General features: G+C 30.4%; 2 protein-coding genes across 10 annotated transcripts; one reads left to right on the top strand and one right to left on the bottom strand.

Annotated features, from left to right (window-relative positions):
- Positions 1 to 28641: 28641 nt before the first annotated feature.
- LOC136989047 (AP-4 complex subunit epsilon-1-like) lies at positions 28642 to 128454 on the top strand. Of its 5 annotated transcripts, XM_067287129.1 has the most exons (21): positions 28644 to 28671; positions 28763 to 28916; positions 37548 to 37619; positions 46586 to 46709; positions 50532 to 50605; positions 56685 to 56806; positions 56925 to 57090; positions 59257 to 59423; positions 66514 to 66587; positions 67333 to 67458; positions 70753 to 70865; positions 75963 to 76102; positions 83782 to 83894; positions 88486 to 88580; positions 92826 to 93047; positions 99789 to 99866; positions 107337 to 107451; positions 112991 to 113123; positions 113182 to 113296; positions 121651 to 121734; positions 128266 to 128454. In XM_067287129.1, exons 2-21 carry the CDS (start codon positions 28779 to 28781, stop codon positions 128452 to 128454), a joined length of 2460 nt encoding a protein of 819 aa, XP_067143230.1. In that variant the 5' UTR covers positions 28644 to 28671; positions 28763 to 28778. The 5 variants fall into 5 exon arrangements, with proteins under 5 accessions (XP_067143231.1, XP_067143229.1, XP_067143230.1 ...); XM_067287130.1 differs by having other exon boundaries at positions 28642 to 28916; positions 113191 to 113296; XM_067287128.1 differs by having other exon boundaries at positions 28642 to 28916.
- Positions 128376 to 140984, bottom strand: LOC136989086 (snaclec agglucetin subunit beta-1-like). Of its 5 annotated transcripts, none has more exons than XM_067287182.1 (8): positions 134184 to 134308; positions 134001 to 134102; positions 133678 to 133919; positions 130961 to 131132; positions 130710 to 130859; positions 130435 to 130542; positions 130204 to 130371; positions 128376 to 128498 (listed from the first exon to the last, which is right to left on the bottom strand). In XM_067287182.1, the coding sequence occupies exons 2-8, from the start codon at positions 134041 to 134043 to the stop codon at positions 128467 to 128469; spliced, it is 915 nt and encodes a 304-aa protein (XP_067143283.1). In that variant the 5' UTR covers positions 134044 to 134102; positions 134184 to 134308; the 3' UTR covers positions 128376 to 128466. The 5 variants fall into 5 exon arrangements, with proteins under 5 accessions (XP_067143283.1, XP_067143284.1, XP_067143285.1 ...); XM_067287183.1 differs by having other exon boundaries at positions 134195 to 134304; XM_067287184.1 differs by lacking the exon at positions 128376 to 128498 and adding an exon at positions 129005 to 129084.
- Between the last annotated feature and the right edge of the window lie 3195 nt (positions 140985 to 144179).

Raw genomic sequence — 144179 nt, 5'->3', positions numbered from 1 at the left:
TTTATTCCCTTTCGGATTATTCGTAATAAGAACGTTACGTAACATACTTAATTAGTCATATTATTTATATTGTTAACGGTGCTTAATTCTATTTAATTAGCTTCCTTAAATTAAAATTAAAATTTCTTGAATATAGTTTGGCATGCTACTTAAATTATTTATAGTAATAGTTTTTTGGTTGTTAAAAAATTTATAAATGCATAGATTATATAAATTATTATATTAATTAACTTTTACTATTTTGTTCCTTATCTGCTCATAAAGAATTAGAAAATATTTTTAAAAAATATTAATATGTAACTTCTCTATTTAAAAATATTATATTATGATACGCATTTTTAAATATATGGGCCTAATGTTTGCAAATAAATAAATAAGTTTGCGATCAGTTAAAATTAAGTACACTATGTCGATTACTTTTGAAATCACAACGAACACATTAAGTAAAAAATACTGTATTTATTACTATACATTTGAATTTCTATAAATTACAAATGCAATGAAATTCAGCAGCCTGCCATTAAATGATTACCATTATGGCCAATGGACTGAAAAAAGTTTATTTTATAATAGAGCTTAACGTTATTTTCAAACTTCACGGTTTGTAACTGGTTGCAATAGTCACGGTATAACTGAATTTTAATAAGGAAACGACCCTCTAAATGAAAATATAAATATTTATGAAGATTTTATGGAAATGATGCACTTGAGTTATATGAGCAATATCTTTCATTAGATTACCCTTTTATCAATTTTGAACCCGGTTTTATTGCTTTCTTTTGTCCGATTCCAGGTGGGTTCACTCTGTTGTGTATTAGAAGGATGCATTTAATGATCCATGAAGTTGATTGTGACAGTGATTCGTGGGAAAGGGACGTAAACACCAGATGGCCTAATTTTTACTTTTGATATATTTTAATATTGTTTTCAGTTGTGATATAACGATTGTTTTAGATGGTAATAATTATCTTTTCGTACATTAATAATTTCAATTCTTCAGTTGAAATTTATATTTATCTTTGATTGTATGTGTATATAAGCATATATTTTCTTTCCGCCCTGTGAGCACTAAGAGGGCCTTTACTTTTTCTGCTGTTATGTATACTTGATTCCGGGGGCCTTTTACTTTTCCTGTTATGATAACAGGAGAAAGTAAAAGGCCCCCGAAATTGGGTCAAATTTGATCCTCCGAGTTTTTTGCAAATATCCGCGTTTCGAGACCTGAATCCAAAAAAATAATAATAAAAAACAGCAAAAGTTTCGAGGATATGTATGTGTGTGTTGGCGTCTATTTCGCTTAATATATCAGGATGGGTAAAGATTAAGAAACGAAATTTGGCATGATGACTTGTATATGAGGGGCATTGATACTATTAAATTTTGATTCTGAAAGGTCGAGAAGGTGGAGACATAGAGGGGGTCATGTATCTCGAGAGGGGTGGGACTTAATGAAGATTTCATTCGTTATTAACATTTACACTCTTTTTATAAAACACCCCTTTCCTCAAAATTAAGCTGTTTGTTATTTTATAGTAATTAAAAATATAAACGTTTTTATAACAAAATCTGATAACAGATGGCGTCACATACAATTTTATTTTTGCTTAATAATATAAGTTTTTTTAAATAATAGCTTATAACAGCCGGGAAAGTTACGCAACTCGTTACTAGATTTTTCCAAGCTTATCGTGGGTTCGATCATGTCCATAATGAGGCTACAGGGTGGTCAGAAATGTCAGACCACCCATAAAACTTTCCTGGGGTTGATACGCCCGGGTTGCCCATAGCGTTAGGCTTTTGCCTTCACCCTTTCGGCCAATCGATTATATATCTATCATATTAAATTTAAAATATTTTATATTAAATTGTAATATTGTCCTGTTTTTATTTTCCTATAAAACAAAATATCCCATAAAACTGAACTTTTATTTTCTACTAGATTTATTTATTCTTTAACTAAAAAAGTTTCAAAAACTTTAAAAATACAGCAAGAAAATTTTGCATTATAAAATGTTTTGACTTAAAAATGGTTTTTAAAAAAGCCAAATTTCTATAGAGATATATTCTAAAAATGGTTTTATTTATTTTGTAAAAGTTTTAGAATTGGATCATGTGATTATTTAAAATAATATAATAGTAAATAATGATTTTGTGTGGAATTACTCTGGTTTTTAGGACATCTTTACAGGTTATCGAGTCCTTTATAACAATAGCATAATTTATTTCATATTATTCTTTCAAGTAGGACCATAAATTCTCTCTTAACGCTTTCTTAACGAATATTCTTGAATTGAAAATTATGCAAAATATTTTTTAATATTATATATATAAAATTTAATTTCATGTAGAGCAAAATAAAAAAATTGTGGCTTGTATCTAATTATATAAACTTGTGTAAGTCTTCAACACAGTAGTGCTAAATAGATATTAATATATATATGTTAGTCTTATTATTTAAAATATAAATAAATATTTTAAAATTAATTTTGGCTTGCAATATTATTTATCGTATTTGTTTCATTAGATTCATATTTTGCATAATCAAAACTAAATTATTAACAGAATTTAAATGTGTTTAGAGATGCATTAATTTAAGATGTTAAAATACAAAATGATATATTAAAGCATTAAAAATTATTCATCTGCTTGTCTTAAAAGGGATTGTTTTAAAAGAGAATAGGATAAATCCAACCGAAGACGTATGGGAAATAAAAATCATTTTATTCTGAATTGCAGAAGAGAAACTACAGTATATTAAAAACATAATTTATAACATAAGATCCTGTACTTTTAGAGGTATTTTAGAAAAAATAATAATAATTTCTATTAAAAGAAATAATTTCACTCTCAGAAAAATGCATAAATTCTATTTTAATTGCATTTAATTAGTTTTCTTTGAAACAGAATTTCAAATGTATCATTTTGTTAATGTAATTTAATTGTTTTATGTAGAAATGTGCTGACAACGAATTAATAATTGAATACAACTCATAAATCTTATCTAAATTAGTTATATTTTTTCCATATGATGCTTGTATATATATATATAATGTATGTTAAATAATAATCCGATCAATTATATAGCACTGCAGGATTAATAGTCATTAGATAAATCTAACTGTTGTAACGGTTTATGTCATTATGACCCATTTCTTCAGCTTCCTGCATTGACAGACAAGTTCCACAATTATCTTTAAATTTTAGAATATAAATAAATAAACTGAGTTTCTTAAAGTGCAGCATACAAGTATATAAATACAAGCAATCATCATAAATCTGTAGAATTTGAAACTTGTTTTTTTCTCTTAAGAAATAAAATTAGAGTCCAAGACCAACTGTTATCCACTTTTTAAATCTTTTAGGGAGACTTCTCTCTGTTAATAGTCCTTAGGGGAAAATCGGCGATCCGTAAGTCCCAACTCCAACAAACCATAACCTTATTACTGTTATTAGGTCACGTAATAACAGGATGTTATGCCTGACACCCACGATTATGTCGCTCTGTACGAATCTACCGCTATTCCCTCTTTTCTCTTTGTCATGAATGTACTCTTCTTTTTAACATGACTAGAAATGTAAGATGTGATTTCAGGGAAATAATATGAACACCTTTAAAATTGCACTCGGAAAGAGCTAAACACAGGAAAATTTGCCCATTAAATATCGTGTCTAATAACATCCATAAATAAATGTCAATTTTTAAGATTATATTTAAGTATGCATTCTGTGTTCTATACAAGGATAACCTAATTATTTTTTTAATTGATGAATTTCTTAATTTATCTGGATCAAATTGTTCATTTTAATAATATTGAGATTTATCAGGAAGTTAATTAAGATAATAAATATCTTCACAAATCGACCATCTTTAACATCCGGGTATTGTTAGACTAGCATCTTCCGGTATTTTAGTTCATACGTCATACCAAGGACGTTACTAATTGGCGGATGAGGAAATGTTTGTATGTTCGTTTAGCCCTCTAGGAATTCACCACCTGCACCACCAAGCTCGCTTGTTTATGATTTTTTTTTAATATTATACTAATATAAATATTAAAAACATATTCTTTCTGAAGTTGTAATTGAATTATGTAAATGATATTTAATATCCGAATTTAAAGTTTAATTTCTGAAAATTGGAATATGATTCCCTGTAGTGAAACACTAATCCAAAATTATATTACGTGTCATATACTTTAGCAAATTTTTATTTTTGCATCACCATTCCTAGAAATGCAAAACAGACAATTGAGGGTGGGGTATTTCTAATCTTTTATTGTAACAATGTGGTGTTTTCATTGATAGTCGTGTTATGTTGTGTACTATTATTTTGTTTAAACATATACATTCATAAATTGTTTTATAAACTGAATAATTGAAAGGGTATGTTACTTATTCATATTATCTCAAGAGCAGCAATTTCACAATAAGTAAAAAGTACAATATTCAAAAGGCAACATGTGTACAATATTAAGAATTTACTTATTGTACTTTGTTTAATTTTACTTTAAATTTAAGATCTTAATACTGATAACATTATTACATGAGTGTTTACATAGTTTTTAAATTCAACACAAAATACTTTTATTTTCAATTCACTGTAAATAAATTAAAGAATTTGCATAGAGTTTGAGATCTATTGAGAAATTAAAACTTAAAATATGTTAAACTTAAGAACAGCTCTTATATGATGTACGAATAAAATCACAATGAATATAAAAATTATTGGAAATTGTGAGGATAAAAGAAAAAACAATAAACTACAATGTTAACGTGACTCGTAAACTTTATTTTAAATTTATATATAATTTAAAGATATAGATATATGAAACATATGAAAGTATATATTTTCCGCTCTTATTTTATATTGTAATTTATATCCTGTACTTTAATACAAGTAAAACTTATCTGTTATTTATGAACATGTCACCTTGTATGCATTCAAAGTCCATTAAAAGAAAAAAGAAAAAGTGAACTAAACGATTGTTGTAGAACTGGTTTATATTCCATGTAGGTTTGTAGTGTTTCACTGTTTACTACGTAAAAGAAATTTTACTACAAAATATTAAGTAATTTTATCTTATTCTTGATAAAGAATGTTGTAAATTAATACTTCAAAAGTAAAATTAGATTACAAAATCCTTATTTTGATGATCGATGAAGAGAATTTGAAAGCTTTTTTAAACAATTGTTATTAAAAACTTTCGAATTTTCTTCACATCATATAGGTATTTAACTTTAATGGACCAGAACATCATATGTATTTTTATAAGCATCTAAGCTATCTTCATCGAATAAATTTGACTACAGTCAGTTGTTTACGATGGATTAGATAAATTTCAATAGATTAGCATTTGAATTAAATATCAAATGCATAAACATAAAGCTGAAAAATAATTTAAGTGACTACTAAAGTTATTGTGTATAGGTAGATTATCTATTTAGCAAGCAAAATAGTTTTAAGTATTGATATAATACGATTCCCTTCGTTAAAATAAGCTAAATCTAAAAATCTCTTTTTTTTTTTTTTTCCTATATGAAATGAGTGATTTTGTAGAAATAGGTATGTAAACTGCTGGAATGATTTTTATGATCGTTAGCATCTTTCATTTCAATAGTTACGTATCTTCAAAACCATTCATTTGCTTCCTGTGCCTAAGTGAAAATTTTCTGTAAATTTCCTTCATTGAAAAAACAGGAACCACACTCAAGTTACCTTCGCTCCGAGTAATAAACTAATGGGGACAAAACCCTTCACTTCCCCCAGCGATAATATAGGGCGGAGATTCTTATGATTTAATGTCTTCAGTATTTCACTTAAAATTATTTTTATCCCTATAAAATTCGGTAACACAAATATTTATCGAATAGTATTGTATATAAGATTTTAGTCGACGTAATTTTGCGAAGTATCATTTATTTGTCAATATATATCTTGCTTGGGACTGGGGAGGCCTCTTTTGATTTATTCTTAGCTGGAGACAAGTTTGTGAGGTCATCTTGCCAAATAATCTTCTAAGGTTTGAGGTCTTGTCTTGTTCGCTGTTTGAAACCTCACGATTTTTTTCAGAAAGACAAATTGAGAGTTTCCTATGGACATCAATTGTTAGCAGATAACCTAGTATCAGTTTAGTACACTGGATACAATGTTTATTTACACAACTTTTTAAAGAATTAAACCTATTTATTAGACATAATTATTTAATAATTAAGCCAATTTAATTTTATTAAGATAATTTATAATTATTTCATTATCAACAGAAACGTAACCATTTACCAAGATGTAAATATTTATTATTCTAACGTTTTCGGTCTTCTTAATCGACCTACCTATTTCATTATCAAATATTGATAAGTTTATATTTTATATTATATTTATTTTATTTGTTATAAATTCGTTAAAAGCGAACTAAACTTCAATTCAAAAGCGAACTAAACTTAAAAGCGTTAAAAGCGAACTAAACTTAAAAATTCAAAATATTATTTTTTTAAAAAAAAAGTATTTTAACATCTAATTACTCTGAAATTATTCAAATTTAAAAACTTTATTCTTGTCTATTTTCTATCGTTTTATAGGAAACAAATTATAATAAAGATAGGTATATTTTTTCTAGTTTATAAAAAGTTATATTTCTCAACTTGATGGTCTCAATAATGATTTCTGGATATTCATTTATGATATTATATATATATATATATATATATATAATTGAATTAAAGATATAAAACATTGTGACAAAATATATGCTTTCATTGCTTAATTTGCTCCTTGTGACAGAACAGATTTACTTCTATAATAAATCTTTCCTTAAACTAATCAATATAAAGATTTTTACTTGGTGTTAATGAACTTAATAGGTCTTGATAGGAACTACTAAATTTTATATACATTTTATTGATTTAAAAATAATATTTTTAATAAAACTGTATAATATAAATGTTAATTAATTTTAAGTATTGTGAATTTGATAACGACTTTATTTTTATTCCTTTTTTGTAATTTATTATAGTGGATATTTATAAACGGTATTTTTTAAATGTGAAATTGATCAAAAATTGTATCAAAAGTGAAGAAACATGTTTTAGTAAAAGATTTTTGTGCGTAACAAGAGAAGAGAAAAGACCTTTGGACCAGAAGAAAGCCGGCGGCGCTCATGCTCAAGGTGTTTCAGAAACGGTTCCTTTCCCATGTTAACGTTGCTCTCACCTAATAGGTCAGTGGGACGTACCTCGCTCTCTGTACGGAGGGAGTCACGTGACAAGGGGATCAGCCCCAGGGACGGGCACACCTTGGGAAAGCACAATGAAAGTTCGTCCGAGACCCACGATGATCCCCTGGCCAGACAAAGACTGCAGAGATGACAGTTGTACAGAGAACATCGACGACGTTACCACGTTTAGTATTTCTCTGGTACGTAAAAATTATTTTTTGATACTTTTTATTTTGTTTAACAGGTTGCATTTATTTAAAAATCGAATTTGTATGCCTCAATAAATTGTTTATTACTTTTAATTGCACATTTCAGTTACGGGATGTGGATGGCGAAATTTTCTGAATTTCAATTATTAATTAGTTTAATTAACCCTGGCCAGGTCCGGATGGGCGACAATATTATGTAGCGAACAATATTGCACTCGTCCCGGCCTATCTTGGGCTATCATTGCTTCAAATTCATGCAAATGGACACTCGATAAGTATTATCTGTTAAGAAATGATTTGGAAAATTATCCTTAATAGTTCAGTTCAAGAAAGAGGTCAATGGTTAAATTGAGAGCATTGAAAGGTTAAGTTCTTATCAGTTTTCTTCAATGTGCTTTTAACGGTAGAATTACTGTAAATCTCTTTACTTATTGTGAGCTAATAATGCAGTTTTATAGATTTTATTATAAATAATCAAAAATGCATGTTTAAATTATTCATTTTACTGTGAATTTTGAAATTTCATATATCATTAAAGCAAAAATCTTTGCAGATGAAATTTAAACTGAGTTTTCTCCTATCTAATGAAATTAAATAATTTTTTAGCATATAATTATTTCAAGTAATCAGAAAATATCGTATTTGATATCAGTTCCATCCTAGTAAATTAAAAATTTACCGCTATTTTAACTATTGTCTTGATTGTAATGATTATAGTGGCATTTGGTTCAAATATTAAATTATTGTATTTGTCTATTTTATAATAACTCTGAAGACCTAATTTCTGCCATTTAAGGTTTTCATTATGGGGAAAATTGCTTTAAAATTAGTAAAATATAGCTATAAAGTATACTTTTCAATTGTCTGTTGGGTGTAAAAGTATATTTCTAATATTTTCTGAAGCCTAATTTCATTTATGAGTAAATATAATGTCTGTGCTGTTTTCATATATATATAAACGAATGAAATATATGTATTATAGCTTCTAAAATCTTTATAATAAATTGTATTTATATATTATATTCCGCCTCACTTTCCAATTTATAAGATTTACTTTGAAATTTTCTCATGAAAATAATATGGAAATGTGTATTGCAAGATTTATTCTTACTTTCTTTTTTATTATATGTTAAAAGTAACTACTGCTTTAAGCAATTAAAATTATAAAATGTACTTGATTTAATAAAAATTTACATTGAAAAGTGTTTTGCATTATTCTTTTAAATGCAGAAACTGATTCTGGACTTTTTGTATAGAGCATGTTCCATGCATTCAAGAGGTACCTTTCTTCGTAGAGACTTTCTAAAGATTGCCTATCAAAGCATCAAGTCTATTTCCTTTAATTTACATAAAGAAGTCATGCTTTTTCTGCTCAGTTCACTCTTATTCCCACAGACAACCTCTCTTTAAGTAGAAGATCTTTTTTCAAGATTGTTGAACCGGATGTCGGGAAAGACCAAGTGATTTGTGTGTCCAACAAAAATCCAGACACGGTTTTTACTTCCTCTTCCCCAAATGTCTCGATTCAGAAACCATTGTGATATTACAATAGACCCAACCCATCCATTGACAACTATGGTTCACATCCATAGTTCCCGAGGACCATTCATAGGATCTTTCCCGGCTACCAATAGAAGCACAAAGAATCGTGGGAACAATGGCCGAACCTTAAGCTTAGTTCAACTTAGACCTGCATATGGTAAACAATGATGTCTTTGTGTTAGCTATTCTTCAACTCTAAGCTTTTCAATTTCTAAATCCTTCAGGCTGCTTTTACTTGAATAGCAACTTTGGCTTCTAACAGAAGCATGTCCATTATAAAAGATAAATTATGTATAAACTTATTCTTTAAGATATTAACCAATATTTATATGCATAAGCTATATACTGTAGATATTGTGTAAATGTGTACATAATCTGTACAGGTATAATTTCCATTTTGTTTTATCTTTTTGCTTTTGTTATGAAATACACTATTATTAAAATTGTTTAGCTGTCGAAATTTTCTTAAAGCGTGTTATATTTAAAACCTTGAAGTATAACTACTTGACGAAAACTCGGCATCAAATAGTCTAAGTCAGTTTATTATAAATAATAAGCTACAAGTAATATTTAGTACACTTATATTTAAATGTAAGCAAGAATAAGTTAATTCAAGACAATAAAAAGCATTGAATATTCGTAGAGAAATTGCAATTTATTTTTATTTTAAATTTAAAAATTCAAACTTTTACATTCTTTTTTATGAAGATAGATTTAAAAATAAGTAACTGATTCTCTTATATTTTTGTAGTACTTCTAGATTTATTATTACAGCTGAGAAATGCAGCTATTCCGTCATTTTTCTGGCTATTAGAATAAGAATAAAAACCAAACATCTTGCAGAAAACATTGCTAACTCTTCTGCTATTTCTTCGCTCGGATTATTGAAAGTGAGCTCTGTTGAGTTTAAGCATTTTTTCTAGGTTACGAGTTAACAAAATATTTAGTTCCTCATAATATAGATAGACACAGAGTTAGTAAACACAATAAATAAGTTAAAGATTAATCAGTCTACATTAAGTATATAATCATGAAGTAACTTTTCTTTAATTCAGTATAATAAATATATTTTTAATAGATAAATAATAACAATACAGACTGTAATTTCCTGTTATTTCAGAAAATTTGCATTTATACAAAAAACGCTTGAATCTCAAATTTAATAAGTAATAGATGCGGTAAGTTACCGATTAATTCAACGCTTATTTTGCTCTAATAGAAACTTTTTGTACAGTTAAGAAGTTTAACGTAGGCGTAGAACAATCTAATCTCTTAATTCATAAACCTATTTAATGTGTTTTGGTTTGTTGAAGAATTAACAATGCACAAAAGTGTCATAAATTAAACTTTATGCACTTATAATGATCATCTGACTAGATAATTATTTGAGGATAATCGGGAAATGTTATTTGATTTATTAATAACAAAATATTTATATTCTAAATAACTAGTATCGTTACAGTATGTTAACATAAAGTTGCGCCCGATTGCTTTTTAATAATAATTGACTTTGTAATATTTATTTCCGTTAAAATAAATATGAGTTTTGTTAGATTAGGTATATATTTTAAAAATGTGTTAATAGTATATACGTACAGGTAATAAGTTTAATGCTTAATGGATTAATCAAATTTTGTCTGTTACAGTTTTAATTATTCTTAAACGTTGTTGTTATCGGAACACAAAAAACTGGAATGAAACATTAGTGTTTGACAGCCGAACAATGCACTGATTGTTTAAATTTTACGATCTTGACACAATTCTTAGATTGAAGTTGTCAGGGTGTCTATTATATTTCCCGTTATCTTAATATCAATTGAAATTTACTATGATTAATTATCAGTTAAGTATACGAATTATGTTAAAAGCCCGATGAAAATTGAAATCAATGCAAAGTATAAATTTTACGTGTTCTATTTTCATTAATTATTTTGCAAAACTTTATTTTTAAGCAATCGTTAATTTGGATAATAATTTGTTTTTGTGATTTTCGTTTATTCAAAGGGAAATCAATCGCATGAATTCAATAATGCATTTATAAATAGTATTTCTTTTAATTATTTTCTTATCAAATGTAATATGAATCTTATGTGACTTATCTAAGTTCAATATTGACTTTAGCTTTTACAAATATTATAGCATGTGTTTATTATTTTTCTTATTGTGTACATTCCAGCATCAATGTTAAATATGCCAATTTATCTAAATTAATTCGTTCATTTGGAAAAACAGAATTGATGAAACCAAATTGTGTTTACTTTGAATATAATTGAATCTTTCCTTCAGATTAAACGATTTGGATGTAAGACCGATTGAAATTGCCTTATTTCAAAGTGTTGTGTTTTAAAATTTACATATGAAAGTTTTTTATATTGATAATTATGTAATTTATTATGAACTTACTGTAGATAAAAGCGTAGATAAACGCATATTTATTTAAAATGTGCATATATAGACTAGTATTACTCATATGTATAGAAATTAGTGTGTGTGTATATATATATTTATTTATATCCTATATGTAATTAATATTTAATACAGGAAAACAAATATATTGCTATCGACATTATTAAAACTGACAGCTACTTTAAAAAATAAAAATTTATATTTATATACGTATATAAATTATAATAATAATAATTTTTATTTTCTTACAGGTTTTTCAGGATTCTCTAAACTGCAGCATTGATTAATGAAACAATTTATACAGAAATTGAATGTCATTCAAAAATTTTATGAATAGAATCATTAATATTTTATAATTTTATTTATTTATTCACAAATATGAAAGTATTTTATAAAAATTTTTAAAAAAAGCAAGTGTTATTTCTCAGAATGTCATTTTTATAATAATATCAATTAAAATAGTTTCTTTTAAGAGGAAATGGTTACTCCTATATTTCATTTTATTTAATGCAATTTAATTTTTGCTTTAATCAGTTTTTGTACGTGAATATTTCAAGTAATCATTTAAAAATTCTTTATTTAAAAATGTTTAAATTAAAATTAAATTTATTAAAATCTAAATTTATCATGAATAAGCTTAGGATTTCTTAATAAAATAATATATAGTCTAAAGGGAATTAAGATGCTAAATTATAATTATTTTTAATTTATTATTGAATAGTAATAGTATTTCAAAATGTTTTAGTCTCTAGTCCGTTTATCATAATTAAATATATTCTTTTTTATTCACTTTACGGAAAAATTTATACACATAATTTTAAAGATTAGTTACCTATAATATACTGTCCACTAAATATACAGTAGAACCCCGATTATCCGAAGTAATTCCGGCAGATGCTACTACGGATAACCGAAAACGCGGATAAAACAAATTCGGATCATCTTTTATTCTTCTTCAGTTTTCTGCTAATTATATCAGGTCCGGTGAGCACCACCTCTTTTACCATGCTATGCTAACCTGCGTATGCCTCGCTTTATCTTACTTTCTCTATTCTTCAAAACCACATCTCTAGGGTCTCTATTCTTCTAATGTCGTATTGTCTCAAAATCCAAGTTTCAGCACCATAGAGGAAAACACTCCAGATGTAACATTTGACCAGCCTTTTACTCAATTCTAATTTTAGAGACCTACAGAAAATTGTTTTCATTTTGATAAATGCATCCTTCGCCATGCCAATTCTCCTCTTGATTTCTTTCCCACTTCTGCACTGAAGAGTCAAGACACGCATTCAGGTATCTAAACCCTTTCACTTGTTCCGCTTTGTCACCATTTTTATGGACCTTCCTTTCTTTTTCTCCGATCCATAGCACTTTGAACTTTGGTTTTGTTAACAATTTTCATTTTGAAGGCTGCACATCCCTTCTCCAATCCATTTCTCATTTTACCCTCGCTCTTTGCCAGAATTGCCATATCATCAGCATACCTTAGGCACTGAATCTGCCTTTCTCTTTCTCTAGATATTCCATAATTATCTCTTCCAAGTATATGTTGAAAATAGGCAATACCCCTGCCTAACGCCCTTTTCAATCTTAGTTTCCTCACTGTATTTACCATCTACTTTAACTATTTTTTATATTCATAATTTAAAAATTACGAATACGAAATTACGAATTGAGTTATATTGTATATATTTTTATATTTGTAATCGTGTATAAGAATTATAATTTTTACATCAATTGTTATACAGCTAACTCATATAATAAGAATAAAATGTGTATTGTTGTAGTTACATTTTAATATAAATGATTTATCTCTCATTGAAGTTAAATGATAAAAGGTAACAGAAACAAATCATTTTGTAATGCATGTTATTATTTTAAACTTTCTTTTATGAATTACAGTGTAAGAAAACTAGTGCATTGCCTTATAAATTCGCCTTGGATAATCGGGATTCTACTGTATTAGCATTTTTCTTATTCGATTTTATTCGCTGTAAAACATAATTTTATTTTAAAACTGTTCTGAACTTTTACATTTAACTTACACAGATTTAATATACTCAGACACAACGGATTTATGTAAATTATAAAACTTCAAATCATTCATAAAATATATGAATATTGTTCTTTTTTTAACGTGTTGGTGAAATATCCAATCAAACTGTAGCAATACATATAAATATAGTATTTCCCAGTAAATAAATAAAATATTATGTATATAAAATGTCATTTTAAAAAAGTTAAAAAATGCATTCACATTTGTTTATACAATACGTAGATGATATTTATATACAAATAAAACGTATACAGTTTACAAATTTTTGCAATGTATGCTGATATCAGTATAACAAATAGGAAATAAATTAAATAAAATATTCAAATCATAATACTTATAAATACAATAATAACAAAATACACAAACAATTTTATTTGAAATAGCTTTTGTGTATTTATAATGATTTTTAAAATTTTCTATAAAGTATTATTTTTATTTTATTTTACTGATTTTTATTCGACCGATCGATTCTGCATTTTGTAAATAACCTCTTTTCTCTGCAATTAAAATCGAGAAGATTTAACTTTAATTAATTTTTACTCTTTCTCTTTTACTTTTCGAATTCCAGAATGCTTCCGGCAGCAAATATTGCTGTATTAATAGAGATAAAATCTGAAAGCAAAGTAGTATAAAATAAAATTATTTACGGATAGTCGAATGGCCAAGTTATCAGCTTACCGTTTTAGAGCCCGGGATCGAATCCCTTCGAGAAACACCAAGAATTTTTCCACGGGGTGTCTGTTCGAAATATTTCGAGCTTCGTTCCTCTCCATCCGGCCGCCCCATTGTGGTCCTAACCGAACCCACAATGAGCTTAGAGAAAAGATCCTCTTAAGACGGAAAGAGGAGAAATATATATAGGGTAGATGTACCAGTTCTGGCCAGAAAACAAACTTAACTTAAAAATATAATCACCACATATTCAAATCTGTCCAATGAAACAAACTTTTATTGTTAACTGTTCACACAGTTAACAATAAAAGTTTGTTTCATTTGTGATTATATTTTTAAGTTAAATTTGTTTTCTGGCCAGAACTAGTACTACACTGGCCAAAACTGGTACATCTACCCTAGGCCTTATACCAATTTTTTGTTTTTATTCTAGACAGAAAACAGATAATATCAAAAGAATAAATGCTGTTTTTAATTCGATATCCTTTTTAAAAACATTTAATCATACTGAAAATTAATCCTATGATTATTGCTGACTTCAAGTTGTCCATTACAAATGGCTTCTTTCTTCAATGAGCTTCGGCATAATCCGAAATTCATTGAAAATGTTTTCCATAGGATGAGAAACCAAGTTAAATTTATAAAATTGTGTTCAGAAAAAATCATGGAAAGTCAGAGAATTTGTTAAAAATTGTCAAAAAGTCAGGGAATTTGTTTTCTTGGTTGCCTTGTTGATTTTGTTTAATGACAATAGGGTAGATGTACCAGTTTTGGCCAGTGTAGTACCAGTTCTGACCAGAAAACAAATTTAACTTAAAAATATAATCACAAATGAAACAAACTTTTATTGTTAACAGTGTGAACAGTTAACAATAAAAGTTTGTTTCATTGGACAGATTTGAATATATGGTGATTATATTTTTAAGTTAAATTTGTTTTCTGGCCAGAACTGGTACACTGGCCAAAACTGGTACATCTACCCTATGGTTTGTACCTGTCTGCAGGCAGTAAGAAGTATTGTAGTACAATGCAACTTATGGAAAGGGGGGTCAGAATATTTTCAGGATCCAAAATTTCCCATACACAATTTTTCCAAAATTGTAGCGCGCAAAAGCATACAACAATATCAATTGTTATTTTTAAATTTTAAAATACTTTTAGATTTTAAAACTGTTGTATTAATTATGCAGTATTATAAGTTTGAGAAAAAAAATCTAATACTCTTAATAATCTAACGTTGATGATAATCTTTTGAAATATTTTAACTCTCTCTCTCACACACAATTTACACTTTCAATTTGAGGGCAGGTGTTAATGAACTGATGGGGGGGATAAAAATGATAACAAAGAACCAAAAATGATAACTTAATATTAATTTAAATGGTATTTGTCATTTTTCATTTTAATAATTTTGATTCAATAAGAAAACAATTTCTGATTTCTGAAACTGTTATCCCAGTATTTATATTTTATAAGATTTGGAAAATTTATTAAGGGACATTTAATAAATTTACACTTTTGTACATGGATTATACAGAATATGTTAATAATAAATAATGGTTTTTTTCTTTCTTTTTTCAAAGCCATGAAGTTTTACAAGTTTTACGGGTTAATAACAGGATAAATTACTTTTATCTAATAAAACATTTTAGTTTTATGTAGAGAAGACATGACATAATTTTTTCTTTCTTATTTTATTTTTAATTTTACTAATTTATCGATTATGAAAAGTATATAACTGTTAATTATAAAAAATAACCCGTTAAAAATTGAAGAAGCAATAGTGTAATATGCGTAGTAAGTCAAATGATGTTTTATTTTGTTGTGCCATACCGTAAGGGATTTGAGGGTCAGGGAATTTTAAAACAGAACTTTGAGTAGGAACCCCGTTCATAAATATTGGACGATTCTTTAATAATTTCTTATATCATATCGATAAACAGATTAACTTAATTTCGCAATCAATGATGATAAGGCTATCAATCATTTTTACTTTTCTTATAATATTAAAAGAAAAGAAGGATAGTAACCTGTAGGGCCTATCTTTATAAATAGAAAAAAACTTATTTTAAAAATATTTATTGAAATACAGTAGAGCGTCGATAAGTGGAACGTCGGTAAGTGGAATGGCCGGAAAGTGGAACGATTTTCAGTCGGACTGTGTCGTGCTGAATCGAATGTTTTTGATACTAAATTTACTTCTAAAGTATAATTTTCATGTTTTTTTATATTCTTTAATATATTTATTTTGTTTGTACAAAATGCAGAAATAATTTTTAACGATACGACAGCCTCGATGATTATTATAAAAATTTTCGTTAGGCTTAAAATCGACGAAAATTCAACACGAAGCGACACACAACGGAGAAAAATTCAACAGGAAGCGATACGCAACGGAGAAAAATTTGAACATCGGACAGGTTAATGTATTTTTTCGTACAAAGTCGGAAACTGGAACAAATCATTAACTGGAAGGACCCCGGTCCCCAATTGGTTCCACTTATCGGCGCTCTACTGTAATATGATTAAAATAGAAAGAGCAATTCCGGTATTTATGAAATTAATTGATTTCAATTGACTTTTAAATGATCATAGTTTGATATTCTTTATTGATATATTAACCATGATATTATCAATGTGGTTTGTGTTATTCAGATAATGGGAGAGAAATTAAAAACTTTATCTCGATTGCTTTCTTTTTTAAAGTATATCAAGTTTCCTAAATCAAGGTTAATCTTTCAAGTAATATGAAACTTCACTTTCATCCTATTTTGAATTCTATCTGTTTATTTAAGATTTTCTATTTACAAGCTATATAAGTTAAATTTTTATTGGGTAATTTTTATTTAAAAGTTATTATTTAAAAATTATTAAAATATTCTCTAAATTTAAAAACAGAGCTATAAATATCTATTATATGAATGAAGTTACTTCTAATACATATTATTTTAATCTAGACTATGTAGTTTTTTTTAAATCTAATCTAAACGGCACAAAATTCCAAAACTTTATATTTAAATTTATACTTTTAATCTAAATTACGTTGTCTATTGCTATTTAATTCAAATTTAGAAGAAAAAATTATCTTTCAATTTTAAAAACACAATTTTTATATATTCTATAAATAGTAATCGTTTATATTTTACAAATAATTATCAACATATAACCTGATTTTCACGTATAAAAATATAATTTTATCATAATCATCGAGACAAGATAATTTTTATGATGTAATTTCAAATAAATAATAAATTCTAGCAGAAATAAATCATATTTTCATTTCTCTATTTGTGTATTGAATTTTCTAAATTCAGCATATCATTTTTGAAATGGCAATCATCGTAATTTTTATGAAGATATTACGATAGTTTTTATGTATCGTAGATAATATTGACAGATTTATTTTTATAGATAACTAAACACTATTGAAAATGCCTTTCAGAACTATTTAACAGACTACGGTTATTTGGATTATGTCAAATCTCCTCTAAAAGTAGAAACATATAACGGGCCGTCAGGAGCTTGTATGGGGATGGGGCCCGGCGGTAGAGCGTATCCGTTTGCCTCTTACAGGGTGCAAAGAGGCAAAAGGGGGAGAGATTTGAATACGCAGAATGTTTCTTTATTCATAAAAAAGCAGTCTTAAAAATCACTATGACCCCTAAGTTTCCTCCGTGCCGGGGAAAATTCCCCAGCTTCTCCTCTCGACGGCCCCAAACATATCCTAAATCAAATTTAGGTTTCTATTTTATAAATCTAAACAATTATTTTTCAATTTTTATTTTATAATTATATTTATAATAGCTTTCCAGCATTTATATTAAACAGGTGTCTTTACATACTCAACAATGAATTTTCAAAATTTGAATATACTGTGTAGGAATTTAAAAATGACATACTTATGGTTTCGTTTTTCCAATTATGGTTTTATTATAATAATGAATACAGAGATAAGTTCTTATGCAACAATAAAGTTATATGCAAAGTTATAATTCGGAATTCAAATTCGCTCCTAGTATGTTTTCTTGAATAGTTTTGAGTTAGGATTTTACTGTCTATTCTAAGTTTCTTTTTATCTTTTTTAAACGTAAGATAACCTTTCTCAAATTTATCGTAGGTTCGGCCATGTCCACAATGGTACAGTCCACACCTTTCTGGAGGTCGGGACCCAAAGGATCCAACAAATAGCCCCCAAAAAATTTTTGGGGGTTGCTTGTTCGGATTCGATTCCGAGCTCCTCAGACAATTTATCTAGGCAATGCCAAACAATATGCCGTATTATCGGGCTATAATGAGACCACTTTAATAATTAGACATAACGTAATTTGACTAGAGGTATAGGCAATATCGAAACATTTTATATATAATTTTTGAACTACCGGAAATCTATGAATCGCCGCGAAATTTTTGAACAAAAATTTCGTGTCAAATCATAGACTCCCGGTACCGCCGTTTCTTTTATTTATTTTTTCTTTTTCGTGAAGGAAAAACGTTCGTGACGATCGTAAGCAAGTATTTTATATACTTTTATATAGAATAAATATTTTAAAGAGAAATTGATGAATGGAGAGATTTAACGAGTATTAAAAAATCTTTTCAAATTTTTTTTATTATATATATAAAATATATATAATATATATATACAGTGGGTGATCGGGTAACGAACATAATCCATCCCAAGACCGTGTTCGTTACTCGAATTGTTCGTTAACCGATTATCGATTTACCATAGATTTTTTTTTTAATGGGAATTTGATTAATTCGTTTGGAGACCCCAAAAAATAAATAAAAAATTATATACTTTCTTACTATGTTTATTTATATGTAATAATAAAAATACATATATACACAGTCTTGCATTTTTATCAGTCAAGCTTTTTTTCTGTTTAAAGAATCTGTCCAATGTCGATTGCTTTGCTCTCTTCTTCAGGATTTTTTGGAAGTATTGAATAGTTAATAGCATTGTAGTTGTAGAGATCTCCAAAACCTATTAACCTCAACCTGTTTTTTGATGCCATTCTAAGATCGTTATTCTGATATCCTCCCACTTCTTCAAAATTGGTCCTCTTTCTTCGTCTTCTTTTTCAGAAGAAAACACATCTCGCTGAGTTTTTTCTATCGTCAGATTAGTTTCAGGTTACATTATGCCCTCTTAAATGTTCTTTGTTTCTCAGATGTGATTTTCATTACTCCTTTAGCTGCTTGAGTCTTCTTGATTATATATATCTTAGCTAAGATTGTGCCTACTGAAGACTTGTTCAAGCCTCACTGCCTAGCAGCATCAGACATCTGCCCACTCTCTACCTTGGCTATTGTCTCTTGCTTGGTTTCTATGGTGAGCAAAGTTTTTGACACCTCATTCTTTTTAGGTTCCATAATATTATCAGTTTCTTTTTTAAATAAAAAGTTCTGGAAAGCACTTACAAAAGTTCAGAGAACAAAAATCAACTAACACAAAAAGTTATGTAAATGTGAACAGTGCCGTAACTAGATAGGTGCAACAGGTGCACCCGCACAGGGCCCACTTGGAAGGAGGCCCAAAATGCATGTGTTTGTTTTATTAATTTTCTAAACCTAATTTGTTAAGGGGCATAAATGCAAATTCTAGCACAGGGTACAGGAGTGGCTAGTTACGGCACTGAATGTGAGGCCCGGATGAAATCCGAAATTTGGTGTTAAAACGTTAACGAAGATCCGTTGGGATAGTTAAACGCTCGCCTTTCGAAAATGAAAACCGACACAAAAACTTAACGAGTGCCCACCCGACAGTCTCGTGAAGACTATATAAAATTCTTTGTCTTTGTCAGTTTCAAACTTCGGAGGAATACTATCCGACAGTATCGGGTTGAGCGTCGATGTCGATGTTTCCCGAGCTTCGAAAGGTTTCGAATTGTCACCTGGAGACAAGAGAAGACCAATCAGTATTCACTATTTTACGTCGCTTCTTTTTGTGTTTGTTCTATGAGGTGTTCGTTGTTCGAACATAAAAATCTTTTGCGAAAGTGTTCGTTGTCCGATTTGTTCGCAGTCCGAACTGTTCGTTAACTGATCACCCATTGTATATATATATATATATATAGTGTTAAAAAGTTTTTAAGAATCTGTGATTTTATTATTTGCTGCTTGTAACCAGGGCCGTTGAAAGCTTGGTATGGGACCGGGTAGAGCCGGTCCCTTTTGTCCCTTAGCGAATCGTTTTTGTCTTTTTTTTGTTTGAACAAATAAAATACTTAGAATGTTTTTTTTAAATTAATAGATAGCAGTCTTAAAGATTTTAATTATTTAAATAAAACTAACATTAATTTATAGAGTAGAAACCACTAAGGGCCCCTACGTCTTCGGGTCTGGGAAAAATCTCCAGCTCCTTCCCCTCTCGACAACGCTGCTTGTAAATTTATACTTTGTGATATTCTTTAAAATATCCACCCTCTTTTGTGTTAGACCTACGTAATTTATGGATGTCTTTTTGGAAAATGAAAACTCATCATTTAAAATAACTGACTTAGCTCGAAAAGTGCTTAGAAAAACTACGTTCTAAGCAGATATTTTTGATAATTGGTTTTAGAGTAGGAATGAAGAATAGAGACTTTATGATAATTTTTATGTTTTTACGGTATAAGTGTTTTGTTTAATGAACTGTTCCTAATGATAACAAAAAATTACGCAGAAATTTCTATTCATAAATTAACATAAAAGAGATAAACAGGCTAGATTTACCTATAAACTAACTAAGCTACAGCTTAGGGCCTCATAAAGTTTGAGGTCTCACTCTCTTGAGAGCAATTTGTTCATTTGTTTCATCTGAATGGTTACTTCAAAAATTAAATTGTAGACCAGCCTAATTTGACTGGTTACACCAATTGCAAACTTGCTCAATTTTTTAGGAGGATTCATTTTCTTAATTTAAGTTAGTGAAATTTCGCCATTAAAAAAAAAAAATGCTTAAAAACTTTTAAAGCACTGATCAATTAAACACAGTTTCACAGGAGATAAATTTCTGAACATTTACGTTGCCGTATCATGTCATATCTGGTTATGCATAGGGGTCGTGTGCCTGGCCTGGTTAAAAATAAATTTAACAAATTCAAATGTTTCTGTTGCTACGAGTATTTTGATAAATACAGGCCTGCAAAAAAGGATTTATATATATATATTTATTTATTTATTTAGAGAAAACAAATCATACATTGATGTTATCGATTTTGCTAGGAAATTTTTGTTGCTTTGAGCTACCAATAAATGACACTATCTGGAACTTGTCCTTGTAAGTGAAACCACCTGGCTCGGAGCATAAGATAACTAAGTTTGTGAGTACTAGTACAATGCTATGCAGGATTGTATCCAGGGGGTGCTTATAGTTCTGCAGTACCCCTTGACACCAAAGTAATCAGTTTTGCTACTTTAAAATCAAAATACATATGCTAATGCATATCGCATGACTTCAATGACAGAAAGTAATCATATTATCAGAAAATTTAAACTAATATTTTTCGGAGACACATGTCGAAAAGTGTGGAGCACACACTAAAGATAATTACATAGTTCGATCATTTCTAGCGAAAATAAAAAATGCAATGTTTTTTTTTATTTTTTACTTTTTCTATTTCTCTTTTTAGAATAAAACGAGTATAAATGATACTTTAATTTGTATAACTTATAATCGTTCTATAAATTCAAAATTATCTATTAGGCTATCTATTTTCCGTCTTCCATTTAACAATTTTAAAAAACTAAAGAAAAAAGAATGATGTAAAAAGTTAGGTAACTAAAATAATTCTGAGATAGAGTAACATTATCCGAAAAACGACTGGGGGACGTGCTTTGATACCTTCAAATCTGCCTTGAACAGCAGCCATATTCTGAAAATTCTGAATACGCCACTGATGCTATTGAATGAAATCGAGGATGCCAAGTTTTTTGTTAAAGCAGAATATTTTGTTAAAACTAAATATAGTCTTCATCCCCTATGCTGGACACTCACTAAATCAATTAGATCACTAACCAGGTTGCAGTAGATTGCTGCTCAGGTGAGTTTAAAGTAGGAATGAAAAGTGTACGTTTGCTACCTTAGCAAACATATACTTTTTTTTTTTTCTTCAAACAAACGTAGGGCTATGGTGAAATCATGTATTCACCACTAATAAAATCTTTATCATAAATCAAATGTGAAGCTCATGCAAATGCAAGTTTGTCTACAGAAAGGAATTAAGACTCACTGATTGATGTTTTAGAAATAATATACGTATACTCATGTTACCAAAGAAAAGCGAAACAAGAAAGAAAACTGGCATATTTCAAGGAAAAAAAAAATGGAAAAATTAGTATTCATATTGGAACTCTAGAATGGTTTTAAACTTGTTTCATAAAACGACTAAGAAGCTCCAAAACAGCGCATAAAACTTGATAGTTGTGAAAATTTTTGTATATCATTTAGCAATTACACCATGAAACTGAGAAACGCCTTTGATAATTTAGAAATAAAAGCAAAAGACAGACTTTCAAATGTTGATAACAAAAGCACAGAAAAAAGGAGTAAACAAAGACGTAAAGGCGTCAAAGATGGAATTGCACCAGAAGCTATGAAATATTCCAAGAGAAGAATTTCATACACAAAATTTTTTCCAATGTTGGATTTTCAAGATTTTAGCCTATATAAGCCAAAGAGGCTACGTTTACAAAGCATTGCCAAAAACGTTTTATTCTTGTTTAATTTGCATGCCATAGAGGAGGGACTGCTTGCTGACGCAAACTTATCCTGAAAATGTTAACGTTGATTTAGTTGAAGAAGTAGTGCATTATCATGCATATATGGAAAAAGTTATTCACGTACAAACACATTTAACAATGAAGAGATGTACCAAATAATCTTTAAAGTAAAATTCAATTTGCTTTCCCTGTTGTGGAAGTTAGAAGTAAGAAAAAATTACCAAATTGGAGATGCCACTGTTAGAAAAGAGTTGGAAAACACAGGGTCTCAACCACTGTAAATCAGACTGTAGATATTTACACATAGTATATATTATACATATATAGCTAGATATAGATATTGTATTATAAACCAAACAAAATGTCGTTATCTTTAATATAAAAAAACTAGATTACATATGACAGATGCAGCTTTCTTTTCTTTTATAGTTACTAATACCCGGCAATTACTTTGTATTATTCCTACTTACACTAAATGTTAAAGTCAGAAACATGAAAACATGATTATTTATATGTTCTTAAGTCAGATGGTAAAGTTTGAAACTGAAATAACCGTTTACATACTAAACAATGTATTAAGTTTTCGATGAGGCGGAACGATAAAACCACACATGAAACGGAATAACGTTCACGGCTCATTTTATGTCTTAATTTCTTTTACATTTTAATATTTATTAGTGCATTCTTTATTCAAATACTAGCAGATGAGCCCGGCGTTGCTCGAGCAAAAACTAACGATAGCGAAGATTAAGATTATTAGATTATAGCTGATCTTACCCGTTTTCATCGGGTGCAAGAATTAGTTCTCTCTCTTCCGAGACTAATTAGAGAATTTTTAGATGAGTCTAAAAATATGTTCGATTTCCGAAAAAACGAAAAAAACTGCATCTAAAATAGTACATTCATAGGCTTCCTTGGATACCATTAACTCCAAGCGATAACACTTTTCGTTTTACAATTAAACGACTTCGAATTCCCATCATCCTGGCATTCGCCATGACAATGAACAAAAGTCAAGGACAGACGCTCGGTAAAGTTGGTATTTATTTACCAAAACTGGTTTTTAGTCATGATGTGTCCTTTCCCGATCCAAATAAGCAAAGGCTTCTATATCGTTCAACAATCCTCACCAAATTTGATATTACAGCTGACCCTTGATAATCCGACGCTTTTGTAATCTGACATACTCAGTAGTCCGACGCACCTCCCGTCAAGGTCGCCGTAGTCCCCGTCCCGTTACGTGTCTGCTTGCACAGAGGGATGTCGCGACATGAATCTTCCCACCCAATTCTTACACGATGACACACATTTCTTGTGTTTTCCGTGAGCAGTTCTGTACGTACTGTATTATTTATGCCTATACATACTGTATGTACAGTACATTTATTGGCTTCCATATTTCTTTTAATAAACATGTTTTAGTTAACCGAAATGGGTGTTTCATTTCCATATTAACCTAGGCAGCATTTTACTCATAACATGTAGGAATATCGTAGGCTACTGCTAGCAAAACAATGTCAAATATGCAATCACTTTCGGTAATCCGGACACTTTTGGTAATCCGACACCCCTTTGGTCCCATACCTGTCGGATTATCAAGGGTCAGCTGTAATATTTCTTAACACCCTAGAAAAAATACTGTAGGGGTTCCTACCCCAAACTATTCCTAGAGACCATTCATTCTTACTTATTATGTACAGTACTTTTTAGGTAAAGGGTTCTATACAGTTCAACATATTCGCATCAAATTTGGTATGAATATTCTTCGAAAACCTAGAAAAATAACTGTGGAGTCTCTCTCCCAAACATCCATAAAGCTCACTCCCTGTTAACTCTAGCCATTTGTGTGTGTCTGTGTTTTGCAGTTTAATTATTGTAAATAACTCAGGTCAATAAATGTTCAGTAAATTTTAGTTAACGGCTTCCGTATTGTTAAAGTTCAAAAGTTTGTTTCTCTCATTTCCTTTCCCTACTACTTCCCGAAAAAGACAGAGAAAAAACTGATGAGCGTTCAATTTTAGCTGTGGTTCTTAGTAACACGGAGGATGACTTTTATAAACTTGGTACTAAAACGGGTACTTTAAAACAATTGTATGCAAAATCTGAATTCAGTGTTTGTAAAGAGAGATTTTTAACGAAAGATGTCCCTGCTGTAGAAATATCTTTACCTCAAACAGCAATAAAACAATTCGCATTTTTCACCGGATGCTCGCCCTCTGGTGTTTAAAAACATAACTATTCTATCTGGGTCGTTTGATTAATTCTTGTGTATTATCAGCAGTAAATATGAATAACAATAGAAAAAGCAAAGGTTTCTGTTGCGTTCCAAATTGCAATTTCAAAGATTTACGGGAGCCTAATATAAGTTTTCGTCTATTCTCACACGAAAAACAGATGATTATTCGGAAATCGGTCGGTTATATTTATGAGCTTCTCCGAATTGTGAAAGAGTGAATTAGACTTAAGAATTGGCAGTTTCCCGATTGTCCAATTTTACACGAACAAGTTATGCTGTCAATTTTAAAAGATATTTTCTTAAAGTTAAAATGCCAGTTATTTTGTGTGGGACACAGGGTCGGATTTAAGCATTTCGAAGCCTTAAGCTGAATGTAAGTCCCCTTACCAACCCTTCACAATTTTAGAAGTCAATCATAAAAAGAAAAAAAATTAAATCAGACTATCTCTCTGATTCAATACGGTTATTGGAAGAAAAAGATGTGAGGTTTCACTAGTCTTCTGTTTTATAACTGAATTTAATTAAATTTTTATACCCATTCCTTTAAAAATCTTTTTTAAAATTGGTTTTATCATTTTTTTTAAAAAAAGACCTTACGTTAATTCTTAGAAAAAAATTAACGAAATACTACACAAAATAAAAAGTAAAGTATGTTTTGTTGGTTTGTAAAAAAATGTTTATTACAAAATTTGACTTTAATTTTTTTTATTTTTTTTTGTTTGTACAAATGTTTGAGGCTCCTTGAAAGTCGAAGCCTAAGCAACAATTTACATAGCTTTTTACTTGTAAATCTAACCCTGATAGGACAATGTCAAAGCTGATGTTTTTAACACAAAGGGCACAAATATGCATAGAACGATCTCGCTCACTTGCTTCGATACCACATAATGACGTATCCCGCTAGCAATAATTGTTCTGCTACTATAAAATTTCTCGATAAACAGCTACAAGCAGCATATATCATTATATCGGGCAGTAATATATGATTAATTTTACATTACTAGTTACAAGCGACCCAGATAAAGTAGCCATTTTGTAAAAATTCAGCGCCCTCTATAGGTCATGAAAAACGCGAATACCTTGGTACTGGGCAGGGTTTCAGAAAATGTGACTGCAAATTTAAATGTACCACAAATAGATGTGCTTCGTGCAAAAACCAATTGCTATGTAACTCAAAGTGTCACAAATCTTTAGATTGCACTAATAAGTAAGCACAAGGACAACGCCAGCCAATGGACCGGGGGGGCAAGATGAGGTAAATTGATAGAGGATATGAATTGTATGTAGGTAAAATAAAAACGATTCATAAAGTTTTAATCATTTACCATGTACAGGAAAAGAAATATCTTAATTAAAACGTTTTTTTTAACTTACAAGAAGCCTAAGAAGATTATTTTAATTAAAACTTAGCATTTAAATAATTTTTTCGAATTTCTAGGGAGCAGCTGCCCCTGTGCCCCCCTTGGCCACGCCCTTGAGTAAGCAGAATTTTATCATATGTTTTGCAAATTCATTTCCTTGATTGTAATAATATTTTAAACCGTCTGATTTTTTGCATTACAGTTTTTAATTGATTCTATCAACTAATTTGTTGATTGTTTGATTGTATTAACTTGATTCTTTAGATATCGAAAATTAAATAAATAACATTGTTAATTCAAGCGTACAGAAACGTTGATGTCATTCCAGCAAAGATCTTATTTTCACTTTATCGAGTGCCTAGTAGGTAATGTGCAGATTATCTAGGTCATCTGCACATTACCTAGGTAATTTGAGAAATGGAACAATTTTTGAAACTTTAACGGATCACCCTAGTTACTCTGGAGATTAGCTAGGTAATGTACACATTAATGGCTTTCGAGCTTTAGCGGTAACATATATATATATATATGAACAAAGTGATTAATACGGGCATTATGAATAATGACCAACAAAATCGGGCATTGTAATAAATTTCAATAGTTTATCAAATTGACCGGTCATTATAAATACTGCTATCACCTAGTCGGCAAAGTGATAATAATACGTTGAGGAGTGATCATCCGACATACGCTAGCCAATCAGAACTTACATCTTAGTTGTGAATGCGTATTGCATTTAGTACCGAATTTTAAATTTATGTAACCAGTAGTTCTTCCAGTAGCAATCTTTCCAGTAGTAATCTAACCAGTAGTAATCTTTCTTCTTTGACAAAAGTAACGATCATGGAGGAATCATTAAGGGATATGAATAATCGCTTCAACAACCGATTAAACGAGTTAATAGCAGAAAAAGGTGAAACCAATCAAATTTTTACAAAATCAGCGTATTTGTCAATGATAGAAAAAGTGAGAGTCAAAAATGGAAGTTACTTCTAACTTACCGCAAGAATATCAGTTAATAGTACTTTGAAATAATTCACAAAAAATAAATATTTCTAAATGAAATAAGTGGAGTTTTTTAAAATCAAATTCAAAATTCGGTACTAAACACGATACGCACACGCAACTGAGTGCCGGAGGGATCATCCGACATGGCTAGCGTATATCGGATGATCACTCCTCAACGTATTATTATCACTTTTCCCGACTAGGTGATAGCAGTATTCATAATGACCGGTCAATTTGATAAATTAATCAATATTTATCACACTGCGCGCCCTTTTTGATCATTATTCATAATGCCCGATTAATAACTTTGTCCATAACATATATACCGGTATATATAGTTTTCTGCCTATCTAGAGGTCATAAGGTTTAATTTCAGACCTCGTTTCCCAAATTTAGTATGTGAGTTAACACGTAAGTGACTTTTAAGTCATTTTGTTTTCAAAAATTAATTTCTGTTTTAATTTTTAAAATTCATTATTTTAAACGAAAAAAATCTTCCCGCTATAGATTGTATTGCGACTATATACGAGTAATTTCCAACTTCATGAATGAATGAATAAGAATGTTCTTAATACGTTTTGTGAACGTATTGAGAACATTCTTAGCGAATTTCTAGTACAGTAATTCTAATGTATTATTTACCCAATCATCTCTGCCAGTGGTCTCAAATAAGGCCCCTGGGACAAATTCGGCTCGCGTACATATTTGATACACCACTTGCAAAATGATCGAAATATGCCTACTTTTTGTGTATGTAGAGTACTGTATACAAAATACTTGTGACCCGTCTCCACTGCTTATTAATTTGGCCCGCCAATCGAAAAGTTTAGGCACGCACCTGGGAGACTGTAGGAAAAATGCTTTTGTTTTCTAGATAGGGGTCCGTTAAACAGAGAAATAAAACAGCAAGGAATGCAGTATGAATATTAGCAGTGTATTTCTAGAAAACCCGTACCAAACAGGAAAACTATTAATATTTTATTGTTATATTATCCAAGCTAATATTTTTGGTTGATATGTATATCGATTCTTTTATCTTGCTTTCAGTAAGTTTTAGTTATTAAATAATTTTTAAAACATGACTTATTATTTATTTAACGTCACTAATAAATAAATAATATGCTAAAATAACCGTTATATACATATAAATATATTAAATTTAAAAAAATGTTTGTTAACGAAATCGAAAATTCAGATATTTAGTTTTTATTATTTTTACCCGCCAGAGGACGCAATCTAAAGAAAAATGGCGCCGTCCATTACAGTAATTTTAAATACATAGCAGCTTTTATTTCTTTGCAGCATAAAATTTATTTTGTATAAAATGTTGTTAATAACTTAATTCGTCTCGCTAGACGTAAGTTTTAATAGATGGAGAAAACATTAGAATCATTACAAAGAGTTTTAACAAGTGGAAGTAGTCATCGAAGGTTTCTCCTTCCTATGATTGGTAATAGGAAGAGATATGGAGATTTCGTTGAGCGACTGAGAATTGCTTCTTCGAAACATGTAAGGTGTAACAAAGAATTAAGTGATTCCAAATTATATATATTTGCAAAATTAATAGCTTTTAAATGCCCATACATAACTTCGTAATATATAATTCAGTAAATGATCTTTAGGTCTATAAATAAATAATTTGGAAATATTTTGCGTTAAATGCTAAACCATAGTTGTTTTTTATGTGAGTAAATAAAATACCATAGCTTTAATAATTAGAAGAAAGGCAAACAGCTTGTATTTTAATTAATTGACTTTTGATGATATAATTTATATTTGATTTTAACATGTTTCGATTTTAACAATTAATGTATGTGTATTTTTATACTGAAAAAGTTTAAAATTAATTTGCTGATGGTTATATTTTTTATACATGTAAAACAAGGGTTACCATAACAGTTGAAGGCAAAATACAAACAGATTAGCATTAAAAGTACTAGGACGGCAAGGAAAAACAAAGGAAATTTATTCATATTTTCCAATCTAGTAAATGTAGGCATATAAGGTTTAAATTAAATTAAAATACCATTATAATGAATGTGCACATGTTTTCTAAACAAGAGAGCCATTACATTTGCTTATACAATGTTACTATTTAGCCAATAAATGCAATAATAATAATAAAAAATTTAGCCCTTTTTGTCAGATTTAAATGTAACTGGTTATGATTTAGCTATTAACTGTGCGATCCATTGAAAAGTACAAATGGTCTGTACTAAATATGGATGTATGGCAGGCAACCCTATTAAAACATGATTTTACAGAACTTTTAAAAGCATTGCAGTTTTTTCATTGAAAAAAGTGTTGTAGTTAATATTCACTTGTATTTCAGAATAATAGATTGAAGAAGAATAAAAACTATCCTCAAGTTTTTCTTATTGATACTTCCAGTATATACTGCATTTACTCATGTATAAGACAATCTTGCATATAGGATGAAGTGTGACTTTAAAGATCAAAATAAAGAAAATTAGATTTATTAATACAATTCTAATTTTATTTCATTTAATCGCAAATAAAATATCAAATGCACATAAATGCACACATTGTCCCCCAAAAATTACTGGCATTTTAAACTTTACGGAAAAATCTTGTAAAATGAACTACATAATTTGTTCATGTAAAGCTAGACAACTGGGTACCTCTTTTGCCATTTCTTAACAGTCAGATCCACTCTCCATCAATTACACTGATGAGTTTCTCTGAATAATCATCTGTTTTCACGTGGGAATGGATTATATTGGGCTCCCGTGTGATTTTGGAATTCTATTCAAAAGCTTTGCTTTTCCTATTGCTATTCATCTTTACTTTTGACAATACACAAGAATGATTGAAATAACCCAGATAAAATACTTTTGTTTTTAAACACCAGAGGGTGTGCATCTGGTAAAAAATGCAATTACATGGTTTACAAAAATGATTGCAAAAATGTGAAAAATCCTTCGCTCTTGCGTACAGGACAACCTAGGTTTTTGAAGAAATGAAAACTGAATAAAAATCTCGTCTTATATGTGAGTAAATACGGTATATAATCATATAAAAAACAAAGTCAAATCCAGTTTTTATCATTTGAATTTTTTATTATTCGAGGTGAAATAAATATATTTTCAAGTAAATACTTTTAAAGTTATATGCATAATATATATACATATATATTATGCATATAATTTAAACTTTTTTTAAACTTTATTTTAAGTAAATACTTTTAAAGTTATATGCATAATATATATACATATATATTATGCATATAATTTAAACTTTTTTTAAACTTTATTTTATTTTAAAATATAAGTTTAAAGTTATGTAGTTAGAGCTTATATTATTAGCATTTTATTCTGTTGTTATATTTGTAATGTACTGAATGTCACTTCTTGCATTTTATCCACAGCAAAAAGCTTTGACTTCAATATCAAGAAACATCAAGTTTATTTCAGAAATATTTAATTTGAATTACTATATTTTATATCAAATAAGATGCACCTCATTTCAGTACAGAATATTTTGGGAAAAGATAGTGTATTACTATATATTTAGTGTATTTAGAATACATACTTTTATGTTGTATGATTGCTTGCTTATCATTTTGCATTATCTAACTTTAATGTTTACAATAATTCCATTTTTAAATAATAATAATAATGTGTTTATTAAACAATAACATTTTTATTTAAGAATTAAGCTAGGTCAATGATTTTCCAACTAGGCTGCCATGACATGCTAGTTTGCCACAAAATGTAGTCATGAGCAGCACCATAAAACTTATTTTGCCACCAAATTATGTTGTTAATACCTTTGTAATTATTTTATTGAGAATATTGTATACATTTTTTACTAATTAATACTTATTGTAAATACATGTTCCCCTATTTTTTATATAATTTATACAAGAAAAAATTACAAATTTGGGGTACTGCTATTAGAAAAGGTTGAAAAATACTAGACTAGGTAGAGGTTACCTGCAGCTTGTTGAAGGCTGTTTGGAAAATTCATTAGCCTGTGGTAGATTGTAACTTCACTTAGGCCTATAAGACATAGGGCAATTTTTTCCCTGTTTTCTGGGACAAAAGTTGCATCTTATGTATTGTATAATATCATAGTTTTGACTTTTTATATTTGATAAATTGATAAATTTTTCAGCCAAATTCTGTTAATATTTCAAAACCATATTTTTTTTTTTTTTTTTAAGTTAATCTCATTTAAATTTATCAAGTAGTCATTTGACTTTGATAGAATTGCAGATTTTCTATGGTATATATATTTAAAGAATAGCTTGCTTATTATTTACAATATTTTAACAGCTTTTCTAATTTTATAAAATATATAATTTTAAAATTAGTTAATAGTGTAATCCAGTAATGATGATAAATTCAGTAAGCATTTGTAATGGAGCATTGTAAAGGAATTTAAATGATTGGTAAAAATGTCATTTTACACTGTATACTATAGACTCATTGGTATGTCTTCATTAATCCAGCATTGGAAAAGTACAATTAGGGAAAGCAATTTAAAGAATGAAGAACAACTACTATTTAAAAAATCAAAATATATTTCAAATTAACCAAAATGACTCTACTTAATACTTAAAGTTAAATATATTGTTAATTTTGTTATATTAAAACATTTACTTGAATGATAATTTCAAGGAATGCTACTTATGTTTCTTCATTTAAACTAACAATTCACATTTAAAAGTTGCATACAAAACTAAGGTGAGAATAATTCCTCAAGCCTAGAAAACTCAAATCTAAAAGAAATGACAAAACTAAGCTTTGATTTGGCATCCATGTATCCACATCATTAGTCTGCATACCTAAAGCACACTTAAAAAATTAATTGTCATAACTCCAATTTGCTTTAAACACATTTAGCAAAACTACATTTTATTTCATTTTTTGAAAAAATATTTAGGATGTAATATATATTTCTTCAGAATACAAAAGAAATATCATTTTCATTCCCATACAAATAGAAAATAATGAACAAATATATCATTCTCCTCAATAGTATGTCTAACCTGAAATGCTAAACCAATGGGCTAATTTGCATACCAATAAATAACAGTGAATTATTTACAAAATAAATCTTTTCTTAAAAATAATTAATTCTAATATAAAGTATGAAAATAAAAAATACTTTTAAAATTTTAGAAACAAATAATTGCTACTCATATTTTAATTTTTGCATACTTTAAATTCATTTGAATTCATAATGCGATTAATCTTAGTTGTTTCGTATGCAATGCAACAACTTGCAACCTGACAAGTACAGTGTAACATGGGGACATGACATGAGATGTGAAGAGGTGTAACAGAAAGTACCAAATTTTTTTATATTGTATCACATATAAAAATCCAAACATGAAAAAATTTGATGAGTTAGTAAGTTAAAGTTAATATGTAAAATAATTGAATAGCATTTTTTCTTGATACAAAATGATGCTATGCAATGGGGCTTGACATCAGAATGTGACATGCATTGGTACAATGGAAAAGTACCAAAAGTTTTATTAGATTATACAAAAACTGTTTCTTAAATTATTGTAATAAAACAATATTATCAAAAAAATAATTTATTAGATGTCTTGATTTTGTGTAAATCTGTTGTTTAATCATAGTAAAATCAGTAGTAATTGTATTAATATTAGCTTGTTTATAATTGTACATTATAGGCAGTCTATAAAAAAAATTGTTTTTAATTAAAGTTCTAAAATTTTGTTGAAATAATTTCAACCAAATTATGGTTGAAATTAAATCTCTGCTCAAGAAATCACATTATTGATTATTGAATAATTTGATTTAAAATATATAATTTGCTTTATTGTTAAAGTTTTAGTCTTTGTTGTATATCAATATACAATATAATTAATATCAGAAATTCTTGTTAACAAATGACTAATTTGAAATAATGATTTTAGATTAGATAGAGCTGAATATTGGGTATCTATTTTTTATTCAGAAAATAAGATTACTGTCTTTACTCGATTAATTGAGTACTTGGATACTCAGATAAATATTTAAAAGTGATGATTCTTTTTCTGTAGCAATGTATAAAATTTACATAAAATATAGCACAAAAAATTATAAGCAATTAAAGTTATTAAAAAGTGATTTGTAATTATCTTAATTTAATTTGTTTATTTTTAATTGAATATGTTTTCCAACAAATTAATATTTTCAGTTTTTAAAGGTTTGATTTTGCAGCAAAACTTCAAATAAAACTTCAGCAAAGATACAATTTTTTAAAATCATTAAATTGTTAAAAGCTTAAAGCAAAGTGTGTTTTATTATTTATACTGTATTTTCCTGATTATAGTTTCATTTGTAAATTTATGTTGTTTTACAAAAAGAAAATGCTATATTTTAGTGGTAATTATTATTTATTAATAAATAATTCATTAGCAAAAAAATAAAAAGTTATAATTTATTATAATACTGCAAAGAAACATATTTTTATTGGATTCAGAAATCATCATATAACATCTCCCAAATACTTTTGGACTGCTAAATCCATCTTCAGAGGAACTTAAGTTTTAAGTTTAAAGTTTCCTAAAAGAAAATTTAGAAAAGAAAGTTTATTAATAATATAATCGACTAATTTGAAATGAAGGATTATATAGTTTAATTATAATTGCATTCTTTAAACTTGATATAATATAATAGAATAAAGTTGTATTAGATTCACTGACACAAAACAGTGCATAGTTTTATTGAAAATAAAACTATGCACTCAATAGGGACATATTGAATACATTACTGAAAAAATAAAATAAGCCTACAAATCTCAAAACAATAGAATATTTTATGTTGTGAGGACAACCTTGATGCATTGTAGAATACCTTAGCATGAGTGGTCAATTAGTTTAAGCACAATTTACATATTTTTAAAACATGTTTATTATCATAATTATTATTAATTGACTCTGTAGTATTTTAAATTACTTTTTTTTTGTCTTAACATTGATTAAATTTTTTCTTATTTTATTATTATTTAAAATTGTTTATATATATTCATTAAATAACTAAGTAAAAACTTTTTAATCGTGTAAACTTATTACTATTATTTTTATAAATGATTATTATTAATTGGAATGTAGAAATAGTGTTGTCAAGTAATGCAAAACATGGGCTAGGACAGCAAAGACAGAAATGGAAAAATAGCAACTGTATCAGTAAATAATTAAAAGTTATACAGTGGAATATTATTTCAATGAACCTGAGGGAACTCCTCAAAAAGTATTTGTTAAATTGAAAGTTTTCTCTAGAGAAAATGTATATACTGTATATTATTATCAAAGGTATTATATATGTTATAAATGCTACTTACTTTTTTACTTATTTCATGTAAATAAAATAGTTTAGTTTTGTAGTTATCAATTAATTTACAATCGCTGAATCATATTTTTTTACACTTTGGTTTCCTATATCAGATGCAACTAACCAGCTTTTTGGCACAAGGATATGATAAATAACAAAATTAAAAGATACAGTATTTAAATACTTATATCTACCTTTGTCTATGACAACTTTTTAGCCTTGTTGACACTTGTTAGTTCCTTCTGAACTGGCCCATTTCCCCTGGGTACAGTTGTAATTAGTTGGAATACATTAGCAAAGAAGAGAGAAAATAGTTGTAATGAGGTTATTGTGGTAAAGTTAAAATTGCAAGAATTCCTATTACTGTACCTAAGGGACTTTAGAGAAAAGGAACATTAAACTGAAAGTACATTTTAAATATGTTTACAATAATCACCTTAAAAATGTTTTTACACCTGAAAGATTTTGTTGTAGATTCTGATGGAGGTTGGATCAGGGAACATCTAAAAGTTTGTTATAACAAGATTCCACCATAATATATTTCATCCATTGTATCGTATTGTAAATTCAAGCCAAATAACATATGCTGTCATGGCCAAATAATAATATTAAAGTTAAGAATTGTTTACTAGTACTGTGCCAATAATTGATATATGTATATGATATCGATATTTGGTATTTATCTAGAATATTGATAATTAATATCAGTATTGTGATATTGATATTCTATATTTCAGTATTCAATATTGATATATTGAAGGAATCTCAATAACAAGCCCAATATCGATGTCAGAATTTTGGTTTGGCATAGGCCTATTGTTTACTAATTAAAAATATGTTAGAGTCATACATTATATCTTTTTGTATTCCAAGATTAAAATAAAATAAATAAATTCAGAAAAGTGAATTTTCTTTATATTAAATTGATAAATTTAATAATAAATGTTCTAGAATCTGTTAAATAATCTAAATGTTTAACTGATGAAGATAGTAGAAATCTTCAACATATAATGTTATAGAGTAACATTAGTTATATGGTCATTAAAAGTAAGTTATGCAGAGCAGTTCTAAATATAATGAAAATAGATGAGGTCTGACAGAACTGATTTTTTTTTATCAGCAGCAAACATTTTGATACATTTTCATAAAGATATTTCCTGATGTAATGATATGTAAGAGGAAAAAATAGACATTTCATTATTTTAAAAATCATAATTTTCTTTTATTATAAGACAAATAATGCAAAATAGGATTAAGATTATTATTTTAAATAAGATTTAAATTGAAGAAAATTATTTTTTTTTCTAATGTTAGTGTTGTAATGATTTGATTTTCAAACAGTAAAAGGTCATTCTTGTCAGTTTTCATTTGTATATTTGAAATCCAAGTTGATTTATATATAAATACATAAAATTCATTTGATTTGAATTATATATAAATTGAATATTTTCCTCATCTTTTACACACACAAGTTAATGCTTGCTTGATTTCTTGAAATTAGATCAAGGTTATCTAGGTTCTAGGTACTAGGTAGATTTATTGAATTCAGTATCCTCAGTTTAATAGATGGTATCAGTACTGAACTTTTCATTTTGTTACAAAGTATGATATTCCAAAAAGACTTGTAAGATGTTTGATATATAATTTTAATTGAATTTATTGAAAACTTGCTATGGTTATTTGTTTAAAATGACTAAAGCAAAGTGTAAGAAACTAACTGACATAGCTGTTAGTGAGGTGGGCTCTTTGTAAACTGGCTTAAAAGTTTAAATTGCCCAACACAAATAAAATTGTTAAAATATGATTTTACTTTGAATTTGCAAATTGTGGTGTGATGTTTTATTAGAATAAGGATTTCTGCAGCCAAGTACTCTGTGATACAATTAGAAGGTCAAATGAGGTTACTTCAACAACCGGATGTTGTTATGAACAATGAGTTGTATTTTACACTGGATAGTTCTGAATGTGCAGGAAATAAAGATTTTACTGTGAAAAGGAAAGGATGTTATGCCAGATGTAAAGTTCAAACATTATGCAAAGTTGCTGATGTTTTTGATATGGATATCCATAAGCTCTCATGGGAGGTCTCAAGTCTTCATTGCACCATCTAAATTTTGTATTAATACAGAAGTATATAAGAAAAGACTAGTTCCATTCTTGAAAAAAGCATTGACTGAATAGAGATTAAGTGTTTTGACAATGTCCCACTACACACTAGGCATAATTGCTGCCTTTGATCAACATGGGATATGGTACAGTACAGTCCTTGTGAAAACAATGCCCAACTGAGTCCATTGAATGATTTTGGTATCAGTTAAAGCAGTGCATGAAGGAAGATGAGACATCAATATCATTACAGAACAGAATCAAAAGGTGGTAAACTATGAAATAGATTCAATATGGTTAAACTGACAGACTGCTCAAATATATTATCTTTGATTTATTTTGTTTTTTGTTTATTCTGTAAACCCACAACTTTCGAAATCAAGTTATTTTTATACTCTGGATTTTTAATTTAGGCACCTTTAATATGAATTTTGTTATAAAGTAAAATATATAATAATATAATTTTACCAAACAAGTTAGTTTAAGTGCTTAAGATGATAATTTCTATCCAAATGAATTTAAATTTCTCAAGTTTTTAATAAAAATTTGCACAGCTTTAATTAATGCTGATTTTATTGATAAATGCTTTACTATATTTTTAAGTCGTATTTTACTAAATTATTAAGGTTTTGATAAATTTATTTTAATTTATTAATTTTTTTCAATATTAATTCTTTAAATATTATTTTTATTAATTATTGTCTATTTTTTAATTTTATAGGAAGAAGATGAATTAATAAAAAATAAATTGCTTTTTCTTCAAAATCAACTTACTCAACCTAATATTACTCTGGTAAGAAAAGAACATTTAAAATTGCTAAAATATGATTTTAATTTTCCATATTAAAATCCTTTATTCCATCCAAAAAAACACTTATAAATAACATAAACTTTGAAATTGTTGAGCTGCAATTTGAAAAAATTGTAGACTTATAAATTCCTACTGTCGTCTGTCCGTTTGTCAGTCTTTTCTTAATTTTGAGAATGGAATTGGATGAAAAGACAAGACCAGATATGGAAACCTTAGGGCAGGAGACCCCAATTAACTATATTTGAACTTCTGGTTTAAACCAGAAGTCATGTTATTTCAATTCAAAAATTTTCCCCTGAAAGGTGTTAGATAGATGACTGGTATGACTCTGTTGCTAACAGGCAAAGTATGATATACAGGGGCAAGCCAGTACTAATTTGAGATGGAGAGCATATATTTTAAATTAAATAAATTAAAAATATAGTTAAAAATTGTAGACCAGCATTTTGACAATTTTACAATAAATAATTGCTCATTTATTTTTAATAATATATTTAAAAATAAATTGAAATTAAAAATTTTGATATTTATGAAACATACCTATTGATAATTTCTTCAGCTTTTACCTGTAAAAGCCATTTGACTGGTTCTACTGATTCAAAACGTAATTTGAATAAGTAGAACCAATCAAAATTATCTCAAAAAATATTTATTAAACTATCAATTACATTTGAAATGCACAATTTGAAAATATACTATTACTTTTTGTAATCATTTTCCAAGTAGTTGAATTCATTTTGAAAGTATAGCAGTAGAAGCTTTCTTTTTTGTGATAAATTGTGATGTTAAAGAGTATAAAGCTATTGCCATACTCATGACAGTGTTTATGGCAATAGCTTTATAAGATATCATGTGAGAGTTGACATTAAGTTTGGTTTATTAAAGCTATGTAATATAAGCATTGTGCAATATCAATGTTAATAAAGAATTATTTTATTTAATGCTGTTAGTATTTTTATTCAAAAATCTGTGTTTTCTACCAACATCACAACTATTCCCCATTCTAAAGGTTTGAAAATATGATTATGAGTTGTAATAGCGAGGTTGAGGTTGAAGTTTTAAATGCGAAAACATGTACATCGGACATTCAGTGCCACTTTCCTGTAAGCCTAGAAGTTTGACAATGGTGTTTGGAAAGTCAGTTGAATCATGCTTCGACATTCCAAATGCCATTGTCAAACTTCTAGGCTTGCAGGAAAGTGGCGCTGAATGTCTGACGTACACTTTTTCATGTTTAAATCTTCAGCCTCAACCTTGCTAATAATATATCTACCTCTATCACCAAATTTATTTGTTAATTCATTTCTTTACATCTCAAAAATAGTTTGGTAAAAACAGCTTTTTGTTTATTTTTTCTTGTATTTATGTATCTTTATTAAATTACTTTGTTTTGAATTGAAATATTGTTATAAGTTAATTTCTTTCATAATCTTTTTAATGGTTTACACTGTTTTATTCTTATATCTCTGATTTATTTTTAATTTTAAATTTATTTTAATGTAAGATGTTTTATCATATATTTTATCTTTTACTGTCTACTTGGATGTTGCCTATTAGTAGGACGTTAACTGGTGTTTAATATTTGATACAAAACTGACAGTTAGATCAGAAAAACAAAACTTTTATTAAAATTTGCCTTTAGTAGTAATTTTTTATTGTATATGTTTATAATTCAAAATTTTATCTTAACTTATTACAATTACTTTACATATTTCAGTTCATTTTTTTTTCTAACATAAGAATTCCAGTTGTATATATTCTGTCATTTTAATCTATTAAATGATTTGTTCCCAGATGTGACAGTTAGATATTTGACCAAAAATATTTTTTGTAATGTCTCTTATGATCACATATTTTTCTGTATTATTTAGGAACCTATTCTAAAATACATAAATTTAAGCAATGTAATCCAATTAATAATAAGGTTTATTAGATCATTTTATTTTCCAAATTTTGTTAAATGTGAGAAATGTGTGTATATGTTACAGTCAAAGCCCAGTAGAGATTCTAGAAGTATCCAGCACAAAAGAGCAAGGGCCAAAATAAATCTGAGTTTGGGCTTTTTCAGTTTATAACAGGCAACCTGCAGGTTGTTTAGTTTTTATTAAGAAAATAGGAGTGTCCAGAATATTTTGACTCATGAGTAACTTTGGTGATATGTGTACAGTACATTGTATGTGTGCAACATCATCTATTTTTATTTTCAAATTATTTTAATTTTAAGGAAATTTGCTTTATTTATGTATTTTTCATCATGCAAATACAATAATTAAACAAAACATCAACTTCAAAATAAAGGATAGGAAAGGCTTCAAATTATTACAGAATTAAACTACTACATAAATATTTATACATAGTAAGTTATTTTAATTAATATAAATAAATTTATTTTTTGTTTGTTGCAAAGATCAGAATTATGGCATTTAAAGTTACATCATATATTGGTTAAAAATGTCTATACAACCCTTTTTACAATTATATTTACTTTATATGCTTGAGTAATACAACTATTACTATCCCATGTAAAAGTTGACCTCTTATTTTTGGCCAAAAAATCTAGAATTTTCCATAGATCCCATGTAAAAGTTAACTTCAGTATTTCATGGACAACAGGTCAACATTTGTAGTCAACATTTGCCAGAATTTTTTCCATTGAAGGCACTACAAGTACAATGAGTTTTTCAGGATAAGTGGTGGTCCTTATAAAAGTTCATATTGTTTACAATGTTGAAAAGCACTGTAAGGAACTGAGTCCGAGCGTTATTTTTAGTTTATTATTATTTTCCATTTTATTCAATTTTGTTTTGGGGTTTATGTTTAGTTAGGACGAAGGTTCCCCACCACTCTCCTATGTAACAACAAAAAAGGAAGAAAAACAAACCAACTCATGGAAAAACAAAGCGCCTTAGGAAAACTCGCGCACATTTGTGCTGCCCAGCGGAAAAAAGGGAAGTCCGCAGAAAAAAAAAAGAGGGGGAATCCCCACAATCACTAGGAAAGGTACTTACTAAATCGTGTAAAACATCCCAGAAAAATTGTAATAATAAATAATGTAAATGGTTTGTAAGAATTATTAGAAAAAATAGGCTGCCAGAAAAGAAAGTAAAAAACTTAATGTTAGAAATAAGTATGTAAATAAGGGGAGTGACCCCAATTGAGTTGTGACGTCACCTCATGGCATAAAACCAACATGCTAACTGAAAAAGATCGAGGTGCTTTCCTGGTCGAGGTGAATTACTGATCATAGAGAATTGAGGCATTTTGAATGAGGCGAAGTCCAGATAGAGGTTAAGGCAATCCAAAGTGTTAAAGAGAAAGTTTCGAATTGATGATAGAGGAAGGATTGAGGAAACAGGTTCCAAGTATAGTGAGGTGACAGATAGGCATTTTGTTCATAAGAGAGTTTGTTCATAGAGCTAAGTAAGTGATTGTTGAGTTTTCAAAGGGGATTAGTCTTAAGTTTAAGCTAAGTAGCTGAAAACCTTGTTGGTCTTTGAATTGTTGATTTTTTCATTTAATAAATTTTGTTTTGCTTGTTGAATTTGTACTACATAGTTCTGACGTAGACTTACTAATTAAATATATTTGGAATTTTATTGCCTTTGTATCTCTTTGACGTTCTCTTTACTAATTTTTCGGTGCACATGCAAAAGCCCAGGCCTGGCAAACTAATCTCGAATCCACGTAAAGTGCCTGTTAGGTCAACGGAATTTTCACCGCCCGCAGTTTGTGTCAGTTTCCTTACATACTACTAAAATTAGTACTTTACAGCACCATTCTGACTGTGCTGTATTATCATGTAATTGCCATGAGGATTTTTGCCAGTTTCACAATTCCACTAAGAATGCCATCTATTGGTAGATATTTTCTGTAATGTATTTCAATAACTCAATCCACAATACTCTTGCATTTTGGATCTAAAATAAAATATTTTGGGTGCTGTTGAGTATTGGGAGCAAGAAACTTTTCACTAAAACAACCTAATGAATAATAAGGAATTATGGTCAGCAACAATGACAGCAGCAGCAGTCATCTCAGCAGAGGTGCCATAAATATATGGACACACATGTGGGTGCCAGATATTGCCAACACGAGCGCACACAGATCTATAACTACAGTTTAAAATTTATTGGTTTTTATTGTCATTATTAATTATTTTGATATTTGTTTTATATTTTGTGACCTTAAGCTACATTGAATTTATAAAAATAAAATTGCAACAAAGAAATTGGTCCAGTAGTCCTGAATCCAGCCATGAAGAATAAAACATTTTATTTAGAGATTAGTTGGGCTTCTGCTACTGATTTGGTACTTTGGATTCTAGCTTAAATTTCAGCTCCTCAAAACTAATATCCATGTAATAGTTGACAATAATTGAATAAAAAATGGTCTAATATTTTGACTTTTACATGAGTATCTATGGCAGTGGCGTGCCGTCCATGGAAGCTGTGGAAACGCCACTTTCCTTGTATTTTCTAAAATAAAAATACATATTCCGTGATTATTTTTATATTTTAACGTACTTTGAATAACTTAAAATTAATATTTTATTATAACGCATTATGTATTTTATTACAAATTCCTATACATGTGAGAAACAATAATAAGATTGCTAATGTATATTCGAATATAAATTCTTATAAGCATTTTCCCAAAGGAAGCGCCGTATTATCGAATACGGGACAACACAAAATATTGTATATCGTTTCCAATGATTCTATTCATTAGCCACTCGTAGGGAGCTATTTGACTAAGTGCATTGTTTTAAGATTTAAAATGTAAAGAATATTTTGTTATTTTTATGTACGTTTCTTTACAAAGCTATACTTAACTATAATTTTCTTTTAATTATAATTATATTGACCGATTTTTCAGACATAAAATCTTTAAAATTTTAATCGCTTTTAGATGCTGCTAATTTTAAATGTCATGAATAACAATTTTTCGAAGCGAGTTTTAATTCTTTAAGTAAATTTTATGGAGAATGTTTTGATTTATATAAATTACATAATGAATTACTATCTAAATTACTTAAAGAATACTGTAAATTAAATAAAAGTTACAAGTCACCATGTAAGGTGAAGAAAAAGTTATTTTTGGCTAAAATAAACTCATTATTATCGAAGACACAAAATATTAGATATTTTTGGTCACTAGTTAATAAATTTCGAATAAAGAAACCGTGTGAAAATACTATAACTTTCTCGGATTGGTTGAATTATTTGCAAGAGTATTTCGCTGGACCAAATACAGTAATTTACATTGATTTAAGTTTTGGCAATAATGTTCCTCTTTTGGATGACTTTATCACTTTGAGTGAACTGGAAACTGTAATCAGAAAATTAAAATTATCTAAGGCCCCAGGTCCTGATAATATAAGGAATGAAATGATAAAATACCTTTTTACAGAAATACTACTGGGTATATTGGATATGTTTAACTCCTTTTGGTCTAGTTGCTCTTTTCCTTTATTTTGGAAACAGATTGCTTTAAGAATGATATATAAGAGGGGATGTAGGCAGACGCCAACTAATTATAGACCAATTGCTTTAATTACTGTATTTAGAAAGGTTTTTTTCAACCATTATTGCAAATCGTCTCTGGAATTGGATGAATGAGTTTAATACTGCTACACGTCTCCAAGGAGCATTTGCTAAAAATAGAGGCGTCAAATACAATTTGTTTATTTTGACTGGTCCTATTCAAATATCACTTTCAAGGAAACGAGGGAAACTATATACTGCTTTTATTGATTTCAAGAAAGCTTTCGAGACAGTCGATCCTGATTTGTTATGGTATAAGCTTAGGAGCATTGGTCTTTCTACAATTTTTTTCTAATACTAGATATTTTATAGAAACTTTTTCATTTTGTACTGATTATGTTGATTCCAAAAGAGGGCTACCTCAAGGAGAACCACTGAGTCCTATCCTTTTTGTTTTGTTTTTGAACGATCTCCCTAAACTTCTGAGAAGTCAAAGTTCTATGATAGCATTGTCCTCTCGTGTCGAAATTAACTGTCTTCTTTATGCTGATGATATCCTTCTCTTGGCTAATTCAGCTTCTTCGCTTAGGGAAAGACTTAATCTTACTTGGAGATATTGTGACGATAATCGATTAACAATTAATTCGGAAAAGACAAAGCTTATGATTTTTCGTAGAGGTGGAAAAAAAAAGATAATTTCAGTTTAGAAAATCATAAACTGGAAACTGTGTCAAATTTTAAATATCTAGGTATTTATTTTTCTTCACGTGGCACATTCTCCTATCATTTAAATAAAGGATTACTTGCTGCAAGATCTAAAATATCCAATCTCATCAAGTTACTTATTAAAATTAAAGCGTCTTCATTAAATAATTATTTTAAATTATTTGATTCTTTGATTGGACCAAGTATGTTTCACGCTTTTCCGGTTTGGGGCGGACTTTTAGTAGACAAATTTGCATCGATACAGTTATTCTACTTTAAGCAGGTTGTCGGGGTGGAATCGAGTAGACATGATTCCCGCCCTTTTCTTTTGGACTGGTAACGATCACCGTTACAAGAAGACGGTTGAGGGAGAGACGGAATGTGGACGGATAAACACCGGTTGGTCGTCCGACCCGTTGCCGACGAGTGTAGAGGGTAAAGGTCGAGGCGGGAAGAGGGGAGTTGACTCTCGGAATGTGAGAGAAAAGACAGATAGACGCGGGCTGTGAAGGACAATCCCACGCTACGCTTACGGGACGTTACGCTATTCGGACGGTTGGTGAGCAGCAGAAGATTCGACGATAGGTTTTGGACTCGAGATGAATCCATCAAGTACCAAAATCGTCGCAGGGTGTCTTTCCGACGAACCTGATCAACGGTGTTTTCTGACCGAACTTACGGAACTTCATCTGATGTTATTGGCGCACCGGGTCGGTCACCAATAGTGTACGGATTGGATGTTTTGATCTTTACTCAGGTGTTCCATATTAACAGATCTGTCTCAGGACCTGGAGTGAGAATGGAATTGGGAAGATTTCCCCTCACTATTGGATTGTCGATAAAATTGTTTAGATTATGGAGGAAACTCATTGACCTACCGGAAGATGACTACCGAAAATTTACATATACAAGACTTTCAAAGATTAATGGTAATTCTTTTTTGAAGCCATGGCCTGCTATTGCTAAAGGATTACTAAATAATATTGGATGTCCTCAAGTTATATGTATTTAAGTGAACGTTTGTTTTTTCTGGACTGTGATCAACGACTGAGAGACTTATATTGGTTAAAAGATGTTCAATATTTGTGTAAAAGAGGTTTGAATAGTGAAATTTTTCTTAATGGAATGTGGAGTCCAGGACCTTATTTACTGTCTAATTTGTGTTATAAAGTGAAGTCATTTGCTGCACAATTTAGATTAAATAGGTTTTTGATAAACCTAAATGGTAAAATAATTAATGTCTTAGGTGACTCTGAATGTTCTTTTTGTGGAACAACAGCGATGGATATGAGAAAACAACTTCTTGATTCTTTCAACATTCTTTTGGATGTTTGAGTTGCTACACTGCCGTCTGATTTTTGTTACAAAATTTTATTCGGTGATAGTGTTGCCATGCTAACTTCTTTGTACATGTATCTAACTTAAAATAACAATGTTCTTTAACCCCTTTGTAATAACACCCGTTATATCAAATAATAAAGATTGATTGATAAATAAAATAATAAAAACAAATTTTTATACCTTTGTTTCGTGTCAATTATCTATTTTAGAATTAAAATGAATAAACTGTTTATTTTTGTCATTTCCAGTATTTGTTTAAAATACAGTATTTATAAAAAAACAGCTTCCCTATCATCAATTGTCACGGCACGCCACTGATATATGGTAATAATTTCTAGACCTCCAAAGTTAGATTTTGCTTCTATTTATTTTTCTTAAACTTACTTTTTCACTTTGGAACATTATCAATACAGTCAAACCTGTTTTTATGCGGGGGATAGGGACCGCATTAAAAAAATGCATTTAAAAAAAATTTCACGAAACTTCACGAATGGCTGTAAATAATAGTTTTCGCAACACAATTAAAAAAATAATTTTTTTATGCGGTCAACAGGGTCCGCATAAAAAAAGTCTCACATAGAAAATAACTCAAAACCGTACGAAATAGAATTTATTGACAACAGATGTCAGCACTTGACTGCATCGTCTGGTCTATCGTCTGTTTTACATATTTTTGTCCAGGTGGTGTTTTGTTGACTTAAAAAGTAAATTATTTCATTTTTCGCATATTCATGCAATAATATTACTATAATAAGTGCATTTATGCTATAATAAGTTTATTTAGCTATAATAAGTCAACGTAAGACATGACGAATCGCACGAGACTAGTCGCCAACTATACCGCACAAATTAAAAATTCGCATTAAAAAAATCGCACAAATAAAAATCGCACATAAAAAGAGCGCATAAAAACAGGTTTGACTGTATTTATAAAGTGTTTGAATTGAAAATTGAATTTGATTTCAGGCATAGAGAATATTGATGATTTCATCCTTTGTTCTAATTCTGTGAAATTCAAATGTAAATACTACTGTAAAAGCATAGCTAATGTTAACCAGTACAGTCATACAAGCAAAAATACTGATTGTGAAGGAAACAGTGACATAATGGATGTTTGATGGCAATGGAAAAAATAATAAACAATAATAGAAACTGGAGAAAGAAATTTAGAAACAAAACCACACCTTATATCACTCCAGCAAGTAAAGTTTGTTTCTAGATGGGCTAAATAAATTAAGATCTGAAAAATTCTGTCAGTATGAGTTACCATGTATTCATGTATTCTGCACTTTGCTCAAAATTTTCTGAAATTAGACAAGCTTAGATTAAATTAGCATCTTCTAAAATTTTGTATTAAATAAATATATAACAATGATGATAATTTTATAGTTTTTATACTGTTTGTGATTTTTTATAAAGGATGATGTTGAAGAGTGCTTGTTATATGCCATGTATTGTGAAACTCTTGGCTATGATTGTTCTTTTACTTACATCCATTCTTTAAAGTTAGCCCAACAAGGAAATCTTCATCAGAAAATGATAGGTAAGTAAATATATAAATCTTAAAATTTTAATTGTCAGTAAAATAAAATACTTTTTTAAAATAAGAATAAAATACTTCCAAACATTACTAGCATATTAAAATATTTAAATACATATATATATATATATATAATATACACACACACACACAGCAGACACAGTTTTTTAAAATTATCTTATTAATTATATTTTTTAGGCCAATTAGTGGTGATTAAATGTTTTTCTCCATTTCTAATAATCAAATATAATAGTTAAACAAAATACTACAAAATACTATAATAAAACAAATAACTTATTTTTAATTATAATAGAACAACAACTATAAAACTTAGTTTCAGAAACTTTTACTGTAATAAGATACTAAGCACAAATTAAGTTTTCTGTATTTAATGTAAAAAAAAATACTTGATTATTCAAATGTTTTGATAAGATTAACAATTACTTTAAATTACATCAAAATTTAAACAGATCTTATTTTAGAATGTACCAAAATTATAATTGAATTTAAGTGTGTCTATTGTATAGACAAATAATTCTTATTAAAGACATTTCTTTAATAATAGAATTCTTATTAAAGAAATATTTTAATAAAAACAACAACCTAAGTGAAACTCAAATTACATACTAAGTATACTAGATGCTATAATTGATCTAATTTGGCATTCAAGGTTACTATTTGTATGTTGCCATTTTATGATAATTTCAATCATTAAATTTATCACAAGACAATATTTCATTGTGCTTTCAGCATCAAAATTTATATTCAGATAAAATTTATTTATTCGTGTATTGAATTGCATTACTTTTATAATACATTTCTCTTTTTCTATTATTCATATCTGAAATAAAATTGAAACTTATTAATGATAAATATATTTTTTGTTTTATTTAATATGTTCTGAGTTTAATTATATATCAATTATCAAAGTTTTAATTTTGTTTTTATTTTTTCTTTAAATTACTTTGAATAGTTTCGTGTTTCATTTTTTTTAATTAAAAACAAATATAAATTTATAACAATTTTATTTCATTTATTTAAGATGTATTATAATATTTAAAAAAGTAAATGTATTGTAGCTTACAAAATATGTTGTATTGAACAAAGTTATGAAAAATCTGTATTAACATGGATTTAAAAAATGTATCTTTACTGAATTATAATGTTAATTATAATGTAATTCTCATGTTTACAAGACCTGAGTTTATTGAATTACTATTTATTGTTATAAAAGCATAATTTATTCTTCCCAATTATAAAATTTGAATCTGTTCTTTGTCAATAGAATAGAACTTAAACAAAATTTGTCCAAAAAAAACAGCAAAAGCATTTCAGGCAGTCTATGATTCAATCAGTTCATATTACATTGAAAACTTTGGCAATCAATTTGAATTGTTAAAGATGATGATATTCAAAGTGATTATCATGATATTGTTTTACCAGTTTTTTCAAAGTATTTCTTTGAAAAGAAATAATTCTAAAATGCTTGTTTTTATTTTTCATTTAGTCTTCTTTCTTTTCTATTCTATTTTGTGTGTTTGTACTTAAGCTTCTTATATATTTTTTTTAAACCAAAATCTTTTTAAATTTGATGAGAATACATTTTTGATCCATATTACAAGTAGTATAAACTTTATTCATTTTTTAGCAAACTTTTTTTAATATAAAATTATTATATATAATATTCTTCTTAAACATAATAATACCAAGTATTTTTAGAAAAGAATTAGTTATAATTATATAATTCAGTTATGTAGTAATGCTCAGATACACATTTTCTGTAAAATAGGAAAGCAATTATATAAAAATTTCAAAATAATTAACATTTTTTGATTTTAGAAATCAGAAAACTCATATACAATAGAATCTGATTATTATAATCATAGATATTATCATCAATCATGTAATATTGTCAAAAGTAGCATGTTTCAAAACAATTATGTTAATAATAATTATAATTCAATGGTTCTATAATTCAGCTTAAAGTGACATTTTCCTGTTTGCAATTAAACTTTCATTCCTACACTTTCATAAAAGCATGTTAAAATGCATTCAAATAACAATTTTATTTGAATACATTTTATTCTAATTAAACTAAGGTTTTATTACAATTTTTGATAGCACACAATTATATTTTAAACAAAATGAAAGTAAAATAGAACACAAATATTTACTGCTAAATGAAATGAAATTTTGATGATGTAATGACAACACTAGTCATAACCATAATAGTAATTTACAATGTCATAATCTTAATGAAATACACATTGAAGATGTGTGTTTTGTTTTTAAAACTTATGGATAGATTATGGGAGTTATACTCAAAAATAAACAATAATATTGCTCATTTTTTTTGTCTCTCTTATGAAGGATCTTATGCCTCACTAGGCAGACATATCCCACAATTTGAGAACCACTATTATAACCTTCTAATGTTTTTATACATTTTTAAATTGTTCTAACATGCCTGTTTAATATTAGAGTGAGTAAAACCAAAATTTCCACTAATTTTAGTCTTATTTAGCTATGCTCCTTAATGAAATTGTTGGTTATTATTATCACTACAGGCACGTCCCAAAGTGATTACAATAAGCATATGAGTTTCTACTGATTTTATAAAAAATACCTTTTTTAAAAGTTGCAAATAACACAAGAACAAATACAGTTGAACTTCCACATCATAAAGAATTTCTCTTTTTAACAAATTTTTCTCTGGAATGTTGAAAATAAGTCTTTCTTACATTTAAAACTGTCCTTATTTGATGAAGTTTAATTTCTGTAGAACAAAGTTTTAAAAGCTTGATGAATTTTTAGAAATATTGTTTTTTATATTGCTAACTTGTACTTTTCTATAACCTTTACTGGCTGGATGGTGTTATCAATACAGTACAATATCTGTACTATACTGTACTCTTAAGAAGATAAAGACATCTGTATTCAAGGATAATTTCAAATAATGACAGGTTTAAAACTGTAAAAAATGGCTTCCATCAAAAAAGAATACATTCTAGATGAAATTTTTGATTATTTGAATAAAATCAGCATTGATTGTTGAAAGTAAAATAAGGCACCAACCACTGCCATATGCCATGGGCTATATAACGACTATAATAATAATAAATAGTTTATTGGGTTTTCATAGAGTTGTTTGAAAGTAAAATAAATTATAGTGGAAATTTTTTAATATAAAATGTAAGAGTATTTATAACTACTGTGAGATGCAATGCTGAATAGTAAACACTCCTAAAATACCTTAAAAATTTCATTAATTACTTTAATATCTAATGTTTTCAGTCATATTTAACCAACCTTCTTCAGGTTAAAGTTACAAAATGAATGATGGTTGCATTCAAATAAAACAAAAAAAATTAAAACATCACAGAATATACAATTTAAATGTTAGTACTGACCTTATAAGTTATGAAAATACAATATATAAACTCAAAAAGTAAACAAAAATATAAATATATGCATAAAATAAAATATACAGGAATAATACAAGAATAATAATTCAAAACAAATAAAATTTAAAAATAAATAAAATAATAATAATAATAATAATAATAATGTTGCAAGCTTTTAGCACAATCCACATCCACCACAAAATTTATTAATGATTAGGTTTACTTACTTATAGTATTTTATTAACATAAATATATTATTTATACATGTAAATATTAATTTTAATATTTAATTTGTTACATAATATTGCATCAATTTTTGTATATCACAATAAAAGAATTTTAATTATATTTATAGCATTAATATTTATTATTATATAATTTCTTAACATTGTTGATTTTAAAAATTTATTTATATATACAGGTTATGTTGCAGCCAGTATTTTTTTAAACAAAGATCATGAATTAGTCATTCTTCTAATAAATACAATACAAAAGGTAAATTTTTTAAATTTAAACATAATAGAAATAAAAAGCTGTAAATCTTATTTGAACTTTTAAATGTAAAATAACTGGATAATGTTAAAAAATGGCAATATAGGCTCTTTCTGTTTATAGGTCTTGTGTAAGAATTACTTAGGATTAGTATTAATGTTTCATTTGGATGAAAGCAAATATAAAAGCATTACTATTAGACAAAAATAATTTTATACATTAATATTTAAAAAAAATGCCTTTTATAACATACTGGAATTTCTAATAGGAAACATACTTTTAAGCAGTGAAAATCTTTAATATGCTAATGTTTTTGGCTAGCTTTACTAGCCATTAGTCAATTTAAAAACAGCCAACAGAATACACACATTCAACAAATAGAATGTAAAAACCAATTGAGGTCTTTTTTTTTTTGCAAAAGTGTGTCAAAATTTGGAAAAAAGATTTTTTTCATTCATCTGATGATATTTTCCATGAAATATTATGCAACAACAGCAAATGCCAACAGAGATATTCTGCATGAAAGATTTTGAGGTTTTACAAAAACAACACATGTCAGCAAGTAATGTCAAGATTTATTCACAAAAACAGTAATTGTCAGGGGACATCTGCTATTTTTTGGATAAAGGTCAATTTACAAGATGGCCAACTACATTGAAAGATATTCTGGATCTCAGTAACCTCAACATTATTTGAAGATGTCCAATATTGGTGGGTGTTTGTGGCCAAGAAAGAAGAGGAATGAATATGTTGTTTTAGAAGCAAAAGTTTATGGAATTAGCCACACAAACCACTAAAGAATGGAGTAGGAAATAGTTGTGGCTCCTGATTGCAGGTATGTAAACATTACCCATTTATTGAGTAAAAGTTGTATCTCAAATCAGCAAGTATTATAAAAGTCACTGAAAATAAACAGGCTATTCAAATTCATGACATATATTCTGGGCCAAACAAAAATAATCAGATTAGAAGCAATAGGAAGTGGATCAATGAGATGACATTGCCACAAGCCTACAAAGATCCAATACCTATACCAGACAAGAAACTTGTGGACTGCCTGAAGTAGTCAGCTTTCCTACAGAAGGCAGAGAATAAGAAGTTCTACAAAAGTTTGTCAAGTGTTGCAAGTGATAAATAATATGTGACATTAAAGTGGAATACAACAGCAGTGGCTATGAGGTGCTGACTATAAAAAAGGGGATCACAAGCTATAGAAAAGGGCATCGTACATACCTTATATAAAATACCTGTATATATAAAGGGATACCTGTATGTATGTGTTTATATATAAGGTATCCCTTGATTAATGCAATCTGTTGATGCTACTGCATATAACAAAATCGCATGAATCAAATGTCGTGTACAGTGGTGGTACCTCAGTACACGACTGAAAAAACAATCACAACTCTAGAACAAATTTTGGTTAATGACAAATATTTTTATTTTAATTTTGTCATCAGTAAAAAGTTTTCTGTGATAAAAATGAGTAACTAATTTAAAAATAAAATGAAATCTTAGATCTCCCTTGGGGTTAATGAAAAGGGCAATCTGACAACAACAGGGGGCACATTCCCCAAGTGTCCCAATGTACAGGTGTCCCTGCTATGAGGACTCAGAAATGACACATGCAAACTTTTTCATGGAAAAAGAACAGTGGGAATAAAGTTTTTGGGAAGAACGGTATAGATCAGCAAAAATTTAATTTTGCTCGGATTCTGTGAAAAACAGTATTCTGGCAATATACCAAAACTTTTAGAATAGCTCACTGTTTTGGCAAATGGAAACAAAAGATGTCCACAATTTAATAGAAGCGGTTTTTTTTAATTTTCTCAACAGTATGTAATTTGACATATGTTGTTTTTGCAAAAATTTCCTCTATTACTTTAAATTCTCAAAAAAGATGCAATGCTTTCAAATATCAAAAATTAATATAAAATTAAAACTAAAACAGTTAAACATTAAAAAGTAATTTCAGAAGTTGATAACTGCATATTTCCAAGCCTTCTCCAAAGATTCTGTCCTTATAGTTAATGAATTGCCTTTTGGTTTTTAGTTTGAAAAATTTGAGCTTTTCATGTATCATGTTTCATAGGGAAGTTAATTTGCATAACAATATTGGCCTCATATTACACAAGTATCATCTTGCATAGCAAAGCAGGTTAGTGCTATTGTACATATATTCTTTCTAATGTTCTGTTGATATTCTTGTTCTGCAAGTATATTCCACATATGAAATGCTAAGGTCTGTGTGTTCATTGTTGACCAGTATCCTGTGAACACATGAATGAAACAGTTCATTCAGAGAAGAAAACTTGTAACCATTGTGTAGGATATTATATATTGTGGGTTTTCTTTTAAATACAGTGAGTGATCGGTTAACAAACATAATCCATTCCAAGACTGTGTTCACTATCCAAATTGTTTGTTAACTGATTATCGATTTACCTTAGATTTTTATGAGAATTTGATTAATTCGTTCTGGAGATTCCCAAAAATAAAAATTTATATACTTTCTTACTAAGTTCATTTATATGTAATAATAATAATAAATACATACATACATACATATACACACACACACACACACACACACACACACACACACACACAATTTTGCATTTTTATCAGTCATAATTTTTTCCACTTTTGTGGGGTGTTAAAGAATCTGTCTAATGTCAATTACTTTTCTCTCTTTTTCAGGATTTTTTGGAAGTAATTAATAGCATTGTTGTTGTAGAGATCCCCAAGCCTATTAACTTCAGTCTGGTTTGGATGCCATTTGTGCAACTGTTATTCTGACATCCTCCCACTTATTCAAAAGATCTTTAATAGCAAATGTTGGCATTGGTCCTCTTTTGTCTTCCTCTTTTTCAGAAGAAAACACATCATGCTGAATTTCTTGGTGTTTTTCATTTAAGAGTTCTTAGAGTTCTTCTGTTGTCAGATCAGTTTCAGGTTCCATTATGAGCTCTTCGGTGTTCTTTATTTCTCAAATGTGATTTTTAGTACTTCTTTAGCTGCTTGAGTCTTTTTGATGATACCTTAGCTAAGATTGTGCCTACTGTAGACCTGTTCCTGTACCTGTTCAAGCCACACTGCCTAGCAATATCAGACATCTTCTGCCCACTCTCTATCTTGGCTATTATTTCTTGCTTGGTTTCTATGGTGAGCACAGTTCTTCAAATTCCACTCTTTTTAGGCTCTATAATGTTATCAGTTTTTTTTTTAAATAAAAAGTTCAGAAAAGCACTTACAAAAATTCAAAGAATAGAAATTAACTAGCACACAAAAAATTATGTAAATGAGAGACCTGGATGAAATTTGAAATTTGGTGTAAAAACATTAACAAATGTCTGATGGGATAGTTAAATTTTCATTTTTTGAAATAAAAACCGACACAAAACTTAACAAGTGCCTGCCCGACAGTCTCATGAGGACTATATAAAATTCTTTGTAAGAAAGGTAAACAAAAGGCTGGAATTACAAGGGAGAGTTTCAAAATTCTGAGGAATACTATCCAATCGTATTGGTTGAGCGGCAATGTTGATGTCTCCCGAGCTTCAAAAGGTTTCAAATTGTCATATCTGGAAACAAGGGTCTTCCCTTGTTTCCAGATATTCATTATTTTACATCACTGCTTCTTGTGTTTGTTCTGTGGGTGTTTGTTGTCTGAACATAAAAATCTTTCACAAAAGTGTTCGTTGTCTGATTGTTTGTAGTCCAAACTATTCGTTAACTGATCACCCACTGTATCATTTTTTTTCCACTCCTAGGATCAAATGAATTGCATAATATGTAGTGTTAAGGTTGTCACCTTTTCCTAGGTTATTTGCTTTTTGCAAAAATCCATAAGATCAGAAAGGAAATAAGACCTGTGATTGATAAGATTAGATCATTGTTGCTGGAAAAAACTTTACATAAGTTTGTTTACTACCAACTCAGCACAAATGGTAAATGATCTCAAACAAATTCAGTTATTTAATGAAGTAATTGAACTGATCTTCACTGTTTCCTTTAGTTAAATTGGAGTATTGTTTTGAGACATGGAAGAATTTCTTCATGAAATGTATATAAGGTATGCCTTTTGTAGTAGTATCCAGTGACTGTGAGTGGAAAGAATCTTTGTATGCACTCCCTGATAACTTGTGCAAATATATGTATTAACTACATGCCAACAGAGAATATTGTATCTGTAACTAAATTTTAATTTAAAAAACATTGGCTGTTCAGTTGCTACTTTCAAGTTAGTGACATTTGCATAGGGGTGTTTTGCAGTGGTACATTGGTAAAAGGGTTACATTCTCTTTAACACATGGATTTAATGCTATTATCAAGTGTTACCAGTGAAGAATGATAAGTTATTTGATAGTAGTGTTAAAGTTAGAGATAAAAATTAGATTACATGTATTTATTTTGAACTATATGAAAAGTTTTATGGAATGTTGAGTTACTAAGAGTTGAGTTTCCAGGACTTTGCTGTATAATATTTAGTTCAAATTTTTATCTTGTTAAATTTAATAAACTGTTTCTTAAGAGAAGTTATCTTGTGACTTTTGTTTGTGATAATATAATGATGGACATTAGTTCAGTTCCTTTTAAATTATAGTTACATCAAATAAACTGATGATAAATTAACTGTTTTACTGATTAATAACTCACTATTCAGAATTTAATAAATGATGATAATTGAAGTAAAATTATTTTATAAATATTCAGAAATCATGAAGTTAAGATGTTTTCAATTTTATAGATATTCAGCAATAAAAAAAAAAAACTATCTTTTAGTAATTAATGACTTGAAACCATGTCATGCTTGATTCTTGTTAACTACGAAACACAATATAGTGCTTTGACGATCACTTGGCTTTCTTCTCCCTTTTATTTAGTTGACTGAAATTGATTTTGGAAGAGAGAGTGTTCTCAAAATTGTTTTCTCTTGAAGATGTATTTTGAGGTATCTTAGATCTGTTAAAGTCTTAGTGATCTCACCTATCTTTTAGTAGTTTGAGGTAAAAATATAGGTGATTATTGCATGCTTATTTTCCACATTTATTGTATCATCATTTAATATCACAAAAAATCAGTCATAATTTTTAATCTTGATATATATTAGAAAAATATACACAAGTGAATGCATGATTATAGTTGTAATTCATTTATAATCATAATCCCGAGTTTACTTTTTGAGCTTAAAAAGATTATCGAAAATGTAACCAATTAAAGAAGTAAAAATTTGTATTCTATATTAAAATGTTTCAATTATTTATATTTGAAAATATAAAATACATATACATATTATATACACTCGTTATGAAAAATTATATGCAATTAAGAATTAGGTTTGACAAATTACTTATAATTCTCAATCAAATAGAATTCATAAATTAATAATAATATATATGTATTTGATGTTTCTGTTCTGGAATTAGTAAGCAACTGTAGTATTGATATTGGTTTTTTTATTTAATATATTTTTATGTCTTATTTTTCTCCATATGTTATAAACATGTCCTTAAAAAATGTAAAAAGTTTTTGTTTTCTCTAAAAATAGTTTAAAATTTTCTAATGTATATAATTTTTTTTATAGTTCTGTTTGTTCTTGAAGAAATTAGGTTTAACAATAGAAATACTTGGGTCTTGATTTTAAAATCAGAAAATGATTTTCAATTTATTATACTTGATACTTTTATATTTATTAAAATGCTTCATTATGTTTTTAACTACATTTTTGTGGTTGAGAATTTAATAACAATGATTTGTTTTATTTTTTTAAAAATAAAGTGAGTGTATTTTTAGCTAAATAAATCATATAATAACTGGAGTAGCAAAATAAATAGAAATATCTAATAAAATAACAATGATAAAAATTTCAGTTTTGACTAATAATTGATTTTTACTCAAATTTATGATGAACTCTGAGGCTAAATGAATGTTTATTTATTCTCTGAGTAATTAATTCTTTTTTATTAGTTGCTTTGAATGCATTAAATCACATTATATTTAAATAAAATTTAATTTTAATTTTAAAAATTCAGCAATAGTTAATTGTTATAAATATGTTAAAATTATATTTTCATTTTAGGATTTGAAAAGCTCAAATATTGCAGAGATATGTATGGCTCTTATAACTGTTTGCCATCTAATCAATCATGAAATGGTTCCTACAGTACAAAATTTAATAGAAGAAAAACTGAATCATTCACAGTATGTAGCAAAATTTATTTTAAGAAAGAATAAAGTTTTTTTAAACTTATTTTATATATAAATTTACATTAAATTGGTCTCTGATTAAACTTATTTTTGTTTAATTTTATTTGTTCAGCCCTTTAGTAAGAAAGTTTGCCGTATTAGCCTTTCAACATTGTTTGAATCAATTACAGAATTGGCATATTAGTTCAGCAGCAGTGCCTAAACTAGAAAAAGCATTGTCAGATGGAGATTTAAGTGTAGTAACTTCTGCAATTTCAACGTTAAAGCAGTTAACCAAGGTGTAGATATGGAGGCAGGGGAATCTTTCCTTAAGTTACTTTATGTAGAATTAGATTATTAATAATTATAATTGATCAAGGGAATACAAATTATAAAACTAAAGTTTTATTAGATTTATAATACCTTATATGGTAGAATATATTTTGAAGTTATAGTTGTATTGTCTTGATCAATCATAAAATTAATTAGAAATTAAACAAAGTCTTTAATTTTGTTTAATTTCTAAGTTTATTATATTTTATTTTTTTTTTTTATTTTTTATATTGTGTTTGAATTAATATAGTATATATTTTTATGATTCTATACATACAGTTTTAATTCAAACACGAGGAATTTGGAAAATTTCAAAAAATTCTAGTTATGTTTTTGCAAATTACACTAGTTTAGAATTTAATTTGTTATTTTTGATTCTAAGCTAAAATTCAAAGACCACGTAGATAAGATTATTAAACTACTTGCAATTAGATGTGGTATTTTATGGCAGTGGATCCATTTTATCTAGGACTGTTTTAAGGTCTTTATTTTTTACAAACTTCCTGTCATTAATTGATTATTTCATTTTTATTTGGTATTCAGCTGCTGACATACTTATAGACAAGGTTATTAAGGTATTCAATAAAGTGTACTTCTTGTTTAACAAACAGTAATTTACCTTGCAAGAAATCTATCAATTTAATTGCACCTTAGCTTTCCCTCTAAATAATAGGGCAATATATGTTTATTTAAGTTTTAAATGGTCTTTTACTTCTGAATTTTGTTGGTGTCCATGTCCCTACTCATATTACTCATAATTTATCTTTTTTACATTATCTTAATTTTAGAACAAATGGCTCATATTGTTTGTTCTTTTACCCTAGTATTACTAATATGCATAATTCTGAAAATTTTTTACATTTAGACTCTGTTTATTTTAAATTATTTTGTAAAAACACTATGTACCTGTAAGATGATGTATTTTTCTTACTTTTTAAATTTGTTTTGTAATTTTTTTATTTCTTGTTGCTTGGAGGTGGTAATCCTATGTTGCCAGAAACAACTTTACTTATGTAAAATTAAATAAATAAATAGTTTTTTGCAAGTTTTTGGTGTTTGATAGCATTGAATTCTTTGGTGATACCATATTTCTTTTTTTACTTTCTTTGCTGCTGCTTTTATCTTTAGCCAAAAAAAGTTAAAATGAAGTTAATTATGTATAATACCATGCTTAGATATTGAAAAAATGTAGGTAAAATTCTACTATCTGGATTCAAATGTTATTAAAACAGGACAAGATTCAGCAGTTTATGCATGCTTTCAGTATTTTGAGTAATACAATGCCTTCTACAAACATACTAGAGTCTGTTTCAAAGAAGTTGGCTCCTGATATAACAAAGACACATGCCACTTTGCCTTGTGATCAATCTAATTTAAATACTAGGTGAACATGAACTGAGGTGGAACTGATTCTTCATAGTGACATAGTTTCAAATAATTTTGTTTTAAAATATAGGAGAAAGGAAAATTTTCTGTAAATATATATTTTATTTACCTGAAAAACTAAAGTTTCTTTAGAATTTAGTCTGACTTTCAAAACAAATTTGTGTTGATTAGTTGAAGCTGATTTTGTATAACAAAATTATCATCTATAATAATAATTTTATAAATGAAAAATTTTAATTGTAAGTAAATAATAAAATCTATTATATAAAAAGTAAATTTATTTCATAGAAAATGATGATGAAAACTAAACATTTTTAGAGCAGACAATCATTAGGTCTGTTTAGATAGAACTTTAGGCAAAGCAAATTCTATGTATAAAATATTTAGTGGTTGTATCTCCATTTACTAAATCTATCTGAGCTCTTAGTGATTGTAAATTTTACCATTAATGGAATTATGTGTACAGTTGTATATTTGAAAATAATTTTAGTACTTTTACTAAAATAATGCATTATCTGATAATTTATATCAGAATTATTTGAAGTTTATTTGATTTTTAGGAATGTATTTTGCAAATATAATTTTGCATTCTCTGCATATGTATTTTTATTACATTTAATATCTAATGAAAACATGATTATCCATTTTTACTTATTGTAATATTTGTATAATGCTTTATTAAGAATACATATATATATATATTCTATAAATTTATATTTTAATTATTAATTTAAATTTTTTTTTAGGTAGAACCAACTCTATTTGTTCATTTAATATCTAGTTTAGTACAAATTCAGAATCAACTGATTCACAGGAAACTTCCAATAGAATTTGAATATCATAACATTCCAAGTCCATGGCTTCAAATACAGATTTTACAACTATTGTCTATATTGGGAAAATATGATCCACAGTAAGAGATTATATCATATTTAGAATTAAGTATATTACTATTATTATTATTATTTTAATTAAAAAATTGACATTTTACTTTATGCTGTCTTTTATATACTATTAAAGTTTTGTACAATATTTACTACTAGTTTAATAAACAAATAAGTCTATTTCTAACTTTATTCTTCAATAACTTGCATACAACACTATATATAACTTGCATATAACACTATATACATCTTATCATTAATTACTGTGTTCATAGTTTAGTCAGTTTAAAGTTTTATTGAAAACTTTCAGAAGTGGCCAGAAAAGAATAACGAAAGAAAATATTAATCTGAAAATTTGTTATATTAGCAGAATTATTAGAAATGTCATAGAATTTGCAAATGCACATTTTATAAACTTTTAAAATTCTAATTAGATTAAGAGAAATGATCATCAGTGATGTTTCTTAGTTATAAATAAGTTATGTTGCCATAACAAAATTCCAGATAGTATATTTATCTCAGATTAGAGTTTTTAAAGTAAATGTATTGTTGAAATTCCCCATTATTTTTGATTTTATGTTGTTTAAACTAATTTATAATTAGGATTATGTTCTTAAAATATTTATGAAGTTGTAGAATTAACATAAAATGAATAGTTTAATGCTTTAATTTTAATTTTTTTAGTGAAGATATATTACTTATTTACATCAAAATTCATGTTAGTTCTAATAGATGTAGGCTTTATATTTGGATAAAAATTTAGCTTATTGAAGTAGCATTGAAGTTTATTAATCAAAAATGTCATTTGCTGTAGTTGTCTACTGTTTATGAAATTTCTGAAGTCTACTTTAATCAAACTTCTTTTCTGCAGATCTATGTTAATACAAGAAAGAACAATCTGTTTGGTATTTCTTTTTATGTATGAATCTAAAATATTTTTAGGGAGCTAAAACAATCTTTTTTCAAATAAAAACTAATATTCAGGTCAATCTTCTGCAGATTGGCAATCTTATTTGTAATTAATTATAAAATATTCTTCAAAAAATCAGATTATTTCAATGCCTTTAAAACTAATTTTTCCATTTAATGTTTAGATATCTTTCAAATTAACTTTCTTATTGATCAAATGTGTTTTAGAAATTTATGTAAAATACAATAAATTCCCATTAACTTAGACTAATAGGAGATGAAGGTTGCCCAAGTTTAGGAAAGTCCAAGTTAATGGGATGTTTTCTCTGATCACATGAAAAATGAAGTGGATTTATAGTACAGTAATTTATTATGATCGGCTCTAAACAGAGTTTTACTGATCTAGAAGCAGTGCTGCCGCCTGCTTCTGGTGGAACTACCTTAATGGTGCTTTCATTTTACTCTAGATTACCCTAAATTGAGAAAACTCTTTGAGCTCATGCTCGGATAAAAAGAAATAAGATGAATAATTCTATGACACAGATCCCTGTACTATTATCATGAACTAATAATCAGAACAGTTCTTAATTCATTGTTTTTAAAATTCTTAATAACTAAAAGAATTTTTAGCCTTTATCAGAGGTATTAATTTACAATTGATATGGAGATAATTGATGTTTTGGTTTGGTAATTCCGATTTCCCAAACGATAAAAATCTTGCCTGGTCTTTAAATAATCATAAAATATATTCATAAGTCTAATAAATGCAATTACTTGAACTTAATTTTAATTGTCGGAACGTAGTGATGACTAATACTTGACTTCGTGCATTCCTTGTCAACAAAATAACTCTGGAATGAGTTGTCCGGTCTTGATGAAATTTTCTAGGACGACTCACCATCACTCAAGGATGAACTGTTTAAAATTTCAACTTTCAAAAATGATTCGTTTTTGTAGAACTGGAGATAGGGGTTTTTCTTCAGTATCGATCATTTTTGAGAGTTAAAATTTTAATCAGTTCATCTTTGAGTGATGGCGAGTCGTCGTAGAAAATTTCATCAAGATTGGACAACTCATTCTAGAGTTATAATGTTGACAATGAATGCATGAAGTCAAGTGTTAGTCGCTTCCTGCACACACGTGTAGAAGCGTCATCTAGTGGTCAGAAAATATGACAAGCATTAAAACAGTAATTTTGATAGGTAAATGTTATCGCTAACTAGCTACACAACAAATATAAAGAATCTTTATAGAATAATAAGTTTAAAAAAGTTTTCTTTTTTTCACTTATTATTCTATAACATGGAGCAGCAGTGATCAATATTGATGGCTTTACGATCCATTCTCTCCTTCGTCTTCCTATCGTTAGTACGAAATTTCAATTTCTAAATGAAGAAGCTGCACAGAGATTCCAGATTGAGATGAAGTCGCTCAAATTCATCATCATCGATGAAATGTCAATGATTGCTGCAAGAATGCTTTACATCAGCGGTTCCCAACCAGTGGTCCGCAAGAGCTAAAATATGGTCCGCGAAAGATTTAAAACTTTTATTTATTTTAAATTATTATTTCCATATTGATGCAAACTGAATTTAATTTTTACTAAAAATGTCATGTTTTCTATTATAATGGTACTGTTAAAGCAAAAGTCTTGAGTTTAACGATTACTTATATTAAAAGTTTTGATTAAAGTTTATTTTTCTTAAATCTTGTGGTCTCTGCTAACAACAATGAAATCAAAGTGGTCCCTGGTCAAAAGAAGGTTGGGAACCACTGCTTTACATGATCGAGAGAAGATTGAGGGAGAGAAATCCCGAGAAAGATGAGCCCTTTGTGGATTCTTTATCTATTTGTTTGGTGATTTTCGTCAACTTCTTTCTGTTAAAGATACTCCTCTCTACTCGAGTGTTTTTTACAATGTAATGTCCCAACAAGGTCCATACCTTGTTGGGACATTACATTACATTTGCATTTGATTCTTTTGAGAAGTTCATTGAACTTAATAATTCTCATAGACAAAATAGCACAGATAGTTCCTTCACAAATGTCTTACAACATCTAGCTTCGGGTTATTTCTCTGATACAGATCTGAACATTCTGTCGACAAGAAATCGAGCCTATTTATCCAGAAATGAACTTGATCAGTTCCAAACGGGAGTAGAGCTATATCCAACAAACGAGCAAGTTAAACAAAGCAACAAAGACTAGTTGCACTCAACTGGATGCCCTCTTGCTTATATAGCATCTGAAAACACTCCAGATATTGTCCTGCCTTCATCCAAAGATGACTCAGCTCTTGGTCTCTCCAAGTATTTGAATCTCTCAGTTAATGCCAGAATCATGCTGAGAGTCAACTTATGGGTGCAAGGAGTTCTCGTCAATGGTTCACTAGGAACTATACGCTACATTATATATGCTCCTAATGCTCACCCTCCAGCTCTTCCTCTGTTTATTTTAGTGGAATTCGATAGCTATCAAGGACCTTTCATCTATGGTAATCTGTTTCCAATAATCCCCATAATACGCTCTTCAAACGATGGCAGTATATTGCGATCTCGTAGACAGTTTCCCCTTACCTTAGCATACTCGATGACTATACATAAATCACAGGGATTAACTTTTCCAAAAATTAAAATAGATATAGGGAAAAAAGAGACAGCTATTGGTCTTACCTATGTTACGTTGAGTCAAGTGAAAAAAATAACTGACTCGGTATTTTTAAAGAGTTACAATGACAATCGCTACGAGTCAATCTGTAAGTCCAAGGCCCGTAGTGATAGACAGAATTTCATGAGATGTTCGCATAGCAATTAATTAATGGCTTATTCTGACCTTATATTTGTACCTTTAAATGATCCAATAGAAATCAAATATATTGTTGAGAACGAATGATTCTGTGTTTCTTTTTCCCCTCATAATCTAGAAAATAAAGGTGCGAGCAGCTTCATTCCAACTACACGCTGATGCAGCATTACTTAACTAGTTAATTCACTTTCAACATGTGTTGTGTATCTTAGCTGAAGATAGAAAATTAATAAGCCATTCACTTGATTTCAAACATACTTTAATACATAAATGATCAGTTTTAAAATTCATTTATTTACATATATCAGGTTAGTCCATAAATTCATGCATATTTTTATCTACAAAAAAAAGCAGCAAAAAATTTTAATTAAATTTTATTTCAATCTATAATGTATTCACCATTATTTTGTACAATTTCTTGCCATCTTGATGGTAGCTTTTTAATCCCGTCTTCATAAAATGATTTCGGTTTTGAATCAAAATATTCAGAAATAGCCTTTTTTACATTGTTCTCATCCTCAAAAGTTTTCCCTTTTAAAAAATTCTGCAAACTGCGAAAAAGATGATAATCACTGGGAGCAATATCTGGCGAATATGGTGGATGAGGTAAAATTTTCCAGTTGTAGCTTTCAAGTTTCTGTACAGTTATTTTTGCAGCGTGTGGTCTGGCATTGTTATGCTGCAAGAGAACCTGCTTTCTGTTCACTAACGATGGTCGATTTTTTTTTCAATTTTTCATTTAAACGCTCTAATTGCTCACAATACATTTGAGCTGTACTTGTTTGATTAGGTTCTAACAGCTCAAAGTGAATTACACCTGACATATCCCACCAAACAGACAAAAGAATTTTTTTGGATGCAACCCACCTTTTGCAGTCGGTTTTGGTTGCTTGTCGTGATCCATCCATTGTCTTTTTCTCGTCACATTATTATAGAGGATCCATTTTTCATCTCCAGTAACCAGCCTACCAAGAAAAGGTTCTAAAGCAATATGGGATAAAAGAGACGTGCAAATGTTTACACATTGTTGTCGGTTAGCTATTGACAGTTCGTGTGGTATCCATTTTCCTAGCTTTGAAACTTTTCCGATTTGTTGTAGGTGTCTATGAACAGTTCCATGGGATGAATTTAAACATTCCACAATTTCATCAACTGTTAAAGATGGTTCTGCTTCAACTAGTGCAGATAGAGCATCATCATCAAAGTCAACGGGTCTTCTAGTACGAGCCTTATCCTCCACACTAAAATCATTGTTTCTAAATCTTTCAAACCACTTCTGCACAGTCCTTGCACTAATTACAGTTTGATTATGTACAGTATTTATTTTTTTGGCTGCATTTGTAGCATTCTCACCACTTAAAAATAAAAAGTATAAAACATGTCTTTTGTATTCATCGGTTACTTCCATTTTAACAAAAATAAACAACTGAAATGTTCACAATTCTGAACAGTATTATATGAATGAGAGCCAATTTAACACTTCAGTGTAAAAATTATCACATTAGACTGACATGTTTAACAGCAAAACAAGATTTTTTTCAAGGTCATAAAAATGCACATGGACTTATGGACTGACCTGATATATTTGCATTTTAACATTTGCTTTGGTGTTTTCATTTGAACCTTCAGTCTGCTTTAGTTCTTTAGCTCCTGTTGTCTTGTCCTAAAACCTTCCAGTTATATGGGAAAACAGAACAGTTTTAAATTAAAACTTTTTCTGGGGAAACTTGTGACGCGATGGGTAATAGCATCAGATCAAAAGGCAGTTTTACCCTAGATTTACCCTAATTATAAAACTATGCTAGACATTATCCTGAGAGGTTGAAATTATCCTAGAAACAGCAGCACTGTCTAAAAGGATAAATTTATTGCTAAATTTATTACAGTGACATTCTGTTAACCCAGCATTGTCTGGACTGATATAGTGCCAGGTTATCAAATATGCCACCTTATCGGATGGTGAAAGTTTTTGTTTTTTTTTCTGATTATCTGTCACAATCTTATATATCTCTCTGTGTGTAAAATTACATAAATCTATCTTTTATGATTGTTTAACACACCATTTTAATTTTTCCAGGCTATTCTTATGTTTGGTTAGCTTGAAACAAGAACACAGTATTCTTCCTCTGTTCTTTGTACACTTTTATTTCATATAAATACAGAGTACTCTAATTACTAAAGTACATGAAGTAAGTAACGTACTGTAGCTGTTTTAGTGATAATTATTGATTGCAAGTCTGCTAAATATTTTTGTTTCTCATATGAAACCCATGCACTGATGTCTTTGGAAAAACCTTTAGAAAAATTGTGCACACAGTAGCTTTTTATTCCTAGCATAGCTTTGTGTCATCTCTAAAAGGAGAACCCACACCCCTTTCCAAGAATTGCCTGTTTTGAATGCTTTTACATGAAAATCTTAACTTCTTGACCCACCTAGTGCACCAATAATCCTCAATGATGCTGTCTTATTTGGTTTGCCGTCATAAAAGATGCCGGGTTAATGAAATTTCATTGTATTACAGAAAATGAGCTCAAATATCCTGACAGTACATATAAAGCAATTTACAGTCTTTAGTAACTTACCAACTACAGTAATATAATGCATGGTATTAGAAAGACTTCTGGATATCAAAAGCATTTGTTAATTATAGTTTCATTATAATTATAATTTTTCTATTGTAAATAAATTTTAAATTATTTTTAAATTACTAATGTGTGATTTTTTTTAAAAAAAATTTGTTTGAGTTATGTGAAGTCCGAGTTGGTGGGGTCTGAATTAGTGAAGGTTTACATATACTTATTATGTTAGACAAAACAATTAAAAAATTTTAAATATTTGCTTGATATTTTTATCATATAATAAGATTTATAGTTTTATTATAAAAATTGATTAAATTTGACAACTTATTCAAATACTTAGAGAGCAGCATGGTTGTGATCTTCAGTTCTATAACAAATTTTAGACAGTTTAAAATTTATATATGGCAATCAGTTAATTAAAAGTAATTAACTAATAATTGTTAATTTTTACTGTTATCGTTATCATCAAATCTTAAAAATAAAGAATTTTATTCAGATTATCATCACTCAGTATATATTGTTTTCAAATGTATTACAAATAATTTTGAATAATTTTAATATTTGCATAATTAGGATATAAACATTTTCTAAAATTTATGTACAGATACAAATAATAATAATATTTAATTAATTACATGAAGATTCATTATAAAAGCATATCTTAAACAGAAAAAATTTATTTGGATAAATGTAAAGTAATTATGATTGCAATATGATTATTTTGTATTTATTTAAATACAGTATATTGTAAATGCTATGGTATAAGATTTGTTAATTTTGATCATATTATTATTTATAATTATGAATTTATTTGTTTACATTTAGGAAAGGTATTAAAATATATCCAGTTGTTAAAGAAACTTTGCAACGAGCAGAAGTTAACCAAAATATAAGCTATGGTAAGTTTATTTTGAACTTTGCTTTTTTGTTGTGGGCTCATATTGATAGCACCAGGATTTGTTGCTAGTAATGAATTTTTGAAAGAAAGCATTTTCTGCTTCTGCCATTCAGTGAAGTCATGGCAGGCATTTTTTGACAAGAAAAGAGCATATTAATTTTACAAACACGGTATAGAAAAAAGACTAACAAGAGCATTCTGAAATAAATTGTCTAAATATGAAAGTTTTAACTAAAGATTACACAGTAGATGGAACTACTTGTCTCTCTGATTAAAAAAAAAAAAAAATTCTGGACTTTCCAGACAGATTGTATATATTTGACAGTTAGCAAGAATTGCAGGTTTAATCCTGCTAAAAGCCAGTGTTTTTTTAGAAATTTGAAATTTGTAGGTAATTTCCAAATCTCTTTAAAAAGATAGTCAAAACTTAACAGTTTGATTATTATTATATTTAATTTAAATATAGAGGGGCCTTGACATCCAATGGTAATTTGTTCCTGAAAACCAATAATACATTGACTTCCTGTAATTTATTCCAAATCCAAATCCTTCACAGGTGACTCCACCATCAAATATTTTTTGTTATAATTGAATTTTATATTAAAAATGAATGTTTAATAAATATTTTAGAAAATATTTTAAAGTAATACACAAATAATAAATTAGCATTTATCATAAATATTTAAATTAGTTGATGATATGTTGTTGTTTATTATTTTGAAGTTATTTTTATTAATCCATTTTAGCAATCATTTTTGAATGCATTGAAACAATTATTAATCTCCATCATGACAATGAAGAAATATTTCAGTTAGCTTTAACATCTGTTGCAAAGTTATTGAAATCAAAGAGAGTTAATTTAAAATATATGGGTAAGTCATGTACATTTTTTTTTGTGGAATTTTTCTTTATATAATTTAACAAAGCAAAAAATATGTATTATAAATACACCAAATCCCAATTTTGAACATTTTTGATCTAATAATTCAGTGTAATAGTTTTAAATTGAACAGGTATTTAAATTATCATAACAGTGATTTTATTCAGGTTATGGTTAGGATTATTGTTTACTCTAAACTGTAGACATTTCTCTTTAAAGTTTGCTTGAAATTCAGTGATCTGAAGACTACTTAACTTGAAACTTCAAAAACTGGGATTTGATCTGTTTATAATATAAATCCAACAATGTAGTTTGATGGCAAGTTTCAAAGTAAAGGAAATTTTTTACTGTTTATTTCCCTGTGAAATACCATATAAAATCATTTTGTTTTAAAGTTTATATGCAGTTTAAAAAGTAAACTTTACAAAATTAAGAAACTATATTAAATAATAATATATTTTTTTAAGTTCAGTAGAACTCTGATTATCTAAATTGGATGTGGTTTAGATAAATGAAAATTTGTATAAGTAAACACCAAACTGAATATGCTGGAAAAAATTAGCATGAATGCCAATGTGTCAAGATAATAAAATAAAATTGCAAATGAGTGTTATAGAGAAATACTTTACTGTTATTGAAAGAAATGATCATTACTTTCCTTCACACAAAGTAAAATTTCATTTTTTTTTTGCTGTTAGATTCCTGATCCATTTCAGGAGAAGCAGCTGAGTAGAAGACTTTCATTGATGTTTTTAAACCACAACATGGCTATGTTTAACACAGCAAATGCCTCAGCATGAGTGAGATGTGTTTTGTTTTGTTCTTGCTCATTATTCCTTCATCTGTTTCATTTTCAATAGGTTCACTAGTTTTGCTCACATATGCACAATCTCATTGGCAGTTAAGAGTTGAAAATTATCATTAATGATTTGCCTAGATATTGGAGGCTCTGAGCAGTTTGCTCAGTTTTTCAGATCTGAGTAGAGTTTATTCTATCCTTTTTTAGATTATCTGTCATCAGAGACTCTCAAGCTTCAGCTAACATGTAGTAGTAATCTTTTAGATGCTTTTACTTTTCCAGCTGTTATGTCTATATAACAAGGAAAAGTATTGGAATTGTATCAAATTTGACCCTTTGAGTTTTTTGCAAATCACATTTTGAGACCTGAAACCAATAAAGTCAAAAAAGATGGAAAAATAAATTGTGTGTGTGTGTTGGCAGCATTTATTTCATTTAATATCTCAGGATGGAGTAATGATAAGGGGCATTGATACTATTAAATTTTGATGGTTAAAGATGAAGACGGTGTGGAGATAGAGGGGAGTTGCAAGTCATATCTCTAGAGCAGCGTTTCTCAACCTGGAGATCACGACCCCCAAGGGGGTCGCGGTGATATTAAAGGGGGGTCGCAAAACACTAATGAAATCATTTTATGAGAAAAAATCATTTATTATAAACTTATAAACATTTTACTTACAATAAGTACACATGTAAAGAGAAGAAATTAATGTGATGGTTGCATTTGTTTACATGTATAATTACAGCCAAAATTCAATTAGTAATAGTAAGACTTACTGTTATTATTCCTTTGGGTGGGAGGTCGCAAAATATTAATTTTATTTATATTTACTATTTGGGGGTCACGGAGCTAAGAAAGTTGAGAATTGCTGCTCTAGAGAGACCTTACTCATTATTAACATTTACAATTTTTTTTATAATACTCATCTCTACCCTCAAGATTAAGCATTTTGCCATTTTATAATAATAAATAATATAAAAAGCTTTTCATGATAAAATCTCATAACAGTTGGGAAAGTTATGCAACTCATTGTTGGATTTTTATAAAAAGCAACAGCAATTTCATCATTTTCTGCCAAGAGTAAACAACAAATTTGTTTCCTATATATCTTGTTGTGTTTGTTGATGATGCCTTGATTTTTTGGTTGAACTAACACTGACATTTGGTGGAAGATATATCAAGTAAAAGTCATACACAATTGTATTTAGTATGTTGGCTGATGAATGACAGTGCATTGTTGAACAGCAGTAACAATGCCCTGTTTCTCTCCTTCCTCTTTGCCTTCATTACACAATGCCTTTTAACACAGTATAAAATATTTAGTATACCATAAACAAAAAAGTTTATTTATGCATTTTTTTCTGCTTTGTAAATGATAGGTATGCAAGCAATATTTTTGAAGCAATGGGAGTTTTTAGAGTCTCCAATCACTACCAATGGTATGCATGAATACCAATGGTGTTTGCACAAACCAATGCTATGATTTCTTTTTGCTAACTTCATAGCCAGGAACTGAAGATTCCTGTCATGAGGCCAGTGACTGTTGGAGTAGCACTTTCCAGTTTATCTTCATTTCATCTATGTTGTAGACGTCACCTTTGGAATAGCCTTTGCTTTCCTTGATTTTGTTGGCAATTATGTTGTCACTGGACAATGATTCTTCTTCAAGGTAAAATTTCTTGAAACCTTGTTGTGAATTTAAGTTTCTTAGCCAACTATTTTTGACTTTGAAATCAGGCAAGCTCCCAAGTGATTGTTCAAGTTTAGTACTTTTTCACATAACAAAGGGCCTTATATTGGTTTCTCCTTCTTTGAAGGAACTATAAATGAAGTGCATGGTCAAGTGACATCATTTGCATCTTTCATTATTTTTCTTCTTCTTAGATTCACCTTCAAATACAAGTCTGGCAACAAACTTTAAGATGGCTTGTCAATCAGCTTTTATATCTGATAATGTTGCCTTTCCTACATTATAACTTCTCGTTAAAGAAACTCCACTTTTTTCTTTGTCTAAATGGTTGATGACCTTTAATTTTGATTCTATCATCATCATCATCACATTATACTTCCTTTAAGATGACAATGACATGTGGATACTTTCAGAAAGCAATTGATATAATGTCCACAAAAAGTGCATAAAAGCAGTACACAACATCTCAGTAAAAGTTCTTGAAGGTGCACTTTGCTTCTTCTATGATCTCCAAATGTCTTCTCTACCATCACAGTCTTGTTGTTGTTTTACAAAAGGTCTGCTGAAAGTCTCTCTAGTCAGCATTGTTCTTCTAAACCTCTAAAGACAAAACATTTCTTTACCTATGCTTTGTTTATGGGTGAGCAATTGTCTGGGGAAAAAGAGATGGTCCAATCTGGGTAATGGAGGTTTGGATGATCAGCATTCGGATAATTGGAGTTTTCCTTATAACTTTTTATATGTATTATTTGTTGTAAACAATGTGTTTAATTTTAAATTAAATCTGTTAATTTAGGAATAAAAGCACTTGCACATGTGGCAAAAAAAGTTCATCCTCATTTTGCTAATGAACACCAAGAAATTGTTATGGAATGTTTACATCATCCTGACATAGCAATGAGAATTCAGGTGAATATGTATAAGATTTAAAGTATATCATTAACAAATTATACTTCACAATTTTTTATTGAACAAAATACATAAATGTTTTTTCTAAATTATTTATCTATCTACAAATTGAATAGTTATGATAAGTGTTGCTCTTTTCTTGCTTTGATATTTTTTTCATTATGCAACTTAAATTATTTCTGAAGTTATAGAAATAACATTTTTACAAAATCATTCAAAATTACTTTTGAAGTTTGTAAAAATATCTTTCATTTTTAAAATAAAATTAATTTTATAATTTGAAAAAAGAAAAAAAAATTTAAAACTATGCTAAAATCAGGATATACTACAATTTTTTCAAAGCATTGATTTAATTGTAGAAATGTTTAGCTCTACTCTAAAGCATGTTTAGGTTGGTTGAAGATGGTTTTTCCACGCTGCTTATAATTTGAGTGTATCAAGCACCAAATATATTGGGAGATCACCAAACTATCATTTTCATAGAAATGGGGATAGAAACTCTTGTCAGAGACACCAAAAGATTTGTGTTTGAAAATGTTTTAGCCAAATTCAACTAATTTTTATACTGTGTTTATATTTTATGGTTTGCAATGATTAATATTATTTTTATTTTTCTGTAATAAAATAATACTTACCAGAAAGTATTAAGAAAGCATAAGTAGTTCATTGGTAGCATTACTAAGGGTAAGTCACAATACTCAATACTCAATACTTTTATTCAGTCTGTACAATGTACAATGCCAGCACCCGCTGAGCACAGCTGGCTTAAGATACAGTATAATACATTGTAAAATGTTTAATTAACATTAATATAGCAAAGTTAAAAAATTACAAATGAAGAGGGGAAAACCACAACAATGATTATAATTTACAAAAGAAGTTATAATGAATAACAATACTATATACATTATGCATTAAGCATAATAATGCTAAATAGAAACATCAATAAACGATTAAAGGTAGAATATGCATAAGAAGCATTGATGCAACATTGTTGATTGAACAAGAATGCACATAAGCTGAACCGGTAGCCAATAAGTAAAGTTCAATGTCTCAGATACGGAACAGTGCTGATATTGTAATATTTTGTAATCAAGTCATGGAAGTATTTGTAGTTTTGTTTCTTAAGGAAGACCTTGTGTCCCTCTTGTCAGATGTCTCCATTTTCTTCTACTGATGTTTTTAGGAAGTGTCTCTCTCTCTCTCTCTAGTCCAACACAGTTAAAGATGTAATGCTTGCTTTCATCAGGGACGTTGCAAGTGGGGCACAAGTTTGAATGATGTAGTTTAAAGTGATAGAGGTATGAATAAAACCTTCCATGACTGGTCAGGATTGAGTGATGTAGTGGTTAATGTGCATCCAGTCATTGTGTAAGTAATCGTCAATAATAGGTATAAATTTAAATGTTATTTGATTATGGTTATCCATCCAATCAGTTTGTCATTTCTTAATAAGTTCCTGTTTTAGATTAAACAGTGGAGTCCTTGTAAATTTTCATAATACTATTTGTGGATGTAAGTCTTTGTACTAACCTTTTTTTGAGCAAAGGGAAAAAGTCTGCTTTTCAAACGTTTTTAAGAAAATCAAAGTTAAAGAATCCCAAGTGACTTATATGTAAGTTTCGTGGAATCTTTTGAAGATACCGTGGTTTAGTGGCATCAAGACTGACTGGGAATTGTGAGATTGCTGGTTTGTATATTAGTGAGGTTTTTTTCAAATCAGTGCAGATTTACATAAAATATATATTGTATGGGTAAATTATTTTGTATATTTATTTTGTTTTAAAAATGTGCACTACTTTCCTCTAAAATTTATTTTTGGAATTGTTTAAAATAAATTTAAGGTTTATTTTAAAAATAATTAAGTATAATTATGTAATTAAAAATAGGATAATTTATTATAAATTAATAGATAATTATTTTATAGTTTATTATTTCATTATTCTTAAGTTATAACTTTTATTTTTACTGTATTTTTTGTTTTATTAGCTATGAGAAAGGGAATATACTTATGATATAAAAAATAAGAAACCAAAGAAGTGATGTTGAAAGATGGTTGTTCAGTGTCATACATTCAATGTGATATAGGGAGTTAGTCATAATTAATAATTTTTTGAATTTACTTAATTGCTTAAAAAGTTAAATTATTTGTAATATTCTTACATTTCCAAATGTAAAAAATTTCAATTAAATTTTCTTTTAACCAAAAACGAATTTACAAGGAAGAAGAAAAACATTTTTATAGAAAATAAATAGATAAAATGTATAAACCCATGTGATTTACAATTATATTATGTAAACAGTGTATTTATTTGAAAAAATCAACTTTGTGAGACATAAACCAGTGATCTCACAAATAACTTTGGAGTAAGGAACTTGGCTACTTAGCCATATGATCTTCAACAAAAGGTTTCATAAAACTTATTTGTAAGTTGCTCAGGATGATTTTTACTTTCATTTTCTTAAAAATGTTTGAGAAGTGCACTTTTTTTCTTTGCTTAATAAAGGTTTATACCAAGGCATATTCACACAAACAGTATTACTGAAATCTGTAAGGACCATGTTGTGAACTTCCCATGTTAGTAGTAAATAATGGTGGTTTCTGGTCAAAGTATTAATAAAAGTTTAATTCACTTGTTTGCTCTGTTAATTATTAGTCTAAATCTGTCAATTACAATCATTATATATTTATACACTAGCAGGTAATTAATCTTAATTACCTGCTAATGTTTGTACTTATTTTTTGCCCGGGCAAAAAATAAGTACAAACATTAAGATTATTAGATTATTTCATACTTTTAATTCATCAGTACAGAAAAAGATTTTGAGCTCTACTTTGTGCTTTAAAATCATTGCAAGTACTGAACATTAATTTGGCTGAACATTAGAAAATCTTAAGAAGTATCAGTGAAGTTTGGGGCAATGGGTTTATGAGTTACTAAGGGGAGTTGAAATCAGTGGAGGGGCAGGAAGTCCAGGTTTCCTGGTAGTTAAGCATGTCCTGGTAAATATTGCTCAATATTACATTTATAGAAAAATTATTAGGATTGGTTTTGTTTATTTGGTTACAGCAATGCAACACATGAGCAATCTGTCAAGAAGGATACATCCCAAAAAGACTTTTATGTAAAGCCAATCCCAGTTTAAGTGTTACTAACACAAAGAAAATCCAGAAAACTGCACATGGCCAGTCTGTTGGCTATGTGCAAACCCAAGACCAACTATCAGTGTTTGGTGGTTTTATCCACTTGGTTACTGGAGTGTACTTATTGGGCTGCAATTTGAAAAAAGTTATTGACCCTATAAATTCCCACTGTCCATCTGTATCCTTCCTTAATCTCAAGAATGGAGTTAGCTAGATGAAAGTTGAGAGTAGACATGGAAGTTGTGAGAGAAATAGGACAAGATTAATTATGTATGAACTTTCGTTTTGTACCGCAAGTCATGTTATTTCAATTCAAAAATTGTTTCTGGAGTTAGATACATAACCGGCATGACACTATTGCTAACAGGAAAAGTGTGATGTACAGGGGGAAAACACTACTACACTCCAAGCAAGTTCTATGTGTTACCTATCACAGTAATGGTGCAATGGTGAATCTGTTTCGTGCTGTATCATTGTTGCAACAATTCAATGAATATAATGCAGTATATATTTTTTAAAATTCCTCTTTGTAATAATTATATTTAGTTAATTATTTTATTAAATTTTTTCCAATGAATGGTGCTAAATGTAAAACCATCAATCAAATGTAGACAGAAATTAATCGATATATAGAAGTCCAATTGATAATTTGGGGTGGGATGTATGACATTATCTTAGAAGTATTTGAACATAATTGTAGAGTTTTGTAGCAATTGGTCAAATGGCCTATACGTGCATAGCGAACAAACAAACATCCCTCATTTATATATATATAGATTATACAGTTTATATATAATGTGATATTTTAAATCAGTTTTTATGACTTGAACTGCAGCAAAACATTCTTAAACATGTGATCATTTGATAAAATTATAAATTTTATATAATTGTAATTGTGCATACTTATAACAAGTGTATTTATGTCAATTGTAGGCAAAATCAAAAATAAAATAGCACATAGACAAGGAATATTTTATAAATGTAATGTAGAAAAAAAATGTTCTAGAAGCAAACACAATACTTATAAACTTACAGAATACCAAAAAAATCAGAAAAATTTATGAAAGTTTATCTGTAATCAAAGAGAATGGGAAACAGTCTATTTGTTTGAATTTAAGCATTGAATGTATTATAATAGGTGATTATAACTGATTAATAGTCATTTTTTAAACATAATTAGAGAATTTCAGAATTATCTTCTTACACATGGCACATGTTTACAGCATATTCTATACAAGTTATTACAATAGAAGTAATATATTTGTAAAATATAAATTTAATTAAAAAATTTATTATTATTATTATCATTATCATTAGAAATTTGTGAAATCTAGTTAATAAGTTTATAAGAATTTATTGTAAGTGAAAACAGCTGTTTATTATCACTTAATTATGGTGATTAAAGTGATGAGATCAGCTCATCAGTCAGCTGTATTTATTATCCCCATTTCATTAAGCTACCATTTCCATTTTCATTTCCATTTTTAAATCCTTTTCTTCATTGCTGCTGCATATTTGCACTTCCTGGAGATACAACTAAACTATTTCCAGAGATCTCAGCTTCTGCAGAAAACCTGAACAGATTTTTGAGTAGAGCTGTACATAACTATCACATATTTGAAAAGAAAAGAAAAATATAGAGAATAATTAAAATGTCTTTTTTAGGATGTTAGATGCTAAAGTAACAATACTATTTTAGAATATTAATCTCTTTGAATGGAGTAGTAGTTTTTTGTGATTAAAAAATAGCTAAATAAAGAATTTAATTTCTGTTTTTTTTTAATTGTGTAAACATTATTTAAAAACTGAAATAATGATAAATGATCATATTATTAAATAATCAGCATTTATTTATTTTAATCAGTTTAGGTATTAGTGTAATCAAATGTATAAAGTATATATAAATGGAATAGCCTTTATGTTATTGTAATATATAAATAAAATTTTTACAGACATTGGACTTACTTTACGCAATGGCTAATCCTGCAAATGTTCAAATTATTTGTGAAAAAATGATGGACTATTTGAGTGTGTCATCAGATCCTGTATCTCGTAAATCAATTGCAAATAAAATTTCAGAATTGGCATTTCAATATCCTTTTATAATTTTAACATATATATTATTTAAAATTAAAATAATTGGGATGATTTTATTAATACAATTTAAGAATCTTAAGTTCAACATTTTTGGAATAAACATCATCATACTTTAAAGTATTATTTTAGTAAATATTAAGATTAAATTAAATGGTTTGTCTTTTTTAAGTACTAAATACTATATTTTAAGTTGTGAGTTTACCTTTTTAAAATTTATCTGTGTATTAAAAAGTCATATTTGATTTTTTTTTAACTGTTTGTGCCCTGTGGGCCTTAAGAGAGTCTTTTTAGTGAGCTCATTATGTGTTCTGCCAGGTCCACAATGGGATGGCTTGATGGTGAGGGATGGGAACTAACAAGTCAAATTTGTTTAGTTTGACATGATGCAGACTATGTTTTGCATACATTATGTAAACAAATTTATATCTTATAGCTAATTTGGACATTCAGATTTAATTTTAAGTGTACAGAGAGAGTTAAAATTATCACAATACGTTAAAATATAGAAGTTTAAAAGTATAGTTAAAGAATTGATTTTTTTTTTCTTTTTTTTTGGAGTTCCGCTGGATGTTAAAATTTTTTGTAAAATTAAAAAAGACACAGTCGCTCTGAAAAAATCTTCTAGATGATCACTGTTTATTTTTAATTCATGTTCTAGAACAAACTTTAGATGACCAGACCTTTCCTTGTAGGCTACTTAGCCATCCAGTTTAAAAATGTTCCTTAAAAACAGAAATAATCCAATTAAAATTTAAATAATTTTTAAAAATTGGAAATGGTAATCTTATGACGTCTTTCAGTTCACATCCTTTTCCTTTCGGGAGTTTCAGGTCTTATATCCACTTAAAATAGCGCTGAAAAATGTAGATTATACCACAACTTCCCTCTGGTGATGAATTATCACATTTAATTTTTGGAGTTCCGCCGGAATTCGTCATCAGAGGGAAGTTAAATTAAAAATCATTCTTTAACATTACTGCATCATCATTATTATAAAAAACAAGCAAAATGTTTTATAGGATACAGAAATACAATAAAATTTGCTCTGATATTATTTATAGATACAGTCTTGAGTGTTTAACATTTATATAAGCTGTATTATAGCTTTTTTATACATTTTTGTATTTAGAGAAATGTACATTCTGAGCTTATACATAATTTTACTTTACTGCTGCTATATATAACAGAGAGAAAGTATGGTAATCAGTCAAAAAAATGACCCCTCCCCAAGATTTTTACATTTTTGGACTTAGGACACCTTGAAATGTCAAGAAATGCAAAATAATTCAGAGGTAATTTCTGTATGTATGGATGTTAGAGTGTATGTGCGTGGGGCACGATTTTGTTCACCCTCTTTGAAGATTAATAATTCCTTTGCTTTTTGTTGAAAATTTCTGAAATTTTGCAGGGAAGTTTGTGTATTAGGGGGATTGATGCTATTAAACTTTGGTGGATAAAGGGGTCATGTCATATTTCAAGTAGGGTCTGACCTAATGACAATTTTACTTATCAGCATTTACAATTTTTTATAAAACCCATCTCTACCCTCAAAATTAAGTTTTTGCCCATTTATAATAGTTAAAAATACAAAAAGTTCTTTTTAACAAAATATGATAGCAGATGGCACCACCATATGTTGCTGGTAAAGTTAAGCAACTCATTGTTAGATTTTTTCTTATTAATTTTAAAACAGGATTTATGTAATGAATATTATGAAATATAAGTTTATTTAATTGATGTATATTATTTTAATCAAGATGTTTTGATTTTGAAAATAATAAAAGCAATGTAAATCACACTGTAAACCCAACTGGTATTGGTAATATGTACACTGCATGAATATTTTCGGGCTCCTCCTGAGTCCTGCTTCAGGTGAATCTTGTTGTTTCGTTGATAGAACACAATCACAGAAAAATAAAAATTAGAATGTCCATTAAAAATCAAACCAATTTAAAAAGCAGATTATGTTGGAGTGCCTGCTTTAACCATATGAATTACAGAATAAGATGCCATATGTCAGGGTGTAGTTTTAGTTTAGCTACAACTAAAACTTCAGATCTGGTTTGTAAAGGGCCTGCCATTTATGAACCATTTATTTGTCATCTGGTGTGAGTGCTCTTTTTTGTCTCATAAAAGCTATAGCTTTTGTAAACAAAACTAATTTTTCTGGATAAAATACATATAATTTAAATTTAGTTACAGGATTAGAATCAGTAACAATTTGGAATTGAGTTTAAATATCAATTTTAATACAGTATAATGATTACTTGCATGGAAAATTATTTCATTTATCCAAATAACACTTATTGACAGCTTGATAGCCAAGTGATTAAGATGTCTGCCTATCACTCCAGGGATCCAGGAATGAATCCAGACAGATTGAAAACCCTAGGAAATTATTGGGGATGGTCTGTCCCAAATATGTTGGGCCCCCATCCCTCACAACCTGTCTGTCCCATTGTGAGCCTGGCTGAAGCCGTGATGGGCTTGATAAAAAAAAAGCCGCCTTACAGCATTTGGGAGAGGAAGAATTCAAATATATATATATTGTATATTATTACATTTTTTAAATTAATATATATGTTACCGTTAAAGTATGAAATCCGTTATTTCATAGAATACCTAGTTATTCCATGGAATAACTGATCGTGTCCATTAAAGTGTAAAACTCTCTTGTATTTCATGGTTTAACTAGTTATTTCATAGAATAACGATCTGCAGCCCGTTAAAGTGTAAAATAATCTATATCATATATCTCGCACGACAAATACATTTACCTTCCACCCCTACTGCATTTATGAACTATTCCAGGCCATAGGAAGAGAACTTGTTTAGCGTGTTGGTGCCAGATCATTCCGGTTAATCGATTGCTTGCACGTACAGTGCCGGCTGCCGTTCGTCAAATACTGTTTCCACGTGTCAGGTATTGAGATACATTTATTTTTTTAAGTTTTATAATTTAGTCATTTGTTATTACGTTAATTTAGTTTGCTTACGTTAAAGTGCAATTATTTTTAAGACCTTAAATTGCCTTGAACAATGAATTCTTTAAGTGATAACGTAAAAAAAGCTGCAATGAAAGAAAAGTTTGAATCTTTACTAAATAAGCGTGATGTGAAAGAGAACAGTGCTTTGCTCACCCGTGAAAAATTATTAAGTTTGATAGCTGATGTAAAGAAATCTAAAACATCAGATAAGAAAGTGCCAGGTGATTATTGGTTACTTCAACATTACGATGTCCTTGAAGTTCAAGGAGTAGAAAAATTAATAGTCCCAGTAACAAATGCAACACCAGATGTAATGTTTTATTGCTCAAGTGATTCTTTGTTTGACATTTTGTACGAAACTCATTTATCTATTGGGCACGGTGGTAGAGACCGAATGATAAAAGAACTTAATCGTCGTTACAAAAATATTACGCAAAATGATATTAAGATTTTTCTGAATTTTTGTGAATCTTGTCAACAAAAACGCAAAGCGGGCAGAAAAGGTGTTGTTGTTAAGCCCATGATTTTTTCACATATGAATTCAAGATGTCAGGTTGACCTCATAGATTTTCAATCACAACCTGATGGAAACTATAAATTCATTTTAGTTTATCAAGATCACCTTACAAAGTTCGTGGTTTTAAGACCTCTTCAAACAAAGAGAGCAGAAGAAGTTGCAGGACAGTTGCTTGATATATTCCTGTTGTTTGGAGCCCCATGTATATTGCAGTCGGACAATGGAAGAGAATTTTGTAACAAACTTATTGATGACTTAAAAGTAACTTGGCCAGAGCTTAAGATCGTGCATGGCAAACCAAGACATAGCCAAAGCCAAGGCAGTGTAGAGAGAGCCAATCAGGACATAGAAAATATGTTGACGACTTGGATGCAAGACAACCAGTCAACTTCGTGGAGTAACGGGTTAAAATTTATCCAGTTTATGAAGAACAGAGCGTTCCATTCTGGCATTAAAAGGTCCCCCTACGAGGCTATGTTTGGTTGCGCAGCTAGAGTTGGACTGTCAACAACTGCCATTCCGAAGGAAGCACTTAATTCGTTGGTCGACGAAGATAAATTACAAAATACTTTGACTGCAATGAATGTTTCTTCTCAACCTGATAATGAAAAAGTAGTTGAACAAACAGTATTAAATAATCCCATTACGAAAGTATGTGTTGTCTGTTTAAAAGAATGCAGTGAAGATATAGTTTGCTTCAAATGTATGGAGCCTGTCCATATATCATGTTCGGAAGATTATGTTTCAGAAGATGAAGTTGAGCAGAAAATCTGCAAATTGTGTTATAATGAACTTAATGTTCAAAGAGAAAGAGAAAAGTCTAAAAAATGTTTAGAAATTCAAGCGAAAAAGATGAAATTAATGTCGGATAAATCTCATTCTGAAGCCTTTGTGGGGTTTACCGTCCGTATCCCAGTGCCTGAAGTTGACAGAGGAAAAGGTGATGCCAAATCTATTTTAGCTATCATCATAAAAATAACCGAAGAAGGATTTTTCCAATTGGGCACAAGAAACGGCCGCATAAAACAATTATATTCCCGATCCCAGTTCAGTGTCTGCGAACAAAAATTAATTAAAATCGAAGAAGTACCGGATGTAGAAATATCGCCCCGGTCGGTTGCTACAGCTCAAAGTTTAGGTACTGGTCAGGGATTTAAAAAATGTTCGTGTAAAACCCAGTGTGTCAACAAAAAATGTTTTTGTTTTAAAATAATGTTCTTTGTAATTCCAAGTGTCATTTTAGTAATCCTTGTTGTAACAAATGATTTTATGGTACGTTTCCATAAATACCATTTATACGCTGAATAAATTAGATAAATTGCTTCTTTTTCATTTTAATTGTCTATCATTAGTTTAATTTCATTTTAGATAAATTGTTTATTTTACACTTTAACTGTCTCTCATTAGTTAATTTATAGAATACCTAGTTATTTCATAGAATAACTAGTTAAAGTCTCAAATTAATAACATATTACACACTTTAACGGACACATCAGTTATTCCATGGAATAACTGATCGTGTCCGTTAAAGTGTGTAATATGTTATTAATTTGAGACTTTAACATAGTTATTCTATGGAATAACTAGGTATTCTATGAAATAACTGCATTAAATACTTTAACGGTAACATATATAATAACATATGATTCTTAAAAATTTTGATATCAGCATAAGTTTTAAAAAATTAAGCAATATAAAATTGATTAATTTAGAAATACTTTTTTAAGTTTAGAGAACTAAATAATGTATTTTTTTAATTCCTGATGTAAATAGCCACAGTTATTCCGAATGACAAAGACTAAGCAATGTTCTCACCTACTTAGTATTTCTGGATTAATCAATATTATAACCCAATCCATAATTAGTGAGATTTAACAATATAAAATGTTTTAAATCATATAATACTGCCAAAATAAATTTTAAAAATTTTTACTTATTTTAATAACATTTGACTATATTTAAGAAATTATTTAATATATTTAAATTGATATTCCATTTCATGATTATTTGAGTTATTTTAAAATAAAGTTCAATGATTATTACTATTTACTGGAAATACCCTATGTCAAGCATAATGAAATATTTTTTATAAGAAAATAGAGATTGAAGAATTGAGACGGGCTTCAAGTCAAGCTTGAGATTGTGATGCTATTTCTGCACCCCTTGACAAAGCTATTCTTACTCAATTTTGTTCAAGTTGAACTTCACATCCTTCGGGGGTCTCAGTTATTCCTATTCTTTTAGATCTAGAATTTACCTGACCAATTTTACTCTTATGCATGTACCCTAGACATTTTTTTTCAACAAAATAGCAAGTCATTTTAATTCCAAATTGATAAAACAGAGATGAATTGTATGTACAGTATGTTAGTTAGATTAACGATAACACTTTCTAAATTATGAACTCATTCGATCATTCCTTCCAATTGGATAATAGTACATCACATGGTCACCATGGAAAGATTTTTAAAAAATTTGTTATAGAAGTGACTAGTGTTTCTCATTTCATGGTCTTTTGCTTGTCCCGGGATTTTGGGATAAAAGTGAACTGTTTCCTGGGATAGAATTAATTATTTTTAAGATATACAAAATACCTTGAAATCGAATGATATAATTATTTTTTATTTTTTAAAGTAATTTAATAAGTTCTGCAACCTCCAAAATCATATTAATAATGCTGTGTAAGATATATAATAAAAAATTACCTTTGAATTACATAGAAATTTTCACAAATAGAAAAAATTTATTAAAATTTGCTGGAAACTGCATACAATGACAACAACAGCAAAAAACTGCTTTGAATTGAGTTGAAAATTTTTTTAAAAAAAGGACAGATCAAACTTCTAACTTAAAAGGTAACTTTTGTTTTTTAAATAAAGCATAATATAAAATATTATTGTAAATTTTTATAATAAGATTTTAAAAAGCAAATATGGTCAATACTCCAATCACTCAATCTGCTTTTTATTTAACTAATGAAAAGCCTGCTACCAAGAATGCAGTTTCCGATTCAGTTCATGTGGGTGGAATCATCTTTAATGCATTTAAGAAAAGACAGATGTTATGTGTTTTTTCACCTGTAGCCTGGAAGATTTCTAGTTCCTGTTCAAGATTGTAGTATTTCTTTTGCTCATTAGTATTTTTGATTTGTCTACCTGGGCTGCTTTAATAGAAACATCAAGCTTATAGCGCAATAATTCGGCAGTTCATTTATATTTAATAATCAGGTTTATGATATAAAACTTCAGACTTGCAGACTTCATACTTGTTTGTATCCTTGCCCAATTTGCACAACCAGGCATTATGCAGTTATTGAAGCTACTGGGCATGGTTAAAAATTAAGACAGCATAAGCACAATTATTCCAGATATTACAGGTTCTGACAAGTAAAGAATTTTCAGAGTACTGCCACAAATAAGCTATGTATTGATTATTGACGATTTGTGACATGCCATAATGAGCAAAAATTTAAAAAACTAATAAGTAGGTTTAAAATTCATAAATACAAATGTATTCTGACAGTTTATGAGTTAATTATACTTTCTATTTGCAAAATTTCCTCAACCTGAATACCAAATAAGAAAAAAGTGAACTTTTAAGAAATTTACAGGATTTCCTGGGATGAGAAAAGTTCCTGGGTTGAAAAAACAACTGGGATCCTGTTTGAGAAACACTAGAAGTGACACAATGCAGCTATCTTTTTTTAAAGTGTAAATTTGAAATTTAATGATGTAGATTTAAATATAAAAACCATCGTCTGTGTTTGTATATGTGAATTCCTTATAACTCCTGAAATCTTTGTCCAATCCAGATGAAATTTTGGTTATATTTGTTTTATGTTCTGACAGAGAGTGTAGGTTACTTATTCTATAGCTAATATTTCCACAAAATAAGTAACCTATATTCTGTCAGAACATAAAACAAATATAACCAAAATTTTATCAGGATTGGACAAAGATTTTAGGAGTTATAAGGAATTCACACACACACACACACACACAGATGATGGCTTTTATATTAGTAAATTTTTTGTTCTCTCTAATATGAAAATTAATTATTAATAACTTTTAATATTAATGAAACAGTTTAGATTATAATAATGCAACTAGTTTTACTAATAAAACATATTTATATTAATATTTATAAATACTTTTTCTTTAACAAATACATGTTTCATCCAGATATGTCATGGCTTATTACAACTATAAATAAATTGCTTTTTGTAGCAAGTGAAAATGTTCCAGTTGAAATAGTATATAAACTGATGAAAAAAATAAAAAATAGTTAGTAAAAATTTATATTTTTTATTAAAATCTTTATCATTTATAAATAATAATTTGATGTAATGAAATTTTACACTTAAAACGTTAATTAAAGAAATCAGTTTCAAACATCTAAAATACAGTAGAGAGTCGTTAATCGGAACACTGGTAATCGGAATCGCTGGTAATCGGCACGATTTTCAGTCGGACTGTGTCGTGCTGAATCGAAAGTTTTTGATACTAAATTTACTTCTAAAGTATAATTTTCATGTTTTTATATTCTTCAATATATTTATTTTGTTTGTACAAAATGCAGAAATAATTTTTAACGATACGATAGCCTCGATTATTATTATAAAAATTTTTGTTAGGATTTGAACATTGGACAGGTTAATGTATTTTTTAGTACATAATGGGTAATCGGAACAACCCCAGTCCCCAATTGATTCCGATTTTCAACTCTCTACTGTACTGTAAAACCTGTGTAAACTGGAATCTCAGTTCCAAATTAATTTTTCTGTTTTGGCAGATTTCCATTTCGAACAGGTTTTAGTATTTTTTTCTTTTTTAATCTTTAAAGTACACAAGATAAATGTTAAGCAATTAGGTTTGTTTTTTATAGTAAAATCACTTTTATACACAGAAAATGTTATTAGGTCTAATGCAAGTTAATCCAAAGTGATTATGACTAAAGATGAGAATATTCAAATTCAGTTGAGAACTATTCAATTTCAAAATGTTCTTGTTGTTTCCAACAACTTATGATAGGTATTCAAATACTTCTTGAATGCTATCCTTATGAACTCGTACAACAGGAAGTAAGCCAGTTTACTTACCAAAAACTTGTGTCCTGCTCTGCTGTCAACAATCCTAATTGCATTACAGTAATACGGAGACTAATGAGGGGACGGCATAACATTGGGATCACCAATTTTGATCAAACTTGGTGAGGTTATAGTGCATCCCCAATAACTGACATGTACCAAGTAGTAAGACACAATACTCAAAATGAAATGAAAAAATTGAATTGAAAACTGCAAATCACTTGAAATCTTTAGAATTCCTTTAGAAACCCTTATCCGGAGATGAGGAAGTAGCCTCCAGATAAAGGTTAGATTATTTCCTGCTGGTATACAAAACAACAGAAAGGAACGGGACCCTTTTAGAGTTCATCCATAGGAAATTTTATAATTTTTTTTCAAAACTTTAGAATTCCTGTCATTTGTAGAGTTGCCAGTGGCTCGATGGGAGTGCACTGGTTTCATAGACATGAAGTTGATGTTTCAAATCTTGGTGGTATCAATGTTATTTTTTGTTTTTTCTTAAAACTATAATTTTCACTTTATTCTCGGTATTTTTAAATTTGTTATATTTATTCTAAAATTATTTTTGAATATTTTTATGTATGTATGTATATATATATATATATATGGGAATGTGGGATTCATACTAACATTTATTTATAATTTATTTGGGAAGAGGATTCGACATAAACAAACTTATTATTTTTCAAGGCCAATTTTGTTAATCAAAAAGACATTTTTATTAACAATCTGTTTGTTTTCTGAGAACACAATTTTGTGGATGATAATTGTCATAAAAGCATGTGAACACAATAAACATTTCTGCAGTGTGTGCATTGAAAATGCAGACGATAAAGATAAAAAAATTTACATATGTCACTGGAAAAACAAACTTGATTAATTTAAACTTATGTTGTCTACTGGTACTGTATCAATTAACAGGACTTATTATACTGGATTTATGGATGAACTAAATAAACAATATTATTTTTGATCTGTAAGACTTAATTTCTGCATCCATAAATCCAGTATAATAAGTCCTGTTAATTGATAAAGTACCAGTAGACGACAAGTTTAAATTAAGATAAAGGACACAAAGGCATAATAATTAAACTTTATTAATGTTTAAAAACACTTCTCTGTCATCAACTAATTTGATGGAGAACCATGGAGGACATTTGAAAGTATCAGAGTGCTTAATGTTTTTTTCTACCATCTTTGCAACTTCTGAAATTGATGAACCCTCAGTTGCAGTTAGGACTTGATTTTGAAGGATGCTTTCATGGTATATAAATTTTGTAATATTGTGCAGTGATTCTTCTGCAGAAATATTGTGCAGTGATTCTCTATGCTGTTGATGTTAGGACAAGATTCAAAATCATTCTCAGAATAGTTTGTTATGCTGTACATACAATAACTGCATATATAAAAGCATGCATATATATATATATATAGCATATGCATGCAATATGCATATACAGTAGAGAATCGTTAATCGGAACCCCGGTAATCGGAATCGCCGGTAATCGGAACGATTTTCAGTCAGACTGTGTCGTGCTGAATCAAACGTTTTTGATACTAGATTTACTTCTAAAGTATAATTTTTATGTTTTTATATTCTTCAATATATTTATTTTGTTTGTACAAAATGAAGAAATAATTTTTAACGATACGATAGCCTCGATTATTATTATAAAAATTTTTGTTAGGCTTAAAATTAATGAAAATTCAACACGAAGCGACACGCAACAGAGAAAAATTTGAACATCGGACAGGTTAATATATTTTTTCGTACATAATCGGTAATCGGAACAAATCACTAATCTGAACAACCCTCTACTGTACGACTCTCTACTGTATATAGCATATATAACTGCTATATATAAAAGTGATTTACTTATTTGTCTATGAATGAAATCTTATTTTCCACTTTATCCAGGTTATGTTATGTTCTTACCCAAAAACCTCTTCCATTTCTGCATTGGAAAGGTTTCCAGCTTATAGTAAGATTTAACATAGTAAACCTTTGTTCTGAAGAATTTCTTCCCATTTTATTCAGGTTCTGTTTTAAACAGGTTTTACCATATAAATGATAATTAAAAATTATGAATTAAAATTTGTAAATGTTTCTTCATAAAATATAAAATAAAAGCTGAAATAATTCAATAAAGACTAAGAAATTGCTTTTAACTGTATTTATTAGTATATAAATTTTGATGGATGGATCCTAGTTAAATTGCTTTTAACTAGGATCCATCCTTAGTTTATATATATATATATATATACTGCAAGTAAAGTAAATACGGTATATATATACTGTATTTACTTGCATATAAGACGATCTCACATATAGGATGAGGTGTAACTTTAAAGATCAAAATAAAGAAAATTAGATTTATTAATACAATTCTAACTTTATTTAATTTCATCACAAATAAAATATCAAATGCACGTAAATGCACACATTGTCCCATAAAAGTTACTCACATTTTAAACTTTACAGAAAAATCTTGTAAAATCAACAACATGATTTGTTCATGTAAAGCTGAACAATCAGGAACCTTTTTTGCCATTTCTTAACAGTCAAATCCACTTTCCATTGATTACACTAATGAGTTTCTCTGAATAATCATCTGTTTTTATGTGGGAATGAATTATATCGGGCTCCTGTGTGATTTTGGAATTCTATTCAAAAGTTTTGCTTTTCCTATTGCTATTTATCTTTACTCCTGACAATACACAAGAACGATTCAAATGACTCAGATAAAATACTTTTGTTTTTAATTAAACACAAGAGGGTGAGTCTCCACTAAAAAATGCAACTACACAGTTCACAAAAATTGTTGCAAAAATGCAAAGAATCCTTTGCTCGCATGTATAGGACAACTTAGGTTTTTGAAGCAGTGAAAAATGAATAAAAACCTTGTCTTACATGCAAGTAAATATGGTATATATAATATAAATAACATATAAAATAATATAATAAGGATGGATCCTATTGATCCTATTTAAATAGTAGTATTTAATTTTTTAATTAAAAACAACTAATATATACACACAGAATTTTCCAAAAATAATTCTACCATTTTAAGTTATTGTAATTATGTTAATTATTATCTGAGAACTTTTTGTAATGTACAGTACAGTGTAAAATATTGGAAAACTGTCCAAGTTTTACATTTGCCCATTACAATTTCTTAATTTATGCACTTCATGTCATATGACTGACATCCAACCAATACTCAAATTCTTCCTTTTCTCACTACAGTATATCTATTATCAATCATCTCGCATCAGCTACAGTTCTATAGCTCTTACAGAGTACTCATGTTGCACAATAATGAGTTATTCCGACTTTGTGAAGTGCAGAACACAAAATGCTTTTTCCATTATTGATTCACTATTTTCATTTATGATACTTCCTAGAGGTAGTAGACAACAAGACATTGGAATGCAGATGGAAATGAAACTTGACAGTTACTCTATCAATTTGTGTATGTTGTGTTGCATACTTCTCAGGTAATAATTAACATAATTATGGTAATTTAATTGTAGAATTCATTTTAGAAGACCCTGTATGTATATGTATATAGTTTTTGATGAATAAAGAATTTTGCATTTCATGCATTTTTCATGTATGACTTTTAAGAAAAAAAAAATATATGATCATGTATTTTCAACCAAATATTAAGACATTTTTCTGTTACTGTTTATTTACTTTGGCTTATAATTATAAGAATTAGCAAAGCATGAGTTTGTTTTGTTGGATAAACTGTTATATATGAATGAAATTTTGATTTCTACTTCAGGTAGTGATTTGCTGAAAATAGCTGCTTTTAAAATATATTCTGAATTATGTGATTCTCCAGATTTACCTTTTCAACTCGTTTATATAATATCCTGGGTAATTAATTATTAATATTGTATTTATGATTTTTTAAGATAAATTTTCAAATATATAAACAACTAAAATTATTGATTTTTGTGAAACCGTGTTGTATTATTCTTCAAAGTATCAAACACAAATTCGTGTTAATAACAACCACTTGGCTTTTTTCCACCTTTATTTAGTTGATACAGTACACGTTTCGGGCCTTATGCCCCTCATCAGTCAACTAAAATAATATAAAATAATGTATACAGCGTTTTTACCAACAAGTTATATAAACATTTAAACGTATATAACATACCAGTTCTTCCCCCAGTATGGCACTTGTACACGGTAAGTTTGGACATTACAAACTCAAGGATAAAAGTTATAAAATTCTTGTACATCTATTTTGAGTTAAAAAGTACAACTATTTAATATAACAATAAATTTAAATTAACTGTGAATAAAACTGGGACAAGTTCTTACTTTGTTGTTCTCTTGTACTTCTTAGTAGAGATGGTTAATACACAGTACATTTTCAAAGGTCGTTCGAGCACTTTTGGCTCGTTTATGTTGAAACAGAATCCAGAAATTTTCTTTAAAGACAAATTTGTAGACAAACTTTGGGTATAAGCTTTAGTCTGAACTTTCCCCTGTTGAACGTTGTTTAGGTTGTGTGACATTTAAAATTTGCATAACTACATGTAGGGGGTTGAAACAAAGTAAGCCCCCTAGTGGTATTTTTAGTAAAATATTAAGATTTATTGTATTTTTAACTAAATATTAAAATTTATAGTATATTTAACCAGTTTTTGTTAATATTTATACTTGTATTTTTATTTATACAATTTTCTGAGTTAATTATAGCAAAACTTTCTTTAAACTTTCTATTATATATGTCTTTTTCTTTATACAAAATTTTGGTGTTGTCCTTATCGATATTACAATTATTTATTAAGCAGTGGTCGTGGAAACGGCCACTGCTTAATAAATTGCATCCTTTGGTGCTTCATATCAGCTATATGTTCTTTTATTCGTATTTTTAATTTTCGTTTTGTTTCTCCGATGTAGGTATGTGGGTCTTTGCAAGTACATGGTATTTCATAAACAACGTTTTTGGATTCTTCGATGTTTTCATCAGGTTGTTTTTTTCCTTTATTTATTATTCGTGATTGCAATTTTTGATATTTTGGTGCCAACTTTATATTTATTTTTCTCATTTCTTTGTTTATTTCTTCATACAGTCCTTTTATGTATGGGAAACTTTTGTATTTTATATCTTGGTTTTTTATTTCCTGGATTTGTTTTTCATAGGTTGATTTTTCTATTTGTGTTTCCCATGTATTTATCAATCTAATTGGGTATCCGTCTAGTATGAACTTTTTCTTTAAATTATTTAGATGCTTTTGAACATTTTCAGGTTTACTAGTTCTACTTTTAATTTTTTTGTATTCCATGATGAAGACATTTTGTTTTATATACAGTGGTATTTGGGAGCTGTAGTTTATAGTTTTTGTTATGGCACAAAGTTTCTTAAAGGGTTCAAATTCTAGGTTATTTATATTCCTTTTGATTGTAATATCCAAGTAATTTATATTATTGTGTATACTATCTTCTTCTTCGATTTTGAACTTAATATTATTGTGTATATTGTTTATGAGCGTATTTATCTTATCTATTGTAATAATTGAAGTATCATATATAATTATTATGTCGTCTACGTAGCGTTTATAAAAGTTTATTCCATGTATGTTGTTTATCTTCTCATCAATGTCTATCATTACCATTTCTGCAAGCTTTGGACCGATAACTGAACCCATACTTATGCCTTCTTCTTGTGTGTAGTAATTGCCTTCATATTCGAAATAGTTGCTTTTATAAGCGAATTCTATTAAGTTTATTATTTCCGGTTCTACGTTGAGTTTCATTAATTTTGGTTCTATTATGTCCCATGTCATGGACGGATACATATCAGTAATATCTAGGCTGGCGATCTTCATATTTCTTTCTATTTTTAGTTTTTTGATATCATGAAGAAGTTCGTCGGTATTCATTATTGTGAAAGTAGAGTTTTGGAATTGTTTCAGTTGTTGTTTTAGAAATTTTTCTAAATTATACAAGGGTGAGTTCTTGAAGTCTATTATCGGCCGCACTTTATCACCTGGTTTGTGGGTTTTTAAATGTATATTTATTTTTGGTGTACGATCATTATTATCATTTAGGATGAATTCTTTCTCTTGTTTGGTTAGTTTATTTAATTTTTGTAATTTAGTAATTTTATTTTTTAGTTCTTTTTGTATAATTTCTCTCGGGTCAGTTGGGAGTAGTCTAAATTTTTCACTTTCCACTAGATCATATTTTTTCTTTTTTATTCAGTCTGAATATACTATTATAAGTTGCTTGGATTTATCTGCTTTAAGTATATCTAAGTTATTATCTGACAAAAACTTTTTTACTTGACTAATTTTATTATTATATGTGTAGTGATATTTGTCTTTTATTACTTTCCTTCCTTTTTCGTTTGTTATATATTTCTTTATCTTGTTGCTAATATTCATTTTCATAAACTGAGACTCTGTGTCTTGGAGGGTGTTGCATATTTTGTCTAAGTTTGGTATGATTGTTAAAGTTTCCCACTTATTTGGGCCGCTGTAGTCTAAACCTTTTCGTAAGACATCAAGAAAAATAGATGTACAAGAATTTTATAACTTTTATCCTTGAGTTTGTAATGTCCAAACTTACCGTGTACAAGTGCCATACTGGGGGAAGAACTGGTATGTTATATACGTTTAAATGTTTATATAACTTGTCGGTAAAAACGCTGTATACATTATTTTATATTATTTTAGTTGACTGATGAGGGGCATAAGGCCCGAAACGTGTACTGTATCAACTAAATAAAGGTGGAAAAAAGCCAAGTGGTTGTTATTAACACGAATTTGTGTTTGATACTTCGAACTAAAATTATGTAAAAATACAGAATGAATCTTCTAAATTACTATATAATAATGACAAATATAATGATTGTTCTCTGCATAGATAGACTTTATGCCAAACTCACTTATTAAAATGCATTTTGTTCATTTTAATACTATGGTAATACAAAATATTTTCAATTAAAAAATATGGCACTAAAAGGAATATTTTCTCTCATTTTTAAACAAAAACTTACAGATATGAATTTTACTCTAATTAATTTTAGGTTTGAATTTTAGATTTGTTTTTAACTAAAATTTTTGTTTAATTATTTTTTATCAATTAAAATTAAATAAATTAAAAAATTAAGTGTACAGAAATTTTAATAAAAAAATGATTTCATTGTTGAAAAATACTACTGTAAGAAGAGAAAATTTTATTTCTCAATCTCAGCTGTATATAAGTAAGATATTTTAACTGAAGTGAAGCATGTATTTTGAAAAATATACAATAAAAGTCAAGGCACTAGAAAGAAGTCGTTAAATAACATTTTTTCAAGCATCTTTAAATCCAAATTATTTGGTATTTGTGATTTTTTTTCAACCATTGCTAGACAGCTGCAATTATTGACAAAAGAAAAAGCTGATTTAAATTGTTTGAAGGGAGAGTATTTAATTCATTTACTTCTTTGAACATAGATTGGTTTGGATTAAGCTGGTTCGTTTACATCCTCCATTATTCAGTACAAATATTATATCTGTTTGAGAAACTATCTATTAGTACCGTTAGAAAAAATCTTAATTACTGAAATTGCATGTGAATTATTTTATTGATTTTTTATAATTAACTTGAATGACTTTTAATCAATATTTATTATTTAATTTAAAAATTTATTTACTTATAAAATTTTGAAGAGTTAGAAAGAAAATAAATAAATTAAAAAAAAAAAAAACATGTAGTGATTTTCTACTCCTGGTTTTAAGAATCTATAACTGATGCTATATAAATAAAATTAAGATTAATTACTACTATAATCAGTTTAAAAACATGTGAAATAAATTATTATGAACATTTGCATAATTTTAGTTGTTTTTAAATTTGATTTCAGGATATTGTTATATAATGAAAATATTTATCATTTAAATTTCTCTTTAATTATATGAATATTTCATTAATGGAGTACTCATATAAGTAAAGAAAATAAATTTTTTTTGTTAGATTTTTTCAAATTTTTTATGGATTAAATATTTTTAGAAAGTTAAAACAAAGTTAAGAGTATTTTACTTTTTTATCCAAATTTTCTTTTATAAAATGCATGGTTGGTTTTTAGAAAACTTAATGTAGATGATTAATTTATTTAAGATTTTTGGAGAAATGTGGTGCTATTGTGAAACAGAATCCTCCAACAAGACACAAGAAAATCTATGTAAATTATTATCAAAAAATCTTATATATTCAGAAGAAATACAATTATGGATATTATCAGCAATGATTAAAGTGATTTTAAATTCTGGTTCTGTGTCTGAACAGATGAAATCTTTCATACAAAGGTATCAAGAGAATAAATATCAACTTATTCAACAGGTAAATATTTCATGAATAATTCAATTATTATTATTATGTTGAGTTATGTGTGATATACTCTGTTAACACCAGTGGCTGTGTACTATGGCGGACCAAAGGCATAGTAACCAAAACAAAAATTAAAGAACTGTATCAGTGTGTGTGTCTGTATTCAGGAATTTCCTCACAATATTTCATGTATTCAATATAGTGGCCTTCTGTAGTGTAATGTATGTATTTCTATTCAATTGTAATGTGCCCAGGCTTTTGAAGTGTGTGTGGTAAGAGACCTGTAGAGGAGAGAACGACAGGTACAATAAGCACCCTATCCATCCTCCACAGATTTCCTGGGCGAGTTCTGTGTACCTGTACTTGCTGACTTTTTCAGTGCATGTGTTTTGTACTGTATATTGTGAGTGTTTGGAATGGATATGTCTATAATGTACGTGATTTTATTGTGTTTGTCAATGAGTGTGATGTCTGGTCTGTTGCGGTAAATTGTTTTATCTGTGATTATGGCTCTGTCATAGTACATTTTGTGCCTGTTATTTTCCAATACTGTCTGTGGAATGTATTTGTAGTATGGTTTGTGGATGTCTACTAATTTGTGTTTCTTTGCAAGCGCTTGGTGTATTATATTTGCTACTTGATTATGTCTGTGTAAATAATATGTCTGTGTCAAGAGCTTAAAACCAGAAATGATGTGTTGTATAGTTTCTGGCATGATATGACATTTTCTGCATGTGTCATTTGTGAGTGTTGTATCTTTGAGTATGCATTTTCTGTAGTTTTTAGTATTTATGACCTGATCCTGTACGGCAATCATGAATCTTTCCATCTCCCCAAAGAGGCTTATTATTATTATTATTCAAAGCTATTTAGTTTTACAATTTATAGAATTGTTGGAAGAATATAAAATAATGAGAATTGATAAATAGTGATTTATTTTATTTATTTATATCAACCAACAAAAGACTCTTTTACATAACAGTGGACAATTTTAATTAAATTTCTTTTTAAAGAAGCAAATTTTTGACATTAAAATATGTAAAAATAAGTAAAATAAAAAGTTTATCATATTTTATATATTAATTATATAAAGAGGAAGCTGAAGTTTGCAACTTTTCCTAGAGGAAAAGACAGACTCCTGCAGAAAGAACCAGAAAGAACATCTTAGCTTAGTCTGTGAATTAGACCTATACAGCACCAGTGATCTGATTAGAAGCAAATTTGTTCAAGTGCTTCTTTAGTGCTGGGAAGAGAGGGATAATCTGAGGGCACAGGGCCCAGCAAAGGATAGTCTATCAGTTCAAACTCCAAATCCTTGATTTTCTGCATGATTTAGTACTGTAGATAGATTGGGCAAGTGCATTCATTGCCATTCAGAAAGAGCATCTTGTGACAGCTTTCTCTATGTTGATGATCTGGTTCTTTTGACAATGATGACATTGATCTTGACTCAGAATATGGAAACCATGATTATTCCAGACAATTTCTTATTCACTGAATGCAAAACTTCTTTGGCCTGGGAGGCTGATTATGATGCCATTCTGTGGATAGTTCCTTCTTGGATTTGTAATGATAGAACCATATGGTTGATTGATCATGGATCCACCATGGTCATCAGGCTGACCACAAAGTATTCAGCACCAGCACAGAATCATGCCAAAACATCCTAGGAGGTGATTATATTCTGCTTTTAGTCTGCATTTAGGAATTTCAAGATCCATTAATTCAGTTTATCAAATTTGCCTTTTCAAGGAATAATCTTGAACTTTTTAGAATTATTTTGTAAGCAAAATTAATGAATCAATGAATTCATTAATTTTGAATGGCTTAAACATATGCAAATAGAATTTTTTTATATTGTAAATATTGTATAAAATGAGGTATTGTTACTCTTTTAATATGGGATGGCTTCATTAGTAAAAGATTCCCCCATCTCTGAGTTGGATACAAGTTTTTTTAATACATGGATAATAAATTTATTTTTATTGTTTTTATTTGAATGACGTATAAAATTCCTTGAGAAATTCTACAAGGACTCTGTTTTTTAGAATTTCATATTTTATAAAGAATACTGTCTGAAATGAAAATGATAATCTATTAAAACCATTAATTTTAATTTACAGTATATAATTTTGATTTTCAATGTAACAATTTATAATTAAAAAAATTTCATTATCTCTCTAAGTGTTTCATAAAATTATACAGAATCGTTTCACTTACCACGAGTGAAATTTGACTCAAACCTTTTTCAGATAGAATTTCAAACATCTTGATACATTTGTATTATGTTTCTTGAAATTCTTGATTGTTCTGTTACCAACCATAACAGCTTTAACAAGAAATATTTCTACTATTTAGAAATACCTGGCTAAAGCTAGGTTCACATTAGATTAAGCACTGTTATGAAGTGGATACAATTATTATATGATTATTTAATTTGGAAGATATATCATTTAGTCAATTTGGAAGGTTAACTCAAATCTGGCAAGATTGATAGATTTGGTTTCTCAGTTTTAGCTTCACTAGAATTATTTAAACAATTATTAATGTTTTTCTATTTGCCTAATAAGCAACATACAAACACTGTAGATTTTAGTTTTGCTTCAAGCTATTCTAAATTTTCTGAATTTAATCTAGCTTATTAATTCATTAAAAATATCAATTTATGGATAGATATATGTTTTCAATACTTTATTATTATTATGTTGGGTTAAGTGAGATATACTCGGTTAACACCGGTAGCTGTGTACTATGCCGGACCAAAGTCAAGGCATAGTAACCAAAACAGAAATTAAAGAAGTGTATCAGTGTGTGTGTCTGTATTCAGGAATTTTCTCACAATGTGACATGTATTCAATATAGTGGCCTTCTGTAGTGTGATGTATGTGTTTCTATTCAATTGTAATGTGCCCAGGCTTTTGTGTAGTGTGTGTGGTATGACACCTGTAGAGGAGAGAACAACAGGTACAATAAGCACCCTATCCATCCTCCACAGATACCTTATTTCCTGGGCAAGTTCTGTGTACTTGCTAATTTTTTCAGTGCATGCGTTTTGTATATTGTGAGTGTTTGGAATGGATATGTCTATAATGTATGTGATTTTATTGTGTTTGTCAATGAGTGTGATGTCTGGTCTGTGGTGGTAAATTGTTTTATCTGTGATTATGGCTCTGTCGTAGTACATTTTGTGCGTGTTGTTTTCCAATACTGTCTGTGGAATGTATTTGTAGTATGGTTCGTGGATGTCTACTAATTTGTGTTTCTTTGCAAGCTCTTGGTGTATTATATTTGCTACTTGATTATGTCTGTGTAAATAATCCGTCTGTGCCAAGAGCTTGCAACCAGAGGTGATGTGTTGTATAGTTTCTGGCATGATGTGACATTTTCTGCATGTGTCATTTGTGAGTGTTGCATCTTTGAGTATGTGTTTTCTGTAGTTTTTAGTATTTATGATCTGATCCTGTATGGCAATCATGAATCCTTCCGTCTCCCCAAAGAGGCATCCCCGAGCTAACCAGCTGTTTGACGCAGTTTTGTCAACAAAATCCTGGGCCAGGTCGTAAGGATGCCTGCCATGGAGTACCTTTCGAGCCCACGATTGCTTAATGGTGTCTATGCCTTCTATATGTTGTGTTGTGTCCATATGATGTGAGTGTAAGTTTAATGGTGTATTATTTGAATCTGCTAGAGTTACTGCTTTATGTAATTGTGATGTTTCTTGTTTCTTGTAGAAAAACTCTCGCAGTGACTGTATTTGTTTGTAGTGGAGGTTAACTATGTCAATCAGGCCACGTCCGCCATCTTTACGTGGAAGGGTTAATCTTTCTGTGGCGGATTTAGGATGATGTTGTTTATGCTTAGTAAGTGTAGTTCTTGTTTTCCTTTGGAGTTGCTCAAGATCTGTGTGAGTCCAATGTATAACTCCAAAAGAATATGTGAGTACTGGAATGACATATGTGTTTATTGCTTTGACTGTGTGTTTTGCATTTAACTGTGTTCTGAGAATAGCATTTAACCTACTTTGGTATTCTTTAATTAATCTTTGCTTTATTTGTGTATGTTCTGTTAGTTTGGCCTGTTGGAATCCTAAATACTTGTAGAACTCGCCCTCTTCCATGGATTCAATAACGTCTCCATTTCCAAGTGCAAAATCTTCTTTCTTCAGGATTCCTTTTTCTGTGTGAACTGTTTTGCATTTATCTAGGCCAAATTCTATTTGTATGTCCTTGGTGTATGAATGTGTGATTTGTAGGAGTTGATGAAGTTGTTTTTGTGTGGATGCATAAAGTTTTATGTCATCCATGTACATGAGATGTGACAGTGTATACTGTGTTGTTTTTTCGTGTCTGATATTGTAACCATATTGCGTGTTGTTTAACATGTTGGATAATGGGTTCAGGGCTAAGCAGAACCAGAGAGGACTCAAGGAATCTCCTTGAAAAATTCCTCGCCTAATAAAAATTTGGTTTGTTTGTATGGAAGTGTTACTAACCCTGAGATGTAGTGTTGTTCTCCAGTGCTGCATAGTGTTTTGAAAGAATGCAATGAGTGATGGATGTATTTTGTACATGTGTAGAATATGTAGCAGCCAACTGTGTGGAACACTGTCGAATGCTTTTCTGTAGTCTATATATGCCATGTGTATGTTTCTGTGTTGTCTGTGTGCTTGCCGTAGAATGACTGAATCTATGAGTAACTGTTCTTTGCATCCCCTGTGGTTTCTACGACAACCTTTTTGTTGTTCTGTTAGAATGTCGTGTTCTTCAACATGTTTGTATATTTTGTTTGCAATACAGGATGTCAATAATTTGTAGAGTGTTGGAAGACATGTAATTGGTCTGTATTGTGTGGGGTCTGTGGTATTGTTGTTTTTAGGTTTCATGTAGGTGATGCCCTGGGTAAGAAAATTTGGCATGTCTTGTGGATTGATGATGATGTGTGTTAGATGTTTAGCTAGTTCCTGGTGCAGTGATGTAAACTTTTTGTACCAGAAATTGTGAATGTTGTCTACACCAGGTGTCTTCCAGTTGTGTGTTCTGTTAACAGTGTATTGGAAATCATGTATGTTTATTTCAGCACAGGGCATAGTTGGTATGTTGTGCAAGTTTCTGTTCTCCTCCTCGATCCAGCCTGCATCAGCATTATGCGTGACAGCACTGGACCAAAGAGAAGACCAATATGTTGTGAGTTCTTCTTCTGTTGGTGTGCCACTGTGCTGTGTATCAGTGTTTGCTTTGTTATTAATTTGTCTGTAAAAGAGTTTTTCATTGTTTGTAAATAATTTATTTTGTTGTTTTCGTAGTGTACATGTTTTGTATCGTTTGAGTCTATGTGCTTTGGCAGCAAGTTTTTGTTTTAGTGTATCAATGTATTCTGTAATGCGTGTGTTGTGATGTTCATGTTTTGTGTGTGTTTTTATTTTCTTGAAAATGTTTTTGAGCTGTTTCCTTAATTTGGGTGTTATGTTGTTTTTAGTGTATTGTGTCAGCCTGCCTAATTGCTGTCTAATGCCATTTATTTGTGTTTCTATTCTTCTCTGCCAGGCAGGCTTGTGATAGAATTGTGTTTTCTCTGTATTTGTCTGTGATTGTACTTTCAGTCCGTGGTGTGTCACTACTGTGACTGCCCCAGCATAAACTAATGTATGAATGTCTGCGAGTGTAGAAATTGAATGAATGTAGTGTGGTAGTAAGTAAGTGTTTACATAATTTAGTGTTTTTCCTACTTCCTTTGACGTGTTGATTTTTGGTATTCGTGGTCGTTGTGTGGGATCTGTACCTGTATATTTAGTGAGTGTTTCCTGAAATATAAGTGAGAGCGTACTAACTAAATCCAAGTCTATGTTATCAGTGATGGATGAGGAAGTGTCTGTAGTATCATTAGTGGTAATTGTTGTATGTGTGTTATTATCAATGCTTGTTGCTGGATTATCCTGACAGGTTACATGATCTTCATTAATGTTAGATGTTTCTGTCTGTTGATGTATTTGATCAGCAACCTGTTGTTTGATAAGTTCAAGTGTTGTTTGTGAGATAAAGTTGTTGTGTATAATTGTTCTTTTTTGATCAACAACCCTTTGTTCGCTAACAGTGAGGTGAGGATATTGTTGTGTGAATTTATGGTGTAGTTGTTGTCTGTATGCTGTCATGTTTGTTTCGAGTTTTGTGATGGTGTAATAATTACGGATGATAAACTCGTTCATTTCTACTGTCCATTTCAGCCGTTGGCGTGGTTTTCCAGCCTTTGTGGTCTGTGGATGCATTGCCACAGAAACACCAAGGTTGGGTTTGTTCCTCACATCTGTTGAGGGCATTGCAGTAGCCATGCTTGGGCCGGTGCTGCTTTCGCCACCGGTAACCAAGGGAGACTGTGGCCTATTTTTCGAACGTGAGCCTCTGCCTAACCCACGAACGCAGACCTTGTTAACCCGGGCGACGTCTGAGCCGGTATCACATTTAGATCTGGTTACTACCATGATGCATATCTCCACAGAATGTGGGTGTGTGGTCACTCTTAACTTCATTTCTCCCCATAGACCTTACTGGCATGGGTGTCCCTACCAGGAGCTTGTGCTCCAGCCTGTATTGCCCTATGGATCAGTAAAATTACTGGGCTCTCCCACCACGACCAGGTGGTGACCCTGGGAGAGTTATTATTATTATTATTATTAACTTACTTTAGTCATTAGTATTAGTAATCCAGTATAATTTGGTAAATTATTGATATTTTTATAAACTTCTTTTCTTATTTCAGAAAGTTAAAGAAATTTTGAGAATAATTGAAAACATTCAAAATATTTTGCCATTATGTGAACAAACAAGGAAAGAAAAAGTATATTAAAATTTGTATTTATATTATAATGTAATTATAGTAAAAATAATAGTTTTTAAAAATACATTTAATTTTATGCATTGTTTACGTTATATTTTGATTTGATGTATGCAATAAAAATTGAATATATCATATTTAAGAATCATTATTTTCTATTTTTAACATTTAAAAAAAAGATTTTGTATACATTTGTAGTGTAATTGTAACAGTGATACTATATTTTAATTCACCTCTGTTATGCAGTTATTTGCTTTGTACTTTCAAACCTTACAGTTTATCTTTATAGCAATCTATTCTCATAGAACAAGGGTCTACAACCTTTCACTGAGAAGGGCCAAGTGAGTTGTAAAAGACAAAACTGGGGGCCAGGTACAAAAGTTATAGTCAAAGATTAAGATTTTTTTTTATTTTTGAATAATGATGAATAAAAAATCCATATGAGTTTGCAACCTCTTTTTCAAAAGAACATCATCAGAATTGAGAATAAATTTATGGCATCCATTATTACAATTTCCTTTAGATATTTGTCAGATAGTGGTGTTTGATAGTTTAATTTTATATATTTTATTTTTGAAAATGTTGGTTTGCAAAGATACAGTATGTAGAAGCAAAAATAGAAAATGTCTCCTGTGTAAACTTCTTAATGCTTTTAAAATTTTTTTCTTGCTGAAATTTTTAAAAATTTAAGAAATAAATTTTAATTCTTTAAATAGGTTTTATAAAAATTGTTTATGGCAAGGTCTATTAATTTTAGTTGGCTTTTCAAAAGTTTGTGCTTTGTACAGTAGTGTAACTAGAAATTTTAGTCCCTTGCTTACAATAGTTACAACACTGGCTTTGAACTAGTTTGAATGTCAAGGATAAAACATGTCAATGAAAACAGGCTATGTGGACTGTATAAATATACTTTGAGGCCATATTTGTCTCATATGCAGTAGGTTGGATCGTAACGATGGTGGACTTCACGCCGATCTCTGATACTAAGCAAGAAACGAGAAAACTAACATCCAGGCGTTAAGTGTTTACGAATATCGCTATAATTACTAGCGCTTTCGACGAAACTATTTTCGTCTTCCTCAGGTAGATAAAAACAGTTAAAATCCTTTTTTTCGAACCAAAAAATTTTCGAAATGCAAAAACCGCTTTAGAACTTTGGAACAAAATCAACGATGGAATTGAGCGAGAAGAAATTTAAATGTGCGCACGTGGTGACATAGCGCATGCGCTATAAATTACTGAGATGTGGAGCTAGAGATGTTTTTAATCTGTTATATAAGTTGACCCACATAACAGGCAAATCAAGCGTGGGAGTATTGCACGGATTTAGTGCAGCGGTAAGAAAGGCCTCTCAAATAAACACGATGCTCCTGTTATTACAATGCCTGAGCATCACCACCTGGTCCCATAGCGGAGTGTATAGGTGCTGTAACACCATTCTTGCTAGTTCGGTGTCTCCTTTGCCTACCCTGATGGAAAGTTGGTGTTCGGAAATACGACAAGCCAACATTCTAGTTGTCGCACCAACGTAGTGGGTGCGAATACCGGATGCAGTATTTTCCAGTGGGATAGAGTAAACTCCAGACCTCTCTAGTACGGAGGTAGCATCCCTGTCATTGCACAGTAGCCTCCTAAGAATTGGCTGTGGGGAGACTGGTAGAAAGAGCGCGTGTTGCCTAAAAACACGGCAAATACGTATGGTGACTCGGCCACAGAATGGTAATGCGGGAAGGACTACCGTGCATTCGTTTGGAACATGTAATGCCGTGGGAGGAAAGAGCGATCTTTTGACCTTGTTTAGGAGGTACCTGTACTTGGCATTAGTGTACCCCGCCACGTTTACTGCTGAGCGAATGGCATTAAGTTTAATGTCGACAGCTGTTTGACTGGAAGATAACAAAAAAGCCCTTCTAATTAATGGGCGTGAAATCGTAACGATGGTGGACTTCAGAGATCGGCGTGAAGTCCACCATCGTTACGATTTACCTTTAAGATGAATTCTGGACAACGGACATCCTTTTTTACGATGTTAAATCTGAAAAAGCAGTGTGTTAAATCTGAAAAAGCAGTGGTATAAGTTACATGCCCAGCTAATCTTCTTACTTAAGTGTAGAGGACATGGCATAATCCCGAAGTGCATCACCATCAACCGAACAGCCTTTCCTGCATGCCTTCGAAGTGCCCTGCTGAATGTGGAGAAATCGCTACTTTCGAAGTTAATTAAATGTAAGCGTAAATCTCTAGCTGATGTGGAGCTAAAATTATATCTCGCCCATCAACAGTTTACGAGAGCTTGCCACCCGGCCTCTCTGTACGTCCAGCTGGGAAAACTACAAAGTATTGCAACAGCGTTTGCTGATAAGATAGCCTTGAAATTAAATAAGAAATTCAGATGGTTCCTGGAAGCTACACGTAGGCAATGTAGGCAACCGCAACCAGTCCCGTTCTACAATTACACGGAGGAGCACGTTCCTGCCCGGATTCTCAAGATTATACAAAGGGGACCCAAGTATATCCCCCCACCACGCGATACCAGTGCTTCGGATGCGGTCCCAGCGATCCTAGCGGCGCTCAAGAACTGTCAAGCTGCCACCAAATTCCCAAGTATGGAACTTTCCATCGTTTCAACGCTCACTTCTCAACAGCGTTCCACGAGTGACAGCAGTATCTTTGTGAACAGCCACCTTGTAAGGCGGTACTTGGAGACGTCCAATTTACGGCTTCTGATCTCGGACAAGGAAAAGAAATTTGTCCTGTGTAAAGAAGACGACTTTCTTGCCAGAGCCGCGGACTTCCTCAACCACTCCCACACGGTAGTCTTACAGTCTGACCCAACTCCTACCGTCCTTAGGAAGACTAAGAAAATAATATCTCTTCCTAGTATTTCTGCTCTTCCTGGGCGTGTGGATCCTCCATCAAACATAGCGTGTCCCAGACTCTTTTTCGAGGTTAAAACTCATAAGGAGGGTTGGCCATTGAGGCCGCTAGTTAATAAAAGGACTCACCCAACCTACTACCTTGAAAAGGTGCTCGCCAAGCTACTAAGTGGGCTCCTGCCTCCTTCCTCCTGGGTTACATCTTCCTCCATTGAAGCAAAAACATCAATTTCTTCGGTCTTGGGTAATTCATCCTGTAATGAGTATAGTTATTACAAGTTGGATGTTGTTGCACTCTATCCCTCGGTTCCTCAGTTCGAGGCTGTCATGCTTGCAAATAGTCTTCTCATCAAGAAGTGCTTTACAGCACAGCAGGTCTTAGAGATATGTGACGCCTTGCTTTTTATTACCGAAAACAATTATTTTCGGTTTAATGGGAGGATATACCTACAGAAACAAGGAGTCCCCATGGGCTCACCGCTTTCTGCGGTATTGGCGGAGTTACTCATGAGGCATGTTGAGCAAAGGGTCTTCAATTTCCCCCTCACGATAGCATACCCATTGTTATACCTCAGATATGTAGACGATATCCTTGTAGCTTGGCAGGACATGGAGGAGGATTTCCTCACCTTCAAAAGTTCACTCATGAAAATTTATTCTACCATCAACTTTACCTGGGAAAAAGAAAATGAAGGGGCTATTGCGTTTTTAGATCTAAACATTTCCAAATCCCAGGGAGCTTTATCGTACTCCGTGTTCCATAAATTCAGCTGCTTACCACCTTTAATCCCTGCTACAGCATTCCAGCCGCAGCATTATGTTAATGCAGCTATCGCCCCATTAATTAGAAGGGCTTTTTTGTTATCTTCCAGTCAATCAGCTGTCGACATTGAACTTAATGCCATCCGCTCAGCAGTAAACGCGGCAGGGTATACTAATGCCAAGTACAGGTACCTCCTAAACAAGGTCAAAAGATCGCTCTTTCCTCCCACGGCATTACATGTTCCAAACGAATGCACGGTAGTCCTTCCCGCATTACCATTCTGTGGCTGAGTCACCATACGTATTTGCCGTGTTTTTAGGCAACACGCGCTCTTTCTACCAGTCTCCCCACGGCCAAATCTTAGGAGGCTACTGTGCAATGACAGGGATGCTACCTCCGTACTAGAGAGGTCTGGAGTTTACTCTATCCCACTGGAAAATACTGCATCCGGTATTCGCACCCACTACGTTGGTGCGACAACTAGAATGTTGGCTTGTCGTATTTCCGAACACCAACTTTCCATCAGGGCAGGCAAAGGAGACACCGAACTAGCAAGAATGGTGTTACAGCACCTATACACTCCGCTATGGGACCAGGTGGTGATGCTCAGGCATTGTAATAACAAGAGCATCGTGTTTATTTGAGAGGCCTTTCTTACCGCTGCACTAAATCCGTGCAACACCCCACGCTTGATTTGCCTGTTATGTGGGTCAACTTATATAACAGATTAAAACAACATCTCTAGCTCCACATCTCAGTAATTTATAGCGCATGCGCTACGTCACCACGTGCGCACATTTAAATTTCTTCTCGCTCAGTTCCATCGTTGATTTTGTTCCAAAGTTCTAAAGCGGTTTTTGCATTTCGAAAATTTTTTGGTTCGAAAAAAAGGATTTTAACTGTTTTTATCTACCTGAGGAAGACGAAAATAGTTTCGTCGAAAGCGCTAGTAATTATAGCGATATTCGTAAACACTTAACGCCTGGATGTTAGTTTTCTCGTTTCTTGCTTAGTAGGTTGGAGATCCATGTCTTAAATTTTTCAATTCCCCCCGTGATGTTTCCTTTGTATATTTTAATGTTTCATTTGAATAACTCTTTTAAGTTCAGAAAAAACTCCATAAAGCAGAAACAAGTCAAAATTGTAAAATACAGTATGACCTTGTTTATGCAGGTGTTCAATTCAGTAGATATCATGTAAAATGAAATTTTGTCAAATTATTGCTCTATCCCAAGTAGTCCCAGGTGATATCATAAGCATTTATGCAAACATTTACAGTTAACAGAAAAACATTAAAATGGGTTTGAAATGTTTTATTTATATTTTTGCTATAATGAATACTATTTTAGTCTGATGTTTCTGTGAGGTTCAAATTTTGTTGTCGTCAGGTGGCACTGTACACCCCTATTTGTTTACCTCCATACACCACACACACATACCCAACATATATATATATATATATATATGAGACCTCTCTGTTTAGACCCACTCTTTTTTTTCCTTTTGGTTACACTAAAGACAGCAGTAGATTAACTATGTAGTTTTACGTTTGTATTGTGCTTTTGCTTGTAGTCTATATATTTTGAGTTAATAAAACAATGGATTATGGGCCCAGGCTACACTCAAATTGCAAAGTAAATTGTTTTTGGTCTTTTTAAATGAAAATTGTGTCGATCAGGACAGTCATCGAGAAGAAATAAAAACATGACTTCCATAAGAATAGATCCCCTGGATAGAGAAGAAAATTTTGACACATGGAAGATTGAAGTTGAAGCTTTATTAATAAAGAATGAACTTTGGGGCTATGTCAATGGATCAAAACAAAGATCATCAGAAGAAAACAAGATTACAGTGTGGGAGACCAATGGCTCAAAAGCTAAGTCAGAATTAATTTTGTCAATAAGTCCTCCTAGTTAAAGCAAATTAAAGACTTAAAATATTGAAAGTGGTTTGGGGAAAACGCCATGATATACTGTATATCAATCAAAAGGTCCTACTTGAAAAGTAAATTTACTCAAACAACTAACCTTGAATAAAATGAAAATTGCAGCCAATTATTTGAACAGGTTCTTTGACCTTGTAGATAAACTATGTGACCTTGACATGGACATTAACAACAACCTGTTAATTGTTATATCGTTTTACAGTCTACCAGAGGATTTCAAAAATTTCTGGTGTGCAATCAAATTATGAGACAAGCTATTGAAACTGGAGTCAATACAGATTAAAGTAATTAGAGAGAGCGACTCTAGATATGGGAACGAATCTACTGATTGTAGTAGTAGTAGTGCCCTGATTTCGAAAAACCATTACAATACCAGAAAATCTAGAAATAATCCCAACAATTCTAACAGAACTAAATTTCAAGGAAAGTGTTTCAACTGCAAAAGATATGACCATAGAGCAGGGGGGTGGGGAACTTTTTTAGCCATTACCCCAAAATATATTAGTGTAGGTCGACATTACCCCCCCCCCTCATTATGAAAAAGAAAATCGATACAAATTTAAATTAAACACTATTTATTGAATCATTTTACACTGAAAATGAAAAGTTTCATGAAAATAATAAATAATAGACAAACCAAATAAAATTATCATTTTGGAACACAATAATTTCATTGAAAACTTTTACTCTAGGTTTTGGAGAAATTCCTTATTACCCCAAATAATTTCATTTTTACCCCGGTTCCCTGACCACTGCCATAGAGGATTCTGAATGTGACTTAGACATGAGAGAAAATCAAATGAACTTAGAAGCATTCCATTCAGTTTTATCAAACACTGAGAACAAAGGTGTATTGGTATATCTGGAGGGCTGGTGCTCAGATAGCGGTAGCACTTCACATATATGCTCCTCTTGTAATAGTTTTCACAATATGGAGTAAATGTGAAATAGGAAAGTGTGCTTAGTAGATAAATCAGAAACCAATGTAACAGCAACAGGTCAAGTTAATTTAAGAGTTAACAATGACAAAAGTGACAAAACAGTCGCACTAAATGAGGCCCTGTATGTACCGAAGTTTAGTACAAATTTGATGTCAGAGCAAAGATTACTGACAAAAAGCTTCAAAGTTGTTTTCCTTAAAGATAAAGCCAAAGGATAAAGCCTATCAGATCCAGCTCATTAGAGGAGCAAACCACTTCATTACATTTATCAATGATAAATCAAGGTGAACCGAAGTGAGATTTCTAAAGGTATAGAATGAAGATTTGAAAGAATTCAAAAATTTTAAGAACATGGTTTAGAATCAAACAGGTAGGAAAATATAGAAACTCCAATTCAACAATGGTAGCAACAATTCATTCATGGTTTAGACCCACTCTTTTTTTCCCTTTGGATTTCACTGAGGATTGTGGTAGATCAACTTTGTAGTTTTATGTATGTCTCGTGCCTTTGTTTGTAGTCTATATACCTTGAGTCAATAAAACAACAGTTTCTGAATATACAAAACAAAACTTTATCACATTGAATCAAATACACTACTTGAGAAAAATATGTGCAGATCAAGTATTCACCACAATAGCATTCAGTAGTAGTTTGTGTTTGGAATGTCAGAAGCTGAAGAAGTACTGTTTGATGATTCAGTGGCATGAGAATGGGTTATCCTAACCATTTTCCATCAGTGAAAACACAAATCTTCATATATCAATTTCATGTAAAACAAAACCTTACTGTAGTTGGAATAGTATAGAATTAAAGTGTATGAAATTGTTACTTTTTTATATAAGAATTCTTTTTGTTTTACTTTTGTTATATTTTTTTAGTAATAATAAAATTGATTTAATCAATTAGATTATGTTCCTTGAAATTTACAAATATTCTTTTTTGTTTAGATAGATCCAACGTTATCTTTTGTAGACAGCTTTGTTTGTGAAGCATTAGAATCTGGTGCAGCACCTTACAAGCCCCAAAGCATTCTTAATTTATTGCAGGCTCCAACAGAATCAGGTAATTTATTATAGTACTCATTCTGATTATTTAGAAATAAAATTATTACATTTTATTTGTTTTATATTAAATAATTTTACTTGAATTTATATTAACACTTTCAGTGTGGCTACTATGTGAGATTTGGGAATGAGCTTCATAACAAAGTTTTCTCACAATTTTTTTCATTGAAGTTATTACACTATTATTATTACATAACTTAATGTTTAGTTCTTTTAAAATATAAATAAGCAAAAACATCACAATTATTGTGATTTAATGTATATTTTTGTGGAGTGCTAATTTACATATTTACTGGAATTACATATAAACGAAACCAAAAACTAAAATCCTGATGTACACATCATCATCATAAGTTTTTGTCATGTGATAAAAAACAATCAACAGGATGAAAATCAACTATTACTCAAACAGAATTGAGTGTGAAATTTTCATATGGTGCAATTATTAAAAAAAATCTAAAAAATTGGATTTTTGTTTTTGTTTACATTAAATTCAAATTATCAGGCCTCGGAGTCGCTCACTTTTCTCACTTGTACTCACTTTTCTGAAGTATCCTCACTTTTCTCACTTTTCAGGTCATTTTCTCACTTTTCTCACTTTTTTGGTCATTTTCACGTGCTTAATTAAGATGTGGGGCAAACCAAAAATAATTTTAAAGCCAAACGAATTGCCGAATTATCGGACTATCAGAATAGAATTTTTTAGAAGAAAATACGCGGCCCTGAGCAGACTCAAAATTGCAACTGCCCGCTCAGTGTCGTTAGGTTATAGAAAACAAAAATTTATTTAACGTATTTAAAAAAATCTTTTATGCACTTAAAAAATCCCTCTCATTACAAATTCAGAAGCCAGTGTTGAGTAAAGTTATGTACTCATGCCATATTTTCATTATTCGCCAAAATCTACCTTATCCGAATTGCATTTCCTTCTACAGAGTTTAAAAATAAGTATTCTAAGCATCCCTGCAGTTTTGGCTGTTTTCTAAGAAAATCACTAAAGTCCTTTTGCAGGGGAAAGCACATTACGCAGAGGGATTAATCTCTCAAGCTGACAACACTGCTGCCGCTTTTAAATTCAAAATATATAATTATTAAAATTAACACGAGATAGTAGCGTAACCTCCTACCACTAAAAAAGATTTCGTTTCTGACCATTTAGTTATCCTGGTTATAGCCCAATAATTTGGCAGATTATTTGGTTTTAATTAACAATCGGGTTATGGAGTTGTCGTTTACAAAAATATTTTTTTACTTGATTTATCTTTAAATAATTTCATAAACTTGAGTTTAATAAAATTACTTTAATGATTTCATAGCATATTGTTAACGTTAAATCACATCTACATCTTCCCATAAATGTATGTTTAAATTGACTACAAGTATAATTATTCCATATAGTAAGTGTTATTTTCATAAAATGTGTGATTACTTTGCTTGTGAAATATCCATTTTTTAATCTTCTCTTATGCCGATTATAATTGTGCATTAATTGAGAGACTAAAAAAGTAAACGAAAATGTAAATTCATATTTACATATAAAATTTACCAAATAAATTAAAATATTCGAAGTGTTGTAAAAAGTACAACACGTAATTGCTTGTGAGAAAGATTTTCACAGGCTTCCCAAAGGTTAACAACTTTGCAACGATGTTGGTTTTTATTCATCTGCAGGAAAAAGTTCTTTGTTATTTATGAAATCATTAATAAAATATTATTTTACTTATATTATTTGGAGTATATTTATTTCAGATTTATTATTTTATTTGGAAATCAATATTTACACATCTCGAAGCATTAAAAAATAAACAGTTTCTGATAATGATAAATATCCGAGAATAGCCAAATTAGTGAAATCAGCATCGAAAATCCCGTTCCCATGAATGAGAGGATCAATTTTATGCCGGGCACTTTCTCCTGATAGAGCATCAGTGTTGGAAAGAATGCTTAATTCACTTTTGATTGTTAAGGAGGGACTAAACATGTATGACCAAAGCCCACACCTTGTACCTATTGCAAAGAACGACTGAAATTAGCTTCCTCGGTACATAGAAATTATCAAGAACGATTGGAAAATGAAAAGAAGTTAAAAGAATAAGAGAAACGGAAAAAAGAGCACAGAAATGTTTTGAAGAACAACAAAAGAAAGCTGTTCGTAACATGAAGATTATGGAACGGCAACTGAGTTTAAACCAGAAAAATGTAGAAGAAAATGAAATACATGCGACAGTCTAAGTTTTGTTAGAAGCAGCAAACAAAAAAACTGGAGAAGGCTATTAACAGCAAGAACATGAATGAAGTACAAGCAGCACGTGTGATGCTTATTAGTGTTAAGTGTTCAAAAGCAAGAGGAAGCGAAATAGAAGGAAGTTGATAACATGCAGAATAATCTTAATAAAAGAACATCATCTTTCATGACTGATTATTTACAGAAGCCAAAGACTTTTCAAGTATTCATGGTTTACTGGAAATACAGAAGCCACTGGTTATCGGGAAACAGAAAAAAAAAAACGCGATATAACCGAGTAATAAAAATTCTGGGCTTTTACTAAACAGATTATACATGCTATGGAATCTCTGTTCTTTCATCAGCAAGTGTTTCTGATATAAAATAAGCTTAGTTTTTCAATCCTGAATTTTATTCGTAGGTTATATCGAATTAATTGACGTTTACGTAAACATCGAAACCATGAACGCCCATTTAGCATTGTTTCTTTAACAATGACATTGAAAGACAAATACTGTCGATATAAAAACAAAACATCAATTGCGATTTTATTATACAGTACTATATAAATCGCTTATTAGAAATTCGTGTAGTTTATATTTTTCAATAAAAATTATAAATGCTGTAATTGAAAATTTAAAAAAAATGAATATTGAATATATAATAGAACATCAAAACTTATAAAATTACAGAGTAAAAATTCTCTAAAAAGCAAAATGAAGTTACTACTGTATAAAAATTTTAGAAGTTTTCGTTCAGAATTAGAGAGATCTTTTCCTTACACGTTATGCGGTGAATTCGAAATTTCACACCTTTATGTGAATTGACGCAATACCGTTAATTCACATAAATGTATGAAATTTCAAATTCACAGAAACTTGTAAATGAGGAGACTGTGCTTAAAACTAATAAATAAACAACTTTTATATCAAAAGGAAACAAATGACAATCGATCTATCCACCTGTTCTGCATATTTAGCTCTTTCTCGTATTTCGTTGCAAATAGAAATTCATTGGTAATTGGTAATTTAAAATTAATTGACTCAAATGCTTTTAAAATTTAGGGGACCAAAAAAATGCGATATAACGAGTGGCTACTATATTACAGTATATACAGAAATTTTTAAAATGTGTTTAACCATAACAGAATAAAAAGAAATAACAATTTTTACTGCTGTTTTGCTGAGTTTTCCTTCTGTGTTTTCACTTTGTTTTGTCACTATTGCACTCACTTTTTATTCACTTTTTCTGTATTTCAACTCACTTTTCTCACTTTTTCAAAGGGGAAATAGCACTCCTAGGCCTGAATTATAAACAATCAAATCTGTATCAACACATTCTTACTTATTACATATCAAATTAAATGGGAGAAAACAATCTTTAACATATACAAAGAATAAAAACCATAAAGTTATTCCTTTTCAAATAAGTGACTTTAAAAAAGGTCAACAATGGTTAGTCCACAGAAACATGACACCTAAAAAACATCAGTCCCAAAAGTGATAATACTTTTTGTACTCCCTCTGAAATTCATCAAAATTACTTTATTATATCATTGTAAACATAGTAAAATATACTTATTAGGGAAATATTGTGAGTCAGTAAAAAAAAAAAAATTATTAGTAGTAGGAAAATGTGACTTTAAATCATTTGTTGGATTTACTTTTATTGATTCTGATCAATTATTTCATAACATAGTATTTCAGTTATTGAATATATGCAACTGAAGTGTTTATTATTAATGTATAAGACCACCTGAAAATGCAATGGCTGTATCAGATCTTTTTTCTCAGATTAAACACAGTAATTATAAGACATAAATTATTATAAATCATGCAAAATATTTTTAATACATTTTTAAGTTTTCTATTCCTCTTAATCACTATTTCTGGAACAGTATTTATACTTTATGAAAATAGTGCTGAGTACCAACATTTATACATTAGTCTACTGTATACTGACAATACAGGTGCAGCAAATAATTTTCAGTTTTTAGATTTGTATCAAAAAGGGTTGGGCCAAGAAGAAGCAAAGTAAAGAGGATGGGAAGTTGAGCCACCCACTCATGAGAGGTAGAATGAACAGAGCAAAGGAAAGGGGATTTGTCTATGGAAGGTTGGCCCCTCACAGAGTTGAATTGTCATGAAATTTTTGTTATGAATAGTCTATATTGGGAACAAGTGAGCCAGGCCCATAGGGTGAGTGAACAAAGTGAACTACATAACCATGGCATTGAATTTTTTTCTGTGGGACATTAAAAAAAATTGTGATGTTCAACTGATGCAAAAATAAATTTTTTTCCTGTGTTCAATTTAAATGGAGAAAATTTGAAAGGAAAGTTTTTTGTGTGGTTTGAATAAAAACTGATTTTTTCAATTAATTTGAGTGTGGAAGGGCATTTTGAAAAGGACCCAAATTTAGTTTGTTAGGGAATTCTCACTTGGAATTAGACAGATGAAGATATATGTATTATTGAAATTTTTGTTATAAATAGGCTATATTGGGAACAAGTGAGTGAAGCAAGCAAATTGATTATTTTCCATCAACATTAATTTTTGAAAATTCCAAATATATTGTGAAAATTATTTTTATTTAATTTATTTATTTATTTATTGGATATAAAAATTAATATTATAGATTTATTTAAGTAATCAGGGTTCTTTAAAAGAAAAATTCTAGAAATTTTAGTATATTAGAACAGTTTGATTTTAATTATTTTTTTTAATTGTATTTTTGGTAACTCAGTGGTTTTGGAACACTTGTGTTCTGTAGAACACTGGTGTTCCACAAAAGAAAAGATTTTAAAATTTTTACTCAAATTTATTCCCATTGCTATATTTGTAGACAATCCCATGTTTCTATTTTATTCAATATATTAAAGTTTATTGCTTCATTGTTTCCTGAGAATAGTGAACATAGAATTGCTTATCAATTTTTGAATGTATTGATGCTAATTCTCCGTGTAATAAAAAGTATATGAATGGTGTTCTGTGGCCTCAGAAAGGTTGAGAATTACTGTGGCAACTTGTAAGGATCATAATTGAAATATCTACTTTATAATTAAATGGAACATTAAATTTAGATTTGTGAAACAGTATTAACTTTTAAATTGTATTAATAAAAATCTTTTATTGATTGATGATATATTTTTTAACTTTCTGAAGTGTTTTTAAAAAGTTGAAGAGCATTTTTCATAGAATTCAAAATAATTATGGTTATTGGATTTATTTTGAAGATATTTACTAATTCTAAAATTAAAAATAAATCATAACACAATATGTATAGTTTTTTTAATATTGATGATGATTTTCAGAAGCAGACATTTTACATACAGAAGAATTTCAGTTTAATATTGAGAATTCAGATTCAAGGAGTGATTCACAATCTATTGTTTGTTCTCCATCTTATCATTCTCTTTGTTCTGAGAATTTTCCAACGCAAGAAAGGTAAGTTAATTCATAAATATAAAAATTAGATTACAGACGAAGAGTAACTTTTTTGTAGTCCTTACAGAAGTGATCATGTACGAGCAAAAATTGTGTGGACTAGAGAGGGAAGATTAAAAGAAAAAAGTATGGGATCTGCTAGTAGTTCTTTTGCACCAAGTAATGATAAACAGGTAAAGTGTAAAAAGTTGTTAGGGTACATTTCAAACATTTTGATCATATAGAGTGTCCAGAAAGTTACTGTGAAGTGAAAACTTTGTATTGATATTATTGATATGAATGATATTAATGTTACATGCTTAGTGTGGGAACGCCGACAGGTAGGACGGAGTCGTACCTCCTTTTTTTTTCTCGGCGTTCAGGTCGGAAAGACCCAACCCACTGTCTAGGATGGCTAAATTTATCATAATATCCCGACTTGTCGGGATCGGTTAGTTAATAGTCAGGTCGAGTGGAGGAAGTGTGGGGTCGTCAATAAGAAAAACGGCAATATCCGTAGTAGCAGGACAACACAGATAAGATTTATTCGAACAGAGAATCGATTACATCGAAGCGACGCATTCCGTCCCTAATCGCGGGAGAGAGAGAGCTCACAATTGTTAGGGGATTCATACCTCTCGGTTATCGCTTATGATCGAGAAGGTTCTTCGGGTCGGCTGAAGGTTCTTCTAGTGTCTTCCCTGGCGGTGAGCAGCAGGATCGGCTTCGAGGCGGAGGCTCCGGCATCTGGAATGGCCTTCGTACAGGACTCGGGTCAGCGGGTCGTTCCCCTTCTTCCGACCTCTTTCTTAGATATCTTCCCCCTTTATATACCCCCGGTCCCTTCCGTAACGATCACCAATCGCGATGGAGGGTGGTGACTTGAGTTCCATGACGCAGGTGGGATCCGAAGAAGGAGGGAAGCGGGTTTGACGGCGGAAGACTGTACATCCTTCGAAGCTCGATCGTTATCTCCCGAGGGGATTTGAAATAATGAAAATTTAAAATCGGACCGGCTCAATTCGGTCCTCACACTTAGCGTTGCATATGAGACCTGTAAGTTGTATATTCTGCATTTCCACTTTGCAGTACATAGTTTTGCCTCTTGCAGACAAATGTTGTGGTGTTTAGACTATAGTTTATGGAAACTTCTTCGCTGGTCACATAATCTCCTGTGGAATTTGGCCTGCTTGGTCTATGGACCTCAGTTCCCTGAATTTTGCGGCCTCTCGGGGGATATTTCCAGCATTTACTGGAGATGAAACTGTAGTATCATACATAAAACTTCACTTAAACCTTTTCCACTGCACAATAAATTTTCAGACATCATGTATTAGAAAAGTTTTATTTAATCACATATTGTGAGTTTCAAAAAATGTAGCAAACTATTATTTCATTATTAGTAAATCTTCCAGTCTTGTTTAGTGATATTTTTAGAACTTTTCTCTTCTGAAATTGTTTTTATTTCTAAAGTATTGATTTTTTTGTATAAATAAATAAAAATATTCATGCTGTTTAATTTCTGTAAAATATTTTTTACATACTTGTATTTTTAAATATATATGTTATAGAAATTATGATGAAATTCATTAATTTGATATTAAGGATTATGAGAGATTAAAAAAAAAATAGATATTATCAGTGCTGTAACTAGCCATTCCTGTGTCCTGTGCAAGAATTTGCATTTAGGCCTCTTAATTAATTAGGTTTGGGAAAATAATAAAACAAATACATGCATTTTGAAGTGGGCCTTGTGCACCTGCCTAGTTACAGCACTGGATATTATTCTATTAATAGAAATATAAAAACAATTCTTGAGCCCAGATAAATCATTCTTTAATCTAATTTTTAATTAATTTGGCCTGAAGGTAGGCTGTAACATTGCCATGTTGTATCAAGATTAATGATTATTTGGAAATTAATTTTGAATTTAATTAGAAATTTCTAGAAAGAAAGGTTGATTTAGAGTGGGACTTAAACCTACTATTTTCTCTTATTGTTACAGATGTGTTATTTTATGTGGATCTTCATATCAGCTTTTTTTTCAAAACATGATAATTTTTAATTAACAAGTAACTTTATTAACAGAAATTTAGCAGTTTAATTTATAGCATTCTAGAAGTAACATACAAATCAATAAACATATTGTATATAGGTTGATTAAAAAAGTTTAATGTGACAAGTACAATAACTTAAAAACATTGTAAGCCAGTCATACTTCTTAGTGTCACATGAGAAAATATTTAAATCGTGAGCATTTATTTATTGGGTTGTTCAGAACATAATTTCATTTTTTCTCCATGGAAAAAAAAAACGATTTCCAGGGCTTAAAGTGACTCTCTTTTTTAGCTTTTTCTGAGAAAAACTCACTTTTTTAGCTTTTATCACTTCCCATGTGAAATTTTTTTTTCGTAAATGCGCTCAGGAGCGAAATAGCAACCAGCACTTCCCCGTATGCCTTATGGACTGTGCGCAACATGTTAAGGCACTGTCGTACATACATGTAGTGTACTACATTTATATAGACTAACAAAACGAGGAGCTTCCCAAAGCTTGATACTCTGCACATGCTGTAGGAATTTGCACATGGGTTCTCCTTGCTTGTATCCTTGTGAAATACCGATCTCCGCAGCGCTTCGATATAATCACGCTGCATTAAGTCAAGTACACTTCTAGTTCGGCGTTAAGAGTGATTTTTATACAGCATTATTTTTAGCATTTGTATTTATTTAAGCACAGTGGACAAAAGAAAGAAATAGATTTTATTTAATACTAACAGTAGAAACTCATGTTTTAGCAACGGAAAATCGTATAGAACCCAATACTTTCTGAAGTAAGTTGCTAAGCAAACTTCTTCCCAACTGCCTGCTATTCTTTAGCTTAAACGATGACATTTACTCGTTTTTGACTACCGTAGAAAAACCGAAAAAATAATTGTTGAGCAATAATAAATTTGATTTCTACTGTTATTATTAAATAAAATGTTGTAGGACACTCGTTTCAAAGCTTGTATCTTTCTAGCACTCTGTAAAATTAAAGATCGAGCGAATCTCGTGCCAGGAAATACAAGATTTTAAACTAATATCCTAAATATTAATAACTTCTGTAGAGACAATCTTTAGACAAAGACAAAAGTTTGGTTTTAAGTGGGTGCTTATATATTTGGCATGCACCATGGTTTTCTGCATTCTAACGGTGTCCTTCATTTTCCATTTCGACAAACTATAAAACTCTTCATGCACGTGCGCATTCGAACAGCTGCGGTCAATCCGGCACCAAATTAAAAAATTAATTTGTAAATATTTAGCGTCGAAAAACCGCTATTTTCACTTTAATCTAGCTTTTCGATATGCTTCTAGTCGAACTCAGTCAAAAAATTAATTTAATTATAATTTATTGAAGATTTTAATATTTTAATATTAGAAAGTAATTAGCATAAATACACGGTGTCATGTCTCATCTTCGCTCCCGTTCAAGTTTATTGTCCTATACATGCGCCGATGTTTGTTTTTACTTCTGCTGGGGTTTTATTTCAACCTCGACCATTTGGTTACGCAAAGTGGGGAGACGGGCATCATGTGATCGCGTACTTGACTTTTTACAAGTTTCCTTACCTCGAAAGAAACTTATACTTTTTCTTGATTTTAATTATTATTAATTAACTTTTTTGATGGATTCTTATATCGTTGTATTATCTAAAGTTGCAGATATAAATGCGTAAAACTTTATTTAAAAAATTGTTTTTCTTATACAGTCAAACCTGTTTTTATGCGGGGAATAGGGACCGCATTAAAAAAAACGCATAAAAAAATCTCACGAAACTTCACGAATGGCTGTAAATAATAGTTTTCGCAACACAATTAAAAAATATTTTTTTTATGCAGTCAACAGGGACCGCATAAAAAAAGTCTCACATAGAAAATAACTCAAAACCGTACGAAATAGAATTTATTGACAACAGATGTCAGCACTTGACTGCATCGTCTGGTCTATCGTCTGTTTTACATATTTTTGTCCAGGTGATGTTTTGTTGACTTAAAAAGTAAATTATTTCATTTTTCGCATATTCATGCAATAATATTACTATAATAAGTGCATTTATGCTATAATAAGTCAACGTAAGACATGACGAATCGCACGAGACTAGTCGCCAACTATACCGCACAAATAAAAATCGCACATAAAAAGAGCGCATAAAAACAGGTTTGACTGTATTTTAAAATTCAAAAATAAATTAAATGTCGGAAATGCTAAACTATAAGTACAGTGTGTTTGACATTATCATTGTGAACAGATACAGCCAATTATTTTATAAACATATTTATTATTTCAATTTTTATAAATTATTTAATTTGATGCAACGTAATCAATTAATTACTGTGGCGCGTTAACATGGGCGTAGCCAGGAATGGGCATGGGTGGGCACACCCCCCAGTTAACCTGGTGCTCCTCCCCAGAAAATTACAGCCCGGCCCCCACGCAGTTAACTTGGTGCCCCTCCCCAGAAAATTACAGCTTCTACTAGGCTCCCCATAACAACGCGTTAATTAATATGGAGGCGAGACTCGATTCAATTACTTTTTCATTTCAGACATTAATTACAGTGTTATTTTAATGTAATTTTATTATAATTAATAAATCTATATAGGAATAATATCTGTGTCTAATAAAACAAAGCGATTATAAAAATGAAAAGTGTGCGTTCCATCTCGATCTTTTGTGAGCGAAATTTCATGATTTTAATTTTTAAAAAATGAGATTTTTATTTATAATTTCTGTAATTTGATCTATAAGAGCAAAAAACTAAACTTATCAAATATCAACTCTCTGTAAATAATTTCATCATTTGCTTATTAACATCAGATTTGTTAAATTTCATGGGATTGTATATTTTTCAACTTGAGGGTAGTAGAAAGCTTTGTATATTTTCTCCCGTGAAAGTAATAGACTCTGCCAGTTCCCCACTGTGAAGGACAACAAACTGCTAAATGTTTAATTACATTGTTTTCATAAACTCTCTTCTCTGTCAGTTGTGGGTTGAATGACTAACAAATTGTTTTATTGTATTCAGGGGAATAGATTTGGAGACTAGTATTACCAGTAATGAATGCTGTAATTTTATTTTTAATCATTTAAAAAATATTGATAAAATTACCAAATAAATGATTGGGTCACAATTACTAGTGGTATTGCTATATAACAGACGTGGGCAAATGAGACTCCGAGAGCCGCATGCGGCTCTTGCTGAAAGTGTTAATTTCTGCTTTTTATTATTATTTTTACAGTTTTATTTCCACAATTTTGTGAAAATATGTTTATTAAAAAAATTCAATACTTGTTCTATATTATATAATAAAATCAGTACAGAACTGCAGTACAGAATAAAAAAGTACAGAACTGCGGCTCCCATGCATTTTGCAAAACCTACATTTCGGCTCCCACTGAACTTTTGCTTGCCCACCCCTGCTATATAATGAACATGCAACCCACTGATTCTGCCAGAAGTTGTTTTTTTTCTTCTTTAATTACATTTTTTTTATGAAGAAATCAAAAAATGTACCTTGAAATAAATGGCATTTGAAATTTGGCATGTTATATGGAAACACATTCTGGTAGTTATGTTACTATTCCATTTGCTTTGCTGTGTAACGGTGGGAATTCTGTACGGGGCACATGAAAACTTAATGCGGGCCTGTTCTGGCTTAATGCAGTCTTACTGGTCACTTTTCTGGAGTATAAACTCAGCCTAACTATTTTCATATTTAATCTTATCAGTCCACTTAATAATCAATCTAATATCATATGCAATGTTATTGATACAAAATATGTGTTCGTTTGTGTGTGGTTTTTTTAATAACGCCTGTTTTTGTTCATTTTAACACTATTAGCTTTTTTAGCTTTTTTTCAGTGTGAACTCTCTTTTCTCACTTTTTTTTATTGCCATGACTGCTTTAAGCCCTGAATTTCTTATAATATATAAATATTATATTGAATTACAGTAGAGCATCGTTTATCCGAATCAATTGGGGACTGGAGTTGTTCAGATAACTTATTTTTTCACATAACAGATTATGTAGAAAAAATATAGTTAACTTATCCCATGTTGAAATTTTTCTCCATTGCGTGTCGCTTCGCATTGAATTTTCGTCGATGTTAAGCCTAACGTAAATTTTTGAAAATAATAATCATGGCTATTGTATGGTTAAAAATTATTTCTTCATTCTGTACAAACAAAATAAATATATTGAAAAATATAAAAACAAAAAAATTATATTTTGGAACTTAATCTAGTATCAAAAACATTCGGTTCAACTGAAACGTTTTTGGTTAACCGCTGTTTCGGTTGATCGCTTTCGGATAAACAACGCTCTACTGTATATATTGATCATTTTGGTCCAATACCTTTTGCCATCTTTATGGTAATAGCATGATTCCATGCTCCATAAAATTTCTCATCTTTGATTACAAAAAACTGATCCAAGTGATTTTTGACATTCTCATTTGAAGTAAATGTTTTACCGTTTAAAAAATTTTATAAAGACCAAAACAAGTAATAGTGTGAGGGTGCCAGATCTGGCGAATATGGTGGGTGTGGTAGCACATCCCATCCAAGCTGTAACAGCTTCTGATGAGTTACCAAACTTGTGTGAGGTCTGGCATTATCGTGGTGAAACACTATACCTTTTCTGTTGATCAATTCTGGCCTTTTCTGTTCAACGGTATCACTCAATTTGTCTAGCTGACGGCAGTACACTTTTGAATCAATTGTGGAATTGTCTGGTAGAAGCTCAAAAAAAATAAACAATTTCCTTAAAATCACACCAAACAGAGAGCATCACTTTTTTCTGATGAATATCAGCTTTTGAAGTGCTTGGAGTTGACTCATCTCTTCTACTCCATGATCATTTCAAGTGATCGTAAATGATTTAATTCGACAAATTTAATCATTTAGCAATTTCTCGTGTTGTTATTTGGTGTTGCTTCAATCAATACCCTTATTTTGTCTTCATTAGCTTCAACTGGCCTTGCAGAACATGGTTCATCTTCAATATCAAAATTTCCAGAATGAAATTTTGCGAACCAGTTTTGGCATTGTTGTTCTGTCAACCAGTCTTCTCCATACACATCACACAATTTTTTTCTTGCTTGAACAGCATTCTTACTTTTTCGGTATTAAAAAAGCAAAATATGCCAAAAATGCTGCTTTTGATTTTTCATATTTGATGGGACAAAAAAAAATTGCAAAGAATCAAACAAAATTTTTTACAAATAAGCCTTGAAATGTCAGCTGTCAAAATATATGACGACAATAGAATTTAGAATGAAATTGGTGGATAAAAATACAATTAATCTCTCTGGTGGTAAAAAAATGAAATTACTTTCCAAACAACTTAATATTAGAGATAAGAAAGAGATAATAGTTGAAATATCTTGCCAGCATTACAAAGTCTACTTCTTGCAAGTGAACTTTTTGTTTGGTTATCTTATGGTTACATTATCATAGTAAGCAGCATTAATATGATAAACATTTAACTACAAAATAATTACAGTCAAACCTGATTTTATGCGGCGGATAGGGACCGCATAAAAAAAACCGCACGAAACTTCACGAGTGGCTTTAAAAAAATATTTTTTTAATTGTGTTGCAAAAACTATTTTTTTTATGCGGTCCCTATTGACCGCATAAAAAACGTCTCACATAGAAAATAACTCAAAACCGTACGAAATAGAATTTATTGACAACAGATGTCAGCACTTGACTGCATCGTCTCGTCTATCGTCTGTTTTACATATTTTTGTCCAGGTGGTGTTTTGTTGACTTAAAAAATAAATTATTTCATTTTTTGCATATTTATGCAATATTACTATAATAAGTTTATTTAGCTATAATAAGTCAACGTGAGACATGACAAATCGCACGAGACTAGTCGCCAACTATACCGCACAAATAAAAAATCGCATAAAAAAAGACCGCATAAAAACAGGTTTGACTGTATGTTGATTTGAATTTGTGATACATTGGCTTATTACTAATGATTTGGTTTTACTGTTTTATTAATAAATTGTTAGATGCTTTTTGTAAATTTTAATTTAGTTTCATAATCTAAGCCATATACTGCAAGTTGGGGATATTTGTGCTTTTTAATTATTTTTATTTAAATGATATTAAATTGTAATTTTTTATATTGATAAGCTACATCATCTGCTAGATCACTAATGATACATAGCTAGCAAGATTTGTTAGTTTATGTTTCAACAAGTTAGCAACTTTTAGATTTTTAAGAAAAATATATTTTATTTTTTTGTGCATCAGAAATGAATAAAAGTTATTGGTTAATATTATAAAAGAAGTGACTTTAATTACTTCTTTAAGCTATAGCCTTATAAAATCTGTCACATTTTACTAAAAAGTTTATTCTACTTAAATATTGAAGTACATAAAAATTGTTTTATATTTCAAATTTTAGGAGTTGCAGTTTATTTTGAAAACTTCAACTTATAATTTTAAAAAATTATTAAATAAACAAATAATAATTTTATATTTTAGACGCTTCAAACAACAGCACAAGAAGAAGAATTATGTAAAGCCTTATTTGCTGGAACAACTAGCATGGATGAAGCAGCTCAAAAGGTAAAATCAATAAGCATCAATTATTATTAATATTCTCTTTCAATGCTTTGTAATATGTGTTAACAATAAAGAATTTTTTTAATTAGCAGTAAAAGTTTCAAAAGTATCAATTTTTTCAGTCTTTTGTGGCTACAAAACCAAATTTCTACTTAAAAGAAGTTCCTTAACATGAATTTTTTTAATAAAATTATTTGTATTTAAACTAAAATTCAAATTCTAAAGGTTAAAAAATTTTTTGCAATCAGCAAATTACTTTGACAGTACTATTCATAATGTTTTTGTTATTAACCTATAATTTGTTACTTATTTCCCTGAGTAGTAACAACTCATTTTATTCAGACCTTTTCTACTATGAGTTTTGCAATACCAGATTTCTGTTTCCATTTAATTTTATCTAATTAACATGAACCAAATTTTTATTGTAATTTTCCTTTACTTTTATTAATTTTTTTAATTAGAATGATAAATTTTTTCTGTGCAAATTGCTCTTTTCACTTGATAGAAAATATATATATAATTAGTGAAGGGAAATAGATGAAGTGTGTGTAAAGTCACTCATCAGTTTTTTTCTTGTTTTAATGAAAAATGTGTAAATACTAAGATAGTTAAATAAAAATAAAAAATTGAAACAGTTGAGAGTCAGCACAAAAAAAAATCAATATTTTAGATTAATTTTTGATTTGTCATTTCTCAAGATTCCTACATATTTAGTCTTTATCATTTTTTGTTTTTTAAGTAGGAAATTCATTGAGAGCTGAGGAACTTCAAAAGAAAAATAACAACTCTAGGAAAATATAATTACATAGGGTGACTAAAAAGTGTTTGGATCTGAACATGTTCATGTTTTTCATTTTTTTAAAACTAATGAAAACAAGGAATTTCTATTTTATATTCCAATTTATATACAGCATGTTTATTATTGTTAATTACAGTTGTAACATCAATTTTCTGTATTAGTATTTAGTATGGCTTCCATCACTAGCCAAACATTCCTTTTCTGTTTTAGGGAAGCTTAGAATGGTATTAGCTAGCCTTTCCTAAGGTATGGAAGTCCATTCATTGTAAATATTCTCATCCAATCTCCCGAAAAACCTTGTAACCGGTGCAGTCCAAGTTGTTACGCAAACGTTTTCGGACCCTCACTAGGTCCTTCTTCAAGCGAAATTTTCTTTTTTGACCGTTCCATCGAATACTATCCTCCCAACAAATAAAAATTCGAATCGTCCGAATTCTGAATCTAAGGAAACCGCGTGCTATCCAATATTCCAAAGTTTTCGTCCGACGATCACGTGCTTATCTTCGTGACGTAATCATCCAACGTCAGTCTGATCGTAACTTTTTTGATGCGACTTCTCCTTAAGGGCCCTTGTTTTATTCATTTGGCCCTCATTGTTTCGAACCGTTGTCTTGAATTAGAGCCTGCCACGCTAAAGATAGCTTCATCTCGTCCTTCGAATTGATTGGTTGGGAGTACTCGAAGGCTTTACAAATCTCCATTTGCTCCAACCATCTGAGGTGGTCCGTGTGGCGAGTGGTGGTGATGAGTTTTGCATTCGCGAAGTCTGCAGATATTTCCGGGTCCGAGGCGTAAATCGCAAGTGCGGTGCTTTTTCTGTTAGCCCCAATGTCTTGCTGATGTTCCTTCCATCTAATCTCCACTGATCGTTTCGTGGCGCCGATGTACATTAAATTTCTATCAAATCTATGGTCCTTTAAAGGGACCGCGTACACCCCTGGTAGTTTTCTTCTGTCCGGTTCATCCTTATCATTACGTAGTATTTGAAACATCGACGGGCATCGTCTGTATGCTATGCGTATTCGTTGTTTTTTCGCGATACTTCTATATAACGATGCCAACCTGGGGTTGTAGGTTACTGGTACCATTCGTTGTGTTAGCTCTCCCATGTCGCCGTTGGGGGGTGGCGTCCTACTTGTATCATCTGCATATTGCTTCTCCAATCTCCGAATTAATCCATCAAATCCGTGCTCTTTTGCCAGTTCCCGCAGGTACCTCATTTCCTGTTTCCGTGCTTCCGTGTGGAGCAGTGCGTGTGCGCCCTTCTGACCAAAGCTCTGAACGCCGCGATTTTGTATTGGTAGGGGTCACAAGAATCCGCCGGTATGTAAGTCGGGAAATTTGTCGTCTTGCGGTATATGGAGGTATTAATGCTGTTTTCCCCTAACTCTATGCTCAGGTCCAGGAAATGTACCGCCGTCTCGCTATGCTGTTCAAGCTCGACGTTGAGGCCATACCGGTTGTCATTAAACCGCTCTATGAATACTTCGATGTCTATGTCCGTTTTCCATAGCACGATGATGTCATCGACATATCTTGCATATATGCTTATGTTGTTGTAGTACTGCGGAACTATCCTCTCTTCTAGTTGCCGAATTACCAGCTCACAGAGGTCGCCCGAGACCGCACTGCCCATGGGTACGCCTCTCCCCTGGGTGTAGGTAATTCCTCCAAATTGGAAAATCGAAGAGTAGCAAATCAAGTGCGCCAATTCCAAAATCTGATTGTGTAATCCCTCGTCGTTTACGTGTTGGAACAAAAAGTCTCTAAGTGCGCAAAAACATGGCGGTAGCTCGATGGATGGGTAGAGGGATCGGAAATCCATGACGGAGATCTGCTTCGGGCGTTCCGTGCTTCTAAGAGTTTCTATCAATTCCCCAGAACCGGTTATCGAGAATCGGTAACCCTGTAAGTATGGCGCCAATATATTATGTAGTGCGGTCTCCAATTTACGTGTAGGGGCGACTGCTTTATCCACTACTGGTCGGAATTTGTGCCCCTGCTTATGGGTTTTTGCGAAAGCAAAGAGCTTTGGTGTGTCGGGGGCGTCCACTACAATGTCTTTCATACCCAGTCTTGCTGCCAGTTTCGATTTCGAGAAGCGTTTAACTCTGTTTTGGAGCTTTTCAATCTCGTCGCTTCTTTGAACCATACATCTAGTATCGTTAATGTATTCGCGTAGCCCTGTTTCATATGTTTCCTTCCTCATCACCACAAACTCGTTGGTCTTATCCGCTCTGAGCAAAACGATGTTGTTGGCCCGGAACCATTTAATTGCTTTGGATAGTTCGTCTTTGAATCGAATCTCCTGCGCGGAGTCTTTGCCGTTCCTAATCCTGCATGTGGCCATCCATCTGTGCATCTCTTTCTGAATTTCATCCATGCCGAGTATAACATTTTCGATGTCCGGGATACATGCCTTAACCGCTTCTTTTTTGTGGGGTGTGGGTGCGTACTTCGGACCAAACTTTAGTATCCTTTGTACACTAATAGGAAGCTCCAAATCATCCCACACCGTATAACTGCAGTTATGCTGGGTTCTGTTCGCTGGTACTTGGTGACGTAAGATCCAGTTAAGTTTCTTTCTGTATTGTGCAGTTAGGGCACACCGAAGCCTTTCTTGGACAATGGTTATTTTGGCATTCTCCACCTTAAGCCTATGTGGATTCTCATGGAACATCTCGTCTTCCGTTCTTACGAGTTGCTTTAAGTTTGCATAAACCTGTTTTCTGGTGGCCCTTATTGCTCTGTTTAGACACATCCATCTAACTTTGGATAAAATTGGTTGATTTCCTTGTGGTAACTTTATACGGAAAATCGACACCGGGAAAACTTTTAATTCCCTGCAGGTCTTTAAAAAGAGAAGGTCTCTTAAAGAGAAGAGTCTCTTTGATGCGACTTCTCCTTAAGAGAAGAGTCTCTTAAGGAGAAGTCGCATCAAAAAAGTTTTGATCAGACTGACGTTGGATGATTACGTCACGAAGATAAGCACGTGATCGTCGGACGAAAACTTTGGAATATTGGATAGCACGCGGTTTCCTTAGATTCAGAATTCGGATGATTCGAATTTTTATCCGTTGGGAGGATAGTATTCGATGGAACGGTCGAAAAAGAAAATTTCGCTTGAAGAAGGACCTAGTGAGGGTCCGAAAACGTTTGCGTAACAACTTGGACTGCACCAGTTACAAGGTTTTTCGGGAGATTGGATTAGTATTAACCCGGTGTGTATAGGTGAATTATATGTAAATATTCTCATTTCTTGTCTGAGTTAATGTTTCTCGATGTAGCCCAAAGTTGGCTGGGTGCACAGACTTCTCTTAGTATTGGAAACGCATTTCCAATACTAATAAATCTTATACATCAGGCTATAAATTGGCTAATTAAATGATTGATATAAAGTAATTTGTTACTAGAGATAGACATTAGGCACCATCTCTTATAATTTATTTTGTATTTTAAATTATTTAACTGATGTAGCCCGATTTTTAAGGCAATCATTGGTATTTCATTATATACTCATCGGTTATAGTGATCATTTATTTAAATTATAAATCTTATACTTTTGAACTTGATCTCTGACTCTGTTCATCACTTAATCTACGAGGTGTGATAAGTCAGTGCACTCAGCCAACTTCAGGCTACATCAGGAAGTCCATTCATGTTGAACCAACCAAACATTTTCCATGGGATTCAGGTCTGGTGAATTTTCAGGCTACTCAGTCCACGTGGTGCTTCTGGGATGAAATAATTTTCAATTTCCTTGATGGAATCCTTATATTTATATGTAGTTGCATCATCTTACATAAAAGTCATGCTTTCTTGAAAAACATTGATCATGTTAGGGTTTCTCAAACGTGATCTCAGGATCTTGGCTGTTTTTTTTAACTGGGAAATCCCGCAAATTTCTTAAAAGTTAACCTTAACACACAAAAAAAGTTGAGGAAATTTTGCAAATAGAAAGTATAATTGACTCATAAACTGTCAGAATACATTTATATTTATTAATTTTAAACCTGCTTGTTATGACATTGATTATTGACAATCTGTGAGATATGTATTTGTAGCAGGACTCTGAAAATTCTTTACTTGTCAGAACCTGTAATATCTTGAATAATTGCACCAATGCTGTCTTAATTTTAATATGCCCAGTAGCTTCAATAACTGCATTATGCCAGGTTGTGCAAATTTGGCAAGGATACAAACAAGTACGACTTTTTTTGTAAATCTGATTATTAAAGTCAAACGAACTGCCGAATTATCGGGCTATAAGCTCGATACTGCTATTAAAGCAGCCGAGGTAGACAAATCAAGAATACTAGACGGCAAAAGAAATACTGTAATACATCTCGAAAATGAACTAGAAATCTTCCAGGGTAACAGGTGAAAAACACATAACATGTCTTCTCTTAAATGCATTAAAGACAATTCCATCCACATCCATTGAATTGGAAAGGGGATTTTCAGTAGCAGGACTTTTCATTATTAAAATAACAACCAGATTGAGTGATCAGAGTATCGACCATCTTTGGTTTTCAAACTCTTATAAAAATTTGCAATAATATTTTGTATGATGTTTTATCTAAAAAACAAAAATTACCTTCCAAGTTAGAAGTTTGATCTAAGTTCATTTTTCTTTAAATTTTCAACTCAATTCAAAGGCATTTTTTGTAAGCAGTTTCCAACAAACTTTAATAAATTTTTTCTATTTGTGAAAATTTCTACGTAATTCAATGGTAATTTTAATATATATTTCACACAGCATTAATAATATATTTTGGAGGTTGCAGAACATAATAAATTACTTTCCCTAATGCAATTGAGCAGCAGATATGTATATAACAGCTTTGCATGACTAACAGAAAATGGGTACAAAAAACAAATACAAGAACATAGCAATGAACTCTTCTATGCTTGGCCAGTGCAAGAATTACCTCTTTCTTTCTGGCTCTGCCTCAGTTCTATTAACACACGATAGTTGCATGATGTCCTAGTAAAAATTATTTAACTTAAGAAATATTCCTTAACAAATAAGAAAGATTATGTTTCTAAGACCAGGTCTCTAAAACATCTAAAAAATTCTAAAAACTGTAGGATTCTATACAAAATGATGTGTATCAGATGCAATGATGCAGCATGTTTTTTTTATGTTGCTAGGAAACTGAACAATGTAGAAAAGTTACCAGAATGTAATGCAAATCATATTTATTATTTCAATTATTTATGAATCTGGGCTAAAAATTAACTTAGGGAATCAGAAACTTTTGGCCACCCTGCAGTTAACATGATGTAAAAATAATTTATGAAGAAAGAATAATATAGTATTTACTAATAATAGTACCAACTCATCAAATATTTATTTAACTGAAGTGGAAATTCAAAATTCTTGATTTTTGTTGAAAAAATTAGGAAAAAAGTTTGGTTGACAGACTATTAATAATAAGATGCTTTGTAATAGATATCCCTTTTAAATCCCTAATATAAATTTTATTTAACATCTTCCTAATGAGGAATGTGCTAAATAAAAATTATTATTTTGTCATCCAACCATTGTTTAAATACTGCTTATTAAAAACTTCTGTTTGATGTTAGAAATTAAAAAATTTATTTTATAAAATTTGGTTGCCTTTCATTTTTTTAATTCTAATTATTTCTGTATATAAAAAGTATTTAACGTTCATTAAAAGTTAAAAAAGACTTTCTAAAAATTTTATAATAATAATAATTGAAACTTTTAGAAAGAAGACAGAAGGTTGATGTTTAAGAAATCATTAAATGCCAGTGAAGTGAAAGAAATGGATGATGTTTCAAGTGACATTAAATATCACGATGCTAAATTAACTGGATCGGAAGAAGATAATTTAATTGCACAAGTGTTAAGAGAGACAAAAATAGACGATTCGTCCGAATTATCGGTAAAAAAATGACGATAAATCAGTTCAAGATGGTGACGGTGCCAAATCTTGAGGAGCTGATAAAGAAAAAATGGATTCATTTTTCTACCCAGTGATTTCTTTTTAATTATAATATAGTAATTTATGAACTATCAAATAAAAATTTCATAATTGTAAACAATTTTCATAATGTGTGTTATATGTGACAACTTTGTCTGATTTCATCCATCGTAGAATTAAATGATCAAAGTATTTTTAAAATTGTATTTGACTTTTAAACTGAAATTCTTTTTTACAATTGTAAATTCATTGAACTTAATTTCAATAAAACTAGAAAATTGCTAAAAAAAATTCATTCTCATAATGCTTTTATTTAGAATTATTATTTTTGCGGCTGTTTAATATCTCCCACTTAAGTGTGTGAAGGTTCTTCCGAGGAAAAAAATGACTGACGTCAGGCATCCCGACGTTTCGTAAACGTTAGTCAATCCAATCGTGGAATAATGAAAGGAGATCCCCATTGCCCCACAATTCAGTTTAAAAACAAAATGTATTTAAGCAGTAATTAATAATAAATTCGATTTTATGTTAAAATCATTTATTAAATTACGAAACAGTTTTTAAAATACATTTCAGTTTCACTGACGGACGTTTAAGAGCGATCTGAAAATATATGGGTTAAATAATTTAGGTTATTTTTCATCTTAATAATTGTAATTATATCATAACTTTACAACAATTCCTTTTATAGGTTATTCCATTCATTTTATGTTTATAGATTGGTTTGAATATATTAATTTCGAATAAATGTGGTTCAGTCGTATATTAAATTTATTTAGCCTAGATATTTTATAAAATAGCTGATTGTAAATTTAAGATAAAGAAACGATATCTTGAAGTTTTTAATAATAATAAAATTTAATAAATAAATTATTCTCCAATATATAAAGTGCGATCGTGATTTTCCGAATGACATTTCAAGTTACTGTATTTTTATAGGTGACATTCAATAGAAATTAATATTACTTAAATTTTCATTACATATTTTACTTAATTTACCTTATACGTATTTTTAAAATTTCTTAAATATAATTTTGTATAAAAAAATAATTTTTTACTTTAATGAATGCAGTACGATCTCGCTAATCCGAACCAATTATTGTACAGATTTGTTCAATTTAGTAGGGTGATATATGAAGAAACGGAAGTCGAAATAACAACAAACATATACGGTCCTCGGCATCGCTCTCGTATGTTCGGTAACACCAAAATCCTTTGAGAAAATTAATTTTTATTGTCTATTTTTGTTTACGGTTTTAAATGTTTTATAAAATTCAACATATCTAATGTAAAAAATTAAAACTTTCTTATTTTAAAACAAACGTTATAAAAATCTCATTAACTTTCTGGTAACAGAATTTTCTTTATAAAAACAACTCTATTGTTCGATTTTCGGACGGTATAAAAAGTTTTTATACTGTATTAGTACCTATATTTGTGTTAAAATGCGTTACGTGTTTAAAATGATACACGATTTCTCTGTTTACGGCTAGAACATTTAGCAAAAAAACGAACAAAACTGATTCGAGTTAAGCGAAGTTCGGATTAGCGAAAGTGCGTAGTTACGTGTTTACGTTGCGCATCTCCAAATTTTAACGTATTTATTCGAATAATTGGTTTTCGTTTGTGCGGATCTTTAAGCGCTCGCGCTTCAGGAGCATAATCTTCGCGATAATTACGATCGCACTGTACATCAGTAGAGAGAAACAATTGGAAAACTACCTTTTTCTTTCATGCAAAGAGGTTTTGGGTGAGAAAATCCATCGTCACAAGATTGTTGTATCCATTTCATGTCGATCGAAGTCATGTAAACGCAGTCACCTTCTTTTCTGGCACTGGGATTCCAATTAGTAAAATTTACTTTTGAGCCATCTTGCCATACAAATTCGCCTAAAACGACAATAGAATCGGATTAAAATAATAATAAATCACAAGCAACGAGAGAAATCTTACCATCAAATCTCTTGAAGAGACCCAGCCATAATTTTTCGGAATCGTCGCCGATCAAAGGCCAAAGAAGTTCGGTTTCATAAATGGAATGAAAAGATGCTAATGTGGAACCTACAAAAAATTAGACATTGCAAAATAAATTATAAAATTAAATTATTTCTTTATACTATTTTTTAAATCTATGCAATCTCGTGTTTTTATCAAAACATAAATTTATAATCCAGTTAATAGTAATATAAATAGTTGAGAATAAGTATTTATGTTTAAAAATTAATTACCTTGGGCCAGACAAAGCTGCAAAGCTTTCCCCCAAGATAATGTCTGTTGATTAATAATTTGATAACAATATTTTCCTCCAAAATCCATGGCATCGTTCCAGTAAGGACATTTACCCTTGTGTTTTATAATAGGAATTGCTGGCGGAGTTTCTGTCACGAAGTAATAACAATTCTAATATGAGCTACGTTACATTATTTTTTATACAAAACTATATATAGCTTATATATGTATATATATGCACTGTAATTACCTGGAGTCACTTTGCATACGTAAGGAAGATAAAGTTTGCAATTATCGACATTCCAAAGTCGAGTGGAGTTGTTCATATAGGTGCATTTGGGTGTCTTGGACTGACCGGGTCGCTTTTCCCAAGCCAAAAATAAATTAGGCCAATCATCCGTCCAGCTGTAAATTCCGTCTCCCTAAAATTTTAGAATACATTAAAAAAATTAATCTAACGGCAATTTGTTTAGCTGAATGCCACAAATTTTTATTAGCTTGCTTTCAGGTTTTGTGCAATTCTTTTATAATTAAAATGATTGCATAAGTGAATTATATATTAATACTAAATTAACCTAAAGTTGGTCTGTTCATATGCGGCACCACAACATGAACTTTGCAAGATATCCATGTTATGGCTACCTCAAATATAACTTTAATTACGTGGCAATTTAATACTACAGAATAAAACAAATTTATAATTTAAACTATCATTTCTTTAATATATATGTCAATAATGAGTGGACAGCATGCGGCTCGAGATCCTAATGTCGGAGTTTTGCCACATATTTTCCTGTTTTCTGCCTCGTACCATTGTGCAACCGTAAATAAGAACATTCAAACTAATCGTGAGCAGTAAAAAGGTGAGAATAAACTATAAATTAAACTTGACAAGCTTAAAAGCCTGCAACTCCTTCAGAAAAAACGTATGCGGTCCAGAAAAGCATCCAGAAAAAGTTGCTCACCACAAATATAAATCATATTGTTTACACGGTTTAGAAAGAGTTGCCATCTTTGAAAAAAAATGTCAAATTTGTATAAATTTAACAGGAAATAAAAATTTATAACGAAATCCAATGTTAATACAATAATGCCTCAAACTTCGAATTTAATTCCGTTCAGGCCGTTCGAAGTCCAAATCAATCCTTCCCATTAGAATTAATTCATAGCGCTAGGAGGATTATTAATAGGAGGAGAATTAATTCATTTCTAGACCCTACACAATATCCATGTCGATAAACTTAAAACAGAAATACACATAATTTATAGTGAAAATAACATAATTAAATGCTCCAATAATAAGTTAAAACACGAAAACAATAAATTAAATACGTAAATGACGTATAATAACAGGAAAATTGCATTAGCTGGTCGCACACCGTCCACTTCGTTGCTTCGAACTCTTCTTGGATGTCATGATTAATAGGCAAAAACTTTCTGTACTAAAGTTCAAGAATTTCAGTACGCAGTGTTTTATGTCTAACAATGTGTGATAAATAATATCTCGATCATATATTGTCTATTTTAAACTAAATGTACATAACGTAAAATCTACAAAAAAAAAAGAAAGAAAATTAGTGAAGCATTGAATACACAAAAATCTTTATTTTTGCTGCATAGATCATTGTGTGTGTTTATCCATTCTCAGCACGACGATACCGCTATATTATAGCCATTTATTTAATTACATGTGATTTAATTCTATCCTTGTGTTATTCCAACAGATCACATTAGCATATACAAATCTCTAAAAAGCATCCATGAGGCTCGTGCCCTCATTTATGTTTCTCCACACATTTCGGCAAATTATGAATACAGGAGTTGGTTGCTATCTCCATGGGCTTTTCAAAGTTTCGGTAGGGACCATGTATATTCGATGAGTTGAATATTGACTCTCGATGTTGGTTTCCAAACGAAATGAGACTATTTTAAAATACTGGCTCGAGCCAACCTGATGGAATAGAACTCTTCCATCAAGTTGACTCGGCCAGTATTTCAGACGTACTGTACATTCAGATTCACAGAACGTACAGAATCTGATTTCATTTGCTATTAGAAATTAAATACTTTCGTTCATGACAAAGTGTCAAAATAACAAACGAAATAATACAGTGACAAAAGTCCAGTGTAGTTTGTAGGGTGATCCAAGTGCACATTTGAGCCTACTCATTAACTACTTTCTCTAACATTAGTTTTGTGGCTCTGGAGCGCTGGAGCGCTGAATTAAGTTGAGTATATTACACTGCTCTGTATATTACTGCGCTGTGTTTAGATTGAGATAAGCCGGGAAATAAACTTTTATTTTAATATTTTAAATAGTGCTAGTGCCAGTCTCCTTGTCACTAGAAACATTTGAAGTACAGTACTTGCTACATTTTTCTTCAAACTCTTCTGTTAGCCAACGCTCTATGAGTTTTTAATTTGGGGTACTCACAATACTAAAAATCACTATAAATTTATACTATTTCCGTTATATTTTTATGTGAAAAACACTAAAAAATATCACAAAACTCTAATAATCGTTGACTGATATGCCTGCTTGCACGCTGCACCGTGTGATAGGACATTAATTATTTGGTTTCGTTCGTTATTGGCGAATGACGCCCTCCCGAAAAACATTACTGATTGCACGCCGAACAAGTTGGATTCAGTCTTTCATTCACATTTCATTATATGAGTAACGTAATAAAGTGCAGATAATAAACTAAATGTTAGTGTGTTTGGTGTGTTATTTGGTTGTGGTCTTGGTGTATAATATGGGGTGCCGTGGCAAAAGAGTAGGCGGCACACAACAATAATACAATCGTTTTTATTTCGTATAAGTTAATGTTTTGAACGGCGCTGATTTTGATTGATTTCAAGTTAAAATTAACGTTTTCATCAACATCTCAAATGGTTAACAGTAAATATTATAAACTACCGAAATTAACATTCCAACAGGAGTGCATTAAAATCAAATAGACTTACATCTTCGTCTCTCAATCCAATCCATAAATCTTCTTTGACATCCCTAACGAAGTTATAAAGAAAAGCAAATTCGAAGTTATCGTTAATGGAAACAAGATGTCCATTCTCTTGACGACATTGCTTTTCTGCTTCAGACCATGAATTTCTTTGTTTAACTAAACGATAGCAGGCGTTTCTGTAATTACTATAACCTTTCTGGCAATTCTTATTGGTTTCAATTACATGGGGTTTATAAGCGGGATCTAAAAAACATTTCGTAAAATGTAAATTTTATTTTCAAAATATCGAATTTCTATATTTTAATTAAATAAATAAAAAATTACCGGGTTCTCTTTGACAAATGTAACCTGATTTTGTATTGCACATAGTAGGAACCCATTTTCCAGCAGATTTCTTGTAGACGTTAATTTAGCGCATTGTGTTACCTATTTACAAAATTTAAAATATACGTTAAATTCAGATAATTATTTGCTAATGAATCAATGTAATTATTTGTAGAAATTTACCCAATAATAACCTCCGGCGCCAGGAACCCAATTAGTGTAATTGAATATCGAATTGTCTGACCACATTTCGGAGTTTGGAAGTGTAACTTCTTTCCAGTCCGATCCAAGCATCGTAATTGTGATAAGCTTGCAAACTTGTTAGAAACACTAGAATTGCAGGTTTACAATATAAATTTAATAAAATTAATGAAACGTTTTGATATTATTTGTAACTAACTCTGTTCGGATTCGCTGTGAATGGAAACTAGAAAATGATTTTCTCCGAGAGACTGGCATTTTTCTTTGGCTTCTTTCCACGTCACTTTTTCGTCGTTTGATTCCCCAAAAAATTTATAACATTTTGAACCTATTACATATAATTTAAACTGCATTTAAGAAGTATTTTGCACTTTACTTTCGTCTTCAACATTGATTTAACAATTTATATTTACCGTATTTATACCAAGTTGCTGGACAGTTACCCCTTGGTACATAAATTGAAACTGGAGGTGGTACAAACTTGTCTCCAGATATTCGTTTGCAGACAAAACCTTGGAGATATCCACAGTTTTTATCTTTCCATTCCCCTATTGAAATATGATAAATCATTTATCAACTTTTATTTTTACAATTTTATATTACACTAGCTATCACACTAGCAGGTAGGCCCGGCGTTGCTCGGGCAAAAGTAACGATAGCGAAGATTAAGATTACGTATAGTCACAAAAGAAAAAGAGTAATTTCATCAAGAAACTAAGTATTTCTAAAGAAAGGTCGAATTTGAAAATCGAATGTTCTAATATTGTTCGATTTTCACGACGTGTTCTGGTTATATCCTTCGATTTTCATCGAATGTTCTAAAGAAAGAAAGGTCGAGAAAAACTGAACTAATTGTTTAAATTTAAAATCGAATGTGTTCTAACATATTACTCTTTTTCTTTTTTCTTTTTTTTTTTTTTCCAGAGCCGTAAATTTTGCACGTCGCTTTCTCTTTGTTCTCCATTGTTACTTCACACTATTATTGTTACTTAACACTTTGGTACCCTATCTGTGTACCAAATTTCAACTCCTAACCGTTTTAGCGAAGGTTAAGATTATTACGTTACAGTCAACCCGTTTTCACAGAATGCAAGAATTGTGTCCCCCTGTTTCCAGATTAATTACAGAATTTTTAGATGGGTCTAAAAATATGTTCGATTTCCCGCAAAAACGAAAAAACTGCAACTGCGTCTTGCACGTCGCTTTCTCTTAACAATTCCATTGTTACTTAGACACTTCCATTGTTGATGGAAGTGTTAAGCCTTAATCCTGTCCCTCTCCCCCGTGGGGAAGTATTTCGAAAAATCCCTTCTTAACGTGCGTTCTCGTGACGTACCCTAACTATGTACCAAATTTCAACTTTCAACTCCTAACCGTTTGGGCTCTGCGCTGATTATATATTATTATTATTATGTTGGGTTAAGTTAGATATACTCGGTTAACACCGGTGGCTAAGTACTATGCCGGACCAAAGTCAAGGCATAGTAACCAAAACAGAAATTAAAGAAGTGTATCAGTGTGTGTGTCTGTATTCAGGAATTTTCTCACAATATGACATGTATTCAATATAGTGGCCTTCTGTAGAGTGATGTATGTGTTTCTATTCAATTCTAATGTGCCCAGGCTTTTGTGTAGTGTGTGTGGTATGACACCTGTAGAGGAGAGAACAACAGGTACAATAAGCACCCTATCCATCCTCCACAGATGCCTTATTTCCTGGGCGAGTTCTGTGTACTTGCTAATTTTTTCAGTGCATGCGTTTTGTATATTGTGAGTGTTTGGAATGGATATGTCTATAATGTATGTGATTTTATTGTGTTTGTCAATGAGTGTGATGTCTGGTCTGTTGTGGTAAATTGTTTTATCTGTGATTATGGCTCTGTCGTAGTACATTTTGTGCGTGTTGTTTTCCAATACTGTCTGTGGAATGTATTTGTAGTATGGTTCGTGGATGTCTGCTAATTTGTGTTTCTTTGCAAGCTCTTGGTGTATTATATTTGCTACTTGGTTATGTCTGTGTAAATAATCTGTCTGTGCCAAGAGCTTGCAACCAGAGGTGATGTGTTGTATAGTTTCTGGCATGATGTGACATTTTCTGCATGTGTCATTTGTGAGTGTTGCATCTTTGAGTATGTGTTTTCTGTAGTTTTTAGTATTTATGACCTGATCCTGTATGGCAATCATGAATCCTTCCGTCTCCCCAAAGAGGCATCCCCGAGCTAACCAGCTGTTTGACGCAGTTTTGTCAACAAAATCCTGGGCCAGATCGTAAGGATGCCTGCCATGGAGTGCCTTTCGAGCCCACGATTGCTTAATGGTGTCTATGCTTTTTATATGTTGTGTTGTGTCCATATGATGTGAGTGTAAGTTTAATGGTGTGTTATTCGAGTCTGCTAGAGTTACTGCTTTATGTAATTGTGATGTTTCTTGTTTTTTGTAGAAAAACTCTCGCAGTGACTGTATTTGTTTGTAGTGAAGGTTAACTATGTCAATCAGGCCACGTCCGCCATCTTTACGTGGAAGGGTTAATCTTTCTGTGGCGGATTTAGGATGATGTTGTTTATGCTTAGTAAGTGTTGTTCTTGTTTTCCTTTGGAGTTGCTCAAGATCAGTGTGAGTCCAATGTATAACTCCAAAAGAATATGTGAGTACTGGGATGACATATGTGTTTATTGCTTTAACTGTGTGTTTTGCATTTAATTGTGTTCTGAGAATAGCATTTAACCTACTTTGGTATTCTTTAATTAATCTTTGCTTTATTTGTGTATGTTCTGTTAGTTTGGCCTGTTGGAATCCTAAATACTTGTAGAACTCGCCCTCTTCCATGGATTCAATAATGTCTCCATTTCCAAGTGCAAAATCTTCTTTCTTCAGGATTCCTTTTTCTATGTGAAGTGTTTTGCATTTATCTAGGCCAAATTCCATTTGTATGTCCTTGGTGTATGAATGTGTGATTTGTAGGAGTTGATGAAGTTGTTTTTGTGTGGATGCATAAAGTTTTATGTCATCCATGTACATGAGATGTGACAGTGTAAACTGTGTTGTTTTTTCGTGTCTGATATTGTAACCATATTGCGTGTTGTTTAACATGTTGGATAATGGGTTCAGGGCTAAGCAGAACCAGAGAGGACTCAAGGAATCTCCTTGAAAAATTCCTCGCCTAATAAAAATTTGGTTTGTTTGTATGGAAGTGTTATGGGCCCTGAGATGTAGTGTTGTTCTCCAGTGCTGCATAGTGTTTTGAAAGAATGCAATGAGTGATGGATGTATTTTGTACATGTGTAGGAATATGTAGCAGCCAACTGTGTGGAACACTGTCGAATGCTTTTCTGTAGTCTATATATGCCATGTGTATGTTTCTGTGTTGTCTGTGTGCTTGCCGTAGAATGACTGAATCTATGAGTAACTGTTCTTTGCATCCCCTGTGGTTTCTACGACAACCTTTTTGCTGTTCTGTTAGAATGTCGTGTTCTTCAACGTGTTTGTATATTTTGTTTGCGATACAGGATGTCAATAATTTGTAGAGTGTTGGAAGACATGTAATTGGTCTGTATTGTGTGGGGTCTGTGGTATTGTTGTTTTTAGGTTTCATGTAGGTGATGCCCTGGGTAAGAAAATTTGGCATGTCTTGTGGATTGATGATGATGTGTGTTAGATGTTTAGCTAGTTCCTGGTGCAGTGATGTAAACTTTTTGTACCAGAAATTGTGAATGTTGTCTACACCAGGTGTCTTCCAGTTGTGTGTTCTGTTAACAGTGTATTGGAAATCATGTATGCTTATTTCAACACAGGGCATAGTTGGTATGTTGTGCAAGTTTCTGTTCTCCTCCTCGATCCAGCCTGCATTCAGCATTATGCGTGACAGCACTGGACCAAAGAGAAGACCAATATGTTGTGAGTTCTTCTTCTGTTGGTGTGCCACTGTGCTGTGTAACAGTGTTTGCTTTGTTATTGATTTGTCTGTAAAAGAGTTTTTCATTGTTTGTAAATAATTTATTTTGTTGTTTTCGTAGTGTACATGTTTTGTATCGTTTGAGTCTACGTGCTTTGGCAGCAAGTTTTTGTTTTAGTGTATCAATGTATTCTGTAATGTGTGTGTTGTGATGTTCATGTTTTGTGTGTGTTTTTATTTTCTTGAAAATGTTTTTGAGCTGTTTCCTTAATTTGGGTGTTATGTTGTTTTTAGCGTATTGTGTCAGCTTGCCTAATTGCTGTCTAATGTCATTTATTTGTATTTCTATTCTTCTCTGCCAGGCAGGCTTGTGATAGAATTGTGTTTTCTGTGTGTTTGTCTGTGATTGTACTTTCAGCCCATGGTGTGTCACTACTGTGACTGCCCCAGCATAAACTAATGTATGAATGTCTGCGAGTGTAGAAATTGAATGAATGTAGTGTGGTAGTAAGTGAGTGTTTACATAATTTAGTGTTTTTCCTACTTCCTTTGACGTGTTGATTTTTGGTATTCGTGGTCGTTGTGTGGGATCTGTGCCTGTATATTTAGTGAGTGTTTCCTGAAATATATGTGAGAGTGTATTAACTAAATCCATGTCTATGTTATCAGTGATGGATGAGGAAATGTCTGTAGTATCATTAGTGGTAATTGTTGTATGTGTGTTATTATCAATGCTTGTTGCTGGATTATCCTGACAGGTTACATGATCTTCATTAATGTTAGATGTTTCTGTCTGTTGATGTATTTGATCAGCAACCTGTTGTTTGATAAGTTCAAGTGTTGTTTGTGAGATAAAGTTGTTGTGTATAATTGTTCTTTTTTGATCAACAACCCTTTGTTCGGTGACAGTGAGATGAGGATACTGTTGTGTGAATCTATGGTGTAGTTGTTGTCTGTATGCTGTCATGTTTGTTTCGAGTTTTGTGATGGTGTAATAAGTACGGATGATAAACTCGTTCATTTCTACTGTCCATTTCATCCGTTGGCGTGGTTTTCCAGCCTTTGTGGTCTGTGGATGCATTGCCACAGAAACACCAAGGTTGGGTTTGTTCCTCACATCTGTTGAGGGCATTGCAGTAGCCATGCTTGGGCCGGTGCTGCTTTCGCCACCGGTAACCAAGGGAGACTGTGGCCTATTTTTCGAACGTGAGCCTCTGCCTAACCCACGAACGCGGACCTTGTTAACCCGGGCGACGTCCGAACCGGTATCACACTTTGATCTAGTTATTACCATGATGAATATCTCCACAGAATGTGGGCGTGGTCACTCTTAGCTTCATTTCTCCCCATAGACCTTACTGGCATGGGTGTCCCTACCAGGAGCTTATGCTCCAGCCTGCATTGCCCTATGGATCAGTAAAATTACTGGGCTCTCCCACCACGACCAGGTGGTGACCACGGGAGAGTTATTATTATTATTATTATTATTATTATTATTATCAACTCGTCTCAATTATATATATAGATTATCAAAAAGAAAAAAATTCAACTTGCCATTATCTTTCCTTAAAGCTACGCATTTATTGGCTGAAGTTCTAGTTGAATCCCAAATTTGGTAACTCAGTTTGGATCCATCGGACCAGTTAAATTTCCCAGGATAAGTTAGAGCGTGTAAACCAATCCAGATGTCCTCTGTAAACATTATTGGTTTTACCTGCAATTATAATATAAACACTATATATAATAATAAAGTATATTCAGTACAATAATTTACGCATTTCTATGCACAAGTTGTATTTTTTATTACTCTATATTAAGCATTTTTAAAAAGAGAAAAAAATAATATAATCGTGTTTTATTTTACCAGATTCGAAACAAAATCATTTTCCCCCGAAGATAGAATTGATACTAAGGTAGCATTCTTTCTTCTACAATTATCTTCGGCATCATACCATGAAAGGGCACTCTCAGGATATCCCGAAACACCCAAATAACAATGGCCTTGAAAATATTTCCAATTATATGGACATTCTTCCGCGAAGCTATCTATTATAAAAAATAAAGTATTTTTTATAAAGTTCCTATTTTCTATGTATAATAAATACAACTAACCCGATAATTACTTCAACAGCCGGATTCTTTTATCGGGCTATTAATGCTAAATAATTACTAAGTAATTTGACAGGAGGCAGGCCACTATCTCTTGTTAAATTTAATAATTATAAATAAATAAATTAATTAATAAAATTTAATTTTAGGATATTCTGGAAGAAAAGATCGCCGGGATCTTTTCTACCAGGCTCCCGACTCCTATCAAATTACTTAAATTATTTAGCCTTAATAGCCCAATAAAAAATAAATGCGGCTATTCGTTTGATATATCCTATTTTCGCTAATTTACCTAAATTTAAGCTAAACAATGCATAAAATTTCTCAGTTTTATTCTAATCAGCAATCTCCGATTCAATGACGATTATTTATCATTCAACTTCATTGTTTTCTTCATTTTCATTTGCATGTCTTTATATGGTAAAAATTAAAATCCGTTAGATATTTTAGAATATAGTTATGTATTCATTAGAAACATCAATTCTCTTTATGTTATTACGCAAAAATAAAAATCACAATTTAAATAAAAAAATATAAAAACTGATACATTAAATCTTTTAAACATGAAAAAATTTGGAAATGGAAAAAAAATATATTTTTAAAATAAAAGTAAAATTCCCGTAAATCCTAACTGAAAATTAATCAATTAAACTTATGAATTTAATTTATTGTTAGCACATTTAATGCGATATTTACGATGAAAAAAAAATTGATAATACCTTTTGTAAGAGCGCCCAGCAACAATAATAATAAAGGGAATCTAGCCATTTGCTATTAGTAATACAATAAAGACAGAGCTAAACTTTCTCAAGCTTTTTATATACCGTATGACGTGAATGGTATCGCGTATCTTATCTTTAATGAATATTTTTAACCATTTAGATAAAAATTATGAAAGACAATTTCGTATATTGTAACGCAACAACTGCCTGATACAAATTGCCGAAAATTAATATTAATGTAAAATTAATTGCCTGATACAAATTGTTAATTTAAATCATATTTCAGTAGTCCAATAAAATAAAAAATGTATCATTAAACGAGGCTATTCCCTATTACGTATTAATTATCATATTGTACAAAACAATAGTTTCGAGATAAATTAGAATAAATCCTATTAATGAAAATTTCACTCTTTTTTGTTATTTATGAATTGAAAAACTGCAAGTGATGGCCTTCGTATTATCAATAGAAATTTTATATCTTATCTTCGCAATATCTACGCAATGTGTTCTTGTAAGTTCTAATAGATATTTTATCGCTTTAAAACTAAGAAAAAATAATTCATATTAAGTAATAATTTATATGAAACTAGCAGACAGACCCGGCGTTGCTTGGGTTAAAAAACAAGTAAACTTTCAATATGGTTTACCCGATAACATCGACCCATAAGAATTGTCTAAATAGTTTTATATTTTTGTAAATTACCAATCATATATTTAAAAAATAAATGTCTAAATAGAGTCACATTACGACCACCATTTCACATACAAGAAGCTTCGATCACTTCTTTGTAGATTTCTAGGATGATGGTGTAGCGTAACTGCCTCGTGGGATATGCACATTGCACAAATAACTAATATGCACATACAAGCTATAAGCAAAAACAATCTATAACCACATTCACGACAATTCGTGATTGAAATAAACTATAAAGGACAGTTCGATCTTACAACATGCGGACAAGAATAGTAAGTTTGCATTCACTTTTGTATGTATATATGTGAACAGTTATTATTAACAATTAGCTTATACAGGGGGAGAAACTAAATGGAGTTTTATTGAAGCAGCTGTGTTTGATGTAAAACAATCATTTTTGTGCGGTCTTCGACATCCTTCAGAATAATATGTAAAAGTCGAAGGTTTTGTGTTCAGAATGTTCTAATGTAGTATCAATCTCAAAAAATTATTAAATATAATATTGATAAAATCATATAGTAATAATAGCATTTCAGCACAAAAAAGTTTCGTTAATTCTCGTTAATTACGAAACACAATATAGTGCTTTGACGATCATTTTGCTTTCTTTTCCCTTTTATTTAGTTGATACGTGCATACATAGCTCGTTTCGGGCCTCATAGGGGTACAATTCTAGGTCCGAATGACGCGGTTGTAACTTTAACAGAGCTGTAGAGCATACTGATAGGAACAAAAAAAGTCTAATGAACCATGGGTGTACGAGCGCGCCTTCGCGAGATATAGGCCCCCCAAAATGACTATATGTGAACTTTTCGAAACCCTCAAAAATGGGGTAAAATTTAAAAAGTGAAAATTTTCGCAAGTACAACTAAAAATTGCGTTTCGAACGCTTTCTGTTACAACTGACTAGAGACTCCTAAAAACCCCCTAAATACGAGGGTGCCACCTCTCGACCGCCACTTCCGGGGAGCGCCGTCGGGACTCGCGCCGCTCTCTCCGCTAAGCCTGTCGCGCGTTTAACGGCCAGCAAGCCCTATTCTAACGATAGTCGTCGGCAAAGACCAAAGAAAAGCCCGATTAACAAGACTAATTAGGCAACGCTTTCTCCGACGCCGCTCCTACGTAAACAGAGCGCGCTTCTTCTATTTCGCGCTATCTCTAACACGCTCTAACTACCGAAAAGGCCAAGAAAACAGATCCTGCACTCACCTTCGACAGTCTCTCCTCCTCTCGCTACCTGACGACGTCTAGCCTGTTTCCGATCTTGTGTAGAACGGGGTGAGGTCGCCGGTCGCCGGCCGCCGCCGCCTCCTCCTCGGCTATGTCCCGGAGGTCGCGACGACGAAGATGGTGTCCGAACAATCGCATATAATCCAGGTTTCGCGTACAAGTATCCTTCGGTAACGCGCACCATAAATACACACACACACACACAAGCTTCGCCGTTCGCTGGGCAGTCGTCTTTCCCCTGCCGTTTCTCTTCGTCGCCCTCGTGCACGGGTACATCAGAAAAAACACGTATACAGATGATGCAGACATGTCGGCGAAGACAGAAACGTCGGTCGATCGTCACATGTAAACCTTCGCCGCCAAACTTTCCAAGCTACGATTAAAACAAGTCCTAATCCATATTCGTTGAGGTTAGGCATCCATTCCATACGAACCACATCGTTCAAGCTTTTAACAAAATCCTCAGCGGTCTTATAACCTATCTCAGCATAAGGAAGCCTTCTACCGTTTAAGTCACGATAATCCTTACGTAATTGTCCAACGGTTATCTTCGAGGAACAGGAAATCAACGGTGAAGTCACGATTTGTTTTCGTTTCTAAGAAAAGATCGTCCATTTCGCTCGTTTTCGACCTTATATTTCCTAAACCATCGATTACACTTCAACTTCCGGGTTGTGAATGGTCAAAACCGGAAATCTTGATGCACAGGAAAGCTGTAATCGAAGTACGAATGAAAAGGCAATCACTACATATAAAGTTCTCCTTGCGTTAACACTCAAAGCTGCAGAGAGCAATGCTTTTAACAGATCAGAGGAAGACAGAATGTGTCACCAAACTAAAATCAGTTTTACATGTTCCAGATAATCTTTAAAACAATGCAATATTTGAAAGTACAGTAACTATATTCTGACTTCATTAATTGTGATAATCAAGACGATGAAAGCGAATTTGAGATTACATTGCTATGTGATTACAAATTGACAATTTAAAAATTCCGAAACAATATCATTTACTTTACTTCTTCAAATAAGTAACTAAGTCTTTTGATAACATAAAAGATGTGGAGAAAGTAAAAGTAAATCGTTACAGTTGTCACGAGCCAATACCAAGTAATGAGATATAAAAGCAGCTCCAACAAGTGTTATCATCTCATTCTGGACATTTAGATTTTTGAAAACCATTGCTCTTTGCAGTCTTAACTACGAAGAAAAGTTTCTATGTAGAGATTACGGGATGGTGACACGATAATTCATGGTTTAGGAAATATAAGGTCGAAAATGAGCGAAATGTAAAAGTGTATCCTAATACTATTATATCTGTTAATAATT

Source organism: Centruroides vittatus, unplaced genomic scaffold, assembly GCF_030686945.1.
Source record: "Centruroides vittatus isolate TY-2023 unplaced genomic scaffold, ASM3068694v2 scaffold_435, whole genome shotgun sequence".
Lineage (NCBI taxonomy): Eukaryota > Metazoa > Arthropoda > Arachnida > Scorpiones > Buthidae > Centruroides > Centruroides vittatus.
The sequence above is the reverse complement of the archived record's forward strand: the minus strand, read 5'-3'. Positions and strand labels throughout refer to the sequence as shown.

Bases quoted from the DNA above. Each gene is read 5' to 3' on its own strand.
- LOC136989047 (XM_067287128.1), top strand. From the start codon at position 28,779: ATGGAGAAAACATTAGAATCATTACAAAGAGTTTTAACAAGTGGAAGT. The intron at 57,091-59,256 runs GTGTAGATATGG...ATTTTTTTTTAG, and splicing joins CGTTAAAGCAGTTAACCAAG to GTAGAACCAACTCTATTTGT. The intron at 70,866-75,962 runs GTGAATATGTAT...AAATTTTTACAG, and splicing joins ACATAGCAATGAGAATTCAG to ACATTGGACTTACTTTACGC.
- LOC136989086 (XM_067287182.1), bottom strand. From the start codon at position 134,043: ATGTGCAATACAAAATCAGGTTACATTTGTCAAAGAGAACCCG. The intron at 130,543-130,709 runs GTAATTAATTTT...AATTTTTTGTAG, and splicing joins GCAGCTTTGTCTGGCCCAAG to GTTCCACATTAGCATCTTTT. The intron at 130,372-130,434 runs GTAAGATTTCTC...TTGTCGTTTTAG, and splicing joins TCTCTTCAAGAGATTTGATG to GCGAATTTGTATGGCAAGAT.